At 41.6% G+C, this 144,179-nt stretch overlaps 1 protein-coding gene and 1 pseudogene across 1 annotated transcript; one reads left to right on the top strand and one right to left on the bottom strand.

Moving 5' to 3' along the window:
• The first annotated feature begins 33,962 nt into the window (after positions 1–33,962).
• Positions 33,963–87,219, top strand: MTPN (myotrophin). The gene is made up of 4 exons (XM_036246472.1): positions 33,963–34,275; positions 69,574–69,687; positions 70,551–70,634; positions 84,030–87,219. The coding sequence occupies exons 1-4, from the start codon at positions 34,204–34,206 to the stop codon at positions 84,114–84,116; spliced, it is 357 nt and encodes a 118-aa protein (XP_036102365.1). The 5' UTR covers positions 33,963–34,203; the 3' UTR covers positions 84,117–87,219.
• On the bottom strand, positions 47,160–47,722 carry LOC118620311 (annotated as a pseudogene).
• Positions 87,220–144,179: the final 56,960 nt, after the last annotated feature.

Raw genomic sequence — 144,179 nt, 5'->3', positions numbered from 1 at the left:
TCAGTGGTTGAGCGTCAACCCATGCACCCAAGAGGTCGTGGGGTGGGGGCGCATGCAGGAGGCGGCCAATCAATGTTCTCTCATCATTGTTTCTCTCTCTCTCTCTAAAATCAATAAGAAAAAAAATTTTTTTGAGAAATGCAAAAGAGGCAATCAGTCAAGGTTGCTTCTCAGAGGCCACACCCCTTTCCTATTTACATATTCATCTTATTTACATTCTGTTACCTATTCATTCTGTCTAGTGAGTGAGTACCTATTATGTACCAGGCACTGTGCCAGGCTCCTAGGAGACACTGGGAAATGAAACCGACAGAGAGCACATCCCATGGAACTTACTGTCTGGTGAAAATTCTAAACAAACAAATATAGTTCGACATTTTGCTTCTAAACCAGGACGGAAAAGAATGACAGCTTCAGAAATCCTGACTAGGAAGGGCTGAGAGGCAATGTGGATGGAATGAGACTTGCCTTCAGGCTGTATTTGCAGAGCTAGCTCTTTACTAAGGTCTATGTGCAGGGGGTGGGGAGTGCGAATGCCTTGGACCTTGCACTCCCCACCCACCCGCACCAGCCCCGCTAGGACCTAAAGGGTCTTGGCCACTGCAGGGCTGCCCCCTGCGCTGCTGCGTTTTGGGCTGCCCTCACTTGTGAACCAGGGGAAGGGTAGTCTCCACTCCTTCCCACATCCTTGTCCAGAGGCCCCAACTCTCCTTCCAAATTGGCTCCCAGGAAGGCAACTCATTTAGCTGCTAATGATGCTTTTCTGCCCTGGCTCTGACGAATGAGACCGCTTAAGCCAACTTCTTTCAACATGCTTAAGGTACTAAATTCTTCTCCTTCTACTCACACGTCCCTTGCTTATTTGCCACCCATTCTTCATTCACTGTTGGTGACAAAACTTTTTTATTTCCTTTGTGTTGAATTTTCCTGTGGAAATAATACAAATATATGAGTAGATAATACCTGCTCAGCGTTCGTTTGTTTTTTAGGTCACATTTCACACATGCTATGTCATTAAACTCTTAGGACAACACGGAGATGTAGGTAGAATTACTTCTCATATTTTGAAAATTCAAGAATTCGAATCTGAGATTAACATGTAGGAAGGGTCTTCAACTCCATATGCTCTTCCTATTACCCCAGTATCTCAGAGTTACTATAAAGATTTTCCAAACAAATTCACAAATACAAGAAGAAATGAGAACAGTAGTGTAATAGCTGACTGAGGCAGGCACTGATGTTGCCTTTATTTTTCATTTGTTAGAAGATGCACTTGGGCATCTTCTGGAGAGCAGTTGAGTCTAAATTTCGAAAAGCAACATCTCAACTACTTCATCCCTTTCAAGAGGCTATTTAGCAGTATATTTTCTTAAGCATCGGTAGGCCAGAGGATTTTATAAAAGTAATAGAATATAATTGTTGCCATATACGTCAATTCATTGCTTATTTACTGACAAAGCCTTTTTCCCCCAGTGTCAGCACTGATCTTTAATGTAGCTTTAGAAAAGAATTGTATTCTCCGCTGACTCATACATCACCGAGAAAATGACTAGCAAGGATTCAATTCTCAATTACACGCACAAAATAGTTCTACATTTTTCGCATGTATCAAGCCCATTTGGTTGAGCTTTTCTCTGACAGTGATGTATTTCACCAGGATGGGCCAAATCATTAGAAGACCTTCGAAGTTCCTCCAAGATCATATTATTAGGTTGTATTTTTCTTTTAGATCTTCAGCTTCTGCCTTCGCATCATAAAATCAATAGTGGCCCATTCTAAGGAAAGATTTTCTAAGGCAATTTTCCAAGTGAAATGAACACTTCACTATCAAGGTGGGAAACCTTCGACAAGTTGGCCGAGAGAATTCCCTTAATTCCATCAGTCAGGTTTCCTGGGGCAACCAGCCTACTGCTTTGTTTTCCTCCACCTTAGTAAATATTCTACAATATAGCAGATCGCAAGTGCCACCGTATTAAGGCCTGGGGTAGTCTGCTCAGGCTGCTGTAACACAATACCGTAGCCTGGGTGGATGAAAAAACAGATACTGGGACGTCCAAGATCAGGGGCTGGCATGTCAGGTTCCGATGAGAGTTCTCTTGACTTACAGATGGCCACCTTCTTGCTGTGTTCTCACAAGGCACGGTGTGCAAGCTCTTTGGGTCTCCTCTTATAAGGGCATCAGTTTCATCATGAGGACTCTACCCCCATGACCTCATCTGAACCTAATTACCTCCGAGAGGCCCCACCTCCAAATACCATCACCTTGAGGGTTAGGACTTCAACGTATGAATTGGGGTGGAGGGACAAAAACATTCAGTTTATAACAATGCTCTTATCATCTATGATATAATCTGTCTAAAAAGCTTTAAATTGCTGCTAATGTCACTGGCTTGTTCTAACTCTAACCATAGCTAAGTATTATTTTGCTGATCATAATGGCAACAAAAGCCAAGGTATGATTAGGGAGGCAGAGTAGACAAAATGAGTGTTATGATAATAAAAAGGTAGACACTTGTGAGTCCAGCGACTTGGGCTCTTGTACAAGCTGTGCCACTAATTCAATGATCTTAAATAGCATCATTTCCTTGGGCTGCATCTTGCTTACCAGAAAAACGAGTGAGGCAGGAGAATCTCAGAAGTCCCACCAGCTTTAATAAATCAGCAAACATTCTATGATTGTATGAATAATGTATATCCTCAGATTGTTAAGGAAGCAGACCATAAACATCTTTACCAAGATTGAATGTGGACAAAGCAGATAACTGAAATGGCATCTGTCAGCAGCTTACCTCCGTGTTTCTAAAGGGAATGAACCCTAGTGAGATCAACAAAACTCTCCCGTTTAGAACAGATGAATTATTTAACCTATAAAATATGAATTTATCATCTATAATACACATAATGCTTGTCATTTGTTGGGTGGCCACTCTGTACTGGGCACTGTGTATATGTAGCTCGTGTAATTCTTATGTAGATCTCATTGTTTCCTTCTTCTTTGTGCTCCATCGCACTAGTTTTCCGACGGTCCCTCAGATACAACAAGCTCACTGCATCTGCTGTTTCATCCAGGCATCTGGCTTCTTGTCTCATCATTCGGTCTCAGCTCAAATTCACATATCCTCGAAGAGCTTTTCCCTGGTCCCCCTGAATAAAGTAAGACCTCTGCCTTTACTCCAGTCATTTTCTATTCTGTTGCCCTACATTCTTTACATACACCACTTATCACTATGTGAAATTACTTTATGTGTATTTCCTCTCTCTGAGTTGCCCACCCTGACAACAACATGAGCTCTATGATGGCAGGTACTCAGCTTGCTCACAGCTAGTCCCCCAGCACCTAGAACAGCACCAACTTAGTTAATTTATGTTGAATGAATGAACGTTATTCCCACTTGACAAATACAGAAATTGAGGCCTAGAGAGGCCCGATGACTTTCCCAAGTCTACATACTAAACTGAAAGAGCTGATTCAAGTCCAAATTCACCTAGGCCCAACATCCTTGATCTTTTCAGAATTTCTCAAATCGATAGGTGTCTGAATGCTTCCCTCAAGAGCATTGGCTGGGTGGCTTAGTTGGTTGGAGCATTGTCCTATATACCAAAAGGTTGTGGGTTCAATTCCTGGCCAGGGCACTTACCTAGGCTGTGGGTTCCATCCCTGGTCAGAGTGCGTACATAGAGCAGCTAATGAATGTTCCTCTCTCACATCAATATTTCATTCTCTCTCTCCCCACCCCCCTTCCTCCCTCTTTCCATCCCTCCCTCCCTTTGTTCTTCTTTCTCTGAAATCAGTAGAAACATATCCTTGGGTGAGGATTCAAAAATAAAATAATTTATTTTTGAAGCGCTCTTTTCAGTTTTGAGGTTTTGTTTTTATGATTATCTAAAGTAAGAATATTCAGAATGATACTATATACCACCTTATCACTTTGTAAATAAATACTGTGCCAGTTTTAGGGCCTACACTTGCATTTGCCTAGGTTAACACTGTCTAAGCAAATACATGAACAAGGTTTTTCCCTACGTGAAGACTAAATGATATCATGAGGTCCCATAGGAAATAAGTTTTACAAGAGTTCAAATAGGAAAAACTTGTGGGAGAATGGAAGCATCACTTAGCTTATGGTGACTTACACATACCAAATCCAAATGAACCTGTATCATAGCACATAGCACTGTGACATAACACGCAGAATTGTCTGAAAATGGTCCTATGAACTCACTCTGGGTCGAAGGCCCGCTGAAACTGCAGCAGACTGAGTTCAGTGGCTATCGAGCCTCCCCTAGCAGGAAAACCTATACCCAGACCTAACTCAATGTCCCGAGGTAGCTGGACCTCCTGGACAACTCTTTCAACACGGGAATCTCAATTCAGATATCCCAAGAGTTTAAGCAGTCCATTTGTCTGTCTGCTAACATGGCCAGTTTGTTGTGTTTATACTATAAAAAGATAAAGGAGTGGAGAACAAAGACCCTTCACTCAAACAGACATCCACAAAGCTTGTTAGCTCCAACCCTTCTCCCTCCATGGACACCCACATGTCTTTCTTCTTGTTAACTCTTGCTTTGTAAGTTTCCCCCAACAAATCTCATCCCCTATTCCTTCTGGCTGCCACATTATTTTTGAGGCCTATTGCAAGACAGACAGTGATCATGAAAGGACCCATCTTGAATAACGTGGTAGCCACAGAGATTTACCCTGCACAAGTACTATGTGATTATGATGAAAGGTGATTTAGTTTTTAACACACCAACATTAAATAAACATTACAGATTTGAGTTCTGTTGCATTTATAGGTTGTATATACTTAGTTTGTGAATTTGATTTGGACTGTAGTTATATAAGAGCTTTAAACATAAAGTGTTTATATCCATTTACTTATTCATGTTTAATTAATATTTTAACAAGATAATTTAAATCAACACTTGACGTTGGAAGATATTGTTATGTTTGTAAGTTCCAGGCTCTGCTCAAGCCAAGGTCAGTAATTCCAAGACTTTGACAAACACATCTCTGTTTTCCCGTGGGAAGGACTACCTAAAGAGGGTGCACCTGGGTGAAAATAAGTGACTATTATTTAAGTAGCATTCTGAACATTTGGGTATGAGAAAACCTGAATAAGGAGGATGTTACTCACCTTCCAACATCAGAAAATGTACTTTGGGCTGACTTTTTCTCTGCAATCCTGAGTTATACTGAGTCACACATTCTCTCTCAGTTCTCCTAGAGACTGATGGGAGAACCTCCTGATACAAAACTTTTCTTAGCCCTAAACTACTTAAGCAAATTCTGAACTTCTCAAAATTACAGACGCACCTGGAGGACGGGAAGGGAACACACAAACTATGATGCTACGTCCTTACTGGAGGACTGAAAATGTCCCCTGAGTGTCCTTATGGAATCAAGCTGTCCCAAGCCCACTCTATGACACCAACATTGAGTTTACATAAGAAACGCAGAACAGTGAGTTAGATCAGACACCAGAACTGAACCAAGTATTTAAAGAGGAAAGATAAAGTCTCTGTACACACTCAGTTCCTCTCCTTCATTGGAGTCTGTCTATGAAATCTACAATCCCTGGTCCTATTTCCACCTTCTTACTGCTTTGGGGGAGCTCTTGACAAGCACGTGATCACTTGGAAATTAAGCCATACTGACTGCATCTCTAGTCGAGTTTAATTGGGTTCTTTTCTCATTTGTTTTTCCATAAACCATCTGAGCTTTTAAGTTTCCAACAAGCATAACTCATAAATCTACTTGCTATTGAGGTTCTCAATAAAATTTTAATTCTATGGTTTAATGAATTGGCTTATGGAAATATTCTGAAGATAATCAAATCTCACTATTGATCCTTGCTTGGCATGCTGTGTTCGCCCTACTTTCTACCTATATTCACTCTTCAGAGAATCAACTTAAGCCAAAGTTCCAAGTGAGAACAATATTTCTGTATTCAATCTGACTATTCTTTGTAACTTGAAACAAATGCAGTAATTGGTTTTGTATTGAAGAAGCAGCCAATTATAATTTTAATATACATTATAAAATGTATAATAAAATGTCTAATGCTATTTTAACATGCTGATTATTATTTTATTAAATTCCAAATATTATCTAGTGTGTATTAATGTTTACATGTATTTTAAATCAAGCATATGTTTTACACTCTTTTAGGGAAGGTTTATATAATTAATTTCCTGTTTTATATAGACTTAGACTAAACAAACCAGGAGGAAGTTCATAGGAACTGTTCAGACAATTGAGGTAAGCGCTGAAAAAAACAGAACTATACTTTTCAGTGCTTATTTAAAAACATTTCCCATAGGTTTTTGTGGGGAATCATTTGAAGAGCTACAGACATTTAGTTGTTATGGAAATGAAGTTTCATTACAAAAGGAGAGAGAGAAACAAGATGTTACCGAAGACATGAGATTTAAAAGAAAACTTGAATTAAATTTAAATATAATTTAATGTCACAGATGGGACTCTTAAGACTTCGGCTCAAGTTTTAGTCGTGACCGAAAATATGACGATGACATTCCAGTGACCCACTGCACTCTTCTCCCTCAGTGACCCATCACAAGGTCCCCTCCCAGCTCACACCCTGCACTGGGAGAGGCCTGCAGAAGAAGACTTTATCTTCGTACCTTCTTTAAGAGCGTGGACATGTCAAGAAACACCGAAGTGTTTCTCTGAGGATTTTATTTCTGTGAGCCCAGTGAGCTTCGTGAAACAAATTAAGATGTGACATGTTATAGTTAGGGAAGGAAGAGAGACAGAAGCTCTAGTACCAGACAGGAAAGAAAACAAAAACCCTCAGAGATGGATGTAAGTATTTCCCAGAAGGACTCTATGTGTGTGCATAAATATGCATATGTATATGAATGTATATGAATATATACACCATAATTCATTATCTATATAGAGAAACACACACACAAAGAGAGGGTGTGTGTGCTTTCTTTAGGAAGAGTCCGCTCATTTCCAGTTTAATCTTTCTGTGCATAGTTGTTTAATATATATTATATATTGTAAAGATCATAGATATACTCATCAATATTAATATCAATACACATGTGTTACAGATATGTTAATACAGATATGTTAACAGTAGCAACAGAATTTTTAAAAATACCTAGGTATGCCCTGGCCAGTTTGGCTCAGCGGAGAGAGCGGCGGCCAGCAAACCAGAGTCCCAGGTTCGGTTCCTGCTAAGAGCATGTACCTCGGTTGCAGTTTGTCCCCAGCTCTGGTTGGGGTTGTGTGGGAGGCAGCCACTTGATGTGTCCCTTTTACATCGATGTTTCTCTCTCTCTCTCTCTCTCTCTCTCTCTCTCTTTCTCTCTCTCTTTCTCTCTCTCCCCCTTATACTCTATCTGAACAAAAAGGAAAAATGTCCTCAAAGAGGATAAAAAAAAAGTTCGATCTCTACTGAGGTCCGTAACGAAGACTTAATTAAATCACATACCCTGTTCTCAGATAAAATGCTTAAAACTTGTCAAGATCCAATTTCACTTAGATTCATCTATAAATTTAGTCAGATCCAAGTAAAAAATACTGGAAAAGTTTTCAACCTTGTGAGAGTGCAATTTTTACCTTTTGTATAATTTTATTGGCCAATTCTTTCAGAACAAAATGTAATCATGATGAGTTTGTATCATTGGCTCATTTCTTACTTTTACTTGAAATATTTTTCATCATTAAGAGTTATGCCCGTGTTGGCTGAGACACACTTGCACTGTAATTTTTCAGTTACATAAAATGAACTCAAGACTTCTGTGTCCTCATCGTACTGAGCTTCTTGAATGCTGTCAGCAGAGCTTCTCTCCGTGGTTGCCTCGTGGCCACCGCGCACACCTTCCTCCCCTTCAGCATTGTCCTTTGCTGTCTTTACCCCTTTAACCTGACATCTGAGAGTTCGAGACACCGCAGAGCTTCTCTCTGTCTAAACTCTTGTCCATATAATCTCATCTGGTCCTTCTATATAATCCTAAAATTAAAAAACCAACCTTTTGCCCGGTCGGCGTGGCTCAGTGGTGGAGCATCAACCCATGTACCAAGAGGTGGCTGGTTCAATTCCCGGTCAGGGCACATGCCCAGGTTGTGGGCCCGATCCCCAGTGGGGGGCGTGCAGGAGGTGGCCAATTGATGTTCTCTTTCATCGATGTTTCTAGCTCTCTCTTCCTCTCCCTTTCTCTCTCTACAATCAGTAAAGAAAAAAAAAATTTTCTAAACCTTCCTCCCAAGCTCCTTCCACTTGCATGTCAAATTAGCATCTCAAAACTACCTTGCCCACCCTGGCTGGTTTGGCTCAGCGGTTGGAGCATTGGCCCGCAGATCAGAGAGTCCCGGGTTCGGTTCCTGCTAAGGGCACGTACTCGGTTGTAGTTTGTCCCCAGCCCCGGCTAGGGTCATGTGGGTGGCAACCACTCAATGTGTCTCTCTCACATCGATGTTTCTCTCTCCCTCTCCTCCCCCCCCCCCCCCGCTCTATCTGAAGATAAATGCAAAAATGTCCTCGGTGAGGATAAATTTTTTTTAAAAAACTACCATGCCCAAAATAGAACTCTTTATTCTCTCTGCCCCGTCTATTACTCATCTCACTCTCTTTTCAGTAAACATCACCATCAAACACTCGGTTGCTTAAGTCAAAACTGAATTATTTCAGATTCTTCCCTTTCCCTCATCCTGCCATGTCCAGTTTGTTGTCCGGTCTTTGGTTATATCCCCAAAATATCTTTGAAATGCAACCCTTTCTCTCTCTGCCACCTTCACCCTCATGCAAGCCACCATCGTCTCTAACCTGGACACTAGCAGCCTCTAACAGGCCTCCTGCTCCACGCTGGTTGAATCCCACAGTCCGCAGCCCACTCTCCATGCAGCGCGATTGTTCTGAAGGATAGATCCCATCTTGTCACTCTTCTGCTTCAAGTCCCCCAATGAATGACTTCCCTGTGAAAGTAGTATCCAATCTAAACTCACCAGGGCCAGCAAACCCCTCCCTGGGAGGACCCCTCCTCCTCCAATCTCAACTCATCCCACACTCTTCTTCCCATCACCGGTTTCCAATCCTCTGGCCCAGAGGCCTGTGCACTTGTTAATCCCTTTGACTAGGACATCCTCCTCGCCTCTCTCCACTCCCCATTCTTACACGGGAAAAAATGCTATAAAAATGTCAAAACACAAAATGAAAAAAAAAGTTTGAAACACCCAGAGGTCTCATTACCTTTATATATAAAAAGATATTTAAAAATATTTTCATACAGTAAATTTCCTTTAAAAATACAAGAATATGATCTTGCTGTGGAAGACTAGAAATCCTTTTTAAAATGTACCTCTGGTTTCTGCAGAAATCCGCAAGAAATAGGTGTGTATGTTGCGGGGGGTGGTAATGAGCTAGAATGGCTAAGACAATTTTGAGACTAGAGAAACTAAAAGAAAACAGCTTTATCAGATGTTAAAACATATTATAGAGCTACAATAGCTAAGAAAATTAAAGATAAAAATTCTTAAAAGAGACGAATATTTGCAAAGGAAATGACAGAGAGAGAGAGAGCATCTCCATGTGTGAAAAGTGTTAGTGGCTCTCATTTTGAATACCTAATGGAAAGAAAAACTGTAACATTGGTCTTGATTCCATATATCTGCATAATTGTTATGCAGCATTAAGATTATATAGACATCATTTTGTGCTGCATGAATATATTTGTGTATATCAATTAATTTATAAGTTTCATTTCACAATGATGCCTATCGCTACTTGCATTACTCCTAATAATAGGTTATGGGTTTGGAACATCATGTCGGAAATTTTGGTGTATGAGGTTTAGTTTGGAAGGCCATTGTTAGATCTATAACATATCCAATTAGTGCAAACTGAGTCCAGTTGTAGCCAGTGATTCTTCACAGAGCTTTTTACAATATTCTGCCCAATGAGGTGCCTCCCTTTCTCTGTGACCTGGTCTAGAAACAGGAGTAATTAACTGAAATATTTTCAGTACACTGTGCATGGATGGTGTGTGTAATATCCATTCTTCCAGCAGGGGGCTCACTCACCATTAGAAGCATAGACGGAGTCACAAAAAAGTATTCACTTAGTTGTTCATTCGCTCATCTACTGATTCATCAAAATATCACTGAGTTCCTACTAACTGCCAAATTCTGTTATTTTTCCAGGGATGCAGTAGGGGAGACTTTGTTCTCATGGAACTTAGAATCTATCTAATTTTTAGCTATCTCTACTAGAAATAATCATTGTTCCCTAAGTAAAAGCTGTTATTACTAGGACATTCATTTGGACAGAGGGTGGTTCTGGTTGCTGAGAAAGTAAGTCCTTGGGAAAAGACTCTGAGTACACATTAAACGTGATTTTGTTCTTGGTGCTGTGAGGGATGAATTTCCTCCTGCGAGTGGCAGACAAATTGCCCTTCCCTTCGATAGCTTCTCCTGAGAGCCAGACAATGCCGGATTCTGAGAGGAAAAAGCTTCCTAAGGCAACAATTTCAAAGTTCTAGTCTTAGACCCTATTATCCTAAGAGTGATAAAGGATTAGACATGATATTCAAGATGCAGGAACCACAAACATCATCTAGAGCAACGGTCGTCAACATTTTGTGCAAGGGCGATTTCAAGACAAATCAAGACCTTTCAGATTACATTTTTTTCCTCTTCCAGATGAAAGCGACATCATTGCATCGAATGGGAGAAAACCACTCTTACAACTTGGATTATTCACTTTAATGAACTTTTGAAATGTGAATAAGAAGATTGGTACTGTTTTATGAGCCACTAAAACATCAACATCTGGAAGATGGAGGCATAGGTAACTATGGTATCACATCCTCCCACAACCACATCAAAGTTACAACTAAATTACAGAACAACCATCATTCAAAGCCGCCTGAAATCGAGCTGAATGGAAGTCCTACAACTACGGAATTAAAGCAGCAGCCACATCGAGACTGGTAGGAGGGGCAGAAGCGAACAGGCTGGTCCCACACCCACATGTGGGGGATAAAAATCAGGAAGACACCTCGGCTGGGAAGGTCCTCCCTGAAGACTGAGGTGTCCCTGTCCCACACCCGGCCCGCGCTCAGGGTTCCAGTGCCAGGGAGAAAAGTCCCCATAACTTCTGGCTGGAAAAACCAGCGGGAACTGAGGCTCAGGGAGGCTGAGGCGGCGGGAGCCCCAGGCAGCTCCTCTTAAAGGGCCCACGCACAGACTTACTCAGACTTGCTCCCTCTAAGCTTGGAGGGGAAGCAGCTTGAGGGGTACCAGAGACACACAGGGAAGAACTGAGCTGTGTGACATTGGAGCGAGGGCTGGAGAGGGGGTTTTCTCCTGGACAAACTGCTGTCAGAGGCCTTTGTTCCTTAGGTGAGCCCTGCCCTGGGGCGGCAGACAGCTGCCATATCTGCGACTCCAGCAACCTGGCTCACACTGGTAACCCCGCCCTGGTAACTCCCTGAGGCCCCGCCCCACCCAACTTTCAGGCCCACCCAAGCTGTTGCCACTTGCTTAACCATAGGATTGGCCTGTCTTGGATCCTGCTTCAGGTTTTTCTAAATTCTTTCAAACAAGCAGCATCTGGTCTCAGCTAGCCCCATACCTATCGTTAAGTAATACACAGAAACAAACACAGGGAGGCAGCCAAAATGAGGAGAAAAGAAACAGGTCCCAAATAAAAGAACAGAACAAAACTCCAAGAAAAAAAACTAAGCAAATAGAGATAAACAACCTAACAGATGCTGAGTTCAAAACACTGCTTAAATGGAGGCTCAGTGAACTTAGTAAGAACCTCAGCAAACTTAGTAGGGGCCTCAAAAGCTTAAAAAAGGACCAGTCAGAAATGAAGAACGTACAGTCAGAAATGAAGGAGGTGCTAACTGAAATAAAGAATAATTTACACAGATTCAATAGTAGAGTAGGTAAAGCCAAGAAGCAAACCATTGGTTTGGAATATAAGGAAGCAAAAAACACCCAATCAGAACAGCAAAAAGAAAACAAAATCCCAAAAAATGAGGATAGTGTAAGGAGCCTCTGGGACAACTTCAAGCGTGCCAATATTCGCATCTTAGGGATGCCAGAGGAGAAGAGAGAGAACAAGAAATCGAAAACCTATTTGAAAAAATAATGGCAGAAAATTTCCCTAACTTGGTGAAGGAAACAGATATAAAAGTCCAAGAAGCACAGAGTCCCAAATAAGATGAACCCCAAGAGGCCCACACCGACGAGACACATCATCATCAAAATGCAAAAGGTTCAAGACAAAGAGAGAGAGAGTCTTAAAGGCAGCAAGAGAAAAGCAGTTAGTTACCTACAAGGGAGTTCCCATAAGACTGTCAGCTGGTTTCTCAAAAGAAACTTTGCAGGCCAGAAGGGAGTGGCAAGAAATATTCAGAGTGATGAAAAGCAAGAACCTACAACCAAGATTACTCTATCCTGCAAAGCTGTCATTTAGAATCGATGGCCATATAAAGAGTTTCCCAGACAAGGAAAAGTTAAAGGAGTTCATCACCACCAAACCATTATTATATGAAATGTTGAAAGGTCTTCTTGAAGAAAAAGATAAAAACTATGAACAAACAAAATGGCAATGAATACATATCGACAATGGAATCTACAAGCAAACTGAACAAGCAGAACAGAAACATTCTCATAGATACAGAGAACATTTTGTTGGTTGCCAGATGGGAGGGGGGTTGGGGAAATGGGTGGAAAAGGTGATGGGAATAAGAAGTACAAATTCATTGCTAGACTGACAGACCTCAAAGGGAAGCGGGGTTGGAGGGGGTGGGAAGAAATAAACCGAAGAACGTATATGCATAACCAATGGACACAGACAACAGTGTGGGGAAAGGCAGGAGTGGGAGGAAGGGGTCAATGGGGAAAAATGAGGAACATCTGTAATACATTCAACAATAAAGATAAGTTTAAAAAATAAAAAAATAATCAACATCTGGAGACACTCAAGAGGTAAAATATGACAGTAGTCTCTAATGTTTCTTCTTAACATTTAGGCTCCCAACAGATGAGCTTTTCTGATCTGGGGTCCAACCATCTCATTTTGCAGATGAGAGATCTAGAACCCAGTGATGAGAAAGGACTTCTCTATGTCACACAGAGAGTTCTCAGAGCATCTTTCTGGGGAATTTTTCTTAAAGACTGTGAAATCATAGAATCTTAGAGTTAAAATGAATCTCAGGCCCGGCCGCTGTGGCTCAGTGAGCATCGACCCATGCACCAAGAGGTCGCCGGTTTGATTCCCAGTCAGTACCCATGCCCAGGCTGTGGGGGCCCCATCCCCAGTGGAGGGCATGCAGGAGGCAGCCAGTCAATGTTCTTTCTCATCGATGTTTCTATCTCTCTCTCCCTCTCCCTTTCTCTCTCTCGAAAAATCAATAAAGAAAAAAAGATTTTTTTTAATGAATCTCAGAAAGTCAACCAATCCAACCTTCTACCCAGAGCAAAAGCCACTTCGATAGCACCCCTGAAACATTATCACCCAAGCAGTAACAGATCGCTGCCTGCCTTCTGCTCCTCAAAGGGCCCCACTTCATCCTGAGAATCTTCACCATATAAATGTCATACATTAGGCCCAAAGATAATTTCCCATTGTTTCTGGTTTTGTTGTCTGCATCTATATGAAGAGTTGCACTGCAATTATTGAAGAACAATGATCACAACTCCCGTTCTCTTTTCCACACTAAAAACCCCCAATTTTTTTTCAGCTGTTTTCCATATGCTGCAGCATCTTCTGACATCCTCAGATCCCATTCAGATCCTACAATGTGATGTCAAATGTGAAATTATTTCAAATGACTCTGACAGGCAGTGAGCACAGTGGGACATACAAAGATCCAAAGCAGGTTCATTTCCCAGAAAATGCATTTTACCTGCGGATGAGAAAATAAAGAGTACTCGCTCTGAGCAACAGAAAGAAAAACTGCTCTTTCAATCTCTCAAAGGCCTTTTCAGTTTAGCCAGTTCTCTAATCTAAAGAATGACTATATTTAGAAAAGAAAAATCAAGACATTTCATTCATATGATCACAATACTAATCAACCAAGAAATTCCAAGCACCATTCCTCTCACCCCAACATCCCAGGGGCTGGGCTCCAGGTGAACTGGGCCCTAGTGGATGAATGAATACCTAGAGGTCCAGGGCTCTCCTGATGATATATTACATTGTCATGAAGCACGTATCCTCCAGTATTCAGAGATATGACGATAAGGTCTCGGGATTCAAATTATAAAGCATACTAAGAAACCCACCAAGGAGCCAACAATGCAAATTGCTTCTATTAAGAAATAGTATATGGATGTAGTTATGCAAATGAATGACTAAAACATACCCATTGTTGCCCAGCGTCATCTCATGGACTGAGAGGTCCTGGTTTGATTCCTGGTCAGGGCTCATACTGGGTTTTAGGCTCCATCCCCAGTAGGGGGCGTGCAGGAGGCAGTCAATCCATGTGTCTCTCTCACATTGATGTTTCTATCTTTGTCTCTCCCTTCCTCTCTCTCTAAAAAAAAGTCAATAAAAACATATTTAAAAAAAAAAACATTGCAACAATTTCCAAGTAATTTCCAGTTCCTCAAACTAGTGTTAGCTCATTGACTATGGTAAAAACTAATCCATTTTCCTCAATTCTGCTGAAACTCATTAGGACACTTGGAGCAGCTCAGCAGTCACTCAAAACAGTCCCAGATTGAGGCCAGAAAGTCAATATAGGCAGATGCTCAGAATTTCACACTAGCCCGCAACAATTTACAGGTAGTTTCCTCTGCATTTCCAGCCAGAAACCAACCACAAGCTCACCTTATTTTCAGTGTGTCAGAGGGGCTTAGAGTGGCCATATGTACTGATACAGACAGTGGCACAACATATTTGAATTAGTGTCCTCAGAAAATGTAGAAGTCACATTACCAATACTTGTCCCCGTTTGGATGTGAGCCATGATCAATTTACTGGGATCATGTCTTAAAACATAAGCTATTAAAATATTTTACACACAGTCGACTTCCTTTCTTTGGAGGCATTTTAGCCCCCAAAATGAGACATGAAGACAATAGCTGATAATTTACCTAATGCAATTTGTTGGGTACCTTTACACAATCTATTTCATTCTGCATTCATAAAGAATCTCTTCACTTAGGTACTTTATTTGTCTGCATTCTGCAGATGAGAAAGCTGAGTTTTAAGAGAGTGAATTCACCTGTCAGGGGTCGCTTTGTTAGGAAGTGACAGATGGGATCCCAGGTGTGCTTCTCATTAAGGGAGAGAGGATCTGGACTGTGGCTTTGTATCTTCCATCTGGAAAGAGTAAAAAGTACCTGGGCTAGGAAGGACTCATTTCACTACTGGCCATTTTCTTAAACACCAAACCAAATATCTATACTCACTTTCTAAACATTTATTTTTTTAAATCCTAAAATCACCTTACATCCAATGCTGAGATCCAAATCCATTAGCTTCTCTTAATCTATTAGCTACCCACCCCATCATCCCCTTAGTTCTTCAATATGAAGGCAGCTTCATGCAATGGAAATTGTCTGGAGTTAGAAGTCAGAAAACTGGGTTCTGGTTCTAACCTCACCATCAACCATTGTGTTTCAATTGTTCCTTGGAATCTATCCTCTCAACCCTAAAATGAAAAACATCAATTGGCCGCCTCTTGCATGCCCCCCACTGGGGATCTGGCCCACAACCTGGGCATGTGCCCTGACCAGGAATCAAACCGGTGACCTCTTGGTGCATGGGTTATCAACTTCCTAGAGTTGTTACAAGTATTAAATAATAATAATATGTGTGAAAAATATTTCTCAAATTCCTAGGCAAACATTATCATTGGTAGTATGCTTTGTGTTTGTTGATCTAATTATCCACTTTATTTAGAAGATGAAATCATCTGGAATATTTTCTTATTCTCCCTTTATTGTGGCTAAATTATACAAAGTATCAACAGAGTGAAAGGATTTTCAAAAGTTAATTTTTATAGTTTGCAAAACATACAATAAAAATGCTTAAATTCTGCCCAGCCGCTGTAGCTCAGTGGTTGAGCGTTGACTCGTGCACCAAGAGGTCACCGGTTCAATTCCCGGTCAGGGCACATGGCCAGGTTGTGGGCCAAATCCCCAGTGGGGGGCATGCAGGAGGCGGCCAGTCAATGTTCTCTCTCATCGATGTTTCTATCTCTCTCTTTCTCCCTTTTCTCTCTCTCTAAAAAAAATCAATAAAGAAAAAAAATTATTTTTTAAATGCTTAAATTCTAATTTTCCTATTATTTTACTTTACTTGTTCTAACAAGTACAGAGAATAATGCATTTAGCTAAGAACGACTTTAGATTAACTTCTCTAACATAAAGCACTCAACTTTTATATGTGGAGCGAGTAATAAGCACTAAAATATCTAATTGCTTTTTCAGAAATATTTGTTTTCCATTTAGTTTTCAGAGAAATGTGGAGAACTAAATTACATTATCTTCAATGGCCTTTAGTAAAACTCTCCAGCATCAGTAATAGATTAGGAAATGAAAGCAGAATCACAGAAAAAAGGAAATTAATTTTTAAAAGCATTGGACCTTAAACTCTCATTATTTCACAAACCATAATGAAGACCGCAGAGTCTATTATTGAAGTAAGAGTATCAATCACATTTTGTAATATTTTTATACAGTTAGATGTACTCTTTATAGTAGTTTTAAATGTAGATTTTAATCCACATTTTTAATATAAAATGCATGTGTTCATTTTGATGCTAACATATCATTTAATTTCTTTCATCTCTATCTTATTATCTTCATGTCTGAAAAAAAAAGATATATTACATTTAGGAAATACTGTTTAATTTACACCTGCAGGGTCCTTCCCAGCCCCACAGTGTGATCCATGTGTTTGTGTGCCTCACACCCATTTCCTCTAATTGTATACTAGTCCTGAACTAGATTCTCAGAATTTCCTTATTTGAAGTCTGCTGTTACTTTGTGGTATGCCTCTTATTCTGGTTGTATCCCAGCTGTTTGCCATATGTATCCAGTTATCGGCAGGCCACGTAGACAGGATATCAGCAATCTTTATTCTCAGTCCGTGGGACGATGCTCAATCCACTGAGCCACGCCGGCCAGGCAATCTTGATTCTCAAATAAAAATCTGACTTTGAAAATAGTCCTTGTCCAAAAGCGGAGGTGCCCGGTGATCCTTAGAACAATCATTTGTGCCTCTGTTCATTCATGTAAGGTGATGCAGCAAAATGGTCTCTAGAACAACATTCCATTCCCAACTCTGCCACTCATCAGCTGTGTGACCTTGGGTGACTTACTTAACCTCTCTGAGCTTCCGTTTCCTCATCTGTAAAATGTGGGAGATGATTATACGTATCTCATAGAGCTGCTGCAAGAAGTAGTTAAGGTCATATGTGTGAAATACTTAAATAGTGCCTGGTGCATAGCATACATCCAATGCGTTTTCTGTTAGCATTACTATAATTTTTGTTACTATTTAGTCATTAAATATTTACTGGCCTCTGCTAGTGCTATTGCACTAGGCATTATAATACAACATTAAACAAAGCAAACCACAAACAGCGCTCATGGACAAACACAAACAAATAATCTCCTAAGTATATATAATCATAAACATGATATAAATGCATGATATAAATATCTTAGGTCTGTTTACTAGGTTTCTTGATGTCTGCAGCCCCTCAATTTTTCCCTGGTGACACGAGAGCATCTGCCCACTTACCGCAGTCAGTGAACTAGGGCTGACTTGCTTGTCTGACTCCTTTGTGCCCTATTTCCCAAAAAAGACCTGGTCCCCACTCCTCCCCAACTTATTTTTGACCAGCTCCACTCAACAGTACAATCCACGTCTCATGCTCTCACCATCACCGAGCTGCCTGTAACTCTGCCCTGACTGTTACAATCCGCAGTCCTCTTGGGCTCTGCTGCTTCGATGGCGTTGAATCTTATTCATGGCATATTATTCCAGCTTCTGCTCCCCACATTGCCCATACACTTGCCTTCTACCCCACCCACCTTAGAATACCTGCATCTGCCCTCAGATGCTGCCTTGGCTGCTTCTTGGCTATGTGAGTGTTACCAGGTTACTCAGCCTTTCTCAGCCTTTGTCATCTCATCTGTGAAAATGAGAATAAAAATATAGCATAGAGTCTGGCCAGTGTGGCTCAGTGGATTGAGCATCATCCCATGGACTGAGAGGTCCTGGTTTGATTCCCAGTCATGGCACATGCCCGGGTTATAGGCTCGATCCCCAGTGGGGGGCGTGCAGGAGGTAGTCAATCAATGTTTCTACCTCTCTCTCCCTCCCTCTTTCTCTAAAAAAGTCAATAAAAATATATATATTTAAAATACATGTATATATACCATAGAGTTGAATGGCTTGAATAAGATATAACCCCTTAAACAACTTTTAGTGTCCAACACTCAGTCAATTTCTTTACACAACAAATATTTATCCCCAGACACCAAGGAGATTTATCCAACAAGTACTCATGCCCAACCACTGAGGATACAAGGGTAAAAAAGACATAAGTTAGTTTCTTCATTTTTGAAGACTATAGTCTATCCAGAGAGGCAACTAAAAAGTCAAATAATATAAATTGTAATAAGTAGCATATAGGAAACAAAAAACCTTGCTGAGAGAAAAAAACAAGGGATGCTTACTATAGGTAGAGTGGTCAAGATAGGAGGAAAAAAAGACAGCTGGAGGAAGGAGCATGTGCAAATGTCCTGAGATAGAAAAAGTCAGCCTGTTTGAGGGCCTGAAGGACCCAGTGGCTAGAACCTGGTGAGCCAGGGGTGGAGTGGTACCAGATGAGTTTGGACAGGTGAACCTTCCTTGGCAAATGGTTTGAAATTTTCTTGTAATTTAATTTCTCTTCCCCCTACCACCACCCCTAGCTCCCAGTTTTGCTTTTTTATTTTATTTAATTTCTAAAATTGATTTTTAGAAGAAGGGAAAGGGAGAGAGAGATGGAAACATCGATGAGAGAGAACATCAATTGGCCGCCTCTTGCATGCCCCCCACTGGGGATCGGGCCCACAACCCGGGCATGTGCCCTGACCAGGAATCAAACCGGTGACCTCTTGGTGCATGGGTTGACGTTCAACCACTGAGTCACACTGGCCAGGCCTCCCAGTTTTGCTTTTTAAGTAACGGGTAGGTAGTACTACACAAAAGTCTAGTCGATCTCCATCTTAGGAATTACTCTTGTCATTACTAACCCAGTTCTTTATGAAATGAAAAGGGAGAGAAGGACAGAGTGACTTGCTTAATATTCTGTTTTTTGTCCTCCTCTTCAAATGCTGTTGTGCCTGGGGGCTCCGTCCTATCTCTGAGCTTTCCTACAATCTTCTTTAGTCCCATGACCTTCTGTAGCATTTATGTGCCGATGATTCCAGATGATATGTCCGGCTCTGACTTCACAGGGCTCCAGATGTGTATCTGAGGGCACACTTTACCGCGTTACTTCAGTGTCTGACAGGCGTCTCAAATGTACTACCACCAAAAGAGAGCCATTGCCCCCCAAACCTGTCCTTCCCTAGTCTTCCCTACCACCACCCCACCTTTTCTTCCAATCCAAACTGTAGATACAATCCCTAACTGCTCCTTTCTCACGCCCTCTCCTGTGCAATCCACCAAGTCTTGTCAGCAGTGCATCTAAAATAAACCCTGTATCAGTCTATTTCTCTATCTCAACATTCATCCTTCTCCCCAGGTCCATCTACCATCACCTGGGCTACTACAACAGTCTCCCGGTGGGTGGTCTACCTATTTCTCCCAGCAACCAGTTGTTGATTGTTACCCTCAATGATCAATTCTCCACAGGCCAACCAGAGTGATCTGTTGAGAATGTGAACATAAATCATATCATGTTACTCCCTGGATTAAAACCTCCCAAGCTTCTCACTCCACTTAGAATACAATCCAAGCCCCTGACCCTCGACCATGAGACCCTCAGCTTCCCTCTCCTCCCTCAACTACTCCTTTCCTCCTGTATCAGTAAGATCACATCACACTGTCTTCAAACACACCACAATAACAGGCATCTTGTTCCCTCTGACTCGTGCCCTGCCCCCATCTTTGCAGGTCTGGATTTTTCTTGTCCTGGTCATACCTCTCAGAGAAACCTTCACTGGCTTCTCATCTAAAGTCCCTCATTCTGCCCTGGCCGGTTTGGCTCAGCGGTTAGAGCATCGGTCTGCGGTCCAGAGAGACCGGGTTTGGTTCCCGCTAAGGGCATGTACCTCAGTTGCAGTTTGTCCCCAGCCCTGGTTGGTCGTGCGGGTGGCAGCCACTTGATGCGTCCCTGAACAAAAAATGGAAAAATGTCCTCAGGTGAGAATAAAAAAAAAAAAGTCCCTCATTCCCCTGTCACCATCTGCAACCGCACCACCCAACATAACCCCCTGAGATGGAAATGTTCTATAACCAATGCTGTTTAACACTGTAGCCACCAGCTAAGCTACGTATGGTTAACTGAGCACTTGACATTTGGCTACTGCAGCTAAAAAATGAAATTTTGCATTTTACCGAATTTCACTTTATTTTAATATGAATAGTCCCATGTGCAGGTAGGGCTACCCTGTTAAACAGAACGACCCTATAACATCACCTTATTTTATTTGCCTCAGAGCACTAGTAACTATCTGAAGTTATCATGTCCGTTTCTTTCATCAGTTTTGTGGGGGCAGAGACCTGGTTTGCCTAGAAAAAATGCTGGATACACAATAGCTATTGTGTGAGTTACCTACTGCTGCATAACAACCTATCACAAACTCAGAAGCTTAAAATAGCACGTGTCTGTGATGTCACAGTTTCTGTGAGTCAGGAACCCCAGGCATGGTTTAGCTGGGTGCTCTACTGCCATGTCTCAGACTCTCAGGTCTGCAAGCAAGGTGTTGGCCAGGGTCTCGCTCATCTGAAAGCTTGACTGGGGAAGGATCTGCTTCCAAGCTCATGTAGCTGTTGACAGATGTATGTTCCCTTAGAATGAGGGCCTCTGTTCCTACATGGCTATTGGCTGGAAGCAGCCTTCAGTTCCTGGCCACGTGAGGCTCCCCAACATGGCAGCTCATTCCATACTTGCAAACCAAGCATGCGAGCCAGGAAGGAAATAAGAGTTTGCAAGCCAGCCAGAAGTTGCAATCTTATGTAAGTTAATCATGGAAGAGAGCTCTCATCACATTAAGGGTCATTTTAGGAGTCTGACTGCCACAGGTGGTTGTTTGTTTGTTTGTTTGTTTGTTTTAATCCTCACCTGAGGATATTTTTCTATTGATTTTCAGACAGAGTAGGAGGCAGGGAGGGTGGGAAAGAGAGAGAGAGAGAGAGAAACACTGATGTGAGAGAGACACATCGATTGGTTGCTTCCCGAATGACCCCATCCAGGGCTGGGGATCAAACCACAACTGAGATATGTGCCCTTGACCGGATTCAAACCTGAGACTCTGGTTCATGAGCCGATGCTCTAACCACTGAGCAACTGGCCAGGGCCACAAGTGGTTATTGAATGTTCATTGGATGAGTGAGGGAATGAAGACTACCCTGGTTGAGTAGTAATACTGGTTATAGCACTTTTACTCCTCACTGGGGAAGGGGAAGCCTCTTGAACTAGATTATCAAGGGAAAAACAGATGCTCTTTCCCTGAAGAAATATAAAAAAAAAAATTAAAAGCAATGGAAAAGGAAGCTTCTTAGCAAGTATGGCAGGTCTTCACTTGATAACTGTTAAGAGCCCTGGGCCCGGGCATTAAATTGCTCAGATTTAAAGCCCAACTCTGCATTTTTGCCAGTCATGTACTTCTCTGTGCCTCAGTTTACCACAGGATTGTTGTCAGGCTTTCATGAGTTAATAAATGTGGCAACCTTGGAACAGTGCCGTTCAGAGAGTAGGCACTCAGGAAATGTTGATCATTGTTATTCCTACTACTTCTATGCTGACTTTTGTGTTGATAACAAACTCTCTGCTTCTATTGCTGTTAATGTGGTTTTTATAAGTTAGTGATTATATCACTGGGGATTCTCAGTTACAGGCAACAAAACCAACTCCAGCTGACTTAAGCAAAAAATGGGATTTATTTAAAAACACAGGCGTAGATCCCAGAATCCCTGGAAGAACTGGATGACTGGCATGAGGCTGTGCAGCCGATAACACCCAAAATTAGAAGGCAGAACCTGTCTGGTGAGACCCCTCCAGTCTCCTCTGTCCCCACTATTTCCACTGTCACCTCTGAACCTCTGGTGTTATAGCTTGTACCACTGACAGTCTCAGGCCCAGATGCTGCAGGTTGCCCGCTGCCCTAAGGACCTGAGTCTTCCTTCAGTGGTCACCACCACACCACAGCACTTGAGTCTCACAGCTGCCACATAACTGGCCCTGGGTTCTCAGCTGTCACCATCTGACTGATGGATTCTCAGTCTCAAACAGATGCCAGAACAACAAGGATTTGGTCTTTTCTTCTTCTATGGTTGCGAATAGGCCTGCCTCCTTCCAAGATTCATTAGAAGGGGAATTTCCAAAACATAAGATGAACATTCCAGTGCTGGACAGCCAAAGCAGTTTTTAAGGGCAAAAGTCCACTAAGGTGGTCGTTAATGATTTCTCCATGATAAGCATGTATTTTTAATTCATGCATTAAAAATTCAGTATGTTTCAGCAGGGAAGTTCTTTCAAGAATTTACATCCCTCGTTATATTTCTTCCTAGGTCAAAATGGTACTCCTGGAGCTAGAATGAAATATGGGTTAGGTACTGATGGTTTGACTGATTTATTTGCATTATTATTTTTTCGCTGATGGATTTTCCTCCACCAGAAAATCATTGATTGCATATTATATTTCTTCACCAAGTCTTGCACTCTTGCAGCCTCAGAAGCTGTGATATCACGGGCCCCTTCCCCTTTAAAAATTAAGTTGTCTGTGTTCATGACCTCCTTGGAAGAAGTTCAAGATTTTATTGTTTGTGGTATTTTTATTTCAGTTTTCTAGGAAACAGTCATGAGCGTTTCTCTCGTGAGAAGCTTTGCAGAGGACAACTCTAGGCTCGTGTGACTTGGCTCCAGTGAGCTTAGTATGAATTAGAGGCTCCTCTACATGCTGGAAAAGGAGACCTGACACCAAGGTCAAGGCCAAATGGTCCTCCAGAAAGAGTGTACCATTTTACACGCCTATATGTGATGCAAAATAAGGAGACTCGGGGAATTTCTGCTTCAGGTAATACTCTATTGCAATTCTCTCAAGAATCTGGAATTTTTCCCTAGCCTTTTATCATGAAACCACAATTTCCCCTTTTATGTTACCCCAATACTACACATCTATAGACGTTTGCTCAATAAGCATATATTTGGCAAGTTGATCACATTGCTTTAAAAATACTTTACGACAGTGTGAGAAAAAACACGTTGAGATGCAATCCCTATGCTGGTTGGTAAACTTTCAGTATACAATCTTAGTTACTTAATTCAGCTTGATTTCCCTTAAATAATGCTTCTTAATCAGGGTGACTTTGCCCCTTAGAGAAACACTTGGCAATGTCTGGAGACATTTTGATTATCCCAGTCGGGATGGGGAGGGGCAATGCTACTGATGTCTAGTGGGTAGAGGCCAGGAATGTTGCTAAACACCCTACAATGCACAAGACAACTCCCCCCAATATAGGATTATTCCACCCAAAATGTCAATAATGCCAAGGTTGAGAAACCCTGATATGAACACAATGACTTCCACTACACTTCCAATTTACCTCCCTCCCTTCATAGCTCTTTCCCTCTCTGGCCTAGAGACATCTCTTCTTATTCTCGGGTCTTTACAGAAGCAAGATTCTTTCTGAGTGACCTCCCAGATCTCCCCATCAAGCCTGAACTGTGGAAGATGAAGCCACACCCTGATCTCCCATTCTGAAAATTCTCTGAACAAATTTACCTTGGTAAGTATTCCTTGGTTTTGAGCCTTTTTAGAAACGCTTTCATTTATTTATGGATATTTGAACCTGGGACTTGAACAAACCCAACTCCAGTTCTCACCACACTGGCCCCAGTTTTTCTAAACAGTATGGACCAAAAGCCCCAATGGGCACCAAGCTTCTCTGCCTACAGTCTGTGTGGTCTTAGAAAGTCATAACCTCTTCCTGTTCCATTTCCACATCTGCAAAATGACATAATAAAACTATGCAGCACAGTTTGATCAGATAAAATAATGTAAAACCTTTTAATAATCTATAAAACAGTAGAATTCTTGTTTTTACCACTATTATCCTTTTTCTCCCCAACTCCTTCTATACCCTCCTCCCCTGTGGTTAATAGGCATAGGCCTCCCTGATCAGGATGTCACACATCGTACCAGTTAAGCATTTGCTTTTAGCAACAAACACCATATCTATAACATGCATTTATATTATACTTGCTCCTACCCATATAGACAGTGAATCAACATAGTCCCATGTTGTAAAGAGTAGAAAAAGGGGTACACTGCAATTGGACTCTCCCCAAATTTAGCAGAAAAAAAGAATTACAAATGGTTCCAGATTTTTTACTATCTGGTGTCTGAGGATAGAAAATAAAATGAATTATAAAATATCACATTTTCTCATAAGAACTGTCTTATAATTTGTGGTTGAAAAAAATATGGCATTAAATAAATAAAAAAAAGAATAAACTCCTATAATCTTTAAAATAGAAATGCACTTTAAGCCACAAAAAAATAAATATAAGTGTGTTGCACACATTGATACATGATATTTTTGTTAGTCTTAACATTTATAAGACTTTCTTATTGGTGACTTGGATAGTTTATGTTTTATGAAAACAGTTCATGAATTCTTGTCCTCTTTTTTCCCTTAGTAAATTTCCTTAAAGTTAGTAGAAATAATCAGTCTTTCTACCTACCTTACAGGACCTGGCAATGTTGAAAGTATTGTTTTTACACTGCAGGATCCAAGCATTTGAAGCTTTCCCAAAGAAATCCAGTTCCCCATCGCCTCTGTCCTGCAGCATTTGATAGGTAAGCAAACCACATAAAGCAATGAGTGGCATAAAGGACAATTACAGCCCTTTGGCTTTGAGCATTGGAGGGTGTTAATGAGTTGACTGTTGAGGACACACAGAGCTTCTTGAGGAGCAAGTCATTAAGACACATTTGACTCCCCTCCTCCTCCTACTCCCGAGTTATTACCCAGAGTCAATAGCACGCATTGAACCCTGTGAAATTAACGCAGGTCTCAGCACTGAGTTACAGGTAGCACAAGCTGATGAGTCAGTGAGCAATAGTCAAGAACCAGAGATGGGCTAGAGGGGCAGCCTGCAGGCCATTTGTGTGTGTGTGTGGGGGGGGGGTGGGGTATGGGGGAGGGGTGGCCATGAATCTGGGAAGCCACAACATTTGGGCTTGGCACAAAACTCAATAGAGTCTAGTGCTAGAGCTCCTTGGGTACTTACTTTAAAAAAAAAAAATTTCTTTTCTCTATTGATTTTAGAGAGAGGAAGGGAGAGGGAGAGAGAGAGAAAAATACTGATGAAAGACAACATTGATTGTCTGTCTCCTGCCTGCTCCACACTGGGGATCAGGCTCACAACCTGGGCATGTGCCCTGACGGGGAATTGAACTGATGACCTCGTAGTGCATGGGTCAATGCTCAACCACTGAGCCACACCAGCCGAGCTTTTTTTTTTTTTTTTTTATTGATTTTAGAGAGAGAAAGGGAGAGGGAGAGAGAGAGAGAAACATCGATGAGCGAGAACATCGATTTCCCTGGGTACTTCTGCTTCAAAGGATCTAGGTTCATTTTAGAGTGGGAGTAGACTGCGCTTAAACACCCTCCGCTGTGGAAGGTGAAGAATGTCAGGGGACAGGAAAGTATAGCTCTAATCCTTCAGAAACTTTCATCCAAGGATTGGGTCATGATGGCAGTAGTAGATTCTGGGGTTGGTTGGCTTAGCTGAGTGGAGATGAGCCATTTTAGAAAGATGATGAGTGAACGTGACCAAACAGAGATGCTTAGTTCAGTGACAGGAGGGGATCCTGACCTATTGTAGATGCTTATTTATGAGAACTTACTCTACTGAAAAGTTTGAATTTCTTCTTTGTTCTGAATTATGTGTTCCGTTTTAAATTTAATGATTAAAGATGATTTAACATTATATGCCTGATTATGGAAACACATGTATTGTTTAGACAAAATACACTGTCAACTGAAAAGTATGCTGGTTTTTTTGTTTGTTTGTGTTTTAGTAATCTGTACCTCTGTGGACTCCTGTGCCAGATACTATTACTCGCCTTGGCAGTCCTTACATTTTAGGTCACATATCTGGCTTGAAATGAAAAGGCTCTGAAGTGTTAACTTCGCAATCCTGAACCTGTGACAGAAAAGGCAAATGTCACACTGTCACGAGGGACAACAATTGCTGAAATGGACCTTAGGGAACCATACCAGGCTGGATGGATTAAGAGACTGACTTAGCTTGCAAAGTCTGCCACGTTGAATCGAGTTTGTGACACAACTCAAGACATCTTAAAGGAAGAGCCAAATCTCACCGGACTATTAAACAACAGCCTGCCTTCAAGAGCGGACATCAGGGAACTGTCAGTGCTGACGGCCGACGTTATGGAGACAGTATCAGGCCTAATCACGTGCACCAAGAATCACTTGCAAGAACATGCCTCAGGCTACAGGGAAATGGATATTTTAGAAAAAAAAAAAATTTCTTCTTTATTGATGTTTAGAGAGAGAGAGGAAGGGAGAGGGAGAGAGATAGAAACATCGATGAGAGAGACTATCAATTGGCCGCCTCCTGCATGCCCCCCACTGGGGATCAGGCCCACAACCTGGGCTTGTGCCCTGACCAGGAATCAAACCAGCATCCTCCTGGTGCATGGGTCGACACTCAACCACTGAGCCACACCAGCCAGGTGGGAAATGGATTTTAAAAAATTGATTTTTAGAGCGAGAGAGAGGGAGGAAGGGGGAGAGAGAGAGAGAAACATGGATTTGTTGTTCCACTTATCTATGCATTCATTAGTTGCTTCTTGTATGTGCCCTGACCAGGGATCAAACCTGCAACCTTGGCATATGTGGACAACGCTCTAACCAACTGAGAGAAATGGATTTTTGATTCAATATTCACATATCTAAATGTTTGAATTTATAACATTCCCAAATATAATAATTCTGAAATGTCCTCTTTCATACATATTTACTAAAGAATACAGCCCTGGCCAGTTTGGCTCAGCGGTTAGAGATTCAGCCCATGGACCAGAGAGTCCTAGGTTCAGTTCCCACGAAGGGTACATACCTTGGTTGCAGTTTGTCCCCAGCCCCGGTTGGTGTCATGTGGGTAGCAGCCACTCAATGTGTCTCTCTCATATTGATGTTTCTCTCTCTTCCTCCCTCTTTCCCTCCCGTTCTATCTGAAGATAAATGCAAAACGATCCTCGGGTGGAGATAAAAAAAATAATAATAATACATATACGCCCTGGCCGGTGTGGCTCAGTGGGTTGGAGTGTAGTCCAGTGTACCAGAGGGCCTCTGGTTTGATTCCTAGTCAGGGCAAAGGTGAGAAGCAACTGATTGATGTTTCTCTCTCTCTCTTTCTCTATTTCCCTCTCTCTAAAATAAAAAGGGGGGAGGAGAATACATATAAGAGTGAAGAAACCACCATATTTTATAAAATTGAAAGGTAGGTTACTAGGAAATATAGACAGGTAGTAGTAGTAGTGTGTGTAACTGGATAATTAACACATACAATTCACTTCGTTGTGAATAGACTCCCTCACTCCACAGTCTCTGATGTAGTATCATGATGAAGAATAGGGATCCTTGAAACCTCATCCTGAAATTGCTTAACTCTAAGGGTCTTAGCCGTTCATGTCCGTTCCTCTGTCTGAGGCACGTGACCTAAATGAGACCATGAGAGATGCAAGAGAAATGGAAAATTGAACTTCATGCTCATGGAGACTTTCTGTGCAATGTTAATGCCAGCTGAGCACTGCATTGTTCTGGCCAAATTTTTTAAGTTTTTTATGAATATTCCACAGGTCATACTTTGTTCTCTTCCCACCCCCATTCCCCAAATTCCTCCAACACATTTAGCAAGTCCACATTATTGTCAGGACTTGCTCTGACTTTCCCCTAGGTACTGCTACTAGCTGAGCCCACCTAAGTCCTGACTCTACTAAGCCTTGACCTGCCTTGACCTTTGCAACTGCTGTTCCTGCTTCTCGGAATACTCTCCCTGCAGAAGGTCAAGTGGCTCACTCCTTATTCGAGTCTCATCTCAAATATTATGCTTTCAAAGAGGCCACCTTTGACTACCCTGTCTGGCTAATGTTGCCCCTGCCAACAACATTCACGAAAATAACATCCTTCTTTAGTTTCTTCATAACACTAAATACTACCCAAATTGTCTTACTTGTTTATTACCTGTCTTCTCCACTAGAATATTTATCTCCATGAGAACAGAGGTCTTATCTTAGTGACTGCTCTCTTCTTATTTCTAAAACAGTGTCGGGCACTGAATTAGTATTTATTAAACTAATTATTTGTTGTAAATTCACAGTATGTTTTAATATCTGGTAGAGCTATGTCTACTTCATTACTCTTTCTTGTCACCTCACTTTTATAAACTTATCAAGTGACTGAAATTCCTTCAATGGAATTGGACATACATTCTGCTATACACAGATATATGTCTTAATAAAAATAATTTTACTTTTCTGATTCTTATATTAATATTTGTTAATAGAAGATTTAGAAAATATAGCATAGTATAGGGAAGAAAACAAGAAATTAACCATACCACCACAACTCAGAGATGGCATAATTAATATGTTATTCCTGCTAGTATTTTTTCCTAAATATATGGATACATACACACACACACACATACAATTAAAGGTTCTATACCCAATTCCACCATGTGTGTATTGGGGGGAGGGTTCCCCATATCAGCAAGCAGTACTCAAACACCAGCTAGATGTCCTACCATTCAACTCAATTCTGACTTGAGAACTTGTGGGATAATGAAAGAGAACTCCCTTAGAAGGTGGAAGGTGGAGCAAAGGACCACAGAATACAATGTAGTGAGGGGGGTGGGGATCTACTACAGTTCAAAATTGGGGCCTAATCAAGGAATATCCCCACCCTAGTGTAGAGACCCTTGCAATGTCTGCCAGGTAGGTTTCCAGAATTGCCACAGACTGTTGACTACTATCTGAATCTTATTCTTCTCCTTTTTGAATGATAGTGTTTGTTGTGGTTAGCTTATTCCTGTTCTACCATTATATATTAGATATAGAGGGGGTAGAGGAACACAGATTTTTTTTTTTATTTCATTCATATTCCTCTATATCAAGAGGAGATACGTCCCGACCCAACTACTATGAACTTGATACTGTGATAAGATAGAAGAACTTTTGGGTTATTTCCCCAGGAAAAAAATATGCATATATTTTGCATGTGGGAAGAAAAGTAAACCTAATACCTAATGATCAGAAGGGCTGACGGTGGTAGTTACTAGTCTTGCCTGCTCATGCTTCAACCTTTGGGGCACTTTCTAGGATCCTAGGGAGTGGTAGGGTGGTGTCATGTAATTAGTTTCAGCAAATGGGTTGTGAACATAAGAGAACATTTAAGCATGTAATTGCCATTGTACGTTCCTCCAATGCACTTTTTCCCCCCAATATATAGAGTGGCAACCTTCAGCCTGGGTTCCCAAGTCATGGTGAGAAGTAAATTCCCCTGTAACCCATAATAAACAGGTAACATCAATAAGAAATAACCCTTTTTATTTTAAGCCACTATGATTTGGGGGGTTGTATGTTATTGCAGAATATATATTGTTCAGAGTAGCCTATCCTGTCAAAATACCTATTTATTGTCTGCCTCCTGCATTAGAAAGTAGGCTTAATGAGAACCAGAATCTTGTCCATCTTGCTATAGTTTATATGCCAGATATTCATCACTACACTGGTACATAGTTGCTGCTCAATAAGTATTTCTTGAATTAGTGTAGGGGTGGATTCTCTTAGCATAAATAAGCTTTTTGTTTTAGTAACAAAAACCTTCTGACAAAAATTTCTGTATCAGTCAAGATTGGCTCAGTGTTGCTGCAGTAACAAACACCAAAATCTCAGTGGCTTGAAACAACAAATGCTTAATTATTATCTTACTACACATCCATTATGGGATGGTAGGGGAGCTCTGCTCATTCTAGGCCCTCAGAAACCCAGACTGACTCTAGCCACTGTCCTGAAAGTCACTGGTTGCTATAGCAGAGGGATTAAAGATCTCTGAAGGATCTCGCATTGACTCATATTACTTCTGCTCATCACCAAAGTGACTCATATTACTTCTGCTCATAACTAATAGGCCAGAATTAGTTACATGACATTACTCAACCACCAGGAAGCCAGGAAGAGCAATTCTCTCTTGTGCCCAGGATGGTGAACACAAGGAAACATTTCTGGAACACCATGAATACCTAAAAGAAAATCAATAAACACAAAACTAATGAAAATATGTGTGAAAAGTGAGGTGAAGGGGAAATAAAACTGGGCTATATGATAGAAGTAATTGAGGGACCTACTTAAAGTGGGTAGTTTGAGAGGTCTTTCGGAGGAAATATTTGCATTAAACCTCAAAGGTCAGGAACGAGCAAGAATTAAAAGAACATTCCAGGCATGAAACAACAAGCATTAGTGGCCCTAGGGTAGAAGGAGCTTGGTTGTTACTGAAACTGGCAGAAGATGGGATCAATGGGAATCAAAGGAACAACACAGGTGGGAGGGGTATGTTATGAGATAAGAGAGACCATCAGAGTTCGATCACAGAGGGCCCAAGAGCCATAACAGAGAACCAGGATTTTATCCTAAATGCAATAGAACTTAGGACAAGAAGTATGTATTTGTTTTACGTTTAAAAATAAAATTAACTCTGGCTACATGTGGAATTACTTGGAAAAGGGCAAGAGTGAAACTGGGAAGACCAGCTAGGAGGCTATTATAGCTGTGCAGACAGATGATAGGGCCAGGAGGGGCTGTGTGTGGGGGAGGGGGAGCCATAGTCCAAAGTGAAATGGCAAGAAGTGAACAATACAAGATATATATCTTGTATTGAGAGAGAGAGAGAGAGTAGAAAGAGAGAGAGAGAGAGAAAGAGAGAGAGAGATTTTTTTGTTAATCCTCACTCGAGGATATTTTCCCATTGATTTTTTAGAGTGGAAAGGAGAGAGAAACATTGATGTGAGAGAGATATATAGATTGGATGCCTCCTGCATCCACCTCGACCAGGATGGGAATAGAACCTGTAGCCCAGGCATGTGCCCTTGACCAGGAATGGAATTCATGACCCTTCAGTGCATGGGCCAATGCTCTAACCACTTAGCAACACTGCCCAGGGCAATTGAACTCAACTTTAATTCACATTTTAAAGGTGACTGGGTATTTTAAAGAAAAAATGAGGGAATGGGATGAGCAGGGTCTCAGTAGAGTCAGGGAAGTGAAAAATTTTTAATGGTTTGTATAAATGCAGTTAGGCCAGGGATGACTGCTAGCTGGCAGTTATCTAAGTTAGGATTCTACCCTCCTACAGAGACTGGCGGATAGAAGCACTGTCCTCAGGTGTTGGCTGAACAAAAGGTCAAAAGAAAAAAGGCAGCTTTGAGTTTTCTCAAGCAGGAGCTTTAGGGGAGTGGGCAAGGACCATCTTAGTGATGTGGTTTTGAGCTGTTGGGAACTACATTAGTGTTCGTTCAAGTCTTGTGGACCAAGGTTGAGGCCTAGTTAGGAGAAGACCCAGAGGAACCTGGCTAGAGTTTAGTCAAGGAAAGAATCTTTGTCACCATGTTTCTGGTTTTAATGAAAGGGTGATTGGCGGTGTCATTCACAAAGACAGGGACATCTAAGGGACAACTAGGTTTAGAATCTAGAGGAAACAATCCTATTTGGGATATGTTAAGTTTGAGACACTTAAATGGGTAAGAAAAGTATAAGAATGGATCACACAGAAGTCTGGGCTGGAGCTATAAATCAAGAGCAGTCAGCGTGATGTAACTCAGAGATCATGCAGGCGAGAGTGGGAGGTAGTGAAGAGAGGGAGACTCCGGATTTGCCTAACAAATTCCTCCTTGAGACTTCTTCCAGAAGCGTATCATTGTTAGGTATATGGTTATATTTCTACAGGTCACAGAGTAAATGAACAGAAGAACAATGTTGATGTTAAATGTTTGGAGAGTTTTTTTATTTCAAACCTATCTCTATTTGTTATTTCTAAATGAGAGCCCCCCAAATTATATTTATTGAACACTATTGTTATCCCCATTTTATATGCAAAACTGAACATCCTTATGAGTGTTATGAAGTCAGTCAGTTTGCCCAAGGTGACACAAAATTAGTAAGGGTTATGTCCTCTATTCAGAACTAAGCAATCTAGCCCTGGCCGGTTTGGCTCAGCGGTTGGAGCATCGGCCTGCGGACCAGAGAGTCCCAGGTTCGGTTCCTGCTAGGGGCACGTACCAAAACAAACAAACAAAAAAACACTAAGCAGTTTGCTTCTAGAATCTGTGTTCTGAACCCATATACTATATGGCAATAAGCATGGTAAAGTAGTTTGGTATATTTGTTTAGTAAATAATAGACTTTCTATATACATAAATAAAATCTTTCCAATAAGAATTTTTACTGGACCTCTCTATGTTCATGTGTGCATGTCTGGATCATTAGGGTATTAGAGACAAATTCTAGGAAGAGTAGACCAGCTTCACTAGACCAGTAACCTAAGCTTCAAACCCTTCAAAACAAATGAACACAAAAGATTAAAAATGCAATTGTACAGAACAGTTAAGTTTGTTGTGCCCGATGGGGTCAAACTGAAGTCCTAATCCTGGCGATATCTGTTGTCAGGGAGATGAGGACAAAATTTCCCCAACACACACTGGTTTTCCCTCCACAGAAATTATGCATAGTACTGATATACTAAACTCACATGGTTGTCATAAGTATTAAAGAATTCCTTGTAGCCCGACCTGTGTGGCTTAGTGGTTGAGCGTCAACCCATGCACCAATAGGTCGCTGGTTCCATTACCGGTCAGGGCACATGTCCAGATTGTGGGCCCGATCCCCAGTGAGGGGCATGCAGGACGCAGCCAATCTGTGGTCTTGCTCATTAAAGTTTCTATCTCTCTCTTCCTCTCCCTATAATATCAATAAAGAAAAAAAGTTTAATCCTCACCTGAGGACATTTTTTTGTTCAGGTAGAGTGGGAGGGAGAGAGAGGAAGAGAGAGAGAGAAACATCGGAGTGGCTGCCACCCGCACGACCGACCAGGGCCGGGGACAAACTGCAACCAAGGTACATGCCCTTAGCGGGAACCGAACAGGGTCTCTCGGGACCGCAGGCCGACGCTCTAACCGCTGAGCCAACCGGCCAGGGCAAGAAAAAAAGTTTAAAAAGAATTCCTTGATCGCAGGAATTAATGTATTTCATTTTTTGCTTTTTAAATATGTCCTAGGAGCCTGAGAGATGCTTGACATCCCACAAAAGAGAGGGGGAGAAAAAGAAAAGGAAGGAATTCAAATCAAACAGTCCTAATGGAGACTTTTAGGTAAGCGAGATGCCCTCCATGGTTTGTTGGGTTTTTTTTTTTAAGTTTATTCCATTTATGGTGTGCAGAAACGTCCTGATCCCATCTGAAATACTCTTCTCTGTCCCTTCACTCACTCTGGATCCCGGTCCTCCTGCCTCCTCCACTGGCCTCCTGAGCCTCCCTCGCCTCCCCCTCCTCCCCGTTGCCTGCCTAGCGGGCCTCGTCACTGCGCCTGCGCACACAGGTTGCGCACACAGGTTGCTCCGCCAAGGGGCCTCGGGGCGGGGTCGCAAGCACGCACAGGGTAAGAGGAAGAGGAAGTTGGGGGAGGGTCCTAGCTGGGAGTGAACCGGAAGTGTAAGCGCTCCTGCTGCTTCTCGGCCAGGCGGAACCTGCTCTGTTGGGCCCGGTGGCTGCAAAAGAACTTTCTCCCGCCCCAACGGTCGCCGCGGCCAAGCGCCTTGCCCGCCTGGCAGCCTCCCCCGCCTCCTCCTCCTTCCCCCGCGGCTCTGCGCGGCCCTGTCTCCCGCTCGCCCGGCGGTGTCCGCTCGCTCCCGCCTCTGCCCCTCGTCGTCTGCCCCGCCAGCCGGCCTGCCCCGCTGCAGCGATGTGTGACAAGGAGTTCATGTGGGCCCTGAAGAACGGAGACTTGGATGAGGTGAAGGACTATGTGGCCAAGGTAAGCGGCGACGGTGGAGGGGCGCGAGGACGAGGTGGGATGGAGAGGAGGCCGAGGAGGGCTAGGGTGGGGCGGGGGGAGAAAGACCTGCGTGGAGGTGGCAGCGGGCCGAAGGGGAGCCCGAGAGCGGCCGAGCGCCAGGAGGGTCCGGATCGCAGGCGGACCCGGGTCGGGTAACCTGTCTGCTGCAGCCGGCTTCCTGCGCTCGGACCCGGGGGGAGGGGCGGGGCGGTAGCCGCTCTTTCGGCCTCACTCGGGAGCCCCGAGCCTGTGGGTTTGGCCTGCTCCTAAGCCAGGGCTACTCAAATCTTTGTTTGAATGAAGTGGGCCCCCCACCTTGAGCCTGCCCATGACGGGGTGAAGTGACTTCAGTGGCGAGACTTCCGAAGAACTTTCTGTGTTTGAACTGTGGGCCCGTTCAAAGAATTGAACGCGTTCGGTGATCGTGAACCAGAGCACCCAAAATAGCAATGGTTAGTTAACATTGTGAAACTCGGTCTCACTTCGCCGCCGAGTCTGAACCTTGGGTGTGGCCTTTTTCCTCTCTCCCGTCCACAAGTACAGATTTGCTTCGAGGGGGAGGGATGTCAGCGAGCATCTGGGAGAGTTTAAGATAATCCGGGGAGTTTTCCGGCGAGCACGTTAACTGGAGTTACTCCGTCTTTCTCCGTGATTCCACCCGAAATGCTTGCACGTGTAAGAAGAGATGATGCAGTGTAGTAACCGTATGTTTGAGGGTAAAATCGTGATGAAGACAGCGAGTCTCAAAACTAGACTCCAAATATTAAACTGAACCCCCATTGTGGTAGATTGGTAAAATTCCAAGCCGGCCTGCCACTGGACCCTAAAATTGTACCTTCTGTGATTATGAGAGAACTCACATGTGGTTTTGGTAGGATGCTAATAAAAAAAAACAAATCTGGGACAAAAGTATAATTTTATGACATAACCGTGGAGAGTGCCTTGCTCACCAGAAAGTGAGAACCCAGTCTGGATTTTAGTCCTTCAGAGGGTCTGACCACTACTGCGGGGCTGTGTTTTTGCTTCAGAGACCTGTGTTAGGAAGCACGCAGAAACGGAGTTTCTTAAAACTTGTAGGATTGTGCAAGGCAAACTGCTAATAGTTTTTACTCTCTGTAGTATGACTACAGTTTAGCCTTTTTGCATGCAACTTATCTGCTTAGTTGTTATTTGCAGGGGATTTTTAGGACACTATTTACTTCCATCTCAGCTAGTGGCTGATTTACTGGATGTTTCAGTGTAAGACTGTAGGGGAGATTACTTGGAACACTTCCATCAAGGGTGCACTTCCCAGGGTGGGACACCGCAGTACTCTGAGAGTGAGTGGGCTTTTGTTTTTCTGTTGCTGTGGAACCTTGAAATATGAAACGTTGATAAGTACTGCGCTTACAGTTACAAAAAATAACACACTTTTTATATAGTGTCTTCCTGGCACATTATTTTGTATCTTCCTTGTGAAGTAAGCCCTTTTATTAGTCCCATTTTACAGATAAGATTACTGAGACGCAGGATCTTTAAGAAAGAAAAACTAAAGTTACAGAAATAAAAAATGATGAAGCAAGAACTAAACTGCTGACTCCAAAACTTAGACTCTAAAAGTTTAATTGTTCCATGCATTGTCTCACAATCTAAAACGTAGTTGCAAAGCATCTGATACCAAGATTTTTAGTAGGACATACCCAAGGTCCTCATCCAGGGAGATAAATTATACATAAAGAATTGTCAATCACACGAACACATTTATGGAAAAGTATGGGCCAATAACAAGGGATTAATTTGTTTTCAGTTAGTTTTTTAAATTAGGTCATTATGTCCAGTTTGATTTGGGCCTTTTCCTATTACTACTACACTGCCTGCTCTCATTAACAAAACGAGATGTGCACAAAAGAGAGGGTAGACATTCGAAGTAAAAGGAACTATTAAGAACTTTATATTCAAAAAGATTGGACTGTGATGGAATCCTATGAACAGATCATTGAGCTTTTTCCTTTCTTAGTTTTTATTAAGTAACTTGAGTCTCTTAAAATATTTTTTGCTTTGTTAATGAAAAATAACAAAAAAACGAAACAACCAGAAATAGCACTCCACATTTTACTGACTGAACTCCCTTACTGTGCCTGTTCACTCGCAAGTCCTTAGAAGTTTCTTCTGCTCAAGCAGCCATCTTCCCTGCTTATTCATTCACTCACCTTTTTCATCCACCAATTAATGAATGCTCGTTACCATTTTCTGAGTTTATGTAGTTCATTTATCTGACTGTGTGCAAAGAAAGTATATTTTTAAAAACTGGACTTGTCTAGTTTTCCTCCCAAGGGTCAGAGTCTTTAAAATACTCTCCTCTGTTCTCCTGTGAAGATCTCTCATTATTTTTTTTTCTTTATTGATTTTAGAGAGAGATAGAAACATCAATGAGAGAGAACATCGATTGGCCACCTCCTACATGCCCCTCTCTGGGGATCTGACCCATAACCTGGGCTTGTGCCCTGACTGGGAATCGAACCAGCATCCTCCTGGTGCATCCTGTTGGTGCATGGGTCAGTGCTCAACCACTGAGCCACACCAGCCGGGCAAGATCTCTCATTATTAACATAAGTGAAACATTTTAGTAGTCTTTTTTTTTTTTTAATTAATGTTTTAAAAAATCAGTAATTGTACTTTTCTACCTACTTCTGACTTCTCTACAGGTATCTGAAGTATGTACAGGCATAAGTTGTTGGTTTTGGGTGAGTTCCTGAACTCTGAAAAATGAATTCAGAATTCCCAAATCATTGAAAATTGTGTGGTTCTAAACGGGGGGAAAACAGCACATAAAGAAAAATTTATTCCGTATTATATGTTTATCTGTAATAAAACAACACCTGACATATTTTGACTTCTTGACTGACCCAAAGACCATATTTATGACTAATTTATTGGGTATCTTTCCGGTCCCAGGCACTTTGCTAGGCCTGGCATGATGGTAAAGAAGTTGGACACGATACTTGGGAAACTTAAGCATCTATATTCAGCAGATCTATGTGGAAAAGCTATCATACTTTCAAAGTAGTATGCAAGTTATAACTAACAGCTCACACAATATTGAGTTTATCCAATTGGAGAAGAAGTGAACACCAGAAAGTAAGATATTCATAAGCAGCAGTAGTAGATATTCATAGCCTTATTTTCAATCTATATGCTTCCTCTGGGTGACATTATTTTTGCCTTCATCTTCTATTTCTGCCTTTATGTTAATTTCTCCCATTGAAATTAATTCAGCCCTGACTCGTGCTGCAGAATGAATACCTCTCTTCAGATAAATTCCAAATTTAGCACCCATTTTTTTTTCAAAAATTATTTCTTTTGTCTCCATTTTGACTAATGGCACCATGACACAACCATTTGTCCAAACTAGAAATTGGAGTATTTTCCCAAATTTTTCTGAGTGTTATCAAGACTACCTTCTCAGTGTCTCTCATACCCTCCTAACTCCTCTTTTTTTTTTCTTAGAAAATTACTATTTTTTAATGTATTTATTGATTTTTTTTTTTTTTAGAGAGAGAGGGAAGTGGGGGGAGATAGAAACAGCCATGAGAAACATCCATCGGCTGCCTCCTGCACGCCCCCTACTGGGGGTCAAGCGTGCCACCGGGGCATGTGCCCTGACTGGGAATCAAACCCAGACTTCTCAGTCCATGAGATGACTTTCAGTGGACTGAGCCACACCCACTGGGTTTACTCCCCATTCTTATTGCTACTACTTTACATTAGTAGTTTCCTCTTTCCTGCCTGGACTGTATTTTCCTTGACTGTTGTTTTTCCCTCCTTGCTGTCCATTTGCACATTGTAGCTGGAAGGATCTCTCTATAATGTGAATCTGAGCATGTTATCATTCAGCCAACCTCCTTCACTACCTTAAAATACTTTTGTGACCCCACCCCCTGCCTTTTTCTTTTTTTAAATGGTCAGGTCAGCTCCTCCTTAGTTTGGCATACTAGGTTGTTCTGACATGGCCTATCCCTGCCTTTCTAAACTCGCCTCTCTACACACAGTGCTCTGCTTCAAACCCCACCATGCTGTTTCTTACTTGTATGCCTTTCCATGTGCCCTCATCCTCCTTGACCTAGTCTGCTCACCTCTATCCCTAACCCCCAACCTGGAGAGCTATTTATCGTCTTGGCTTAAATATCACCTCTTCCAGAAAAACAGTTTGACTTCTACTGGTGCCTGATTCTTTTAGTGTTTTCACTTATCAAATTACTGTGATTTTGTTTACATGTCTGTTTTTAATTAGGCTCTGAGCCTCTGGAGGGTAGATGTTATATTCTTTTTCATCTTCGTATTTCCAGTATAGTGCCAAGGAATTTTACACATTAAAAGCATATGTTCCAAGTAAGAAATGCTTTTTATTCGTAACTTAGCTACAGTTACAGCATACTTCATTAGTTATATATTGATAATTACCATTGACAGGATTGCTTATATTTTACTGCAAAGGGCTCTGCAAGTTTTCATTTTTTTTTCCCACGGCATTTCAATATAAGTAATAGTGTTCCCATTTTAAGGATGAGGAAATTGAACTTAGAGAAATTAAGTAACTTAACAAGGTCACTGAGTAAGTAGTACAGCTAGGATTTAAACCCAGAGCTATCTGAATTTACAGCCCGTATATTTTCACCATGTCTACCTGCCCTGAAATGGTTATCTGGTTTCTTAGCTCATGGTGGGTTAGAATCAGCACACCAAGAAAATTTGAAAGGGGCTTGCAAGAGGCAGGTACAACTTATCTCTGACTATGAATGAAGAGTAGAAAAATGGCTATAATTAAACTTTTTTTTTTTTTTTAATCCTCACCCGAGGATATTTTTCCAAATTTGTTCAGATAGAGTGGGAGGGGGAAAGAGAGAGAAACGTCAAGATACACCAACTGGTTGCCTCCTACATGACTCCAACCAGAGCCGGGAACAAACTGAACCACAACTGAGGTTCGTGCCCTTGACAGGAATTGAACCCAAGACTGCTTGGTCCATGGGCTGCTGCTCTAACTGCTGAGCCAAAATGGCCATGTCTGTAATTAAACATTTTAATATAACAGTTTGAAAGTAATTAGCATAGTGACAATAGCTCTGTAAACTTTAAATCTCATCAGAGAATATCTTTGCTCAAGGTGTGTCTATAAAGAGACTTTGATAGCTTATAGTTACACACAATTTTGTGTTATAATTTGTAGTTGTGATTCTATACAGTACTTAGTCAAATTGTGTCATTTTGCCTTAGGAAGAAACAAAAGTATTGAGATTCCTATTCAGAATGGTTTAAATGAAATAAATAGCACTTTTTTTCAAAAAATATGTTCTTAAAATTTTTATATATTTGAGCACTGTGATGCTATGTACAGGTATACTATCCTTCACTTGTCACATCAACCCATAGGCATAACCCCATTTTAGAGATTTTAGAGATGAAGAGACTAGACAGATTAAATAACTTGCCAGAGGTCATAAAGCTCTTGAGTAGGGAAGCAGAGATTTTTAACTCAGTCTTTCTGACTTCAAAGCTCCTTGCTATTACACTTCAAACCGTTGACCTTTATGTTTCAATAATGCTAGGAATTACTATATAATTGAGTATATATGTGTTAAAAATAATCACAGCAGGACTGCAATTCATTGAGACTACCTAGAGATGACCTTTGTGGTGGATTTTGAGAATACAGATCTCTTAGAGGTGAATGCTTGTGTTAATAAGTAGTCCCATATAATCTCCACTAGGTCTGATACATGTACTCTCTTGTTTACAACGTGCTTCTGTTTCACTTGATGTGAAATACTATACATCAGGTCTCTAACTTCCCTTTCTCTGTGGTTTCCTTTCCCTCTCCAGCCCCCATTCTAATTACATCTGCCTTTGACACTGATAGTTTTGAAAAACAACAATTGTACCCTGTGAGAAGATAGGACCTCTTGAACCCAAAAAAAGTTTCAACTCTAATCTTTAGAAATTGCAAGACTTATTGGGGTCACTTTTCACTTCCACAGTTTAAAAGGGGTCCTTATTAAATCTATCTTACAATGATTAGTTTTATACAATTTCCTTTTTTTCTTTTTGAAGTTATCAGTGTCTATATCATAAAAATTTGTCACTTTCTACAGCAGGACTGGTGACCCAGTCAGAAAGCAAATATATCAGTTTGTATAAGATACAAGCGTCTTCAATAGATGCAGAAAGGTTAAAGAAATACTTTTCTATTAGTCTTTTACTCTTTAAAAAAATAAAATAGCTCTGGCTGGTTTGGCTCAGCGGTTAGAACGTCAGCCTGCGGTTCAAACCCAGGAGAGAGACCTGGGTTCAGTTCCTGCTAAGGGCACGTACCTCGGTTGCAGTTTGTCCCCGGCCCTGATTGGGTTGTGCGGGTGGCAACCACTTGATGTGTCCCTTTCACATCGATGTTTCTCTCTCTCTCTCTCTTCTTCCCACTCTGTCTGAACAAAAAATGGAAAAATGTTCTCGGGTGAGGATAAAAAATAAATAAAATAAAGGAATATTTTTTTTATATTGGAAGGTAAATGTTCACTCAGATGTCTGTATATAGTGTTTTCCTTTGAGATTTTAACCATAATTTATCGTTAAACTAGTGCAGATAGTTAAAGATGTAATAAAGCTGATTTCAATTATAAATATATGCTTATTATTTAAAAGATAAAGCTGAATCGAATAAAGTGAAACTAGTATCCCATTACTTATTCCCCTTACCTAGGTGATAGCTTTGTTTAAACTATAAAACTTATAGATATTTTTAAGACAAAAATACTTAAAAAGGTAAAATTGGCCCATGATTCTACTAACTAGACAATTCCTAGTAACTTTATTTATTTTTTATTCCGCACCTGAGGATATTTTTCTGCTTATTATCAGATAGAGTGGGAGGAAGGGAGAAAGAGAGACACAGATAGAGCCACATCAACTGGTTGCCTCCTGCACCACCCAACCCGCGCTGGGGATGAACCAAAACCGAAGTATATGCCCTTGACTGGAATTGAACCCACGATTCATTGGTCCTCAGGCCAACGCTCTAACTGCTGAGCCAAACTGGCCAGGGCCCTAGTAACTTTAAAAGGTGACATTAAGCCCTGGCCAGTTTGGCTCAGCGGTTAGAGCATCCGCCTGCGGTCCAGAGAGACCCAGGTTCAGTTCCCGCTAGGGTGCGTACCTCGGTTGCAGTTTGTCCCCGGCCCTGGTTGGTTCTGCGGGTGGCAGCCCACTCGATGTGTCCCTTTCACGTCGATGTTTCTCTCTCTCCCTTCCACTCTATCTGAACAAAAAATGGAAAAATGTCTTTGGGTGAGGATAAAAAAAAAAAGATGACATTAATTTAATTTAGATATAGATTAGAAAATGGCAACAACTATAACTCCCTTCCCCGGTCCCTGTGAACAAAGTGAGCCATTCTTTTTTTTTTTTCAATCATCACCCGAGGACATTTTTTCTTTTTCTTTTTTGTTTTTTTTGTTCAGATAGAGTGGGAGGAAGAGGGAGAGAGAAACATCAACGTGAAAGGGACACATCGAGTGGCTGCCTCCCGCACAACTCCAACCAGGGCCGGGGACAAACTGCAACCGAGGTACGTGCCCTTAGCGGGAACCGAACCCGGGTCACTCTGGACCGCAGGCCGACGCTCTAACCACTGAGCCAAACCGGCCAGGGCACAGTGAGCCATTCTTAACAGATTCACATAATTAATTTCAGGACAAGATTGGAAATTCACTTATCTATTTCCCCATTTAAAAATAATTCTTTGCACACTTCTGCACTTTGCTTTTTAAATTCCTTAATAAGTCATCTTAGGTTGCACATTGAAATTTGTTTATCTGCCCTCTGCTTTTTAATTGTACATAGTATTCCATTTTTTGGATATACCTTAATTTATTTGACTAGTGCTCTACGATAAACATTTTGTTTACAGCTTATTTTTGTAATTAAACAGTGTTACAGTTATTACCTTTATATATATATATATATATATATATATATATTCCTTGACAATTATGAGACTATCTGTATTACCCATCTGATGAGTTTTATCAACTTAGATACACATCAGCAGTGCATGAGACTGAGCATTCCCTCAAATATCGACAGCACTGAGCATCATCACACTCTGGTTTTTGCCATTTGAATAGGTGGAAAATGATATGTTGCTTCAATTTGCATTTCTTAAATGAGGAAATTGATATCTTATTAAAGCTATGAACATTTGTATTCTTCATATTTCTTATTTATGTATTTTGTTCATTTTTCTATTAAATGGTGGGGTTTTGGGTTTTTTATTGATTTGTATTGATCCTTTACAAATTAAGGGAATTAGTTTTTTTTTTTTATCATATTTGGCATATGTTTTTCCCAGTTTGTGTCTTGACTTCATTTATTTTGTCGTTGTTGTTGTTCTACAATAGACTTTACCTTTAATGTGGTTAAATATATCACATTTTCCCCCTTTTGTGACTTGGATTTCTGTGCCCTGTTTACAGAGACCTATTTCTTCTCTATAAGATTACAGATAAATTTGGTCTTTCTTATAGAACTTAGTGAGTTTTTTTTTCATTTTGCATTTCAGGCAGTTGATACTTCTGTTAGTTATTTTGAAGTAAGGCATGAAATTGGAATATAGTTTATTTGTGTATTTTTTAACAGTTAGTTCCTGTACCATTTATTGTATAATTTCTCTTTACCTGCTATTGTGAACCGTTATCTTGATCATGAACAGAATTCTATTGTGTGTTTGGATTTCTTATTTGTTTTTATATTCATACTAAATTGTTTTAATGATTATAGCTTCATAATATGTTTTAGGACGGATTGGTGCCACTATTTCTCTTATATTCTCTCTAGAATTTTTTGCAGATAGTTCCTCAAAATTATTTTCCTTTTTTCTCTTGTTTCAGGAAAAGTGTGAAGATTGTTTGAACCTACCTTTTTAACCCATATGTCTTCATAAGCATTAAACTTTTAATTTTTTTTTTTCTGGAATGATGACATCATGTGATCTGAAGAACATAATGTGTTAGCTTTTAATTATAAAGTATCTTAGAATAGAAATATATGATGCATTATGGGAGTATTTTATATAAAAGTATTTGAAACAGTAAAATGTTCAGGTATTCAAAATGTTTAATTAAAAGTTACGGTATTGCATGCACCAAAGGCCTCCTACTAACAAGAAGTACTATTGTTGAAAGTAAATTTTTTGTAGCTATATCTTTACTGCAGTTGACCCTTGAATAATGTGCAGTTTAGGGGCACCAACCCCTATGCAGTCAAAAATTCATGTATAACTTTGATCTCCCCAATTTTTTTTAAATATGTTTTTTATTGATTTGAGAGAGATGAAGGCAGAGCGAGAGAGAGATAGAAACATCAATGTGAGAGAAACATCTATGGGCTGCCTCCTGCTTGCCCCCCACTGGGGATCGAGCCCGCAGTCCCACAATCCCACAACAAGGCCTGTGCCCAGACTCAGATTCTAACTGGCAACCTTTTTGGTGTATGGGACAATGCTCAACCAACAGAGCAACACCAACCAGAGTGATTTCCCCAACATTTAACTGCAGTTGTCTCTTGGTTTCTGCAGGGATTGGTTCCAAGATCCCCCACAGGTACCAAAATCTATGAATGCTTAATTCATTATATACAATTGTGCAAAACAGTGTATGCAGTCGGCCCTCTGCATCAGAGGATTCCTAACCTTAGATCAAAAGTAATGTTTTCAATCCACAGTTTGTTGAATCCACAGCTGTGAAATCCATGGAGATGAAATGCTGGCTATATATTTATTGGAAAAAAATTTATGTTAGAGTGAACCTGCTTAGCTCAAACCCATGTTGTTCAAGGGTCAACTGTATATAAATAGTTCTGATAAGCTTAGAAAACTTGATTTTTTTTTTTTTAACTCCACAAAACATTATAAGGGTGGAGAGGAACTGATTCCTGAAATCATGAGAGAATCAAAACAAGCAAATGAAGGGGCAAAAAATCATGTTACCGTACAGTTCCAGAGGCCTATACAATAATTAATATGTATAAATGCAGCATCAAGCTTCAAGAAAATTTATATTTGCTCTCTACTTTTCTCTCATTTAAAAAGTCAGAGACATGTGTGATATATTTTAGAAAGAGAGTCTATTTCTCTATATAAAATAATGAATGTTTTAATACCTAGGTCAAAACTCTTGGCTACCTGAAAAATTAGATATCCAAAAAAACGGGGTCGTAGATAATAAACTCGTTACCCACAGTATAGTTGAAGCCACAACACTGTTCTTTAAGATTTGAAAGTGCATTATTGGTGAAACCATAGTGTAGAGCTTAAATATATATGCTCTGGAATTAAACCCTCCAGCTCTGGCTCTCTTACTAAATGTATCACTTTGGGGTGAGTTAGTTAACCACTCAGAACTTGAGTTTCCTAGTTTGGGAAAAATGAAGGTGATAATAAACAGGGTACCATTGTTACTGATAAATAGTAACCGTGAATTTGTTTAGAAGCAGAACTGCTTAAAGATCATCTAATTCAACTTCCTTATATCGTGAAAAAGAAAAAATTAAATGTAAAAGGCTTGACCAGGATCATACTGCTAATTAGGATTAGAACTTTAATTCAGTTTTCATGAACCTGAACAGGTGCTTTTTACACTACACTACAGTATTTTCTAATGAAATACTTTATAGTAGCTATTAACCTGTATTGGAATATTCTTTTTTGCCACTCCCATGTGCTTGGTAAAATTTTGCTTATTTTTAAAGTTTTTGTTCTGCATAGCATTATATGACTGTGCAGTTAATCCCTCATTTATGCCAACATGGTGTCTAATGTACAGCTTTCTTGTTGTTTTTATGCTCTAGTGTAGAGTTTCTTAAACTTGAGAACTATGGGCCCCTAACTTAACTAGCAAGTCAGTGGACTTGAATTTGAAAAACAGTGGCTCAAAGAAACTCAAATCTGTGGAATATGTCTGGTTTAAAAAAACAAAAACACATGTATAGATGTGGATTGCTTGTTTCTATTTAGGTATGTGAATAGTGCCTTTCAGTAGTCTCAGAACTCAGAGATTCGCCTCGAAAAGTATTTCTGCAGATTTTAGTTTAAGGTACCATGTTTGTGGTGGGGTATTTGTCTTTTGGGAGGTGGGAGTTTCCCAGCATTTGAAACCCCTTCCCATGTTTGAGGAATTTTCTGTTACATAGTATGAACCTTGGTGAAAATGCAAGACCTGGCTCCTACTACAACAAAGTATGAACCTTGGTGAAAATGCAAGACCTGGCTCCTACTACAACAAAGGCCAGAAAGGGCAAATACATTGCTTTGTCCTGCCCACACTTAGGAAATGGGCCCATAACCCAAACATGGCTAATAGGGTGCTTTTATCTGGAGCTGATACAAAGACTCAAGTATGTAAAGGATGTACTGGCAGCAATAAAACATCATTTCTAAAAACAGATGTTGTGGTGTGCCCATTGTGGCATTTCTTCTGTGCCCAGGTGGTTCTTATGACAGAATTTTGTTTTATGTCTTAACTTAAACCTCCTTGGTTCCTACCCATTTACTGAGTCTGGTTCTTCAACCTTCCCAGTAATTTAGAGAACTATTTTTAACATCTGCTTAATGCATTACATTTCTGTTCATCAATATGAATTGGTTTCTGTTCTTGCATTTAAGAACCCCATATTAATTTTTACCTGCCTATCTCTCTTGTGCTCTGAGCTTTTTAAAGATAGAAAGTGTGCTCTGGCCAGTTTGGCTCAGCGGTTAGAGCGTCGGCCTGCGGTCGGGAGAGACCTGGGTTCGGTTCCCGCTAAGGGCACGTACTTCGGTTGCAGTTTGTCCCCGGCCCTGGTTGGTCATGCGGGTGGCAGCCACTCGATGTGTCCCTTCACATCAATGTTTCTCTCTCTCTCTCTCCCTTCCTCTCTCTCCCTCCCACTCTATCTGTACAAAAAAAATGGAAAAATATCCTCGGGTGAGGATAAAAAAAAAAAAAAAATTAAAGATAGAAAGTGTTTTTTATTCTCAATATTTATCCCATTGTGTCTTATCTGCCATATAGTTTAAATTTTGGTTGAATTATTTCTAGGAATTAACCTTTATTTTGTTGTTTTCAAAATTGTTTTACCATATTACCTCTTTGTAACAGATATTCTTAGTATAAATGATGTCATGTTTTCTTTTGAAAATAGCTCTAAGTTTTCAAACTCTTTATTGTTTAATACTATTTTTTTCTTTATTAATTTTAGAGAGAGAGGTAGAAACATCGATGAGAGAGAACATTGATTGGCTGCCTTCTGCACAGCCCCCATTGGGGATGTGGCCCACAACCTGGGCATGTGCCCTGATCAGAAATCAAACCGGCGACCTCTTGGTGCATGGGTCGATGCTCAACTACTGAGCCACACCAGCCAGGCAACTCTTTATTGTTTTAAACTCAATGAACTTTTTTTTTTAATCCTCACCCAAGGACATTTTTGCACCTATCTTGAGATAGAGCAGGAGGGAGAGAGAGAGAGAGAGACATCCATGTGAAAGAGACACATCGAGCAGTTGCCACCCACACGACCACAACCGGGGCCAGGGACAAACTGCAACCGAGGTACATGCCCTTAGCAGGAACCGAACCCGGGACTCTCTGGTCCGTGAGCCGACGCTCTAACTGCTGAGCCAAACCAGCCAGAGGTAAACTCAATGAACTTTATCCAACTTTTCCACACTGCTACAGCTGTTGTGGAATACAGTTTTGACAGCAGTTGTATAAATATTAACATCAGCTTCCACATGTAATTTCTCATGGCCATGATTTTAGAATTTCTGTTTCTTTCCTTTGGTTGTCAAATGATCTTTAATTGTAATATTTTTCTTTGTAGTTCTTAATTAGCTGGGTTCTTAATTTCACTATACCACTGCTGGTGTCATCTATGATGTCATGAGGGTGGCGGCCATCAACATTGCAGCCCACAGACCGGGCAGTCCTCGGGATCTCTCTAATGTTTCCAGAGAGTTCTCTAGCTAAAGATAGGTGCCGCATCTATCAGTGTTGACAGTCTCATCAAAAGTTATATTTCCGTTGTGCTTGATGTGATTTTTGTTTCATTCTGTTTCTTGGCAGTTCTTTGAGGGCTTTGATAGTCAGGGCAGAGGCAGAAGCAGTCTGGGCCTGTCTGTCCTGAATGGTCAGTTTCACTGTAATCCTGAGACCCTTCCAATTACCAGTTGCATTGGCAATGTCCTCACCAACCTTTCCTGGAGATAGACCCAGTGGGCTGATCTTAGGGGCCAGGGCAGACTGACGACGACTTTCCCACCAGTGCACCTCAGGTATACGACTTTGATCTCGAACTTCTTGGGCATAGTGGAGGTGGCTGGTATAGGATGAACCTGGATCCGGGCCTACTGAAGAAAGCTGCACCTAAGCCACCTCCAAGCCAAAAGCTGAAAGCTCATTTTAGAATTTCAGTTAATTTTTAAAACCATACAGTAAAGATAGTTTTTGTGCCTGTTCCCTTGTGAAGAATAAGAATCGTCATTGCTTTTTTTTTTTATTGTTATTAAGGAATATTAAAAACTAGACTTAATTCCACATTACTTATATAATATAAAAGTACATGTACTATAAAACCAATAAAATTGAAAACTTTCTAGTTGCAAACTAAGTCTTTAGAAAACAGCTTTATTATTTGTTCTCTTAAAAGCCTTCTACAGAACAGTAATTATATTTTCACTTTAGATTTGACTCCCAACCCTACCACTTAGCCTTGGCCAAGGTACTTCATCAAACCTCAGCTTTCTCATCTTCAAATGGGGATTGTAACAGTACCCAGTTCATATGTCTTACCTAGTTTTTAGAAGTGATAGTAGATGTAAAATTCACAAAGCAGTGCCTAACACATTCTAACTGTAAATAACTGCCATTTGTGTTGTCTTTATGCAGATACTTTCCTAAGAGATGAATAGTTGTAATAGAGACTGTGTGGCTTTGTGAGCCATGTCTGCTGTTGTGCCGAAGCAGACACAGATGATATGTAAACAAATGAGCATGTCTCTGCTCCAGTAACACTTTATGTAGAAGAACAGCCAAGAGGCTGGATTTGGCCAGTGGGTCCTTGTTTCTTCACTTGTGCATAACATTGAAGTTGCAAAATCTGGGTTGTCTAATTTCTTTTCCCCTCAAGTTCTTGAGATCAAAATAATTTAAATTGTATGAGCAAATATAAAACTTATTTTGGGAATCAGCATTTCCAAAAGTATAATTCAAAAACCTTTATGGTTGAAAGATACTGAGTTGTAAGGAAAAGCAAAGCATAGAAAACCATGTGTGAATAGGGAAGAGAAAGAGAGAGGTTGAATGAAGATCTTTAAAAGGAAAAGCTATAGAATCTCTACAGTAAATATGAACCTTAGGCAAGAGGCCTAGATTATTTTGAAGTTAGAAATTGTTCCTTGTAAACATGCAAACAGGAACTAATTTACATCCTTAAACTAAACAAGACTTCTACAAAATCTTTTCTGCTACCAGAGGTCATCCTTCAAAAATGTTTCAGAATTTTTCTTTCCCCAGCCCTAGTGTGAGTCCTGTAACCTGGCTTGACTTCCAACTTCAGAAGTGAAAGAGAAGGCAGTTAGCACAGTTTTCACTGGTTCATTCATAATTCATTCAGCAAATATCATTTGAGCACCTACAGTGCCTTCTACTGTATTCAGTAGCCATGGAAATACAATAATGAATACTTCTTCTGAGAATAAGTTTTCTTTGGTAGGTTCAGTTAAAAGGGTATGTAGAACAAACAACAAGTAAGATAGTTGTATGGGTTCTGAATAAATCATTTTCCTATTTAATGGATGGCATGAATAAAATGTAGAAGCAACCATACAACTGTGTTAAGAAAACATGCAACTATATAAAAAGAATAGACTACTTGTAAGAGCCAAGAAAAAGTCATACTTGGTTGCAATATAGAGGAGAAGCAACACCAAATCAAATTCAGATGGAAATTTCAATAGGAGAGTCAATGCCAAATCAAACATCAAATCCAAAATGAAAGATAATGGGAACTGAATGTTTTCTCATTGAGTACTCTTTGAGTCCTTACTATATGCCATATATGGTCCTACATAATAAATTAATATATGTATAGATATGCATATACTTTAATCCACAACTACTAATGTAGACTTTCTTTCCATTTTATAGTTAGGGAAATAGAAATTAAGTAACTTGCCTAAAATCCTATAGCTAGTAAGTGAAAGGACAGGATTTGATCTGACTCATTTCCAAAAAGTATTATTTTTAGTCATTTGCATTTGGAATTTTTCAGAACTACAAGTGAAATATATAGATTAAAGAAATTGAAGATTAAGTATTACAGTAGATAAAGCATTGAGATCGAACTAGCAAAAGATAAGGAAGGAGCACCCAGCTGGTGTGGCTCAGTGGTTGAGCGTCGACCCATGCACCAAGAAGTCACTGGTTCAATTCCCGGTCAGGGCACATGCCCAGGTTGTGGGCTCAATCCCCAGTGAGGGGCATGCAAGAGGCAGCCAATCCATGTTTTCTCTCATCGATTGATGTTTCTATCTCTCTCTTCCTCTCTCCCTTCCCCTCTCTCTAAAAGTCAATAAAGAAAAAAAAAGATTTAATAAAAAAGATAGGGAAGAGCATACACGTTTTTTTGTTTTGTTTTTTTTGTGGGGGTTTTTTTGAGAGAGGAATGGGGAAGGGGGGAGAGAGAGAGAGAAACATTGATCCAGCTGCCTCCCATGCACATACCAGGGGTTGAGCCTGCCATCTGGGCATGTGCCCTGACTGGGAATTGAACTGGTGACCTTTTGGTACACGAGACAACACTCAACCAACTGAGCTACACTGGCCAGGGCAAGAACATACAAGTTTGAACTAAAAAATAGAAATAGAAGTTTTCTGAACTGAGAAGATCCAAGATTGGAAATAGAGAGTTTCCACAGTTACTAATAAACACAGGTGAGGAACTAAAATGATTAACTACAAAGATTTTTTTTTTTAATCTGTAAATATTTGGGCAATATAATAATTCCAAGGAGTAAAATCGACTTACCTTTAGATTATTTGAAAACAGTGAAATAAGCAGCTCTATTAGGAATAAAAGATGTGATAAAATGTATTCAGGCTGTCATTCATGTAGGATGGCAATACAGCTATCTTAAAATACAGAGTGGGGCAAAAGTAGGTTTACATTTGTTCCTATGGAAAATAATACAATAATTAATAAATAATAATACAAGAATAAACTGTTTCACATACTCACATTTGTAAACCTACTTTTGTCCCACCCTGTATATATCACTTCCCACTCAATAGGTTGCTACAGAGATCACGTCTGAAACTTTAGGGATGAATTTTTCTTTCCCGCTCTTTCCTCTTGCCCCCCTCCTTTCCTTCCCTTTTCCCTCTCTCACTCTCTCATGGGTTTATTTACAGATACAGCCTTTAAGAATGTAAACATTTGATCAGGACATGAGATATTTCCCAGGCTACATAAGATCTTAGGAATGAATTCCAACTGTGGAGTCATGAATTTTTTTCTGGCAGATGAAGCTACTTTTTGTTCATATTATCTTTTGTCCAAATTGAAATTCTGTTACAGTGTTTTGAATGAGTTTTCTTAATTTGGGTAGTTTTTCTTTCTATAAATACATGCATTTTGTTAAAATGTTAACTTTATACCACCAGTAAAATATTATTTAAATACTTCACTATTTTCAATTAGAAAATGTCTGTGACTAATGGCTTTTAAACCTTCCAAAGAAGAAAAATAAAGTAAAACAGTTAGATAAAACTAATTTAAATCACTAAAGCAGTCATTTAAGAGAGGAAAAAAGCTTAAGTTAAAAGTTCTATGTATATGTATAGATGGGGGAATACACCATAAGATTTGGGGCCTTATCTGTCGCGACTAACACTTAAAATTTTTTTGTTGGTAAAAGGTAGATGCTAAACACTTTTTTATTGGTTAAAAATACTTATAAAGAGCCCTGGCCGATGTGACTCAGTGGTTAGTGCACCAAAGGGTTTTGGGTTTGATTCCTGGTCAAGGGCACGTACCTGGGTGGCAGGCTCTATCCCTGGCCCAGGTTGGAGAGCCCGAGGAAGGCAACTAATCCACGTGTCTCTCTCACATCGATGTTTCTTTCCCTCCCTCCCTCCACTTTCTCTAAAAATCAATGGAAAAAATCCTTGGGTGAGGATTAACCAAAACAAAAGAAAAATACTTATAAAGAATTATGCATTACTTTTGCCCTTAAAATTTTTTCTAGCTCACATTTTTTTTTATTTGATTTCTGTTAGTTCTGTGTGATACTGGTAAATAAATAAATCAAAATGAACCTATGATTTATATATGTATTTCAGAACTTTGAGTAGTCCTAGGTTAAGATAACCCCAGTAACAAAAATACATAGTTATTTGTATAACTGTGTTAGAAACACAGGACTTTGTTTTATTTTGCAGTTTTCATTCTTACTATATGTGCTTTGCTGTTCTTTACTGTGAACTTTTTTTTTTTTCCTCGAGTCATCATTATCATTCAAGTGTCTTGTCAGTGGAAAAAATTTTGTCAGCAAAAAAAAAAAAAGTGACCCTCAATTGGGAACACATCTGATGTGACTGATATGTTAGTTGTGGGTGATCGCTTTGGTCATGGTCAGCCTAGTATGGATTTTAACTAGCAATAAGAAACTGTTCTTCAGATCATATTTAAAGTGTTTTGTAACCATGCATTATCATATTTTTATTAAATAGGTACTCATATAACTGATTGTTACAGGTATTATTATTCATTACTTTGAAATAAATTCATATTTATAATAGAGTTTGATGGATTTGGTATGACAGACCTTTCATGTTAACTTTGCAGAAAACATGTAGAGTAACAGCAAGTTGATTTTATACTTCTCAAACCTTATACCTTTCTGTTGTGCCATCTGTTTTGTTTTGTTTTGCATTGTAAAGTTCCAGATAAAGTATTAAAGTGTTACCACCTTTCTTACTTTGCCCCTCAGTAGTAGTTACACATTAGAATCCATCACTGTGTTGTAATTTAGAATTCTGGTACTGTTTTACCCACTCATGTCACTAGTGCAATAATAGGAGATTCTTTTGGCAAAGCTACATCCTAAGGTAAGGACATTTACCGTGAAGGACAAGGTAGAAAGTGGGACAGAGGGAGGATCCTAGGAAAGGAGGGACCATAGCATTCATTTGATTCTCAAAAGGATCTATCATTTAAAAAATATTAAACACTGTTGCCTTAAGGAATTCTGAATTCTAAGTGGGGAAGGTAATAGATAGCTCTAACTGAATTACTGGGGACACTGAGTCAACTATATAGAATTTGTTAAATTTAAGTTTTGCTGTATTCTACTACTATCAGTTGTCCAGTATTAATTTACTTGCTGTGCTACAAAGTAGTTACACATATGCTAATTTAGTCTACTGTTCTGTTAAGTAGCTTTTGAGGACACTGGTTTCTTGTAACAGTACAGTATGTTCTTATGCCTTAGAACTTAGTTGCAGCAATGTGTACATATCTTGGAGATCAAACGAAGAGAATTGTTTCTTTTCACCTGAAGAATGGCTTTTTAAGAAAAAGTTCTCTGCAGGATTCAGATGACCATTTCATTTAAAAATGGTATAAAGAATACTATCCCATCTGAATGTTTATTATTCAAAGGAACCAATATTGTGTAAAAGAGTCCTGTGAGAAGTTCTGGATCTGGTAAATATTCCCACCAAACTACACTTTTCAGATACATACAGAAGATTTTGCCATTAAGGGCAAGAAATCTGAAACTATTAAAAATATACCTCATATTTGTAAATATGTTTTTATTCCATATTAAAACTATTTGAAGATTTTAAAAGCCGGGGGAAATCTAGTGAAAGGAAGAGTGAGACATTTAGAAAAATAGAAATACTAAGTATACTAGACCATTCTGACCTACTCTATACTTATAGGTTGTTAGAGCTACTATCACAGAGCTCCTTGAAATGATTTTTTTATGTCATCAGTGTGTACCTAACTTGTTGTCCTGTTTGCCTTAAACTTCCAGAAGCTGTACTTGCAGTGATAGTAATAGCAGCCCACCAGAAGAAAATTTACTCTCTGGACCATATAAGTGATTAGGATAATAATATAATACAGATAATGCAAACCAAAGACCTAATACTTGTTCTGTGTTATGAAATAAACATAACAATAATGATGTTCGAATGGTCACCATTTAATGTTAGGTTGTTTGCTGAGTACTTTGTCTACATTTTCTCATTTACTCGTCATAAGATTTTGATTTATAAAAAGACATCTTGAAAAATTGTTTTTGAAGATGATGTACTAACGCATGAAGAAATTCAAGTAACTTGCCTGGGGTAACCAAGCTAGTAAATGGCAGAGCCAGGATTTGTCTTTAGATTTGTTAGAGTTCAAAACAACTTACATTCCATTACATAAACATGAGTACTTTTTTTTTTAATTTTAATTTTTCATTTAGTTTACATTCAATATTATTTTAGTGTTAGGTATACGACATAGTGGGTAGGTAATCATATACTCTACAAAGTGTTCCCCCTCGTATTTGCAGTACCCACCTGGCACCATACAGAGGTACTATAATATTATTGACCCAGGAGTGGAATTGCTGGGTCATAAGGCAGTTCCATGTAAAGTACATCCCCATGACCCGTTTCCTTCCCCTTTTTCACCCCTTCTTCGAACCCCCATCCCATCTACCAACCATCAGTCTGTTTTCTGTGTCTGTGAGTTCATTTATTTTTGTTCTTTAGATTTCACATAAATGAAATCATATGGTATTTGTCTTTCTCTGACTTATTTCACTACCCTCTGGGTCCATCCATACTGTCACAGATGGAGTGATTTCATTCTTTTTATGGCCGAGTGATATTCCATTGTGTAAATGTACCACAGCTTTTTAATCCACTCGTCTATTGATGGGCACTTGGGTTGCTTCCATATCTTGGCTACTGTAAATAACACTGCTGAGAACATGGGGTGCATATATTCCTTCAAATTAGTTTATTTACTTTTACTTATTTTTTATTGTTGAAAGTATTACAGATGTCCCTTTTTTTCTTCCCCCATTAACCCCCCTCCTCACTGCCCCCACCCCCCTCCTGCCTTCCCCAAACTATTGTGTGTTCATTGGTTGTGCATATATGCATATAAGTTCTTTGGTTAGTGTTTCATATTTCTTCAGATATATACCCAGAAGTGGAATTGCTGGGTCATAAGGCAGTTCCATTTTTTTTTTATTTTTTGAGGACCTTCCATACTGTTTGCTATTGTGGCAGCACCAACTTGCATTCCCACCAACAGTACACAAAGGTCCCCTTTTCTCCACATCCTCACCAACACCTGTTTATGGATTTATTGATGATAGCCATTCAGACAGGTGTGAAGTGATATTTCATTGTGATTTTAATTTGCATTTCTGACGATTTATGACATTGAGCATCTTTTCATGTGTCTATTGGCCATCAGAATGTCCTCTTTGAAGAAGTATCCAAGTCCTCTGCCTTTTTTTTTGGATTGTTTGGATTTTTGGTGTTGAGTTGTATGAGCTTTTTATAAATTTTGGGTATTGACCCTTTATGAAATATCTTCTCACATTCAGTAGGTTGTAATTTTGTTTTATTGATGGTTGCCCTTGCTGTGCAAAAATTTTTAGTTTGATGTATTTAGTTTTTAGTTGGTTTATTTTTTCTTGTTTTCCTTGCCCGGGGAGATAATATAAGAAAAAATACAGGGTTGGGCAGAAGCAGGTTTACAGTTGTGAGTATGCAAAACATAGAGTTTATTCTTGTATTATTATTTATTAATTACTATATTACTTTCCATACAAATAAGTGTAAACCTACTTTTGCCCCACCCTGTATTGCTAAGAAATGCCAGATTTTACCACCTATGTTTTTCTTCTAGAAGTTTTATGGTTTCAAGTGTTACATTTAAGACTTTAATTCATTTTGAATTTATTCTTGTATATGTGTAAGAAGGTGTCTAGGTTCATTTTTTGTATGAATATGAGTACGTTTTCTCTTTTTAAATATGTTTTTATTGATTTTTTAGAGAGAAACATCTATTAGCTGCCTCCTGCATGCCCCCTACTGGGTATCAAGCCTGAAACCGGGCATGTGCCCTGATCGGGAATCAAACCGGGACCTCTCAGTCCATGGGATGACTCTCAATCCACTGAGCCACACCAGCCAGGCTGAACATAAGTACTTTTTAAAAGATTGAGCAGGTAGAGCCCTGGCCGGTTTGGCTCAGCAGTTGGAGCATCGTCCTGCGGACCAGAGAGTCCTGGGTTCAGTTTCCGCTAGGGGCACGTACCAAAAATAAAGATTGAGCAGGTAGAGGAGGAATGGAGTTTCAATTTTTGTCTGCATGACTTGGCACAAACCTATTGCCAGAAAGAAGCTTTTGGAACCACAGTGAGCATACTTAGTCCAGCTCATGCTGAGCCTGTTGCAGCAGTTAGTTGACTTGATGAACTTTGTCTTTTTTGTTCGCTTCTGTATTTCTACCACTTAGAATAATGTCTAGTTCGTAGTGGGAGCTCTTAAATGTTTGTTGAGTAAATGACTGGCCAAATAAATGACTAGTGAGTGAAAAATTCTTTAAAGCTGTAAGGTCTTATAAAAGATCTAGAGCTGTGTATACCAGGATAAGAGGAGTTTCCTTAGGAAGAGCTTGCAGTTGTTCTCCATCCAGAAGGCACAATCAGGATCAGATTAAGCAGTATCAATTCGAGGTGAAAGTCTTTGGCAAAATTTAGAGTCTAAATGTCAGGCAAAGAAGAAGATGGTCTAAAGTCTGAACAGAAAAAAAAAGATATTAGCAGAGACAGTCTGGGTGACCAATTCACCTCCATCTTGGCACTAGCAAATTGGTAGAAAAAGGGTCTGAATGGAGTGGGTGTAACATCATCACAGGCTTCACTCTTGTCACTCAGTACAGGGTGTTTGTGTTCTTAGATACTATTAACTACTTATGTAGTACAAATGACAAGGAGATCAAATAAAAAAGATGCCAGGTCTCTTGAAGTTAATCACATAAAAGCATGTTTCATCATTTTAAGCGTCATAATTTAACTTAAATCTTGACAAGATTTCTCTACCCTTGACACAGAATGTTGCTGATAATTTTTTCCATAATTTGTTATTCAAGAGGAAGCAATCAAATTATCACGCAATACCATCAAAGGCAGATGTTAGTTTGCCACTTTTGTGTACGATGAAAGATGAATTTCAGCAATTACTTTGGCTCCTAGACTTTGACCCAAAATATTAAGACTGGTTTTTAAAAAGAAGGTTGGAGATTTTGTTTGGGATTAGGAATTTGAGGATTTATTAGCATCAAGCAAGGAAAATGAGACTTTCTAGACAGCAAGACCTGTTCTTTATACAGTTGATCTGAATTTCTTGGCTAGAGAGAGGGAAGCTTGGAGATGTTCTGCCGTTCGTTCTGAAAGGACTGTACGTTGTTCTCCTGTTTCCATTCTAATATTCAGTTTTATGGGGATATATTTTGAACAGTGTCAGATTTGGGAATTATTCTATAGGAAATAGTAATGGAGTATAAATGGGTGTGTGTGTGCGCACACATATATTACATTATGAATATTGAGCTTTTTCCTCAAGCATTGAGAACTCTATTAAATGCACTTTTAACTGATTTTTACAAAACCACACAAAATTTAAAAACTAGATCTTTGAATTTGAATTCAGAAGTTTTAAGGTTAATTTTCTTTGGAAGCAAGTGGATTAGATGATGTTTCTTCTATGCAGATATTTTTAATGGATTTCTAAATTTGTAAAAATTGTCATTTTCAGCTAATATGAAGAGGTATCAGAATTAGTATACTTAAAATTACTTTTTTTGTTGCAAAACCTAGGCAAATTATAAATGTTTTCAAAGTTTAATGTGAAGTAAAAGAACTGGCAGACTTTGAAAAGTCGTGTAATTTCATACTAATTTAATAACTATCTCAGAAGCTCACTTGGTTTTTCAGTCTTGGCTCTATCCATAAGCAATATTCTTAACTGTATTTTCAAAATAGTCTGTAATTCTGAGTTCCTCTTTGCTCCATCAGTAATTTAGGACATTTAATATTGGCTTGGTTGTGTGTGTGTGTTGTATATTTTGTGTTTGTTTTATGTGTTATTTTTGTTGTTTATTCCTTTGGGTTTTTTGTTCTGTGTCGTGCTTGTGCTCTAAAGCTCTTGGTATTAATTTTCAGTTTTACTGCATTGTGATTAGAGAATGGGTTTCATAAGGTTTTAAACTTTGGAATGTATTGAGGTTTTCTTTGATCTATTATGCAAGTTTTGTTAATTAGTGGAAGTAGGTGTAGTTTACATAGAGTCCAAAGTCTGAGACATATAATTTAATCTCATTAATCATGCCTTGGTGATGACTATGACAATGCTGTATTTGTCAGTTGGGTTTTGTTTGTTTTTGCTGTTTTTCAGATACAGATTTATAACATACATTTTTTTAAATGTAATCTTTTTCTCATTTTTTACCTTGAATTCTACTTTGTCATATATTATTACTTTCACTAGTTTTTTAGATATATGTGCCTGATATATCAATTGGTTTTTAGGTGTTTCTCCAGATGGCATCTTCTGGTTGGATTTTTGTTGTTTTCTTGCTACTGTTAACAAAACCCAAGATTCTTTGTCTTGCAATTTGATAGTTCACATTTATTGTCATATTGATCAATTTAAATTTCCTGCTTTTATAATTTGAGTTTACTTTGTTTAAACTTATTTTCATTTCACCGTTTTGTTTTTTTTTTTTGGTTTTTTTTTTAGCTTTAGGAATTTAGTTTCTTGGCTTTTGTTCCCATTGACTTGAAAGGTATTCATCTTTAGGTCTGCTAGACCTTACATTTTGTCAGGAAAAAAAAAGTTTGAATTTAAATTTTGCTAAGTTAACAAGCAATAGCCCTTGGTGTTAGTTTTTTCAAACAAAAATAGCTGTATTGCTTTAATTGATTATAAAAGTAATACATGCTCATTTAAAAAAATATATTATTGAAATTCAGAAAGTGAGAGTTCCCTCTTAATCCCATTCTCTAAAAATGACAAGTACTAACAAATTTGTTGTATACAAATTTTTTTTTTTTTTCAAATCTTTATTGTTGGATGTAAAATGTATTACAGATGTTCCACATTTTTCCCCCATTGACCCCCTCCTCCCCACTCCCGCCCCCCTCCCACCTCCCTCCCACCTTTTCCCACACTATTGTCTGTGTCCATTGGTTATGCATTTAAGTTCTTTGGTTTATTTCTTCCCACCCCCCCAACCCCTTTCCCTTTGAGGTTTGTCAGACTAGCAATGAATTTGTGCTTCTTAATCCCTTCACCTTTTTCACCCATTCCCCCAACCCCCTTCCCAACTGGCAACCAACAAAATGTTCTCTGTATCTATGAGAATGTTTCTGTTCTTTCTGTTCATTTTGTTTGTAGATTCCATTGTTGATAGATATGTATTCATTGCCATTTTGTTTGTTCATACATTTTATCTTTTTCTTCAAAAAGACACTTCATCATTTCATATAATAACGGTTTGGTAGTGATGAACTCCTTTAACTTTTTCTTGTCTGGGAAAGTTTTTATATGTCCATCAATTCTAAATGACAGCTTTGCAGGATAGAGTAATTTTGGTTGTAGGTTCTTGCTTTTCATCACTCTGAATATTTCTTGCCACTCCCTTCTGGCCTGCAAAGTTTCTTTTGAGAAATCAGCTGACAGCCTAATGGGTACTCCCTTGTAGGTAACTAGCTGCCTTTCTCTTGCTGCTTTTAATATTCTCTCTTTGTCTTGAACCTTTTGCATTTTGATGATGATGTGTCTTGGTGTGTGCCTCTTGGGGTTCATTTTGTTTGGGACTCTCTGTGCTTCCTGGACTTGTATGTCTGTTTCCTTCACCAAGTTAGGAAAGTTTTCTGCCATTATTGTTTCAAACAGGTTTTTGATTTCTTGTTCTCTCTCTTCTCCTTTGGGCACCCCCAAGATGCGAATGTTGGCACGCTTGAAGTTGTCCCAGAGGCTCCTTACACTATCCTCATTTTTTTGGATTCTTTTTTCTTTTTGCTGTTCTGATTGGGGATTTTTTGCTTCCTTATATTCCAAATCAATGGTTTGCTCCTTGGATTTACATACTCTATTATTGAAGCTGTGTAAATTATTCTTTATTTCAGTTAATGCCTCCTTCAATTCTAACTGTGCATCCATGATTTCTAACTGGTCCTTTTTTATGCTCTTGAGGCCCTCCCTAAGTTCACTGAGGTTCTCACTAAGTTCACTGAGCATCCCTATAAGCAGTATTTTGAACTCAGCATCTGTTAGGTTGCTTATCTCCCTTTTGCTTAGTTCTTTTGGGGTTTTGTTCTGTTCTTTCATTTGGGACCTGTTTCTTTGTCTCCTCATTTTGGCTGCCTCCCTGTGTTTGTTTCAGTGTATTACTTAATGAGAGGTATGGGGCTCGCTGAGACCCGATGCTGCTTGTTTGAAAGAATTTAGGAAAAACCCGAAGCAGGATCCAAGACCGGCCAATCCTATGGTTAAGCAAGTGGCAACAGCTTGGGTGAGCTTGAAAGTTATGTGGGGCGGGGCGGGGCTACCAGTGTGAGCCAGGTTGCTGGAGTCCCAGATATGGCTTCTGTCTGCCGCCCCCGGGAAGGGCTCACCAAAGGAACAAAGGCCTCTGACAGCACGTTTGTCCCCGAGGAAGCCCCCTCTCCAGCCCTCGCTCCAGTGCCAAACAGCTCAGTTCTTCCCTGTATGTCTCTGGCGCCCCTCGAGCTGCCTCCCCTCCGAGCTTAGAGGGAGAGAGTCCGATAAGTCTGTGCGCGGGCCCTTTAAGGAGCTGCCTGGGGCTCCAGCCGCCTCAGCCTCCCTGAGCCTCAGTTCCCGCTGGTTTTTCCAGCCAGAAGTGATGGGGATTCTCTTCCTGGAACCCTGGACAGGGCACTTGGTGTAGGACGGGGACCCCTCAGTCCTCAGGAAGGACCTTCCCAGCCGCGGGAGCCTCCTGATTTTTATCCACCACGCTTGGGTGTGGGACCAGCCCGTCTCAGCCGCTGCCGCTGCGCTGCCGCCGCCCGTCCTACCAGTCTGGATGTAGCTGCTTTTTTTTTTTAATTCCGTAGTTGTACGACTTCCATTCAGCTTGATTTCAGGCGGTTTTGAATGATGGTTGTTCTGTAGTTTAGTTGTAACTTTGATGATGTGGTGGGAGGACGCGATACCGCGTTTACCTACCCGCCATCTTGACCAGAAGTCTGTATACAAATTTATTATGGTTTTTATGTCCTTACCTACTTTTTTTTAAGACTTGACTTGAACCAAGCTGACAACATGTACTGAGGAGCAAGATCTCAAATGCTCCTCCTGCTTTCTGTTTTATATAAATGTGTGATTGTATGTGCTTATTAAATTGCATATCTTCTCTTTCAGGACTTATTTTTGACGTCTTCATTTTTAAATAATATTTGCTTAGGTATAGGCTTACTTTACTTTCATCATTAATTCTTTGATGCCCAAACACCCCATTTTGTGTCCTAATTTTGACTTCATATCTTTTGCTCAACTAGAGCAATAGTTCTCAAAGTACTGTAGATCTCTGGGGGCCCCTGAGACCTTTTTAAGGGGTCAGTGAACTTCATACTGTTATATTAAAATCTACCAGTATAAGCACACGTTGAATGGATCTGTTATCCATGCATTATTTCCAGACAATTTCTATAATATATTAAGACTTTGCTTGCTCTTTTCACTGTGATGACACTTTGATGGAAGAAAAGCAACCGTGAGTAAAACTGCTGTGTGAAACAGCATGGCACCAAACTGTACGACTGCCACCCGTGGTGGACTTAACCCCCCACTCACATGCAGTTTAAAATAGGCCAGATTCAGTGCAGAATGAAACCACTGAATTTTCACTTTTATTAAATTCTGATTATGCAGTACATCCCTTTAATATTCTCCTTGAAGAAATTGCAAGTGTTCATAAAAGCACGTCTGCAGTTGGAGTTGCAACTGAACTAGCTGCTTTTTTATTTTATTTTTAATGGAACACGATTTTTATTTGAAAAAAACAACTGACGAACTATAAATTTGGTTATTCTGACTTGAACATTTGGCTGACATTTTCTTAAAAATGAATTTAGTGAGCCTGTCAGTTCGTGGAAGAAAACTGATACTTTTTATTGCCAATGGTAAAATTGGAGCTTTCAAGAGAAAATTCAAATTTTGGAACATTTATATCTGCCATTTTGAGCCTGAGAGCTTCCTAGTACTTAAAGACTGTTTGATGATATTAGGAGTAGTATCAATCAATGAATGTGATTGTTTTGATATTGTATTAAAGAAAATATTCAACATAACTCAGTAAGCCAATATTTTCTAAATGACCAATGCATAACACAACAAAATTGTGCGTGGATAAAGATTCATTCCAAGTGCAAGTAGACTGATGGGTTAATTTTTAATGAACAGAGTATGAAGTTCATTGATAGTTTCAAATTCCATGCTGCAAATAACCTTTAACTACCACCTACTGAGTTTTGGGAGTAGTGTCAAAGAAGAATATCCATAATTAACTGAAAAGGCTGCTAATAGTGTTATACTTGTTCAACTGCGTATCTGCGGGAAGCCAAATTTTCTTCCTGTTGTTTAGCCAGAATAATATATCAAAACAAATTGAATGTGGAAGTAGATGTGAGAATTCAGCCGTCTTCTATTAAAACAAACATTTTGCAACAAATGTAATATAGGACCATCCTTTCCACCTTTTCAGAGGAAAATATGGTTGTTTTTATTTTTTTAAATCTCAGTTATGTTAATGTGTAATATGTTTCTGTTATTTCTAAATGAATTAATAAATATTTAAAGTGTTTTATACTCTAATTCCTAATTTCATAACTACCCATAGATATAACTAAACACTCTTTGGGATCCTGAGACCAAAAAGTTGGAGGATTACTATACTAGCAATCTTGAGGTGCTTCTCACCGCCACCTCCCACACTGAAGGGTAGTATAGTTTCTGATTTGCTGATGCCCAGGACTGCTGTTACACATCAATATTGATTTGCTTGTTGTAGAATGCACAAGTTATCATTTATTCCCTCCAAATTGTAGATCAGAGATTCTCTACCTTCTGCCTACCTCCAACATATTTAAAGGACATCTCACACCTTCTACTGTTAGTATTGGTGTCAATAACTCCTCTCAGAGGATTATAACTGATCCTCAAACTCCAAATATTAGTTCTATAGTTAGTCATTCAGTGTTGCAGATTGGTCAAAAGTAAGAGACTAGGGTAATTAAATTTTCTTTAGCATTAATGTGTTCTTTACTTTTTTTTTTCTTTATTAATTTTATAGAGGAAAGGAGAGAGATGGAAACATCGATGAGAGAGAACATAGATTGATCGCCTCCTGCATGCCCCCCACTGGAGATCTATCTAGCCCACAACCCAGGCATGTGCCCTGACTGGGAATTGAACCAGCTACCTCTTGGTGCATGGGTCAGTGCTCAACCAGTGAGCCACACCAGCCTGGAGTGTTTTTTACTTTTTGTTTTTGCTTGCTTCATCTCTGTAAAACAAATTACAAAGCTGTATTAATGGGTGGGTGTCTACTGATTTCCATCTGTAATAAATGAGCTTTTACAATACACAGGCTCAGGTCTTTGTTGAGCTCAGAATGTTTACTTTCATAACTATTTCTCTTCCCTTTGTTCTGGTTATGTCTTATTTATAGATTTGGAGGAGGTAATGATCATCTTTTTAAAAATAATTTTTACTTTTATATCACCTCACTATTCTGGGAGGATTTCTTAAGTTTTTTGTCAGTTCTTTATTTAATTGAATTTTCTGATTTGAGTAGTGTTACCCAATTCTACTGACCAGGGTATACATTTTAATTTTGCAACTGCAGTTTTAATTTCCTTTCTATTGCTAGCTAGCTCCCTGTTCCGATCAGCCTTCATCTCAGCTTGTTCACTTTATGTGTTTGCCTGTTCTTTTAAGATAACTTTTTCATAATGCTGTAAATGCTTTCTAAATTAAGTTTCTTGAGTTTTCAGTTAAATATTTCTTTTATTTTGCTACCTGATTAGTTTTGTTTTTCATTCCCCCTCCCCCCCCATATTGTTTTTCTTGAGCATTTTAGTCTTTTTTCTGCTTATTTTCACAGCACTTGGGACAGGCATATTCGGGGACTGCTTCTCTGAGATATTTTACTTATACTGGAGGTCTGTTTCCTTTCCTTTTCCTTTGTGGACACAATTTAGATAAAGTCAGAACTTCTGTACATCTAGTATTAACATTGGGTTTTGATGCATTCCTGTTGGTTTTCGTTGTTTTTAACATCTTTATTGGATAGAGTGTATTTAATTTAAACTCACCAGAATGTGAAATAATGTTATGTCATATCTGCACTATTACATATGTAGAATATACCATATTTAGAGAAAATAAGAATAGATTCCATTGTAAAAATACAATTTTAGTATAATAAATCTCAATTTTGTGTATTTAACGACCAAAAAGCTTCATGTTGCAATGAAAGAGGATGGAGAGACCAAACAAAACTGGATAAATTAAATTATTCTAGCTAAAAGGGAAAGGTGAAGCTAGAATAGGCCTGGACATGATGACAAGTTTGGTTTGTCAGCCTGCCATCTGTATATGGCAAATAAAAGCTGTGTGCATCTATTTGTGACCTGCCTGGTTGTCTACACACACATCATGGTAAGAATGTTATTGCTTCCAAATTCTGTGTCACATGATATTATTGCATGATGTCTTTAAAAACATATAAACTTTATCCCTAGGTAAGTATTATTCCCCAAAAATTCTATAATCAGGATATTTCTATGTAGATATTATTACAAGACTGAATAGGGATACAAATTTATCAACTGTTTGAGTTATACATGACAATATGAAATCATAACTAATATTCCAAAATTTTGTTTTAAACATCTGATAGAAGTGGATGAGTCAGAAGAGGAAACAGCAAAGAAAGTAAGAAGGGAAAGTACGAAAATGTGGTGTCACTGAAGCCAAGAGAAAGGGTATTTAAAAAAGAAAGGAGTAGTCAGCTTTGTCACTAGTCACAACATGAAGGTCATTGACCTCAGCAAAAAATGGTTATGGTATGGTGTTCAGGGTAGAAGTCAGATTAGAATGGAAGGTAAGAAATTTTAGATAGCAAATACAAACAGTGCTTTTTCAGAAAATTTAGCCATGAAAAGAAAACAGTGTCCGGAGGATGTCAGGTCCGAGGAGAGGTTCTTGTGTTGCTGTTTGCCTTTTAATGGAAGAGTTGTGAATAGCATATGCTAATGAGAGTGAGCCAGTAGAACAGACAAAGTTGAAAACACGGGCAAGAAAAGAAATAAAGGAGTAAGTTTTCTAAGAAAAAGAAAGGATAATATCCAAAACATATAGGTGAGAGATTGGCTTTAGATGAAGGTGTGGTAGAGAGAAGTTTCTGAGGGAGTTTATGTCTGAAGGCAGTGTTCTGTGAAAAGAAGGATATGAAGTTAACTGCTGAGAAAGAAAGTGTAGGAGGAGATAGAGAAGTTGAAGGTTTATAAATAATAGAAGAGATTTAAATAGTCTCCATGGAATGTGGAAGAGCAAAATAAAAAGGGAAACATGGTTAGATTGTCATGCAATGCTAAGGGACCGGTTGAAATCATGTAGAAAATTTCTCTTCCCTAGCCCCAGAATCTGGGAGACAAAATTAGGATTAGGTTTTTCTTTAACTGGTAATGTTTCATGAAGTTAGAATCAAGATTATAGGTGTCTAACTTCCTCTCTGGTTACTTATGCTTAGAATATGGGTGGAGGGAAGGTAAGGAGAAAGGAACTATATAGAGCATTATCTTTCTTTCCTATTTCACCACTACCGCTGAAGTTACTATGTATCCAGACTATTGAAAACCTGCTGAAATTGTCATTCAAACTCCCTACATTGGTAAACATCATTGCTCTCAAGTTACTACTGCTATTACTAGATAACAGTGTTTGGTTGAAATGGAAGATCTCATGTATGACTTAACTTCCAAGTCTGTGGCTTGAGCAACTTCACCATTTGCTCAATCAAAAGCTTCTATTACAGAAATGTTTACTATGTGTCACAAACTATGCTAGGCACTGTAAATACAAAAGTAAATAATGGAAACATGGTACCTGACCTGTGTTCATAGAGGATATAGCTACAGGCAGTTTGAGTAGAATGTTTTGTGTTAGTACAAAGTACTTTGAATACAGAGGGTCACATTTCTCTAAGTTGAGGTGGTTAGAGATGACTTTCCAGGGGAAGTTTTATTATAGCTTGATTCTGAAGGATTAGTAGAAATTAGCTAAACAAAGGGCAGTGGGGAGGAGGAATGCTATGAGAATGGAAGTTGGAAAGGTCCTCTAGGGCTAGGTCATTCCAGATCCCCTAAGCTATGCTAAACTATGTTGATTAAACTGTATCCTCTAGGAACAATGGATAGTCAGTCCTCAAACTACTTTAAAATTTTTGTATTGGTTGATGAGAGAGAGAGAGAGAGAGACACGTGTATTTGTTGTATCACTTAGTTATGCATTTATTGGTTGCTTCTTGAATGTGCCCTGACCAGAGATCAAACTCGCAACCGTGGTATATTGGGATGACATTCTAACTAACAGATCTACCTCTCCAGGCCAAAGTACTTTTAAAAAGGCAATGATGCCAACCACATTTTGTGTTTTGGAAAGATCCCTGTAGCTGCAGAGTCAAGAATGGAGTGGGCAAAATGGGGCTGGAAGTTGGGATACCAGTTGGAAGGTTTATTTCAGACGGTTGTTTTCATCTCTGAAGTTCACCCAGCTAGTAAGGGTTCACATTGATCTTCTCTTATCCCATGAAAGTGCCTCTTCATAGACCCTCCCTCCTATTGCCCTTCCCTCCCAGGATCTGCCTTCACTATAAATTAGTTTGACTATTTTATAATTTTATGCCCATGCCACATTTTTTTGATTACTGAAATTTTTAATAGTTCTTGAAATTAGGTTGTGTTGGCCCTCCAACGTGTTTTTCCCCCCAAAGTTGTTTTGGCTATTCTAGATTGTTTTTTTTCTATGTGAGATTTAGGGTCAGTGTATTAATGTCTTAAAAAATATATATATCTCCTGGGCCTTTGACTGGTATTGCATTGAATCTGTACATCAATTTGGGGAGAATTGACATCTTTACAGTACTAAATTTTTCAACCTACGAACATGCTATGTTTCTCTGTTTAGGTCCTCTCTAATTTCTCTCAACAATGTTTAGTTTTCAGTGTACAGGTATTTCACATTAAACTGTCTTATAATTTTTAATACTATTGTAAATACTGTTTTTAGCTTGGATTTAGTTATTCATTGCTAGTATAAAATGCATTTGATTTTTGTATATTAATCTTTTGTCCTACAACATTGCTAAAGTTACTTAATAGTTCTAGTAGCTTTTTGGTAGATTCCTTTGAATTTTCTACATGGACGATCATGTCATTTGCAAAGACAATTTTACTTCTTCCCTTTCAAAATGGATGCCCCCGTTTTTAATTTTTTTCTTGCCTAATTGCACGGGCTAGAATCTTCAGTACAACATTGACTAAAGGGGTAAGAACAGATATCTCGTCTTGTTCCTGATTTTTAGATGAAAAACATTTAATCTTTCACCAGTCAAGTATGATGTTAGTTGTAAAAGTCCTTATTAGGCCAAAGAAGTTTCCTTCTTTTTCTACTTTGCTGAGTTTCTAAAAGGAATAGGTGTTAGATTCTGTCAGATGCTTTCTCATCTACTGAGATGATCATATGATGTTTGTTTATTTTTAGTTTGTTAAAATGGTGGATTATATTGACTACATTTCAAATATTTAACCAGCCTGTATTCCTAGGATAAATCTGACTTGGCCATTGTATATTATTCATATATATATATATAGTTAGATTCAGTTTACCTAAATTTTATTCAGAATTGGTGTTCTTTTCTTATAACATCTTTGTCCTGTTTTAGAATCAGCGTAGAGTAATGCATTTTAGTTCACAACAATATGGAGCAGAAGGTGCAGAGAATTCCATATACCTTTTTTTCCTAGTTCCTGAAAGTACAAAGATCATTTATTTGAGACCTTTCTCCTTTTCCAATACAGGCATTTAGTACTATAGATTTTCCCATCAGTACAGCATTTGCTAAGGCCCTGCTGAAGAGGGTCCTTTCTTTCCTGTCAGTAACTTAAAGCCTTTCCAGTGCTGTCATTTTTTGTCCGCGGGGATAAAGGAGAAAGTTTAAACACAACAGCTTCGTTTTGTATACATTTGCATGCTTGTACTAAGTAGAGAAGGAAGCTGTCGGATTTTTAAGAAAATACCTTTTTGACAAAGCTATCCTATTGATGGCACACTCAGGTATTTCTTTGCTTTATCTGAATTATCTAAGATCTGTCTTCACTTGAGAGCTTCACATTTTCACAGTTGTGAATAAAGACTAAGGTGGTATACCAAATTGCTTTTATTATTTAAATTTGTTTCTAAAGTAGATTACCTTCAATCATATCTTTGTTTACATTTCATCTGTTATGCAGAAATCTGCCTTCACCCAAGTTTGGATAGTCTTTTAAAACCAGTATAAATCAGCATCAGGGATCCACAGAAATCAGTTAATCTTTTACGTTTTACCCTGTGTAAGGCACTGTGTTGTATAGTTTGCATAATTATCGCCTTTAATGATACACACTAAAACCCTATGAGATATAAGTATTTTCATTCCTATTTTTACAGATAAGGAAACTAAGATTCAGCAAATAGTCTGAATAGTCTTGGTCCCACACTAAGTCTCCAGTGATCTTAAGCATGTCATACACCTTCCTTCCCTGTCCATATAAAGTATATTTGAAAGAACAGCTCATCATGGCTATAGAGTGATAGAGCTCTGGATATCTCAGTTTGGGATATGGCTTGATGAGTTGGCCAAACCAAGCTAGGTAGATAATACAGTAGTTAAGAAAAATTCTTTCAGACATTTTTCTATTCTGTAAAGAGGCAAATACTGAATTGGAGGCCATGTGGTAGTTTTTGGCTTTAGACTTCTACTCTGTTACTAACTAAGCCACATTAAAATGGTATTTAACCTCTTTCAGCTTTAGACTTTTTTCATATGTTAAATGGAGATTTTCTCCTTTTACAATTATTTAAAGATTAGAGAGAATGCATGTAGCCCAAACCTGCAGTAGCTGGTCAGCAAATAAATTATATTTATTATTGTTAGAATCTGTTAGTCCTCAGTGAATGAAAACTATTTTTTGAGACCTTAAGTTTATTTTCTGATACCACCTACCCCCTGTCCATCACCAAGATTGTCATGTTCTTCTGAAAAGCATTTGTGTAGCAAAGCCCTGGCTGGTGTGGTTCAGTGGTTAGAGTGTTGGCCCACACACCAAAGGGTCACGGGTTTGCATCCTTGGCCCAGGTCGGGGTGCATGCAAGAGGCAACCAACTGATGTGTCTCTCTAAAAATAACTGGAAAAATATCCTCGGGTGAGGGTTAACAACAACAACAAAAAAGTATTTATGTAGCACTGAGTCCTTTTCCTTCATAGAATTTATATTGTGAAATGTGTTCAAATGTGATTATACTAGATGGTAAGCTCCATGCAATCAGAAGCCCTGTCTGATTTTGCTCATCATTGTCCCCTGTGTACAGTGCCTACCTACCATACAATAGGACTCTAGTAAATGTTGAATGAGATGAATTCTTAATAGCCGATAATGCTGTGTGAGTCTATCAAAGTAGTGATGCTTTCTTTGAAGAATTAAAATACATGTCATGTGATCTGTGTAAAAGTCAGTATTTGAGCTCATCAGTCTCATATGACCCACCTTTTGACATTATGCTGATTGAACTTCTTAGAAATAGAGCACAGTAATATATTTCATTACATTTAGCATTATTACTTATTGTTTCCAGCTTGACTAATCATGGTTTCAATTACAGTCATACTTTGTGCTAATTATGAAGAATTTCATTTCAGGCTTTTGATTACTTCACTTTGCAAGAAATGCAATAATTTCATGAAACTCTTAGAGCTTTAAGAAAATAAAAATATGAAGTACCTTTTCTCCTTCAATCTACCATCCACATAAATATTGTTTTCATTTGGCTTCTTTTAATAAGGGAGAAGATGTCAATCGGACACTAGAAGGTGGAAGGAAACCTCTTCATTATGCGGCAGATTGTGGGCAGCTTGAAATCCTGGAATTTCTGCTGCTGAAAGGAGCAGATATTAATGTATGTAAAGAACATTGTCATTCTAGAAAAAAATTTTCTGTTGTATGCTTTGGGTAATTGTTTAATAGATACGTAAAATAGTTATTGTGAAAACCTCATTTTAAGCAATACAGTCTGAAATTATACCAGATTTTCTGTAATTTAGAAACATGTAGTTGGTAAGTTAAAGAATAAGCAGAACAAACTGACTTTCAAGCTGAGGGTCAGGATATTTTCCTTGTCTGTTGCTTTTCAAGTTCTAAGGAAACTGGAGAGTTAGCACTGCCTGTAGGTAGGAGATGCTGTCACCCAGTGGATCGTAGGACCCTGCAGTCATCTGATAATCTAAGATGCATTTGCCGACAGAGAAAAGTGGTCAGACAGGAGAAGTCATCTCCTGACTTTTGGCTTTGTGGCTTCTGCATTTCAGAGTTTTAGAAAATTGTTTTAAGTAACCATGACAGCAAGTGAGATGAACTTTTCACATTTCAGGGGACACCAAGTCATTTGATCCAGCTGTGGCAGTCTTACCTTTTCATTAGCTGTGTTATTCCTTTCAGGGACCTCACTGACATCTCTATACTAGTGGGGAGGAGAGGCTCCCCACTACTCACACAGTAAGTGGCAGAGCCGAGATCTGAGCTGCAGTCCAAGCCCTGCTCCCTCTACTTCACTGCTGACTCCCAAGGAGAAACCTTGCTTGTGGCCAGGGCCCCTAGAGGGCAGTTCTCCAGAGGCTAGACTTGTAGCTGTGAAGTGATTTTATATAGAAAGGCAAATAGGTAAACATTGACTTTAAAAATATTCACAAGTGTTCCGTAATCAGATCTAGAAAGAAGAAATGAAAAATGGATAAGATGGTTTATCTGTTTATTATTTCACAGGCTCCAGATAAACATCATATTACCCCCCTTCTGTCTGCTGTCTATGAAGGTCACGTTTCCTGTGTGAAATTGCTTCTGTCGAAGGTGAGGTCAATTGTTAATTTTTACTGCGTTTTCCTTTACTATGTGACTGTTTTAGCTAAGTATTTGGTTAATTTATTTAAATTTTGTTTGGCCTCAGGGACAAAACTACAAACTGTTACCAGTTGGTGATGGGTAAGGAGCTTGGGCTAGACTATAAAACAACACAGTCTCCTTCATCAAGAGTAGTTTGCTGTGAGTGGTCCCGGCTGGGTAGCTCACTTAGACCATCATCCTAATACACAAGGTTGCAGATTCGATCCTCTGGTCAGGGCACATACAAGAATTAATCAATGAATGCATAAATAAATGGAACAACAAATCAGTGTTTCTCTGTCTCTAAAAATAAATTTAAAAAGAATAGTTTGGCCCTGGCCGGTTTGGCTCAGCAGTTAGAGCATCGGTCTGCGGTCCTGAGAGACCCGGGTTCGGTTCCCGCTAAGGGCGCGTACCTAGGTTGCAGTTTGACCCCAGCCCTGGTCGGTTGTGCGGGTGGCAGCCACTCGATGTGTCCCTTTCACATCGATGTTTCTCTCTCTCTCTCTGTTCCTCTCTCTCCCTCCCACTCTACCTGAACAAAAAATAAATAAATAAATAAAATAAAATAAAAAGAATAGTTTGGTGTGAAAAAATTAGCTGAAAGAAGCATTGTACTTAATGATATAGAAAATGTTGTGGACTAGTAACAGTTTGATTTGAAATTTGTAAACTTTTTTTTTTTCTGTAGTACGTACAGAGACGACTGTTAGAGGTAGTTTGCTTTAAGTAAGGGTTCTCCAAGTCATCTAGTTTCTGAGATCATGGTAAATCTGGAGTTTTCCAGTGTTTTGTCTTTGCTATTATAAACTCTTAGACGGAGTTCAGAATCCAGCCTCAGTAATTAACTCACCAGTTGCAACCATTTAGCTGTACGAGACAGGACCTGCAAATATTGGGAGACAAGAAACCTTAATGAAATAAGGCGTCGGCCCGCGGACCAGAGTCCCAGGTTTAGTTACCGCTAGGGGCACATACCTTGGTTGCAGTGTGTCCCCAGCTCCAGTTGAGGTCGTGTGGGTGGCAGCCACTTGATGTGTCTCTCTCACATTGATGTTTCTACCTCTCCTGCTCTGTCTAAAGATAAATGCAAAAATGTTCTTGGGTAAGGATAAAAAAAAATAAAATAAAATGACACCAGCATTAATCCCAAGCTTACCTACCATTTTATGGCCATACTCTGAAAAGTGTTATTTATAACATTTCTTTTGGTACTTTAAAATAAAGCCCTGCTAAAAGAAGCAAGAAAGAACTAGAAATTAAATGAGTAAATGTGTAAGAAGCATTTTGCCACCAACCCTGGTACATAAGTACTTGAGAAATTATAAATTTTAGTTATAATAATTTATAACTAAGACTGAAGAGAATTTTACGCTTCATCAAATCAGCTTCAGTAAGATTTAGAGAAAATTGGGAAAGAAGGTAGCACATTTGTCTCATAATACTTTGTTGAGAACTTTTTGAAGATACTGGTCTGAAAGCAGTTAATTCAGGTCCTCTAGAAGTCGGGGTTAAACACAGTTACTGGATTTCTTTAAATATGTGGTGGTTGTTTTGCTGTATATCAACAGTAATTTTTAGATACAACACACCATACTAAGTTCTCCAAAAGCCAAACTAAATGGAAATACTATTTTTTGCCACTCTAGTACAGAAGCTGTGGTAGGATATGCTCACAGAGATTTCCAGTATCTGTTTCTCTTTACTGTCTATTCCTTCCCCCACACTCATGAAAAGATTAAAAAGTACCTTTATAAATTACTAGCTAGATAATTTCATCCCTGAGGGATTATTTTTGCTTACCATATTAAAAACTGGTTGTTGCAGGCTACAAATAGATTTCATTTCATGAAAGATTTATGTAATTCCCATATTTTATTAGTTTGGACTCTTGGTATTGTGGGTTACTAACCCCAGCTCAGATAGGCTTAAAGAGATCTTGTTGATGCTCATAACTCTACAGTTGAGGCACAGCCTGACCCTGGGCTTAAAGCCACAGGACCAGGATCTGATTTCTTTTTGCCTGTCAGCTCTCTTCCTCAGCGAGAACTTAATTCCTCTGGCCTCAACCTATCTGCTAAGTGTATAGTAAAACAGTTAACAATACTGTGTTGGATATTTGAAACTTGCTAAGAGGGTAAATGTCAAAAGTTCCCATCACAAAATAAATAAATTGTAATGATGAGAGGTGATGAATGTTAACTAATTATTTCAAATATGTATAAATACCAAACCATTATGGTGTGCACCTTAAACTAGTAGTGTTACATGTCAGCTGTCTCAATGAAAAACAAAAGAAATTACTCCCCCCCCCCCCCCCCAAATGACCTTTTTTACCTCGCCAAGGGTGTTCTTCTCTGAAAATAAGAACCATGGGATCCTTTTTAGCTTAGGTCCTTGGGCTCTGGCATTTCCTAAAGGAGATGCCCCATGAACGTGCTCTTTTAGGCCATATCTCAAACTATGGATCCAAACTGTATTTCTTTCCGATATGCTTCTCTTTCCTGTAGGACAGACAAAATAAGACAATTATTCATATGCTAGAGAGGATCTGAACCATTCATTATTCTTTATCCCTTATTCCCAAAATACACTTCAGGTCATTGAGACAATTCCATTGTTAAAGGACAGTCTGCTGGCTTAATTTGCATGTACATTAGGCCCTAGAGTGTTATCCCAGAAAGGTCTCTATAAATATTTACTCTGTTGCTAAAGTACTGGTTTTAAGTTGAGGTGTCTAACTTTTAATTAACTTATAGTTTCTTTTACTCTAGTGTCTGTAATATTGTTCTTTGGTTTTAACCATATAGAGCTGATTTTTGTTTTTAGATGATATTTTTTAACTTTTATGAAAACAATCTAATAAAATTTAGTTCTTTTTCAAAATTACTTTCATTTTATTGTTGCATAGGCTTCTTTAATGAATACCGTATAGTTTTGTTAGTCATTTTTTTTTAGAAATTGATTGTGTTCTTTTAAAAATCTATAGTTGCTGCCCTGGCTGGTTTGGCTCAGCGGTTAGAGCGTCAGCCTGTGGTCCAGAGAGACCCGGGTTATGTTCCCACTAAGGGCGCAACCCTCGGTTGCAGTTTGTCCCCGGCCCTGGTTGGTCTTGCGGTGGCAGCCACTCGATGTGTCCCTTTCACGTCGATGTTTCTCTCTCTCTCTCTCCCTCCCATTCTATCTGAACAAAAAATGGGAAAATGTCCTCAGGTGAGGATTAAAAAAAAACTATAGTTGCTAAAATGAGACTGTTCCAGTGCCTTTTTTTTACATTAAAATTAATGTTTGTATTATGAAATCTGGTTATACTCTTTTTATCAAAAGTAGAATCCTTATGGATTATTATAAATTCATTTTTAAAGTATTTAGAAGTTTACCAGATCCATTGATGTTTTTAGTATAATACCCAGCTGGTATGTCATTAGCATAGGAAAAAAGCCAAAACAATAAAAAGAAATTTAAGAACTCAGTATGATCACAACTAATGGGAGTGGGGGGTGGCAGATCACAACAGAAATAAGATTGATAGAATATTTGAAATTAAACTATAATACTTATTGGACTATTCTTTTAAATTTAATGCAATAGAATATGAATTTTGTGATGTAAGAAGGAATTTAAAACATTTAATTCTTGATTATCCATATAGCAAAAGAAGAAACTAACATCTGTGAGAAATCTAATATATATTAAGCACTGTATATATACTCTCCTTTAATTTTTATCAACCCAAATACATAGATATGTTCATCTCCATTTTATGGATAAGGAAATCATTTTTCTCAGGGAGCTTAACTACCTGACGTCAATCAGAATACAATGAAATCAAGATTATGGCTCAAGAGTCCATGATCTTTCTACTTTTTGTCCTTCAGAATTACTGTCAGAAACAGTTATTAGAAATTGAACATGTCTGTTTCTGTATGTAAAAGCTATTAGGGCTGATTTTTAATTGGCAAGCTAGTAATGTAGAAAACAACACATGTGGGACTTGCACTTCAGGACTGAGGTCTGAGCACAAGCCAGTGTATCTTTTTTCCCCATCACAGAAAAGATGTTTTTAAAATGAATGCATCAATACTTGGTTTGGACCATAAGAAGGAATCACTATTTATTAGACAAGAAATTACAATGAATCCTTGAGACACAGAAAACAGACAGGATAGAATTGAAGAAAGCACTTCCTAACATGAGCAAGAGAGTATTTGTTGCAAAAGGTAGAAGCTGATCCACGGCTGCTCCAAGCCCAGAAGTGGTCAGTGCCCTTGAGTAACAGGTGAAGAGCTGGATGCGCTTCTGGAGGAAACAAATTAAACCCAAAGAGAAAGACTAAGATGCAAGAAGGATCATAAGCAAGAACTTTATATGTGAATAAATTTAAACAAATATTAAAGTACAAAACACTAAAGTTTTTTTAATAAGCTACAACTACAGAATTGTTAAATAATAATGTATAAGATGGAAGCAGGATAATCAAAGCTCCTGGTACTTTCACCAAATCCAGAGTGCATGAAAACCATTAGTAGAGGTAGTGGAAAGAGAAAAGGGAAAGGAGACCAGTGAAAATACAGGCTTGAGAAGCATCCTGGGAAATTGAGCGGTAGCAGAGGAGTAAGCAGCCCAAGTGAGAGTATGAAACAGGCATCCATGGTAGAGAAGTGACAACTGAACAGCATAGCAGTTAGCATAAATGCCAAGCAGCCTGACTTTATCACAGCAAAAACAAGAGTGCAAGCACATACCATTTTGAATTGTCATCATCTCAGTTCATAAAGTTCCTTTTTTTTGTCCTAAAAAAGCTTAACTGGGAAGTCTTGGAAATAAAATTTTGGTGGTATAAAATATTCTATAGTTCAAAGGTTGCAGACTTTTTCTTAAAGGGTCGGACATAATCTTGTGGCCATATATGGTTGCTGTCATAATTTTGCCACTGTAGCTCTAACGCCAATATTACCCAGCAAGGCTATCTGTCATTTAGAATCAGTGGTGAGTTAAAGAATTTCCCAGACAAGAAAAGGCTAAAGAAATTAATCACCACTAAACTAGTATTATAAGAAATGCTAAAGGAACTTATCTATATAGAAGAGAAAAAAAATTCTTACTGACAAAGGCAAATTACTTAGTAGAAAGCAGTGGCTCAACCAACTAAGTACAAAGGTTAAAAGGCAAAAGTGAGAAAATCATGTAATTACAACAAAATTTAAGGGATACACCACAAACACAAAAGATGTAAAAAAAAAAAAAAAAAGAAAGAAAGAAAATATAAATATGGAGGGGCTAATTGAAAATGGTGGTGATTTTAGAATGCATTTGAACTTTAGCAACCATGAAGTTAAAATAGACTACTCTAAATACAGCTTCATAAGTATGAATCACATGGTAACCACAAACCAAAAACCTGTGAGAGATTTGCAAGAAATAAAGAGAAAGGAATCCAAACAACACTAGAAAGTCATCAACATACAAGAAAATAAGGAACAGAGAACTACAAAAACTATCAGAAAACAATTAAATGGCAATAAACTACATACTTATCAATAATTATTTTTACTGGAAATGGACCAAATCTCCAATCAAAAGACAGAGTAGTTGAATGGATTTAAAAAACAAAAAAAGTACATGAGCTACCTACAAGAGACCCACTTAAGATTGAAAGTAAAGGGATACATCAGGATATTTTATCAAATGGAAATGAAAAAATAGCTGGGGTAGTAATACTTACATCAGACAAAATAGACTTTTAAAACAAAGGCTGTAACGAGACAAAGGCATTTTGTAATGGTAAAGGAATCAATCTAACAAGAGGATCAACTCTCACAAACATTGCACACCCAGTGTAGAAGTACCTAAATATATAAAGCTAATATTGAAAGACATAAGGAGAAATTTATGTATTACAGTAATAGTAGGGGACTTGACCACTCCATTGACATCAGTGGATAGATCATCCAGACAGAAAATCAACAAGGAAAACAGTGGCCTTAATGACACAGTAGATAGAGCAACTTAATTGATATTTTTAGGACATTTCACCTAAAAGCCTCAGACTATCCATCTTTTCAAGTGCACATGGAACATTTTCCAGGATAAACCACGTTAGGCCACAAAACAAGTGTCAGTTAAGAAGATTGGAATCTTCTTCGATAACAATGTTATAAAACTAGAAATCAATTACAAGAAGAAAACTGAAAAACACACAATGACATGAAGGCTAAATAACATGCTACTAAACAGTAAATGAGTTAACAATGAGATCAAGAAAGAACTCAAAAGACGTTGAGAAAAATTAAAATGAAATACAGTGACCCAAAATCTATGGGACACAACGAAAGCAGTTCTAAAAGGGAAATTTAGCAATGTAGGCCTACCTCAAAAAACAAAAACCTCAAATAGACAATTTTACCTAACACCTAAAAGAACTAGAAAATAGAAGAACAAACAACACCCAAAGTGAGTAAAAGAAATGAAATAAGAGAGACCAGAACAGAAACAAAATAGAGCCCCCCTCACAAAATAGAAAAGATCAATGAAACTATGAGCTGGTTCTCTGAAAATATAAACGTAATTGGTAAACCTTTAGCCAGACTCATCAAGAAACAATAGAATGCCCAAATAAAATCAGAAATGAAAGAGAAGTGATAGCCAACACTGATATACAAAGGATTATAAGGAAATACTATGAATAATTATATGCCTACATATTAGAAAACCTGAAAGTAATTGAGAAATTCCCAGAAACATATAATCTTCCAGGGCTAAATCAGGAAGAGACATTCTGAACAGACCAGTAACTGCTCATGAAATTTAGTCAGTTATCAAAAAACTCCCAACAAAGGTGCTAGATCAGATGGCTTCACAGGTAAATTTTACCCAACATTCAAAGAATGAACACCTATCCTGCTCAAACTATTCTAAAAAAATTGAAGAGGGAAGACTCTGAAAGACTTACCCTGCCTGATAACCAAAACCAGACAAAGACATTACAAAAAAAAAGAAAATTATAGGCCATTATCCCTGACGAACATATATGCAAAAATCCTCAGCAAAATATTAGCAAGCTGAATTTAGCCATATATTAAGAAGATTTTACATCATGATCAAGTGGGGTTTATTCCCAGAATGTAGGGTTGATTCATTATCCACTAAAGCTATTAACATGATACATCATATAAACAGATGAAGGATAAAAATCATATGGTCATATAAATAGATGCAGAAAAAGCATTAGACAACATCCAGCATCTATTAATGAAATGGTCAGCAGAGTGGGGACAGAAGGAACATAACCTCAACATAATGAAGACCATATATGACAAACTTAGTTAACATACTCAATGACAAAACATGAAAGCGTTTTCCTTAAGATCAGGAACAAGTTAGGGGTGTTCATTTTCACCACTACCATTCAACTTGGTATTGGAGCTCCTAGCCACAGTAAACAGACAAGAAAAAGAAAAGGCATTCAAATTGGGAAGGAAGAAGTAAAACTGGCATTCTTTTCAGATTGCATGATACTCTATATAGAGAACCCTAAAGAATCCACACACACAAAAACCATTATAATGAATTCAGTTAAGTAGCAGAATACAAAATTAATATACAGAAATTGGTTGCATTTTCATACACCAGTTACAAATTATCAGAAAGAGAAACCAATAAAACAATCCTATTTAAATTGCATCAAAGAATAAAATACCTAGGAGTAAATTTTACGAAGGAGTTGAAAGACACGTAGTCAGAAAACTAAAAGACAGTAAAGAAAGTAATTGAAGGGGATACAGATAAAAGGAAGGATGGACTGTGCTCTGCAATAGGAATTATTAATATTGTTAAAATGTCCATACTACCCAAAGCAATATACAGATTCAGTGCAATCCCCATCAAAACACCTATGACATTTTCCAAATAACTAAAATAATCCTAAAATGTATATGGAACCACAAAAGACTTTGAATAGCCAAAGCAATCGAGAAAGAACAAAGTTGAAGGTTTCACACTACCTGATAGCAAACCATACAACAAGTCTATAGTAATTAAAACGGCATGATACTGGCATAGAAATACAGACACATAGATCAATGGAATAGAATAGACAACCCATGCCTCAGTGGTCAATTGATGTATGACAAAGGAGACAAGGATATAGAATGGGGTGAAGTCATTCTCTTCAATAAATGTTGGAAAAATTGGACAGACACAAAAATATGAAACTGGATTGTTTTCTTACCACACACAAAAATAAACTCAAAGTGAATTAAAGACTTAAGTGCAAGACTCAAGACCATAAAACTCCTAGAACAAAACATAGGCAGTAAATGCTTTTGACATTGCTCTTACTGATAATGTGTTGGGTATGTGCCTGCTTTGGCAAGGGAAGCAAAAGAAGAAAAATAAATGGGACTACGTCAAACTAAAAAAGCTTTTGCACAACAAGGAAACTATCAACCATCCAGTTCTATGAAAAATTAAAAGACAACCTATTGAATGGGACAAAATATTATTCACCAATGATAACATTCAGTGAAGGGGTTAATATCCAAAATATAATTCATACAACTTAACACTAAAAAAGAAAAAATCTGACTCAAAAATGGGCAGAGGACCTGAATAGACATTTCTCCAGAGGAACTACAGATGGCCAGTAGTCAAATGAAAGATGCAGGGAAATGCAAATTAAAATCACAATGAGATATCACCTCGTACCAGTCAGAATGGCTATTGTCATACAGATGTTGAAGAGCATATGGAGAAAGGGGGACCCTTGAGCACTGTTGGTGGGAATGCAGATTGCTGCAGCCACTATGGAGAACAATATGGAAGTTCCTCAGGAAACTAAAATGGAACTGCCTTATTACCCAAGGATTCCACTTCTGGATATATATTTGAAGAAACCTAAAACACTAATTTTAAGGGATATATGCACCCCTATGTTTGTTGCATCATTATGTACTATAGCTATATATGGAAGCAACCCAAGTGCCTGACAATAAACAAGTGGATAAAAAAGTGGTGGTACGCATATACAAAGGGAAATTACTTGGCCATAAGAATGAATGAAATTTTACCTTTTGCAGAGCATGCAGGGTATTATGCTTAGTGAAATAAGTCAGACAAAGACAAATACCATATTATTTCACTTATGTGGAATCTAAAAAACAAAATAAAATAAACAAATCAGAAATAGATACAGAAACAAACTGATGGTTGCCAGAGTGGAGGGGGTCAGGGGGCTGGGTGAAGGTGAAGGGATCAAGAAGTACAAATTGGCGGTTGCAGAATAGTAACGGGGATATCAAGTACAGCATAGGGAATATAATCCATAATATTGTAATAATAGTCGGGTGCTAGGTGGGTACTTGAAATATCAGGGGGAATTGCTATGATTTTCCACTATGCTGTACACCTGAAACTAATATAATATTGGCTGTCAACTATAATTGAAAAATGAAATTAAATAATTTGAAAAGATATATGCACTCCTGTGTTTGTTACACCATTATTTACGATAGCCAAGTAATGGAAGCAACTTTGAATGTTCGTCAATAGGTGAATAGATACAGAAGTGGTACATATATACAATGGAACATTATTTGGCCATAAAAATGAATTAAATCTTGCCATTTGCCTCAACATGGATGGACCTAGTAATATGTTAATTGAAATAAGTCAGAGAAAGCAAACACTATATGATTTCACTTATATAAGGAATCTTTAAAAAATGTTCTAACAAGAAACAAGCCCATAGATAGAATAAATTGATGGTTGCTGGAGTTGGGTAGGGAAATGTCAATTACAGCTTAGGAAATACAGTCAGTAACATTGTAACAGTTATGTATGGTGTCAGATGGGTACTAGACTTATTGGGGTCATCAATATGTAAGTTATATACATGTCTAATCACTGTGGTGTACACCTGAAACTAGTCTCTTCAATAAATGCTGCTGGGCTCTGGCTGCTTTGGCTCAGCAGTTAGAGTGTCATCCCATGGACCAAATAGTCACGGGTTTGATTCTCCATCAAGGGCACATACCTCAGTTGCAGGTTTCGGCCCCAGTCGGGGTCATGTGGGAATGTCTCACGTTGATGTTTCTTTGTTTTTTTTTCTTTCCCTCCTTCCCTCTCTCCCTCCCTCCCTCCCACTTTTTCTAAAAAAAAATCAATGGAAAAATATCCTTGGGTGAGGATTAAAAAATAAATAAATACTCTTGGGAAAACTGGACAGTTAACATGCAAAAGAACGAGACTGGACCACTCTTGTACACCATACACAAAATCAACTCAAAATGTATGAAAGTCTTGCCCTGGCCGGTTTGGTTCAGTGGTTAGAGCATCGGCCTGCGGTCCTGAGAGACCCGGGTTCGGTTCCCGCTAAGGGTGCGTACCTCGGCTGCAGTTTGTCCCCGGCCCTGGTCAGTTGTGCGGGTGGCAGCCACTCGATGTGTTCCTTTCACATCGATATTTCTCTCTCTCTCTCTGTTCCTCTCTCTCCCTCCCACTCTACCTGAACAAAAAATGGAAAAATGTCCTCCAGTGAGGATAAAAAAAAAAAAAATGTATGAAAGTCTTGAACCTAAGAACTAAAACCATAAAAGTCCTAGAGTAAAAATAGGCTATGAGCTTCTTGACATTGATCAAGAGCCATGGCAATAACCAGTAGAACTAATAGCAAATGATTTAAAATGATTTCCTCAAGGAAAGTGTGAAGCCAGGTATATTTAAGTTTTCCAATAACTGCATCAAATACCAAAAAATTATTTTTATTTAACATTCTTATCCATATTGACAAAACTGGTTCATCTTTAGAAGAACTAGTTTGACTTTGTTAAATTTATTTCTAAATATTTTACTTTTTTGATGCTATTAAAAATAGAATTCTTAGTTTCATTTTTGAAATTTGTACGTTAAACCTTTTATCACTGTGAAGTATGTTCCTCTTTGTCCATAGTAATATTCCTTTGTTCAAAAGTTTGTTTTGTCTGGCTTATAGTTACTCTAATTCTTTTAGGATTATTGATTTTTAAAATATGTAAATTACATATTTAGAACAAAAGAGTAGAAACACGTGTTAACAGTTGTATCTGACTTACTGAATTATGAGGTTCATGTTTTTCTATGTATTCTGAGTTCTATGATGCGTTTGTATTATAATTAGAAAAAAAGATGATTTATATAAATTTTTAAAAATATTTTGTAATCTAGATTTAGGGGGTTGTAGATAGCAGAAATTGATTCTAACAAGTAGAAGAATGTAGCAGATGCAGGACCATAGAACAACCGGAAAGCCGGAGGGAGCATCAGGCTCAGAAGATGCCAGAGGTGTGGCAGCTGGAGGACTCCAGATAGCAAAACCTTCTCGGCGGTCTCCGCCGGGTGATGCCACGGAGATGCATAAATGAGCTCCAACTCCTTGTTCTCCCCTTTGATCTCTCCGGTCAGTATTCAGAATCCAGAAGTGAGCATCCTGCTTGAGTCAAATGAATGTTTGACACTTGGCAAGGAAAGTACGTAGCACCTTGAGTTATAGTCCCAGGAGTCCACACGATGGGGACAAATGATTCCCCAAAATGAAGTTAGAATGCACTTATCAAAAGAAGGGAAATGAACTCTGGGAGCTACAAAAGCAACAGGTTCACTATAATATTTAACTTTGTGTTAATGCAGAATTATAGTTTACAATGCTAGTCATAAACGCTATTAAAATGAATACTTTGTTCTGAGTACAGTGATCCCAATTATTGTCACTTAACCTATGTTGGAGGATTTACCACATTGAAGTTCTTACAGATTTCCCTCCCACTTAACTGAGTTCCATGTGTTCCATAAAGCAGTTAAATTAGAAAATGAGGAAATAGAGCCTTATATTCATATTGAAGAGGACTTTGTAATTATTTCACACTTCCTAGAATCTGTCATCTTCTTCCTGGTTTATCCGTTCATCTTGTACAGTCAGCAAGACTCAGCTCAGGCATTACCTCATCCAGAAAGACTCTTACACATCCCATCCTGCATTACAAGTCACCCATCACGGTGCATGACACCATTATTGTTCTCATCCCACTGGTTCATACTGGTTGATTTGTCTTTCACACCAGCCAGGCTGGCAGACTGTCTTGATTTTCTTTGAGTCTCCAGCCCCTTACAGTGTCCACACATCAGACATTCCGTCAGTAGTTGTTGAGTGAGTGAATGGATTTGCCAGAGAAAGGGGTTAAGGCATTGCATTTGGAACCCGGTATATATAAAGGCATGGCACATGGTATGTTCAGGAATGGTGAGAAGGATCAGAGCATAGAAAGATTAATGGAAGAAGAGACTGGTGATTTTGACTACAGTTGGTCTTTGAAGGACCACCTGTGCCAAGTTTAGACAGCTCTGTAGCCTTGGGAACAAATAATGAGATCTGGCAAGGGGAAGACAGGACTTTAGAGATGATTTGGTGCCTAATTCCTGCTTGGGTGGAGCTGGCAGAGCGCCCTCAGGTGGGGGGATAGTGCTGTCTCTGGGACTTACAGGTTCGTGGAGCAAATTCTCTACCACACACTAGGCACTTTTCTAGGTGCTGGGGACACGGTGGTGAATAATATGGACAAGGTTCCTACTCCCATGGAACTTTTATTCTAGTAAAGGAAGACAGGTTAAAACAGTGGATGGACGCAAAGGTATATGTCCGCATTCTCAAACCTAAAACACCGTATTGCAAGTAAATGTTCCAGAACAGCAGCCTCCAAGAAGCATCGAGACAGGCTGGAGAGGATCTTGTCCCCCGAGTGTGACACGGAGCCTCCTCTCCAGCTACATCCCAGCCACTCACCACTACGTGTTTATAAGTATAATGATCAGTATCCCATGTGTTCTTTAGGGCTTCTGTCGAAAATAAACATTTTGTAAGCTCTAGGTTTTAGAAATAATGTATGCAGTAACATTTAGGCACTCCAAAAAATGTTGCAGAGAGGAAAAAAATAATTTTGTCATCCTGATACTTTCTTCTTTAGCAAAAGTGATTTTCCTCTCATTTTATACTGCATCTAGGGATAGTAATTTTTTTAAAGCTTAATTGGGTAAATATATGTTAGTATAAATAAAAGATAGTCATTGGCGATGTGATTGGCAAGCTGTGTGTGTAGTTTACAATTTCTAGTGCCTGAAAAGTAACCTGACATTTTTATAACTTAATCTATAACCTTGCCAAGTGTTTAGGGTTTGGTTTTGTTTTTTTCCCTCAATAGAAGGAACTTCATTTGGGTAAAAGACATTTTAATTCTAGGTGTAAACACGAGCATATGTCAGGTAATCTAGTCTTTCATTCTCTTCTCAGTTGTGGGCTCTTTAATGACAAAGGTGCTTTCCGCTCTTTTCCAGGGTGCTGATAAGACTGTGAAAGGTCCAGATGGACTAACTGCCTTCGAAGCCACTGACAACCAAGCAATCAAAGCCCTGCTTCAGTGATGGCGGGAGGCTGACAGCTCTGGAAGAAGTCTCTCCTGTGGCCTCACACTGCTGCCTGTCTGTCTGTCACTCTCTATCTGCCAGCTTCTTCAGCTAAATACTTTCAGAGGGGTGAGGGGAGAGAGAAATTCATAACAAACCTGACTACCAGAAAAAACCATGTTTTGGAGGAGAGGCAAAAACCACGATCAGGCTTTTACTAGGACTCCTGATCCCGTCGGCCTCTTTTCCATTCCAAAAATACACAGCTTATACCCAAGGGAGAGCAAAGACAAAGTATACCGTAACATTTGACCTTCTCAGCTCCCCAGCTAAGTCATTAATTGGATTGTGTCGAGGGTCTGATTCTACCCAGGCCAACTCTACATATTTGTAGCCCGAGCTGTGTGAGCAGCGGTGGCTGCTGTGGTGTAAACTTAGGGTGCTGAGATAGCAATTAGCTCTAGCCTTCTGCCTTAAGGTGCACTCTTTGGGGACTCTCCTGGTGTAGTCATGAGCGCTGCCTGTGGTTGGTGACCAAATTGTCCCTCAGTGACTTTCAGCTTGACGTGAAAGCTCGGATAAGTTGAGGAGGGGCACACTCCTAAATTGCTAGATGACTGAACATTGGATTTCCTCTCCCCTTTCACGTGGATTTATTTCATGTATCTTTAGGTAAAACTGACTAGTTTTATTTATAAAATCTTAAATTTTGGAAGTCTATAGGAGAAACCATTCCAGTATGCATAATTTTTTCTCCTGTAGATTCACACATTTATATAATGTTGAAACACTTTTAAACTCCTGCTGGTAGTAAAAGGGGATGTAAAACTAGAAACATAGCCATAAGCCTGTTAGTGTCATACAAAGAGAACAGTTGTCTTCGTACCTATGGCTTTTCTTCATTTGCTGTTTGACGGGATTGGCCTTGGTTATGTGTGGGGAACAAGGAACACTGTTGGAATGCCTCTCAGACCCATCTTGGATACTGATTACTTACTGCACCAAAGCTATCACTGGGGTGAGATTTACTGTTTGGACAAATTTAACCCCATCTCTTAAAAAATATGCTTATTACCAGGTTTCCCAAGTTGTTGATGAACTTCTGCTGAACATACGCCAGCCCACCTGCATAGTATATTTTTGATTCTTTTCTAAATCATGAATTGCTCAGAGTGTGACACATTCAAAATATATTCTGTGTCCTTAAGCATGTGCCCTAAAATGGTTCTCATGACCTGCAGAAAATTTTTAGACACATTTTCAAATGTTTATTTCATGAGCAGTACAACTAATTAAAACACATACCCTTAAATTTTGCCATTATGCATTTAAAATAGCAAGATTCCATTGACCTGCCACCCATATAAGCTTACTAAAAAATATTACAATTTTTTTCTTATTCATGCCATGCAATAACTGAATGTACCTCAAATTTTTAAAAGGGGGTGGGTGGGTTAGGGACTTGTATTCAGATTGTGGATAATAAAGAATAGTGGATGATTTTTTTAAGTCAATGTAGCATTCAACAGCAGAGTTAAAACGATCAAGAACAGTCAGCCTGGCTAATAACAAGTCTTACTATTGTTGCTGATTGGTTGGTTGTTGTGTGGGTTTGTGTGTGTGTGTTTGTACTTTTCCCCATGAACCCTTTTTTTTATCCTGTGGCTTTTTTCACTTACAGCTAGCCTAACCCTGTATTTTTTCTGCATCCAAGAAAACAATCACAAAATGGTTTAAATACTTTGATACATTTGGCTAATTCTGCTATCTTAATGCAGCCTATTAGAGTCGGATTAAGTCAGTAATCAGTACTTGATTACATCACTGAACTGAAACCTGGAGCTATCCTCATTGAAGGTGGAGGGCACTCTATCAGTCTTCAGCTGTCAACAAGGTGTTTTGATATCTTTGTTTTCACCTTTGGCATCATGTGATCTGAAAGGCTTGGATTTTACCCTCTACACAGTTCTTACCTTTCCACCCTCAGTGTTTTGTTCGAGTTGGCTGTTGCAGAGAGTGCACTGTCCTATCATTCCTGAACCTGGTCTGCTTTCCAGTCACCTGGTGGAGAAGCCATGTGACTCTTGTACAGTTTGCCCTGATGTTCCCCGTGATGCAGTAGAGGCTGCTTCGCCGCCTTCTTTCCCAGCCATTTTGTAAGCCCCATAATTATGAAGAGGTTGCTTGAGAAAATAACATATACACATAGAATAGACTGACCAAGATGGTTTACAATTTTTTTTTTTAACTAGGTTATTTATAATGTATTTCTGAACCACTTGGCAGAAAAATTCACAACACTTACTGTTCATATTTTGAGTAAAGGAAGTTAAAACCATGTCTGCTTTTTTGGTACTACATGCATTAGTGAAAGGTTAAGTTTTATTTTGTTTTTTTTCCCACTGAAGTAATATTTAACATCTCAGCAAAAAACTTGCATGTTCTATAGTTTTGTATGAAGTCAGTCATTTCGTATGCACTATAGCAATTAAAAACAGGTGTGTACAGACACCTGCGTGTTTACTATACTATTGGTATACTAACAGATTCCCCCGTGCAGCTTCAGACTGGTATCTGTAGACTTCCGGTTTAAATAGAGTATACCCGAGTAGTTCTATGCATAGCTCACCCTCTAAACCCCGTGGGGCATGAGGGTCAGTGTGTGGAAGCTGCAAGTAGCCCCTTTATTCATTGATTCTTTCTCCCAGATAATGGAGTTCAAATGTCTATTTACCTATTTGATTTATTTTCCCCTAAAACTTCAACTAAGCTGCTGTTTTCTTCCATGCAATATTGTATACTCGAGTGTGTGTAGAAGCTGGTGAGAGCGCCCTCCTACATAAGCAGTTGCAGTGTTTTGCATGCAAAATTTAAAAATTTTAAATGGTCCTGATTCTATTTTGTAAATGGAGAAACAATCATAGCTTTCTAAGCAGTAACGGAGGAAGACTAGTGCTTTGTGCATTTTGATATATTTGAGTTCATTTTTTCCACAATGTAATACTTTTGACACAATTGGGTTTCTCATATTATCCTAGTTCATGTAAATCAGAATGCTAAATAATACTGTGTTTAAGTTTGTGTTGCAAGAACAAATGGAATAAACTTGAATTGTGCTACAGCTAACATGTCAGTGTTTTTCTCCTTCGGTTACTATCGCCTTCGTTTTCCAGTCTTCTCCGCAACTGGATCAGTGCTTGGATCGACTCGATTCATGTACATTTCTCCCAGAATCCCACTTCTAGGGGAAAATAGTGGAAAGTAAAATAAGACATGGGAACAACTTAAGTGAAATAAACTATACTATATCACACACAAACAGAACCTGACGAAGTGCCCCGCCCAGGCCGCCGAAGCAAACGGGCTGGGCCCGGCAAGCTGGCAACAAGCCTGCAGGTGGTTCTGATGTGCGCCCAAGTTGGAGGACCTTGTACAGACCACAGAGGGAGAAAGAAACAGTCAGAAAGCCTGCAAATAGGATGTCATCAAGGCTGGCTTCCACAAGAAAAATAAGTGCAAGCCTTTGGCACGGGAGACAGCAAACTCTGGCCACCCAAGAAAATCTTACGATCTTCAGAGTTATGTCCAGGACCAAAGAAATCAGGGTAAGGTGGAACTGTGGCCCCAAAGATGGAACACTGGTGAGAATGACCCCTCAGTATTTTAGGGTTTCCCCTGTGGGATACCCTCACGGTTGCTGTGGACAGTATTTCCACAGTCCACAGCAGCCCAGGGTTACACGTCCCCACGGCTGAATTCCTGAGACCTAGGCCTCGCCTAACACTCCTTGAATTCCAAACGGGGGGCTGGTGAGGGAAACACCGAGGAACTTGGGGAGAAGCCTCGTTGCCGCTGCGGGTGAAGCCCTCACGCTGGGGGTGCAGTGTGGCTCCAGCAGCGCAGGCATCGGGGGTGTTGAACTTGTGACTGTTAGTCTGTAGCCTCACGCTTGGCTGACTACCCCGAAAACCAGAATGCTGCCCCCAACCGAACGCCATGCTCCCCGGAAGGAGATTAATGAACGTAGACAGTGTAATAACTGCATGATGTTATCTTCTAACTTAGTGATCCATTGTTCTCTTGAGAGGTCTATTATCTGCCTATTACTATTAATCCCTACTCAGCCCTCTCTAAGAAGGGTCCCTGCTGGAGGGGTGCGGATCCTTCCTGGCCCACTGTCACTAACAGCAGCTGCTTGTCCTGTGTGCGTAAGTTCTCCCATTAATGCTCATGAATTTGATAAGTCTGCCTGTCAGTTCTTCAGAATTGATCCTGACCTCAGACTTCTGGGGGTTGCCCCAACAGCAGGTCACCGTGGGGTTGCAGTCACTGCACGGTGTCCCTGCTGGCTTCTGCCTGCCAGTCCCATGCAAGAGAGAGCCCTTTTGGGAGGCCGGAGCCTTCCCCCCACCCCACTGCCCTGGGCCGGCATCCGTGCCGCGAACATGGAGGCTGCACGGTGGGCTCACCTCGTGCCAAGTATACTGTGTTCCAGGTCAAGTCTGTCCCACCTGCCAAGCCAGGTCATTCCACATCAGGATATTCTTCCACAGCTCGCTCTTCATTGAAATATAATTCCTACTTGAGAAAAGTTATCAGCAGCTTTAATAGTTCCTGACACATGACAAACATTCACTGTCTCGTGAGCTACTAATGTCAAACCATTCTACAGTCAGATGCGAGACAAGCTTCGTGAATCAGCCCTCCTGGCTCAGGGATTACTAGCCACGAGGACTGTGGGCCTACGTGTCATTGTGCACAAGTGGCCTCCTAAATACTAGTGATACTGCACACCAAAATCAGTGAAGTAAAGACAAAGATCACAGTGTCACAATGATTCACAGAGGAAATGCTGGCCATGGAGTCAAAGGCAGGTCGCTGGGCCATGGTGGCGTATCTAGAAACACAACTGTAAACAGAGGAGCAGAACAAAGGATTGCCTGCCCCCCCCTTCCCCCCTTCCCCCCCAGCAACTTGTACACGTTCCCCAGCTTCGGCAGCAAGGAGAGGCTCATTTACAGAGTCTGGATAGATGCCGGCTCACATGTCAGGCGACACACAGCCCAGCTTCTCATCACAAAGGGAAGTAACGCATAGACAGCTCCTGGCCCTGGATGCCCGTTCTGAGGATACCGCCATATCACGAAACCCCTTTTTAAAGAAGCTATCTTTTTCTAAGCTTTTACTGACGAGTCTGAAAATGCATTATGTATCCATATGTCCTTCCTGACATCTAATCACGTTCTGTGCTTCTGCACATCCCCAGGGAGAGTCACCCAGTCCAGCTCCAGCGCCACTGCGCGCGGTTTGCTAGTCCAATGTCAGTCGACTTGAGAGTACTCAGATCTAAGCTAATTTATGTAGTTTTACAACTGGTTTCTAAATGAACATGTCCTGTGTGACAGGAGCTAGGCATTGTGCTGAGAACTTTTTTACCTTATTCACTTTTCACAAGAATGAGATGTTAAAAAGAGACAGACCAAGAGAGGTTAAATAACTTGCGCACAGCCAGTAAATAGCACATGAACAGTGCAATTAACTGTGTCTCATTTTAGAGTGGATGTTCCTACAAATTAAGTGCCAAATCAAAACTGGTCTCACCCAGATATTCAAAACCAATGCTCAGACCTACTCCCTGCCCCCTTGCTTCAGTCTGTGGGGGGGCTCTGGGACTCGGCGCTTTTTCCCCCTAACATTTGATCTCCAGAATTTATTTACTAAAACTCTGTCCACTTTAACCAACACCTCCCCATTTCCCTCTCCCCTAGCCCTTGGCAACCACCATGTAACTCTGCTATGAATTTGACTACAATAGTCCCCCTTTACCCCTGGAGTACATTCCAAGATGCCCAGTGCATGCCTGAACCCGTAGATAGTACTGAATCCTATATATGCTATTTTTCTCCCTATATAGACACACCTCTAATGAAGTTTATAAATTGGGCAAAGAATAATAAAATAGAACAATTATAACAGTAACTAATAATAGAACAATTATAACAATATGCTTATTAAAAGTTATGTGAATGGCACTGGGGCCGTTACTAAGTAAAATGAGGGTGATTTGAACACAAGCACTGTGATACCGTGACTGTTGATTTGATAACTGGGATTACTCCAAAGTGACTCACCGGCAAGGGAGCAAGTACGGTGGGGAGATGACTTATATCCCCAAGCAGGACAGTGTCAGGTTTCATCAGAACAGCACACAATGGGTTTATTTCTGGAATTTTCCATTGAATATTTTTAGAGCACAGTTGACTGCATGTTACTGAAATCTCTGAAAGCAAAACCATGGATAAGTGGGGGACTACTGTCATTCAGATTTTGCATATAAGTGAGATCATGCATTATTTTTGTGTGTGTCTGGCTCATTTCACTTAGCAAAATGCCCTCAAGGTCTATCTATGTTGTTGCAAATGGCAGGATTTTTTTTTTTTTTTTTTTAAGGCTGAATAATGTTACATTGTATATATAGCAGGTGGGGCAAAAGTAGGTCTACAGTTGTTTTAAAAATATAGTAATTAATAATAATACAAGAATAAACTGTGTTTAGTGTACTCACAACTGTAAACTTATTTTTGCCCCACCCTGTTGCCCACATTTTCTTTATCTGTTTGTATATTGATGTACATTTAAGTTGTTTCCGTGTCATGGTTATTGTGAATAATGCTACAATAAATATGGGAATGTAGATAAGATCTCTTCGAGATTTAGAATTCAAGTTCTTTGGATGTATACCCAGAAATGGAATTGTTGGGATACTACATATAGAGAACCCTAAAGAATCCACCAAAGAAAACTCTTAGAACTAAATAAATAAATTCGGTAAAGCAAGATATAAAATTAATATTCACAAATCAGTTGCATTTTTATAGACCAATAGACAACTATAAAAAAGAGAAATTAGGAAAATAATCCCATTTACAATTGCATCAAAAAATAAATAAATTTAACAAAGGAAGTGAAAGACCTGTACTCGGGAAACTGTAAGACATTGAAGAAAGAAACTAAGATACAAATAAATGGAAGCATATACTGTATTCATAGATAGGAAGAAGTAACATCGTTAAAGTGTCCATACTACCCAAAGGTTGAGCGCAATGCCTATCAAAATACCAATGGTATTTTTCACAGAACTAGAACAAATAACTCTAAAATTTATATGGAACCACAGAAGACCCCCAAATATCACAAGCAATCTTGAGAACAAAGTTAGAGGTATCACACCACTTGATATCAAAGCATACTACAAGGCTATAGTAATCAAAACAGCATGGTAGTGGCATAAAAACTGACATATGTCTATATAACAGAATAGAGAATGCAAAAAACCCCACACCTATATGGTCAGTTAGTCTAAACAAAGGAGGCAAGAACATGCAATGGGATAAAGACAGTCTATTAAATAAATGGTGTTGGGAAAACTGGACAGACATGTACAAATACATAAAACTGGATCATTTTCTTATACCTTATATGAGAATAAACAAGTAGATTAAAGACTGAAATGTAAGACCTGAAACCATAGGCAGCAAACTCTTTGATGTCACTTATTTATTTATTTTTTTATCCTCACCTGAGGACATTTTTGCATTTATCTTCAGATAGAGTGGGAGAGGGAGAGAGAGAGACACATCGAGTGGCTGCCACCCACACGACCCCAACTGGGGCCAGGGACAAACTGCAACCAAGGTAGGTGCTCTTATCGGGAACCGAACCCGGAACTCTCTGGTCCGCAGGCCGACGCTCTAACCACTGAGCCAAACCAGCCAGGGCTGGCGTCACTTTTTAGTAATATATTTTTGGATATGTCTCCTTGGGCAAGGGAAACACAAGAAAAAATAAACAAATGGGACTATGTCAAATTAAAAAGTGTTTGCACAGTGAAGGAAACCATAAAAAGAAAAACAAACCCTGGCCAGTTTGGTTTAGCAGTTTGAGCATTGACCCGTGGACCAGAGTTGTGGATTTGATTCCGGTCAAGGGCATGTACCTCAGCTATGGTTTACTTCCTGGTCAGGGTCGTGCAGGAGGCAACCAATCGATGTGTCTCTCTCACGTTGATGTTTCTTTCCCTTCTATCTCCCTGCCCTCCCCCCACACACACACACACTCCATCTGAAGATAAATGGAAAAATATCCTCAGGTGAGGATGAAAAAAACAACCTACTGAATGGGAGAAATTCACCAATGATACAGCTGATAAGGAGTTACTATCCAAAATATATAAGAAACTCATACAACTTAACACCAAAAAAAAAAAAAAACCAAACAATTCAATTAAAAAGTAGACAGAGGACCTAAATAGACATTTCTCAAAAGAGGACATATAGATGGCAATAGACATATGAAAAGATGTTTAACATCACTAATCATCGGGGAAATGTAAATCAAAACCACAATGAGGTATCACCTCACATCTGTCAGAATGGCTATCAATAAATCAACAAGTGTTGGTGAGAATATGAAGCAAAGGGAACTCACACGCACTGTCGGTGGGAATGCAGATTGGGGCAGCCACTGTGGGAGGCAGTCCAGAGGTTCTTCCAAAAGTTAAAAATAGAACTACCATATGACCCAGCAATTCCACTTCCAAAAGGTATTTATCCAAAAGACATACACACCTCTATGTTCATTGCTGCATTATTTACAATAGACAAGATATGGGAGCAACTTAAGTGTCCATTGATAGATGAATAAAGATGTGTGTATGGGTGTGTGTGTGTGTGTGTGTGTTATGGTATATATGGATATGATATATATGGATATATATATATAATGGAATACTGCTTGGCCATAAAAAAGAATGGAATATGACCATTTGTGGCCACATGGATGCACCTAGAGGGTATTATTCCAAGTGAGATGAGTCAGACAGAGAAAGACAAATACCATATGATTTCACTTACATGTGGAATGTAACACTAAAACAAAATAAACTCATTGATACGGAAAACAAATTGATGGTTGTCACACAGGGGTGTGGGGGGGATGGGGGAAAAAGAAGTACAAATTGCCAGTTCTAAGACCAGCCATGGGAAAGTAAACTACAGCATAGAGAATATAGTCCATACTGTTGTAATAACTATGTATGGTGTCAGTGATTACTTTGTAAGTTATATAAATGTTTAATCACCATGTTGTACACCTGTAGGTAATATAATATTGTATGTCAACTGTAGTAGAAAAATTGAATTAAAAAATAAAAAGGAATTGCTGGATCAAGTGTTAACTTTTTAAAAAAATATTTGGAGGGATCTCTATACACGGTGAGGCAAAAGTAGGTTTACACTTGTTTGTATGGAAAATACAATAATTACTAATACAAGAATAAACTGTTGTATGTACTCACAGCTGTAACCCTATCCTTGCCCCACCTTGTATTGTTTTCATAGTGGCTGTACCAATTTGCCTTCCGACCGACAGGGCACAAGGGCTCCCTTTCCTCCACACATCCTTGCCAACACTTGTCCTTTGTTTTTTTGAGACTAGCCAACCTTACAGGTGTGAGATGATATCTCACTGAGGTTTTGATTTTCATGTCCCTGATGGTTACTGACATGAAATTCTTTTTTATATACCTGTTGGCGATTTGTATGTCTTCTTTGGAAAAATGGTCTGTTCAGGTCCTTTGCACATTTTTCAATCTAATTATTGGGGGTTTTTTTGCTATTGAGTTATAGGAGTTCCCTGTATATTTTCGATATTAAACCCTTATTAGATATATGGTCTGCAAATATTTTCTTTCATCTATGGGCTGCCTTTGTTTTGTTGGTGGCTGCCTTTGCTGTGCAGAAGCTTTTCAGTTTGATGTTGTCCCATGTGTCTATTATTGTGTTTGTAGCCTGTGCCTTTGGTGTCATAGCAAAGAAATCATTGTCCGGTCCAATGCCAATAGCTTTTCCTCTGTTTCTAAGAGTGTTGTTGTTTTTTTTTTCTTCCAGGATTTAAATTTACCTCTTTTGTCCATTTTGACTTGATTTTTGTGTATGTTGTGACATACAAGTCCAATTTTATTCTTTTATATGTGGATGTCTCGTTTTCCCAACACCACTTATCAAAGAGATTCTTTTCCCCATTGAGGACTCTTGGCTTCACTGTCAAGTATTAGTTGAGCATATATGTGAGGGTTTATTTCTGCCTCTCTGGTCTGCTACATTGGTCCATGGGTCTGTTTTCCTGATGGTACCAATCTGTTTGGATTACTGTAGCTTTATAACACATTTTGAAATCAGAAATTGTGCTGCCTCCACCTCTGTCCTTCTTGCTCAGACTTGCTTTGGCTCTATGAAGTCTTGTGGTTCCAAATGAATTTTAGCATTGTTTTTCTATGCCTTTAAAAAATGTTATTGGGATTTTGTTAGGGATTGCATTGAATCTATAGATCACTTTGGGAAGTATGGACATTTTAACAATATTAATCCTTCCAACTCGTGAACACGAATTGCCTTCCACTTATTTGTGCCTTATTTAAAAATTTCTTTTGTTAACGTTTTGTAGTTTTGATTGTATAAGTATTTCACCTTCATGCGTCTGTTTATTTCTAAGTGTTGTATTCCTTTTGATGCTATTGAAAATGGAATTGTTTTCTCAATTGTATTTTGAATAGTTGTTAGTGTATAGAAACGCAATAGATTTTTGTATCCTGTGACTTTAGTAAATTTATTTGTTAGTTCTAACAGTTTAAAGTTAAAATTAGAGGTTCTTAAAACTATACCACAGCCCTGGCCGGTTTGGCTCAGCGGTTAGAGCGTCGACCTACGGTCCTGAGAGACCCAGGTCCGGTTCCCGCTAAGGGCATGTACCTCGGTTGCAGTTTGTCCCCGGCCCTGGTCGGTCGTGCGGGTGGCAGCCACTCAATGTGTTCCTTTCACATCGATGTTTCTCTCTCTCTCTCTGTTCCTCTCTCTCCCTCCCACTCTACCTGAACAAAAAAATGGGAAAATGTCCTCGGGTGAGGATAAAAAAAAAACAACTATACCACAACACTATGAACCTGGAAACGATCCCATGCCTCTACTTACCAACATTTACTATTTAAGGGAGTTAGGGTTTTATGATATTTTGATATTTGTTTTACCACTTTAACTGAGCATTTACTATGATCTGAGCATGCTTCTAAGTTTTTTGTTTTATGGAAACTAATTTACTTTACATAAACTAGTTTAATTTGTATAATGACCCTAGGAGGTAGCACTATCGTCATCCTTATTACCAGATGAGAAAACTAAAGCTCAGAGAAGTTGCCTGTGGTCACTCAGCCAGTTAGTGGTGGCGCTGGGCAGCCGGCCGCCTCTCAAGTTTGTGCGTTCCGCACCTGTTGCATTGCCCTTTCCACTTTCACTGGACCAACTCATGGCCTTTTATTTTCTGAACACAGCTTTTCCCAAGTTATTAAAAAGATACTTAGAAAAAGATTTATGGATTTGTTTATGATGTTAAATAACTGGGTGAAAAGGATTATGTAATATGCATCTATCAATCACTTCTCATGATGAAATCAAATTCCACAAAATGTTTAATTTTTAAGTTTGAAGTAGCAATACTTGAGTGTAATGTACATGATTTTTTAAATTAATTTATTTTTGTTTCTTTTTCCCCCCAGACACCCTCCTCCCCATCCCACTCTAATGTACATGTTAGCGGTCTAAAAAATCATGATATATATCAAGAATCAACCCTGGCTAGTTTGGCTCAGCAGTTAGAGCGTCAGCCCGTGGACCAGAGAGTCCTGGGTTTGATTCCCACTAAGGGCATGTACCTTGGTTGTGGTTTGTCCCCCGCCCTGGTTGAGGTTGTGTGGGTGGCAATCACTTAATGTGTCTCTCTCACATGGATGTTTCTTCTACTCCCCCTGTCCCTCCCGCTCTATCTGAAGATAAATGCAAAAATGTCCTCGGGTGAGAATTAAAAAAAAAAAAGTAAACCATGGCTCACAGGCCAAACCTGGCCCACCACCTATTTTTGTCAATAAAGTTTTATTGGAACACAGCCATGCCCCATTCATCCACATATTCTCTATGGCTGCCTCCCCTCAACAGCAGACTCAAGTGGTCACAACAGACTGTATGGCTTACAAAGCCTAAAATATTTACTCTCTGGCCCTTCACAGAAAAATGTGGCCAACACCCGATCCCGATATTTAGGTGGGATCAATTGAGAAAAGCTCTCCAGGACTGGCCAGGACCCAGTTGTAAAGCGATCAGCAAAATCAGAAGCGAATGTCATGTGTTAGCTGAAGCAAATGAAAAACCACACTCGTAATGAACCCCCCTCTCTTCTAGCTGTGCTAGATTGTCAGGTAATGACCTCAGTGAATCAAGCCTCAGTATCCACGCCTGTGTGTAACCACATCCCACACGGATCCCTAGTTGGCCACATGGCTTACTGGAGCCTAAAGCAACATAAAACCCTGCCCTGGCCAGTGTGGTTCAATGGTCAGAACACCAGCCCTCATGGGTCACAGGTTCGCTTCTCTGTCAAGGACACGTTCCTGGGGTTGCAGGTTCAATCCCGGGCCCCAATCAGGCATGTGCAGGAGGCAACCAATCGATGCTTCTCTCTCAAAATAAAAGAAAAAGAAAAATCAATGGGAAAAATATCCTTGGGTGAGAATTAACAACAAAAAACATAAACCCAGCAACAAGAGCTTCCTCCTTGGGGCATGCCTCCTTGGATCTCAGCATGGAAGCAGTCTGGAGTTACGCTTCAGGCCGCACGTAGAACTGACGCACCCCAGCCACCAGCCCCGCTACCTGCCAGACGCAGGAGCGAGGCCGTCTGGGGCCACCCAGCCCCAGCGGAGCCCCCAGGTGACTGCAGCTGCGTGAGTGACCCCAGGTGAGACCAGCAGAAGAACCCACCAGCTAAACCCAGTCCAAATCACAGAATCGTGAACAAACTAATTGTTTTAAGTCACTAGATTTGGGGATGGTTTTTATGCAGCAATAGATACCTGATACCACACCCTAGCATAAGGATGTCTATTATGAGGAATCAGTAGCATCTCCTAGGGACCAGAAAAATGTCTGAATAGCAAAAGGAAAATGATGTTATACACGCACACACACCTGTGAGATAGCAATCAAATGCCTTTAAAAGCCCAGGATTTCCTTTCCTTCCAAACTCTTGAAGGGAAAGAAAAATAGATTAAAAACCAAAAACCTATGCTTTCCTTCTGGGCAAGTTTAGGGGCCATAAATAAGTAACCCCTGTGTTTCATTAGCTTCCTTTTTATCCCTTTCTATCTGCCCAGGCAGAAGAAGGAGTCTCTCACACCCTTGAAGGTGTTTCTCTTTGCCTCCTGCAGGAGTCAAGGCTGGTGGGGGTTTGCTGATAGGTGCCAGGCACCTATGCCACTCGGTGGTTGGAAGGCACAGTATGATAATAATGACAAAAGGCTGCCCAGCCAGCGAGGCTCAGTGGATTGAGCGTCGCCCCATGGACTGAGAGGTCCCAGTCTCCATTCCCTGTCAGGGCACATGCCCGGATTGCAGGCTCGATCCCCGGTAGGGGGTGTGCAGGAGGCAGCTGATCGATGTTTCTCTCTCTCCCTTCTTCTCAAAAAAAAAAAAAAAAAAATTTCAATAAAAACACTTAAAAAATAATCATAATGAGAAACGTCGTGGCTTAAACAGTACTGGAAGGGGCAGAGGTTGGCTAGAGGGGGCAGCAGCAGGTGGAACCAAGGGGAGTCACAGGGCTAACACTTGCCAGGAGTCCATGCTAACCACGGGGCCAGCCAGTGTTGGCCTTCCTAGCAGGAATGAAGGCAACTCTCTCTCGACCAGGACTGTGAACTCATTTCAAGGCAGCCTGCTTGAGACCCCACCAGCCACAGTGGCTCCGGAAGCTAAAAGATGCCTCCGGGTACAGGAGCAAGAAGGGAGGAGAAAGGTAAAGGTCAGGGGAAGGAGCGACATGATAATGTGGAACATGACTGAGAAAGGAGCCAGGACATCTACTAAATGCCCAGAGAATCCAACTGCAACAGAAACTGGGGCCATGTCAGCTCATCGTGACTTAATGAAGGGAGGTGGTAAGCACAGTCAGCTCTCTGAATGGTGAGCTCATTCATTCATTCAACAAATATTTATTGTCTAAATACTATCAGGCACTGTGGACACGAGAGTAAATACTGACAGGACTCCAGCCCAATGGGGCTTCTGTGCTGGGAGGAGAGAACAAAGACAACACAAAGTCTGCTCCTAACTAAAGTCATTACAGGTCCTGATCTGTGCTGGAAGGAAATGAGCGAACTGAGCTAGAAAACACACAGGGGTTGTGGAGGGGACCCCCTTGCTCGTGGAAGGCAAGCACCCATGTCTCGCTCAGACTGGTGCTTGTGCATTTGCAGGAAATGTTACGGCCTCAGGTATGCAGAGCTCCACCCGGTTAGACGTGTTCCATTCTGCAGCCTATGGTATCGTGTAACCCTGATGCAGGCTAAGACACGGCAGGGAGGTAGCAGAGAGCAACAGCTTGGAGACCAGAGGAGATGCTCAGCAGGGCGCTGGCAGCCTGCTGATGACACGCCCCAGGGCCATCTCTCTGCACTGTGTCACTCACTCATCAAGGGCTGGCAGCAGGGCCCCACCCTGATGGGTTCTGCTCCAGAGCTGTCTAACCTGATCGTCCTAACAGGACCACGCAGGAGGTGGAAGCCCAGCTCTCCCTGCAGGGCGTGTCCACGTCCAGGAAGAGGATGGCCAGCATTTCAAGTGTGGTACAAAACAGGTGGTCCCTAGGCTTAACCTCCCAGGGAAGATGTGTTTCCTAACATCTACTCCTGGCACTAAGCACAGCAGCACTTTTTTCTCCTCACCTGAAGACACCTTTGCATTTCTCTTCAGATAGAGCGGGAGGGAGAGAGAGAGAACCATCGACGGGAGAGAGACACATCGACTAGTTGCCACCTGCATGGCCCCAACTGGGGCTGGGGACGAACCACAACCCAGGTACGTGCCCCTAGCGGGAACCGAACCCGGGACTCTCTGGTCCGCAGGCAGATGCTCTAACCACTGAGCAAAAACCGGCCAGGGCTAGAAGCACTTTTTCTTACTGTTTGTTTTTTACTATCCCAGTATATAAATCTGGTAATTCATCTAACGACATTAACTATGAGTTTAAATCTGGTTTTATGCCATTATTACCAATTCTCTTCATAATGATAATAATCAATAAAAACCCCAATTAAAACTTGGATGTCTGCCACCCAGTTGACACAGGCAACTGAACCGCTCACTCAGGAGGTATTACTGTGGTTTGATGGTGGGAAGGGAAAAAAAGTAATTCTTCTGAGGAAAACCAAACCTGGCTGTGTGACACACCTTAGTTACCTTTTAAAAGTTTAAACTCCCTCATGTCAGAAGATTAAAAGGGCATGACTTTAAAAGGAGGCCTTACTGATGAAATATTTGGGAGTTTAAAAAACATCCAGTACTTCTGACCCAGAATGTTTTCATTTGATTAAATTTATTTTTGTTTTCATGAGATAGTCACTATTTTATTATGAGTCAAATATATGACTTAACACACCTGCTAAATTACAGAGTGTTGAACAGAGAGAAAATCTCATTATTTTTTTCTTGCCACAGTCATTTATGTTAGAGATTACCTAGTATTTCCATATTTTAGGAATTGTTTATTTTTCTAATTTATTGATCTTAGAGAGAGAAGAGGGAGAGAGAGATAGAAACATAAATGAGAGAGAACATCAATTGGCCGCCTCCTGCATGCCCCCACTGGGGATCTGGCCCACAGCCTGGGCATGTGCCCTGACCGGGAATCGAACTGGTGACCTCTTGGTGCACGGGTTGACGCTCAACCACTGAGTCACACCAGCCTGGTGAAAGAATTATGTTTCGAGTTTTGCATGTCAACTTGACAATCTTTTTTTTGCCAAAAATGACATCTATAGTTTCGGCCCTATTCTTCCCCTTTGAATGTTGTCATCTTCTTGAGAAGAAACAAATGTGTGGTTTCCTAAGGCTCTGGGTTAACGATGTCGAAGGGCGGGCGTGCAAGCCGACCAAGCACAGGAGGACGGGCCGCCTGGGGCTGACCACCACGGAGCAGCAGCACTTCCTTTCCCTACACTGTGTTCTCTGCACGCACTGAACGTGCATCCTGGATGAACTTGTCCAGGTTTCCTGCCCTCACACTGGGCTGAGCTGAAATGTGTCTACCAGGGACCAAGAGACACTTCTGACACTACTGACCAAGTCCTTGTATCCATAAGCAAAGCCACCCAACGCGAACGGAAAGTCTTCATTGCTCAATCCTGCTTTCTCCCCTGATGATGCTAATGGGCCTAAAAAAGGTTCAATCAAGACCACAGACTGGCAGAAATAGCTGATGAGGAGCACAGGGGAGCCAGATTTAAACCAGACTGACGAAAGGAGTCGGAAGCACTTGTGAATAATCAGGCACGGAGCAGGCACTGGGAGCCCTCATCTAACACCGATCTGCAGCACAGAGGATGTGAAATGGTCCCAAATGTTTCAAGACAGACACAGTGCCTTAAGAAAGCAGTTGTGCTAGGTTTTAGGGACTCTGAAGACATCCTCTTCTCAACAAGGGGGGGTTCCGGGAGTTTGGAGGCATAAACAAGGATGCTCCGGAAACAAGAAAGTTAGGATGCAGAAGGACTACATCAATTGGCCTAAGTTCTAAGGCACTTGCACCTCATCTTCAAGGAAACGACCCGCACAGTAAGCCTGTTCGCGCCATCAACACAGTGTACTTGGCGTTCGTGTGTTCTGACAGGAGTCTCGACTCCACAGGAGAGAGAAGTGGTGTACAGCTGGAGCACGCTTAAAACCAAACAAGAGCCCGGCCGGTGTGGCTCAGTCGTTGAGCGTCAACCCATGCACCAAGAGGTCGCTGGTTCGATTCCCGGTGAGGGCACATGCCCAGGTTGTGGGCAAATCCCCAGTGGGGGGCATGCAGGAGGTGGCCAATCCATGTTCTGTCATCAATGTTTCTATCTCTCTCTAATATCAAGGAAGGAAGGAAGGAAGGAAGGAAGGAAGGAAGGAAGGAAGGAAGGAAGGAAGGAAGGACCCAAAGCCAGGTGCAGGATACGGGCAATAACTCAAGGGCTCCAGGACTCCCCCCAGCCCACGGGAATGACTCCCAGGTCTACATCTTAATTGAAATCTCACCCAAGCTCTGGGCCCTGCCCTCCAACTACCTTCTACATCCAAAACTAAATTCACAATCTTCACTGCCCACCCGAAGAAAACATTTCTTTCGCTCCAAATATAATGCTTATTAAAATCAACTAATTGAAATGTGTGTCAAAACATCATTCTTTCCATCATGTGGATTTAAAACCTCACCAAGCTTGCTTGATGTCACACTTAGTTTATCTTCTGCTGTCATTTCTTCCCTAAAATCTCTCCGTGGCCAAGCGAACTCCCCATACTACTGCCTGCCCTTGCAGGCCGAGACGGTCACAGCCACCAACCCACTGACATGCTCCACTCACACAGACCTTTTCAGTGTCCCACTTCCACCAATTCACCCATGTTACAGGTTGAATTGTGTGTCCCCCCCAAAAAAAAACATGTTCAAGTCCTAACCCCCAATACCTCAGAATGTGGCTTTCTTTGAAAATAGGGTCGCAGATGTAATTCCTTAAGATGAGGTCATACTGGAGTAGGATGGGCCCTTAACCCAACACACCTGGTGTCCTCACAAGGCTAGGAGGGGTAATGCCATGTGACGGTGGAGGCGGAGCTTGGACAGACGCAACTGTAAGCCAAGGAAAGCCAAGGATGGATGGCCATCACCTGAAGCTAGGAAGAGGCAAGGAAGGCTTCCCCCTTGAGTCCCAGAGAAAAAAACCGCCCTGCCGACACCTTGATCTCTGACTTCTAGCCTCCAGTACATTTCTGCTGTGTTAAGTGACCCAGTTAGTGGTTTTGGCTATGGCAGCCCTAGGACACAAGTACAGTCCCCTTCCTTCCTAAGACCGTCAGCGGCTTCCTGGTCCCTCATCATGCCAAGTTCAATATTTGGCCTTGGCCCTGAGCCCTGCACTTTTCCATCTCATCCTCCCTTTAGAGATGAGTCTTCCACTGTTTCTTCGTCACCTTCTCTAAGTTCCAACCTACGTTGACCTCTCCCTTTTTCGAAGTCCTGCTGCCCATGTTTCTGCAGAAATATTCTTTCACTATACCAAAGATGTTTATTTTTGCCTTCCCTATCAGTCCATGAGCCCCTTGAGATAAGCTATGAGTTTTTTTAATCTCCCTGGAGGACACCAATACTGCAAAAGTATTTATAGATTAATTGATCTAGCAACCTTTGCACTGCTTTGCCTTTGACCTAGAATACCCAGGTAGGCTGTGAGCTACCTGCCAGGGACCACTCTTTTCATTTTAGTGTCCCCAGTGCCTAGAACAGTACCTGGCATTTCATAGACTTGCAATAAATCTTAATTTGCTTTCAAAATCCAGCCTCCAGGTAGATCTGTTCTATGTCCATCCAGGTAGAGCAGTGGCTGCCTTCTTATAAAGAACTTGCTAAGGAGCTACCTTAAGTTCTTTAGACATAGGTGGATGAAGAGGAAAAACTCCATTCTCTCTCTCAGTAGCCTCACTAGGAAGTCATTCAAGTGCCCCAGGCTGGGGTCGAGGGGGCCTATGAGTCCTCCGTGACCCATCCCAGGGATCAGGCTGTCTGTTTATTAGCATATGACAGGGCTTGTTCTTCCGTCCCATCCTTACCTGTTTCCAGAGCCCCCTGGAAGCAGAAACAAATGGTAACTAGCTCTGCTCCTTCCTCTGAGATTTTCTCAATGCTGAGACTCCGACAGCTTCCCCAGTGCCAAGTGGGGAGCTCCTGCCCTCCACTGTCACAGAGATGCAGTGTCAGCCCCTCCCAACAGAGGCAGAGGGACTCAGGAGCTGGCGCAGGTCTCGGTGCCAGAGCTGGGCAGTGGGCGTGCAAAGAGCCGGAGCCTTCTTCCCAGGGTGGAAGCTGACGCTCTGCAGGCAAGTCCTGCATCACTGCACCATGCCAGGCCCAAGAGCCTGCAGGGGCCACCTGTGACTCCGGGGTCAGAGCCAGGGAAGGTGGTGGTTCGCACCCCACCTGCCATCGCTCCTCCCCCACCTCCCCTCTGCTACCCACATTCTCCAAAGCATGTCCATCAGCCCCTCTGGGAAACAGACTGCTACTTCCTTGGCCTTAATTTTGACCCTCCAACTACAAACGCACTGGCTGTTTGGAGGGATAGGATGGGGGCGGAGAGGCGCAGCGCGGGGAGCCCAAACTCAGAACGTAGTTAGAAGCTAAAGAGAGACCCCCAGCTTCCAGCTCCACACTAAGGAGCTTAGACGTCACCGCTCCACCCTAACGAGTGAAAGCCGAACAGATTGAAAATTCAGCAGCTCTGCCAGGATCTGTAAGGGAGGGGAGGACACGGGCAAACTGCTGCCCCAGCGTCGGAGAGACACACGGGAACACGGGAGGCAGGACTTACCGAGCGGAGGGTTCGACCACGGCTGGTGGCCCAGCGCTCCAGGGGCACCCCTTCCTGAGCACCCCCGAGATGCAGGCACGCCTTGTGCTGCCCTTCACAGATGCGGCGGTTCCGACAGGTCGAAGGCAAGCCCCTCCGCCCCCGGAGAGATTACAGCTCTCTTTAAAGCTACACCAGCTCGCCCCGGGTCTGGCTCAGCGGTTAGGGCGGCAGCCCGTGGACCGGAGAGTCCTGGGTTCGGTCCCGCTGGGGGCATGGACCTCGGTTGCAGTTTGTCCCCGGCCCGGTGGGGGGCAACCACTCGATGTGTCTCTCTCACGTCGATGTTTCTCTCTCTCTCCCTCCCGCTCAATGCAAAGGTGTCCTCAGATGAGGATTAAAAAAGAGCCACACTCAGTTCACTGATGGTCTGGAACCTCGCCTATCTCCAGGTGCTGCATCGTGCGATTGCCCTCCAGGAGCCCTGCCAGGTTCCCACAGTAAACACCTGAGAAGAGTTCCCGGGAGCTCCCAGGAGGGAGAAGGGGAAGCAACCATTCTAAATGCTCCGGAGCAGGCTGTTCTGGACTGGCCTGCCCTCCGGTGAGACTGGTTAGCAGAGGCCAACCCGCTCGGGTACAACCGGAGCCTAATCGAGCTGGAGGAAGGGAAACACCCAACGCCTGCTGGCCCTAGGCCTCCTGCCTCACTTTAGGGAAGAGAAAAAACATGAGAAACACTTGTGAAACTCACACTCCAGAGGCACAAATTCACTGAAAGGCGAGACCCAGTCATAGGGCTATCACGGCCTTTCCCTGCCCCCCTCCTCACGCCACGTCACTAAAGGCCTATTTACAGCTGTTCCTTTTACCTGCTGCCTCAGGTCAAGCCATCAAGCAAAAATTATCAGGCATACCAAAAGGCAAAAAACACAATTTGAATACACAGAACAAACATCAGAGGCAGAGATGTTGGAATTATGAGACGGGGGATTTAAAACATCTATGATTAATATGCTAAGAGCCCTAATCAGTAAAGAAGGCAGCATGAAAAACAATGTAAGCAGAGAGATGGAAATCCTAAGAAACAACCCCCCCAAAAAAATTTAGAGATTAAAAAACACTATAGCAGGAGTGAAGAATGTCTTTAATGAGCTCATTAGCAGATTGGACATGGCTGAGGAAGAGTCTGTGAGCCGGAGGACAGATCAATAGAATCTGCAAAAACTAAGAAGCAGAGAACAAACACACACACACACACAAAATAATATCCAAGGACTATTAAACAGCTACAAAAGGTGTAATATACACATAATAGAAATAGCAGAAAGAGAAGAAACAGAAGAAATATTTGCAATCATAGTGACTGAAAATTTCCCCAAATTAACATCAGACACCAAACCACAGATCTAGGAAGCACAAAGAACATCAAGCAGGATAAATTCCCCCTCCCCCAATATATACCTAAGCATATCATTTTCAAATTATAGTAAATCAAAGATAAAGAAACATTCTGAAAGAAGCCTGAGGGGGGATTTTACCTATAAAGGAACGACCTTTATAAAGGAACATCTGACCTCTCAAACCATGCAAGCTTAAAGAGAGTAAAGTGAAACATTTAATAGAAAACAATCTATTGATAGAAAACAATCATCAACCTAGACTTCTGTACCCTGAAAAATTACCTTTCAAAAGTGAAGGAGAGATTAAAACTTTCTCAGATAAACAAAAATTGAGAGAATTTGTTGCCAGCAAACCTGCCTTGCAAGAAATGTTAAAAGAAGTTCTTTAGAGAGAAGGAAAATAATATAAGTCAGAAACTCAGATCAAGAGAGAGAAAGAGAGAAAGAGAGAGAGAGAGAGAGAGGAAGGAAGGAAGGAAGGAAGGAAGGAAGGAAGGAAGGAAGGAAGGAAGGAAGGAAGAAGGAATACATGAAGGTAAATAAAAGCTTTTCTTTTTCTTATTCTTAATTGATCCAACAGATAACAGTTTGTTCAAAAGCATAATAGCAACAGTGTATTTGACTATGTATACTTACATATATATCTTATGTATAACTATATATTTGATTAAATTAATAACAGCAGTAATGCAAGGGAGAGGAGGCAGGAATTGGGGTTTTTATAAGGTACTCACACTACCAGTGAAGTGTTATAGTATACATTGAAAGTGGACCTGGATTTGTTAGAAATGTATATTGTGAACACACATGAGTCTATTCTGATATTTTAAAATAATTGAACAAATAAGTAACTTGGCAAGAAGATATAGCTCTTCCTTACAAAAGGATTTCAATTAATAAATGTAAAAGGAAAGAAGGAAATGCAAAGTCACCAATAGGATTTCACAATAATGACTGCTGTGGGCAAAAACCCACCAATGGATGCTAGAATTCATGGGCAAACGTTTGAAAAAAACCCATAATACTTGAATAATCTAAAAGTATCTCCCTCCAAATATTTTCTAATTATAAAAGAAAACATACAGTAACTTCACAGTGGGGGGAAAAAAAACCCACCTTCAGACATACCTAAAGCCAACTATCAAGGAAAAAGCACCAGGAATAAGACCTGTTGACATCAGGTACCCACTGCTATCAGGTTAGGGTCCTGCCCTTCTGACCTCATTGAACTTTATTACCTTCTAAAAGTTCTATGTCCCAATAGTCACAATGGGGTTTAGGGCTTCAACATATAAATTGGAGGGTGGGGCACACAATTTAGTCCATAGCACTTGCCAAAAATACATAACCACAGTCCAATCATGAAAACAACGTTAAACCATCCCAAACTGTCCATAAAACTGACCACTATTCTTCAAAAGTGGGAAGATGGTGAAAGACCGAGGAGCTGTCATGGATTCAAGGATACTAGGAGACAAGACAATTACATGCAATTTGGAATCTGGAATTGACTCTGTAACAGAGAAAGGACATTAATGGGCAAGTGGGTTAAATCTGAATAAAGTCTACAGTTTAGTTATCAGTATTGTTATCAGTGTCGATTGCTTGGTTTTGATCATCATACTCTATTTTATATAAGATGTTGACATGAGGGCACCCAGGCGAAGGCTATTCTGAAATGCTCTGTGCTTGCTATTTTTATAGCTTTTCTCTAAGTCTAAATTATTTCAAAATAAAATACTTCTTTAAAAATGCTCCTGCAGCCTAGCCAGTGTGGCTCAGTGGTTGAGCATCGACCCATGCACCAAGAGGTTGCTGGTTTGATTTCCGCTCAGGACACATGCCCAGGTTGTGGCACCAATCCCCAGCAGGGACGTGTGTGTGTGTGCGCGCGCGTGCAGTAGGCAGCCAATCGATGTTCTCTCTCATTGATGTTTCTATCTCTCTCTCCCTCTCTCTCTTCCTCTCTCTCTAAAATCAATAAAGAGAAAAATTTTAAAAATAAAAATGTCCCTGTATGTCACATTCCTTGCAATGGTGGTGGAGAAATATATTATCAACCATGTTTTCTTTGGGTGTTGGGGAAGGTGATGCAGAAAGCAGTAACTGCAGAATTTCTCTACCTGGCAGGAGGAAAGAGGGGGCCAGGAGTTGGGGCGTTTCCAAGTGGAAGACAGATCTGGACAGCTGGTCGCACGGAGCCAGATGTGGAACACAGAGTCCGCATAAGGGAGACGGGCGTTGACCTATTTCCAGGCATCCAGCTCAGAGGCAGGTCAGGCACCTGTATTTTCAAGACCGCCAGCTGTTTGTGTCCACAGAAGAGAAAGAGCTGCTTTCATGCGAACACCCCACTAGATGATTCTGAGGCTCTGAGAGCTTCGAGGCTGGGATTAGCACCTGACAGCCTGAGCAGCCCAGAGAATTCCTCCTAGCTAGACGGTCCATCACAGAGGGGATCGTCAACCCCCTCCCAGCCATCTGTCAACCTTGTGGTTCTGAGCAGGTTTATTGCTGTTTATTTTATAAGTGGTTTTTCCTTTTTTCAGTATTCACCTTGTTTAAGGCATAAATGAGCTTCAGAAGATAGAAAATAACTCCTGGGTAGGAAGGTGCACTGACACATAATAGATGCTCAATAAAGAGCTTGCTGAGCTGACTTGCATGCCCTCTGTGGATTACACCCAGAATGCTTTTCTGCACTTAGATCGTGGTATTTCTGATTATCCCTCATTTCTCTCATGCACAGTGGCCAGAATATAATACAAATTGTTGGGCTGAGGAGTAGCTGCAAACGTATCTAAAGACACACACACTCTTTAATAGAATGACTCCTCTATGCAATATGTACCACAAACCTTGGATTAAAAGTAAGAATAAAAATAATAATAGTTAGCTTTTACTGAGTGCTCACTATGTGCCATATTTGTAAACTTCCAGGCAATCCTATGAAGGAAGAACTATTAAAATTCCCAGTGGCCAGATGGTTACAAAATGATAGAGCCTCAATGCAACCCCGGTGACCACGTGGAGTCCCTGCTGCCCACTATTATGCTCCGCTTCCGTCCACATCCCTCAGTCTGGTCCTGCTTTTCTATGGGACTTTGGGCAAGTCCTTAAAATCCTCTGGGCTCCTGATTAGCTGCCTACAATATGGGGATAACAATGCCATTTTGCATACTTCAAAGGGTCCATTAATTGCACAAGAGAACGTTTATGAACATTGAACATAGAGTAGATCACAAAAGAAAAAGTTCCCTAAAATTTCATGGACTCTGTAGAGAGATCACCCCTTTAGTCTTAATGCGATCAAATCAGAAATCAACTTTAAAAAAAAAGAGATAGTTGAAACTTGTTTTAAACTAATATACTCATCAATAAGTTATGGGATACCAACAGTAACCCATTAAAAGAGCAAACTGATTAAAAAAAAAAAAAAAGATGTAAAGCCACAAAATTAAATCCTAAGCTGTAGTTGGGAAAACTGAGAACGAATCTGTTTTTTTAATTCAGGGCTCCTTGTTTTTATTTTTTAATCCTTACCCGAGGATATATTTTCCCCCCATTTATCTTCATACAGTGTGGGAAGGAGGAAGAGAGAGAGAGAAACATCAATGTGAGAGAGACACATTGCCTCCCACATGACCCCAACCAGGGCTGGGGACAAACTACAACCGAGGTCCGTACCCTTAGCAGGAACCGAACCCGGGACCCTCCGGTCCATGGGCCGATGCTCTAACCACTGAGCAAACCGGTCAGGGCTGCTTCAGGACTCTCAAAGGAGCCAGGAGGCTCTGGGAGCCGGGCAGTCCGGTTTGTATGTTTCAGGCAGGACCATGAAGGAGGCTTCACTGGGGAATCTGAAACCCAGGGTTCCCCGGAACTCCTTGCAGTGACCCTCAGTGGGCTCAGGGCTTCCAATTGCCTTCCCCCCCCATTGTGGTAAAATAGGTGCTACATAAATATGCCATTTTAACCATTTTTAGGTTTACAGTTCAGTGGCATTAAGTACATTCCTAATGTTGTACAATCACCACCATTATTTCCACTTTTCACCCCAAACAGCAACTCTGCGCTCATTTAGCAACGACTCACACTCCTGCCTCGCCCCCCGGTTCCTGGTGACCCCTGTTCTACTTTCTGCCTCTATGAATTTGCCTGTTCTAAATATTGTCATAGAAGTAGAATCATGCCGTATTTGTCCTTTTGTGTCTGGCTTGTTCCACTTCACAGAAGATTTTAAAGATTCATCCAAGTTGTAGCGTGTATCAGAATTTCATTCCTTTAATGACTAAGTAATATGCCATTGTCTGTATAGACCACATTGTGTTTATTCACTCACCGTTGACAGACACTTAGGTCATTCCCACCGTTTGGCTGTTGTGAATATGCTGCTGCGACCACTGTCCTCCAGTATCTGAGTCCTTTCAATTTGGGGTATTCTGATCACTTTTTAGTTCCTCTTAATCGAGGGTCACCAGACACTTACCAAGGAAGACAGAACACAAACAGAAAGAAACATCAACTTGGAGGAAACAAAGACTATTCATAGAGGATGAAACGAAGCAACCCAAAAAATAATGAACGTCCTAAGAAAGATAAAAAGAAGATACTGCATCTATAAAATTAAAAAAAAAAAATAGCATGCTCTAAAAATGAAACTTTCAGAGAAGAAAAAAGCAGTTCCTAGAAAATAAATGCATGAGAGAAGAAATAAAAAGTTCAGTAAGTAGCCCTGGCTGGTTTGGCTCAGTGGTTAGAGCGTTGGCCCGTGGCCAGAGAGTCCTGGGTTCGGTTCCTGCTAAGGGCACGGACCTCAGTTGCAGTTTGTCCCCGGCCCCAGTTGGGGTCGTGTAGGTGTCAATCAGTCGATGTGTCTCTCTCTCCCTCCCTCTCTCCTTTCCACTCTATCTGAAGATAAATGTAAAAATGTCCTCGGTGAGGATTAAAAAAAAAAGTTTGATAAATAAACATGTTGAAAGTTGAGGAAATCAACCCAGAAAATAGGAAGACAGATGAAAAATAGGAGGGAAAATAAGAAAAACAGAAAACCTGAAGAGGTTTAACCTTTGCACAAATAGAAGCTCAACAGAAAATAATAAAATAACAAAATAATGATAAAATAATAAAACATAACAGAAAATAAATGATTAGTTGTATACTCAAGGAAATTTCCCAGACCCCTGCACACTGTTGGTGAGATTATAAACTGGTTCAGCCACCATGGAGAACAGTATAGTTTCCTCAAAAAAATACCATACAATGCAGCAACCCTGGGTATATGTCCAAAGGAAATGAAAACCGGTTACTGAGATATATAAATAGGACTCCCATGTTCATTGAAGCATTATTCACAATAGCTAAGATATGGAGACAACCTAAATGTCCATCAACAGATAAATGGATAAAGATGTAATATTTATATATGTGTGTATATATACATTTTATAACCATATTTTATAAATATGTATATAAAAGCAGAGAGTCAAGTAGTGGTTACTGGGGCCGAGGGATGGAGGGATGGGAGAGATGATGTTTATGGATACCTATTTTCAATTAGTAGATAAATAAGTCCTGGGGATCTAACACACAGTGGGTGACTGTAGACAACCGAACTATATTATGATCACTAAACTTGCTAAGAGACCAGCTCTGAATTGTTCTCAACACTAGAAGAACATAATTATGTGACACCATAGAGGCACTAGCTAACAATACAATGGCAATCATATTGCAATATAAATGTATCAAATCAATGCATTGTACACCTTAAACTTATGCAATGTTGAATGTCACCTATATCTCAATTAAAAAAAAAAAAAAGAAAAAGTAAAGAACATTTCCCAGAGCTGACAGGTGAGGAAGGGCCCACCACGTGTCCAGCACAAAGGAGAAACCTTGACCCACACCAGGCACATCGTCATGGACAGAAAACCGAGGACTACCAGGAGGTCCTACGAGCTTCCAGAGCAGCGGTTCTCAACCTGTGGGTCACGACCCCTTTGGGGGTCGAATGACCCTTTCACAGGGGTCGCCTAAGACCATTGGAAAACACATATTTCCAATGGTCTTAGGAACCGAGACACCGCGCCTCTGTGTCTCCAGGCGAGTCCGCCCACGTGCAGATGCGCCCACACACAACATGAGGAGCTGCATTAAAGGGTCGCAGCTTTAAGAAGGTTGAGAACCACTGTTCCAGAGATAAGAAATCAAAATTACTTTAAAAGGATATGGATTGGGATGACATCTGACTTAATATCTTCAAAATTCTTGGAGACAGTGATCTCTAACCTAGATCTCCACCATTGCTAGGCATGTGTACCCCTTGTACCGAGATGTGAGATTTCGCTGTGGCGGCATTTTTTGCAAAAATTCAGTCATTCACGTACTACTGTTATGATTTTTCCCATGACCACAAACGGCTTGCACTATTTTTTTTATTAATGTCTTTCTTAAATGGAGTCACTTTTTAAACTTAAATTATTGCCCTGGCCGGCTTGGTTCAGCAGTTAGAGTGTTGGCCTGCAGTCGAGAGAGACCCGGGTTCGGTTCCCACTAAGGGCACGTATCTCGGTTGCAGTTTGTCCCCGGCCCTGGTTGGTCGTGAGGGTGGCAGCCACTCGATGTGTCCCTTTCACATCAATGTCTCTCTCTCTCTCTCTCTCTCTCTCTCTCTCTCTCTCTTCCTCTCTCTTCCTTCCACTCTATCTGAACAAAAATGAAAAAATGTCCTTGGGTGAGGATAAAAAATAATAATGATAAAGTATTTGGGGAATTCATTATGAGAAACCAGCTATTATGTGGGATACATAAAAAGTAAATATGAAAATATAATCAATATAATAAAAGCAACGATTTCAAGTTCTGACTGGCTCCTGCTGGCTTCCAAAGACTCTGAGCCTGGAGTTTTTCCTGCGTGAGAAAAGAAGATCAGCAAGACTAAGAGAGGTGTTAAGGCCAGCACCTGACGTGTCTTTTAACGTAATCAGGAAGATTGAAACAGATTTGAAAGAACTAATTGTCTCTCTGATTCAACATTATATAGTGTGGCCTCAATGCACCAACTACACCCCGTGCCCCTGACCATTCCACCAGCTCCTCTTGGAAATTCTACGCAGAAATGGCAACAGAGGTCACCTCCGGCTCACCACAAGTCTCAGGAACGACAAGGTGGCCTGTGCCTGTGTACAGAAGAGCACTAAGGGTCTTCAGACACCACCAGACTCAACAGCTAATATCAGACAAAAACATGAAACCTTGTCCTAATTTTCAAAACCTGCCTGAAGCCAAAAGGGCAGGTTTCCATTGTGGGCCAACACCAGGGCTTGCTTCAACCAACCCTCCACTTGCATCTCCAAGCTTATTTCAATCATGTCAATTTGGCGCTTCAAAGTGGCTTCTACAGCCTCTCACCCTGCGGGGTTGGGCTACCAGGAAGTGGTAGCTCCGTGGTCCTCTCCAGGTCTCAAGCAGCACTTGTAATTGTCCTCTTTGTTAACACAACCACTGAGGCTGGTCTCCAGAGACATAAAAACTTGCTGGTCCCTGACTCAGGTGGGCAGCGCCATACCCACGTGTGTTCAGCGCGCTCTGGCAAGGCTAAGCCAGGTCTCAGGCTCTGTGGGGCCTGCACCAGACAGGTGCCCGCAAGGTCTGGTAGCCAGAGACTAAGGGAAGCTTGTGGGAGCTATTCCATTGTCAACAAGAAACCAGAGAAACTATTACCAATAACGCCTCAGATAAGATTATAATCTTATATCTGGATTTTTTTTCTATAAATGTTGGATAAGCTGGACTTTGTCCTTAGATAATCTCTCCTTTTGTATTTACCCTCTCCCCCTTGTTGTATCATCCATTCTCATGGTTCAAATAAAATATGTATACTGATCGCTCCCAAACATATTTTCCTACCAGAACCTCTTACCTAGCAGCCAGACTTGTATATCACATCTTCACTCAATATCTCCATTTGGAATTTTTATAGGCATCGCAAAACACACATATCCCAAACTGGGCTCCTCATCTTCCCCCAGAGAACTCTCCTCCAGTCTTCCCACCTCGACAAACCGCCCCGCCTCAGTCTCATTGTTCACGCCCTGAACCTTGCCATTAGCTTGGGCTTATCTTTTTCTCTCACTTTGCCTCCCGCATCTGACCCAACAGGAAAATCCTGACAGTTCTTCCTCTCCAAAACCTATCCAGAGTCTGGTCACTCCTGACCACCCACTCTGCTACCACCCTGGTCCTCACGGTTACTGCAGTAGCCTCTGGCTCTGCCTCAGCCCCATTCCATTCATTCAATGCCGCAGAGTGGTCCTGTAAGTTAGACCACATGGCTCCTCTGGCGTCCACCTCCCTCGGAGAAGACAACGTCCTCCTCAGGACCTGCAAGCCCCATACAGCCGCCTGACACCTCTGACTTCTCTTCCTAACCCTCCTTTCCGTTCACTTGTCTCCAGCCACACTAGCTTCCTTACTGCTCATAAAATAAGCCAGGCATGTTCTCACCTCAGGGCCTTTGCACCTGCTCTTCCCTCTGTCGGAAAGAGTATTCTCACAGACAGCCACAGGCTGGCTTCCTCACCTCCTTCTAGCCTTTATTCAAAAGTGACATGTTAATAAGACTTCACCTTGCCACATGTTAGAGGTTGAATTGTGTCCCCTCCCAAAATTCCTATGTTGAAGTCATAACCCCTAGTAGCTCAGCGTGTGGCTGTATTTAAAGAGGTCATTGGGTTAATGAGGTCATTCGTGTAGGCCCTAACCCAATAGGACAAGTGTCCTTACAAGAAGAGGAGACTAGGACATAGACACACACAAAGGGAAGACGACGTGAAGACACAGGGAGGAGGTACCCATCTCCAAGCAAGGAGAGAGGACTCAGAAGAAACCACCCTGCCAACACCTTGATTGCAGACTTCCAGCCTCCAGAATGGTGAAAAATGAATTTCCACGGTTTAAGCCACCCAGCCTGTGGTGCTTAGTTACGGCAGCCCTAGCAACCTACTACATCACTCCCCCTACAATGCCAAATGCCCCCCAGGACACTTTCTCATTCCCTGCTTTATTTTTTCTCCCTAGCATTTGTTCCCATTAAACTACTATAGATGTTTTTTACTTCATTTGTTTGTCATCTGTTGTTGCATTAGAATGTGGTCATTCCAGCCCTGGCCAGTTTGGCTCAGCGGTTAGAGCGTCAGCCTGCAGTCCGGAGAGACCCGGGTTCAGTTCCCACTAAGGGCACGTACTTCGGTTACAGTTTGTCCCCGGCCCTGGTTGGTCGTGCAGGTGGCAGCCACTCGATGTGTCCCTTCACGTCGATGTTTCTCTCTCTCTCTCCCTTCCTCTCTCTCCCTCCCACTCTATCTGTACAAAAAATGGAAAAATATCCTCGGGTGAGGATAAAAAAAAAAAGAATGTGGTCATTCCAGGAAGATGGGGGTTTTTGTCTGTTTTCTTCATCACTGTATCCCTAGAACTAGAACACAGACTAGAATACAGCAGGCACTCAGTACTTGTTTGTTGAATGAAGGCGTTTTCATGCTGCCTACCCCTGCAAGTGTGACCTTGTGTTTGCTATGCAGACATGTGTGTGTTCAAGACGCGCCGGGCTGCCCTGGGGGTGGAGGGGAGGACTCCTTGGCTATGCATTTTGCAAGGTTTGCTGAGCATCCACTTTCTAGAAGATGAGCGTTTTAAATTAAAGTAGAAAGTGAGAAGAATGAGTCAGTATATCAAGCAAACAATTATTGACATAGAAATAAAGAGCTTGGTCTCTGGTTCTGATGGGAACAGATAATATTGATCAAGAACTTGCTACAGTGTGCTGTACACCAGACTGCATTCTTGATATTATCTCACCTAATTCCCTCAATCACTTGGTCAAGTTGTTGTTGTTGTTATTATCATTATTCCCTTTTACAGAGGCGGCGCCAGGTTTAGGGAGGAAGGCTAAGCAGCTTGGCCAAGCTCACATGTCTAGGAATTGGCCAAGTCAAGTACTAATGGACGCCATCTGGTGTCAAAGCCTGTGCTCTTAACCACTGTTCCAGAAAGATGTAACTGACTATTTGGGGTCTCACATTAATCTGGGATAGTCAACCCCTTGGGCCGTCCTTGGGCATTCTGCTCTAATGGTCTCTCTTCCTTCCCAACCCAACAAGGAGAAGATCCAGCTGAGCTTCATCCTTCCTCATCCCGGGAACAGACTCTCATCCTTCCTCAGTGGGGTAAGTACCATTGCTGCCTCATCCACCGGCAGGCAAGGGTGGTGAGCTCTGGCCCCAGAGCCTAGAAGAGTCATCTCATCCAAAGTGTGTGCCAAGCAGTGAGAGCTGATACCCAGCCCCGACGGAGACTGGGGGCCAGGATCACATGCATTCACAGGATTTCACAGTGGCTGTGGGGGAGGAGGCCCCCACGGTTATTTTGAAACAATCTTTGCTAATATCTGTGGCTAAACCCACGTGTCATGGCCAGAGGTGCCAGTCACCAAAGGAAGCAAGCCTTCCAGAGCCAGCGAGGTCTGTTGTTTGACACCGTCTGTGTGTTGGTCAACAGTGAGAATGAGTCATGGCTGGGTGACAGGAAGCAGTGCAGGGGCACCAGATGTGTGCTTGTTCCCTGTTGACTCTTACCATTTTAAAGGGAACTAGTGTGTTATGAGGGCCTGTGATATGCCAGGCACTTGGTTGGTACCCTCTAGGACCTTGTGAGGTGACAGCCTCACTTGGCAAAGGAGAAAACCGAGGCTCCTTGAACTTGCAACTGAGGCCCAGGTTCAAATGAAGCCTGCTTGTAGCCTAAGCTCAGTGAACTTCCTGCTACACAAATGTGTCTTATGGAAGAGAAGAACACTTTACCTCCAGGAGAACTTTCTATCTCGGGCAAGTTAACATCTTTAAACTAAATATGGCCACAGTACCAGCCAAGTTACCAAAATAACTTTCCTGTCTGGAAAATCAGGAGTTTACAGTGGAGAACATTGAACTTGGAGCAGAAGAATGGCCCAAGTGGGGTGTGAAGAGGTTGCCCCCCCCCCCATGGTGGCAAGAAAACTCCTTCCCTCACTAGAAAGCTGCTCCTAATGTCTTTCTCTGCACTTTAGAGGTGTTGCTTTGGGTTATGTAAGAGGTTTATGACTGCAACCGTCTCTGCAAAGTTCTCATGATAGGCTGAACCTGGGGCAAGATTAATTAGCCTGGTTTCTAACCGCTGTGGCTGCTGGTAGGACCTAGATCAGTTACAGGAATGGGGACAAGCATCTTGAGGTCTGACGCAATCATCTGAAGTTGGTCTTTCCCTATTTATAAACTCGCCTGTCCTCAGTCCTGCCATCAGTTCACCAAGTCACATCTGCCTCTCAGTCAGCGCTGTGTACCAGGACCGCTGTGCCCGGCCGGACGGGAGAGCTCTGAGCAGCAGGCTGGTTAATTATCCCCTCGCTGCAGAAGCCGACGCTCTCCAGGTGGTGAAGGGGGTCCCACTCTCCGAGGAGGTTTCTAAGCTCTTCCCAGGGTCTCATCATCCCACAAAGAAATTCTTCCTTCTGTCTGATTTCAGTTTCTCCAGGGAAACTCCAGGGCATTTTGTTCTCTGTGAAGATTGAAAATATTTCTCACAAAAGATCTGAATATATTCAAACAACATTACAAAACCAGGAAAGTTTGTAAATTTTCGCATGTAATCCTACCAGCATACCTTAAATTTCCTTTCTCTGTATCCATTTCCAAATGTTATACATTGGTATGAATTATTTGCAATAACCATAATTCTTTTTTTTTTTTTTAATCCTCACCCGAGGACATTTTTTTTTTTTTTTGCATTCATCTTTAGATAGAGTGGGAGGGAGAGAGGAAGGAAGAGAGAGAGAGAAACATTGATGTGACAGAGCCACATCGAGTGGTTGCCACCCACACAACCCCAACTGGGGCTGGGGACAAACTGCAACTGAGGTACGTGCCCTTAGCAGGGACTGAACCCGGGTCTCTCTGGTCCGTGGGCCGACGCTCTAACCGCTGAGCCAGACTGGCCAGGGCACAATAACTATGATTCTAACATAGGCACCATTGTGCAGACTCCCCTTCTCATTAGAACACTTCTTCACACACGAGCTAATTTTCATCCCTGCCTTTCAGGCACATCCTCATTAATGTGCGATCCTTCCTGCACAGATTAGTCCTGGAGTCGTCAGCCATACTCTAGAAAAGATAAGATGAGTGCTTTTGTGTGAGGGGAGTTTGCGTCTGTCCGTGAAGAAGATGAGGCTCATTAAGCCAGCTGACCTAGTCTTGCCAAATCTTCCTTGAGCCCAACAACATTCATATAGAAAATGGATGATTGAGGTTATGTCCAAGTTTTCTTACCTTTGGGTAAGGGTCCCTGTCCCTTACCTCCTAATCAACCTACAAACAGACACATCGTTTACCTGCCTAGTTTCCGGTGATGGCAAAGCTGAATGGCTGCTTCCTGCTGTCCTGGAAAGGTAGCGGAGAGCTGCAGGGCGATGCGTTAGGCCAGACTCCCTGCCCAGGCTTCACTAAAACATTCAGCGCTTGGCATCTGCAGGCCGCGCTCTATCTTGGCAGTGCGGGTCCGCTAAGCTCTGGGTCTATTGATATTTCAACTTCACTGAGGATGGGCCCCGCCTGACACCGGTGTCCCCCTTACGAGACAGAATATGTACAGAACACCATTTCTATCTCCAGTTCTTACAGTTAGCACAGGCCATAGCCGGGGGATAAGATTGTTCCCATTATTGCTCGCTGGCTGCTGCAAAATTGAACTTATGACCTTCCCTTATGCTTTTGATTACGATTAAAGAAAAGTGAAATATGAGTCCCTCTCTCAGCATACCCTGGGAATTTTTTAACAGAGGCAGAAAATATTAGAGTACTAGCCCTCAGAAACAGCAACAAGAGATCAATACATATCTATAGGAGAAGGGATGCCAGCCAAGAATAAAAAGTTGATTTTAGTGAATGAGCATAAAACTAGAGAGACTCCACTGAACATAATCTTGAGCCCCACCCCACTCCCAAACTGTCTTCCATCCGGTACATGGGAAAAGACTCTCTCTCTACGTGGAACACTTCTTACTGGCAATGTAATTTCTGAGTGTCACTGGGTGCCCTTCTGCTAGCATAACGGAATGACACCTTTCTGGCAGAAGGCCTCGAGAGAGGTGTCAGACATCCTGATAAATAGGAATCATCTCTATTCTCAGTGTCTGACCACACATTTCAATGCCAGTCTTCTGTAATTTTCTGATGTCCACACTGACCTTTCCCAACAGCCAGGCACAGAGCCAAGATGACGAGTGAGCATCTTGCCCCGGACCACATAAGTTCTGCTTCTCTCAGAACGGACAAGGAGGCTTGTTCACAGTGGTGTAATGAAGTCGACTCACCGCGGCTCGCTAGGCTGATTGTTAAATTGTCAGCAATGTAAAGGGCAGTTTGATATGACCTTGATAGCAGTCTGCAACCTGGGAGTGAGTTCTTACCACTACTTGATCATGCTGTTATCTTGATTGTGAATTTCCAACCTCCAACAACAATCAGCCATGGTGAGATTATTTACACCACAACAATCGGCAAATACTAAAATTCAGAGCCAGTTGTGAAACATGTACCAGCGCGCCACGGCTTGTCATTAAATCCCTGGGATTTTGTAGACATTCAGAAAGGGTCCGAGCTTGAGCACTTTGTTTTTGAATCCTCCCCGGAAAAGATCAGGAATGATAGAGAGAGTCCTAAAATGTTGGGGTTAAAAGGGATGCTACAGGGCACCTAGTAAGAATACAGTGGCCCCGAGAAGTGAGAAGGATGTCACACTGCCGGTTCTGGACAAGGAGGGCAAGACTCCGGTCCTTCATCTCCAGGTCACTGCTCTTTGCAACATCCCACACAGACTCAACAAAACAGTATCAGCCAAAGACAGGAATTGTTCTAGGAGTGAATTTGTCCATCTTAAAAATGAAACACAATTTCATTTTCATGAAACACGTTTCACCATAACGTTCCTCAACCCGAGAAGCAAGTGGGTCAAGAATTTCCCAAGGTTTTTATGGGAAAGAGCTACTTGCTGTTGCATTGGAGGTTTCTAGGTGCACGTGAATGCTGTTCTGAGCAGGCGCAGCACCCCCTTCAGGCAATGACCTCTCTTACTGATATGGCTACTATGACAAAGTACCACAGGTTGGGTGGTTTATAAACAACGGACATTTATTTTCTACAGTTCTGGAGGTTGGAAATTCACAATCAAGGTAACAGCATGATCAAGCAGTGGTGAGAACTCACTCCCAGGTTGCAGACTGCTAACTGCTCATATGTCCTCACATGGCAGAAAGGGGACGAGAGTGTTCTCTGGGGTCCTTTTTATAAGGGCACTAATCCCATTCACGAGGGCTCCACCCTCATGCCCTAATTACCTTCCAAAGGTCCCACCTCCTAATACCATCACATTGGGGATTAAGATCGCACGTATGGATTTTGGAGGACAACACTTTCAGTCCATTGCAGGGCTAGTTAAGGTTGCTGGAGTCGTAAGAGTGAATATCAAAGAAACTCCTCTGAGTTCAGGCAGCACTGGATTCTCCACGGAGATAAGGTCCCCACCCCTTCTTCTTCTGCAAGGTGACCTGGCAGCTATCCTCAGCCTCTGGTGTTGGCCACGCATGTCTGAGGGACCCTGAGTGATCGGAGTGTGGGGGCCTGGGAAGGAAATCAAAGTCACTGTGGGTAAGACCCTGAATCTTCATCACCCTGAAGGCCCAGGGAGCTGGGTAAGGAATAGATTGCTAGTCCCATTTTGTGGTTGGTGACAGAGAAGGTATAGCAACTTATCTAAGCTTATAAGAAAGACAAGGCAGAACTGGGAACTTTTGACTTCATGGACTTATTTAGGCTGCAAAATAATTGAGAGCATTTCAAAGAATAACAGTGAAGTGTTAATGAGCTAATTAGCACTGTTCATTGTTTGCTAATGGTTCAAACAAAAGAGTACCTGCTTTTGGTACTTAGAAGTTTGTTCTCAACAGCTAATTAGAGTATTGACTATTCAAAGGAAGAAGTTGGGTGCTAGATTATAGGGCAATGTAACAAAAAATTGCAGTGTTCTATCAGAAAAGCACATTTGAGTCAATCCAGTCTGAAACGGCTGACACTCTAGGTTTTATGCTTAAAGAAAATGTAACCATTGGTCCTATGTTACTTTTATGTCTTCAGTTATGTGGTGACAGATACTTTCAGTGCATCCACAGTATCTCATGGGGTTTAATCCACCTCAAAGAAGCTAATTTCATGACTTGGATCTATTTCAGCAAAAGGAAATCATTGTTGTGCTCTGAAGGAGTCTAGATTGGATTGCTGGTTCTATTCAGTTCAACATTCGGCGAGTGCCAACTGCATCCAGAAAACGAGCCAGCTTCTCGAACTGTAAGGTGAATTCCCTGGAGACATCATGGCTAAAATCCAGATTCAAACAAGCTCCCAGGTGATGCCTATGCTGCTGGTCCAAGGACCACGCTTCAAGTAACGAGGAGCTAGACAATGGAAATAAAATGATCAGCAAGACAATGTCTTTGCACCTGAAGAGTTTATAGACACTTACAAAGAATGTCAACACAATGTTAGTGCCCTGACAGAGACACCAAATGCCCAAAGAAGAAACAAGGATCAGCAAGGGAGAGAGGGGTGCCAGGAAGTCTTCTGGAGAGAAGAGCAGGAACAAACCAGGGTGGCCTTGTATCTCTGGCTACAGTGTTGAGAATTTGTTTGCTAAGCAGTGCGGTACCGCCAAGGGTTACTGTTGAGTCATGGAAGCATATGGCTTGCGCTGTTTAGAAAATCACTCTGGAGCCCGTGATGGAGGCTAGAGGAGACATTGTTGATTCTTTCCTTTCCAGATCCTATTGATTCTTCAGCCAATTATATTACAATTCCATCCACTCTTTTCCATCTCCACTGCTAACCCCTTAGGCCAGCCATCATCATTTCCTACCTGGAATCATTCATTCGCCTCCTAACCGCTTCCAACTGTGCTCCTACAACCTGTTTTCCATGCAGCAACTAGAGTTATCTGCTTGGAAGATAAATCATATCATGTCACTCTCCAGATGAAAGTCATCCAATGGCTCCTCGTTACATTCTAAATTCTCAGTCCCGTTCCATGGCCTATAAGGTCCAACACAACCCGGCCCCGCCCCATTCTTCCCGTCACCTGATGTTTCAGCCACGCCAACATGGACCTGCCCCAGTGCCCTTCTGCGTGCTGCTCACCCTGCCCAGAATGCTCTTCCTTGTGATCTGCCAGAGACTGGCTCTTTTCACCATTCAGGCCTCAGCTCGGATGTCACCTGCTCGGTCGGGCAGGCCCCCTCCGAATATCCAATTTAATCCACCCCATCGGTCAGCTTCAATCCTATTATTTTGTCTTTGGAGCACTTACTGATATCTGAAATTATCTCATTTAGTGTAGGTTTAATTACTTAGTTACTTACACATCACATACTTGCTCATCACCACAGTGTAAGTTCAGTGACAGCAGAGGCCATGTCTCCTGTTCACCAGTATATCCCCAACCTCTAAAACAGTGCATATGGAAGGGGTCCTAGAAATGTGTTGAATGGATGGGTTTGTTGGAGGTAAAATGGGTGCCAAGGAGACCTATTAGGAAACTTTTGACGTTATCCAGGCAAGAATAGAGGCAGCCTAAATTAGGTATTGGTAACAGAGAAGGAGAGATAATAGGTTGACAAATACTTGGGAATAGAATTGACAGGGCTTGGTGATTGAAAAGAGATAGAACATGTGAATGAAGGAAAAAAAAATGACTTGATGACTCTATCTTGCTCATCTAGTGAGGGGCAGTGCCCTTAAATGAGACAAGGAATCCCAGAAGTAGGAAAATGATGAATTCGGTTATAAATACAATGAATTTGAGGGTCTCTGGGAACATCCGGATGGACATAAATACCTGGGTATGGAGCTCGGGAGATATAAGTTGAGCTGAAGATATAAATGGGGGAGTTATCAGTATCTGGGTAGTGGTTAGAGTGCTCAGGAGACATACATATACCTAATAAGATGGATGCACAACAGACAAAACTTCGGGGTACACCAACAATTAGAAGGTGGGTGATGTTCTTCTATGTGTCTTGGAAGCCAAGGGAACATAAAAGTTTCCAGGAAGCAGGAGTGATCAATGGCATTAGATTTAGCAGAGAGGTCGAGGAAGATAATGAATAGAAAGTGCCCATTTGGCAATTACATGCTCACAGGCTCCTAAGAGTCAATAAAACTCTGTAGGTGAAGGTCAAATTGCAATGTAATGAAGACTGAATTGGAGGTGAGGAGATGATTGAAAAATAAGCCTTTCAAGAAGTTTGAATGAGAATAGGAGGAAGAATAGCAGTTACAGAGGGCACAGGTAGGTTTGGTTTGAGCATGTTTTTAATGATGGGAAAGACCTAAATACATTATGCTCGTGTACTCGGGGTTAAAAGCCAGAAGGCAGGAGGAGGCGGAATACAGGAGAGGAGAGATAAGTGAGGGAGCACGATCCTCAAGCTGGGGGGGTGGAGGGGGGCTAGAGGATGAGGTCAAGAACACAGGCGCTGGCCTTGGCCATCAGCAGAAAGAGGGATTCTTGATTCTGAGTCAAGAGAGAAGGAAAGTGGATCAAGATAAGTAAATAAGGATAAGAAAATGTGATAACCTTGACTTTCTCAATAAAACAGGCTGTAGACAGGCATTTTAGATTTTTTTAAAACACAAACAGCAATATAAAAATAGGAGCTGAGAAGTCACATCCCGAAAGCCTGTGCAAATGTACTGTGGTGAGTGGGCTGCAGGCAGGGGGACTCGAGAGCTATTTCAAACCAGCATGAACAGCAGTAAATAAGAACCAAGAAGACTCAGTGTTCTGTGGGAGGCAGAGTGCGGTACATCACATCATCCCACTGGTGCGTGTGCACGTGATGTCATGAAGACACAATACACACGTCACAAAATGACCCCGGCCTTTGTATCCCATCCTGCCATTCTTCTTCCCTGCTGTATTCAGATGTCGCAGAGTAGGGGTATGTGTATGGAAGACTTCACATGTCAGGCCCGAGACTGCTACCTTTAGAAAGGTCAGCTTGCAAAGTTGGCATCCCAGAACTAGCCACTCTATTTATGCAAATAGTGTGGTTTATGCTAAACACCTGCTTTCCTTCTGGGAGCCTGGAATGTGGGCACATGCTGTGCACTGGGTGCCCACGTGACCAGCCCTCACTAATATCCTGGAGCACTGAGACTCTAATGGGATTCCCTGGGCAGAAATATCACGCACACGTCACTGCATTTCACTGACGGGAAAAGAGTAAGCGTTTTGTGACCCCTCGCCGGAGGAAGAAAGCATGAGGAAGCTTGCACATGGATTCCTCCAACTCCACCTAAATCGTTCCTTATGATTAGATGTGCACCCTCATTACATTACTTTAATAAATCTTAGCAATGAGTATAATTACAGGCTGGGTCCCATGAGTGTTTCTAACATATCTCTAAACACAGGGACCTTGGGGACCACTGAGACATGGTCTATACCCACCTCTCACTTTGGCGTCACCCCCCATTTGCCCCCAGTGCAATCTGGCTTCACTCGTACCTCTCCACTGAAACGTGCTCACCGTGCACATATCTATCAGGCAACACTCACGAGCGTTAAGAGCCAGGGTAGCTCAGCCCTGGCCGGTTTGGCTCAGCGGTTGGAGCGTCGGCCTGCGGTACAGAGACCCGGGTTCGGTTCCCGCTAAGGGCACGTACCTCGGTTGCAGTTTGTCCCCGGCCCTGGTTGATTGTGCGGGTGGCAACCACTCGATGTGTCCCTTCACATCGATGTTTCTCTCTCTCTCTCTTCCTCTCTCTCCCTCCCGCTCTATCTGAACAAAAAAATGTCCTCGGGTGAAAAAAAATGTCCTCGGGTGAGGATTAAAAAAAAAAAGAGCCAGGGTAGCTCAGATACGTCCTGAGTGAGGTCGGTCGCAGCATGGCCTTCCACCTTCTGGGTCGTGTACTTCTGGGTGTGATTTTACACGTCTCAAGAAGTTCCTCAGAAAACCGGATGGCCTCCGGCGCGTATCAGTCCCATTACTGGACACTGAGGTGTAGCTTCCATGACCTCAGTGACTGCTGGCTAATGGATTCCAACCCCAGAGCAGGAGTCAGCAAGCCACGGCTCACCGGCCACATGCAGCCCTGTGCCGGGTCCTACAAATACAGTTTAATCGGGAAGCAGCCATGTCCATTTATATACACAGTGCCAGTGGCTGCTTCAGCACAACGGCAGGCTTGAGAAGTTCCAAAAGTGACCCAATTGCCCAGAAAGTCTAATATTTATTCTCTGGCTTTTCACACACACACACACACACACACACACACACAGCACTTGCTGATTCTTGCCTTAGAGGAATAGATTCGAGTTCTGCAGACCAGGACAGAGAAAAGGAGGATGGGAGTTAGAGACCAACTTTTCCCATTCTCGTGTTGGCTTCAGCCTGGGTTTTGAGCCTTCTTCCCAATCTTTCTGCATTACGAGCCTCACAAAATGTAACCTTGAACGAGAGGGGAAGTCACAAGAGATTGGTCTTGCTCAAACAGTATGAACTGCCACATTTTAGACTTATGCACTCAATAAATGTCTACAGAGCAGCAGCTCTGTGTGAGGTACTGCTTGGAGGCTCCATCAAAGCACAGAGATGAACTGGACACATCTCCTGCCCTTGAGGGACTCCCTGACCGGTACAGAAACTCTTTAAGCCGTGGACTAGTCCCCTAGTTGAATACCAAGTGCTGTGGACTGAATGTCTGTGTCTCTCCAAAATTCATACGTTGAAGCACTAATCCCAAGGTGACGGTATTTGACGATGGGGCCTTTGGGAAGTAATTAGGGTTGGATGGGGCCATCAGGGCAGGGCCCTGGTCTGATGAGATTAGTGCCCTTATGAGAAGAGACTAGAGAGCAATCGCTCCCTCCCCGCCCCCTCTCTATGCATGTAGTCATATGAACACACAATGAGAAGGCAGCCATCTGCTACCAAAAGAGGAAAGTCCTCACCAAACGCAACTATGCTGACACCGTGATCTCGGAATAAGAATGGTGAGAGCAGACATCCTCGCCTGGTTTCCTGTCTCAGGGAGAAAGCGTTCAGTCTTTCACCGTTAAGTATGATGTTACCTCCAAGTTTTTTGTGGGTGCGTAGGTTTCTCTTAAGTTAAAGAAGTTCTTTAGTCTTCCTAGATTGCTCAGAGTTTTTATTACAATGAATATTAGTTTCACGCATCTATTACTTTATCCTTTTCCATAGTTATTTGTTGAATTCTCAATTTCCATCAGTAAATCACCATAAAAACTTTTACTGGGAGCCCTGGCCAGTTTGGCTCAGTAGTTAGAGCATCAGCCCACGGACTGGAAAGTCCCGGGTTCAGTTCCCGCTAAGGGCATGTACCTGGGTTGCAGTTTGTCCCCGGCCCCAGTTGGGGTTGTGTGGGTGGCAACCACTCAGTGTGTCTCTCTCACATCCATGTTTCTCTCTCTCTCTCCTTCCCTCTCTCCCTCCAGCTCTATCTGAAGATACATGCCAAAATGTCCTCAGGTGAGGATAAAAAAAAAAAAAAAAACATAAAAAATAAATAAAAGTTTTACTGGGAAAGATTTTTGTTATTCATAAAAGATCCTTCATTTTAATTTTCAGTATTGTCAGTATTTTTTACAGAACTTAGGGATTGCAGAAAAGTCAAGTGGGAATTTTAAATTGTAATTTAACAGTCATATATTTGATTTTATATGATTGACTGCCATATTGTTTGGTTCATTTGAGTCATAAGCACTTTAGAAAGCTTTGTATAGCATTCTGGTAAATAATGGTTTATTAAATACCAATCTAGATCCTTGAAAGGAGAAATTCTGTGAAGAGAAATGAGAAAAGAACATAACACTGTACTAGCCTTTAAGTATCTGCACTGGAAAAGACTCCCAAGTGTATATCAAGTACTGCTTTCTCTCATTTCTTGCTAGTGCATAGAAAATTTAATTTTTAAACTCTATTATACTAAAAATGGAGTCAAGCTTGCATAAGATCCAAAGAACCTGACTACCTTACCTGAATCTTTTGGACTAGTTTTCTTTGGGAGAGAAAGATTGTCTGGGGTCAAAGTAAAAATAATTTGATTTTCGAAGGATTTAAATTTATTCCGTCAGCTAAATGGCCTATCTAGATTTGGTGACATGCCTCCTTATTGTTCGGAGGACCCAGTCCACAGAGATAACGTACAAGTGAGTCATATTCATCAGCATTCAGGAGACTGCAGAGAGCTGCCACCACAGCAAATCAATGACACGTCCACTTCCCATAGCAGGCTACCCATCCACAGGCTGACCTCTGGGATTTCACTCAGGGAAAGCTTTGATGATTTGAGCCGGAGGAGGCAGGAGAGGGATGGGTCAGATCAGCCAACCGGATGGGAATTCCCTTGACAGTTGCCCTTCTCACCACCTTTTGTATCGTTGGGCAGTTCCGATTCAAAGAACAGCTGTCTCCACCCGGGGCAAAAGCAAAACAAAACCATCTCCCTGTACACTGTGCCCAGTGAAACATACCTGTTGGCCACATTATATTGAATGGGTCTGTCCTTTCCTAAAAGACACTTCTCAAGAGAAGCAAGGCAGTTCTCCAGGCCTACTGGAGCCACTCTTAACATCTCACTGATCCAAATGGCTCCCTTGATGTCCCCTAAAGCAAGGAGTCCAAGACTACAGGTAGAAAGTCCAAAGGAAGTTTGATTCCCATGCAGTCAGACTGGGTCGTATCCTATCCGTGCTGCCGTGGTGGCCATGTTCATGCAGCTTTCCTCAGGCCATCAGTCGAACCACTCATTCTTCTCACAATCAGTGTGAAGCGGCCCAATTAAATAGATCACTTCACGAAGAAGCAATTCTTTTAATACTTTCTTTTCCCCTTTATTGATTTTAGAGAGAAGAGGAAGGGAGAGAGAGAGAGAGAGAAACATCAATGAGAGAGAACATTGATAGGCTGCCTCCTGCATGTCCCCACTGGGGATCTGGCCCACAGCCTGGGTATGTGTCCTGACTGGGAATCAAACCGGAGACCTCTTGGTGCGAGGGTGGATGCTCAACCACTGAGCCACACTGGCCAGAGCCAGACAAAGAAGCAATTCTTTTAAAATGCAAATGACTTGTCGATTCCTGGGAATTGCCATTTGACCCAGTGATCCCACTTCTAGGAATATACCCTAAGAAGCCTGAAACACCAACCAGAAAGAATATATGTACCCCCATGTTCATAACAGCACTATTTACAATAGCTAAGATCTGGAAACAGCCCAAGTGTCCATCAGTAGATGAGTGGATAAAAAAGCTGTGGTACGTATACACAATGGAGTACTATGCAGCGGTAAGAAAGAAAGATCTCTTATCCTTTGAGATGACATGGAAGGACCTAGAAAGTATTATCCTAAGTGAAACAAGCTAAGCAGAGAAAGACAAATATCACATGATCTCATTTATTTGTGGAATATAATAAACATAACAGTCTGAGGAATAGGGTAGACCCAGAGACGTGGAAGTAGGGTACAGACTGACAACCCTCAGAAGAGGGGGTGGGGGGGAGGGAAGAGATAAACCACAGAACTTACATGCATGTACACATAACCAATGAACATGGACAACAAAGCCGGGGACAGGGTGGGAGGGATGGAGAGGAGGGTGTCAATGGGAAAAAAAAGGAGAAACATCTGTAACAAAAATAAATTAATAATAAAATAAATAAATAAATAGAAATAAAATGCAAATGACTTTGGAAGAATTTACAAATAACACTACAAAGAGAAACCTTGTTATGAATTGAGTTCTCAGATCGAGTTCCTCAGTGGGAAGTCTGACACTGAACACCTTAAGAACACTCGATCTGAGGGAAGACGAGGTAAGTTCTGTGAGAACCGAGGAAGTCAGGCCTATTGGGGGAAGGGGAGGACACAAAAAGAGGAGGCGGCTTTGTGTCGAGGACGGAGTCTAACCTCTGTAGATTTTTGCAGAGCTTAGAATTGACCCTCACAGCCCGCTCTCGCCCCTTTCCTTCCGGTGAATTCTCTGAGAACAGAAATTCAGTTACTCAGTTGACCATCTCACATGGGGAAGGGACTGTCCCCGTGGCTGTGTTCTCCCAGCGGGTTCTAGTCCACCCCATGTCCCCTGTATGCCTGATAAAAAACGCTCCCCCCTTTTCTCCTAACCAGTGGAGCCATAAGCAAGTGCCTGCCCCTGAGCCAAGGAATTAGTCACAGCACAGGGAGGGGTGGGGGACAAGCCAGCAAGCCGCCCAGGAAGCCAAAATAACAGCTGTCGTATCACAGTCACAACATTACAGAAATCGAAGGCTCTCGGGGGAGTCGAACCGCTGGAGAACTGCCTAGAAGACGAGGTGCTGTGGCGGGGGGGTGACTGGGAAGATCTGGCAGCCACTACTGAAGGATCGGGGAGGGGGGAGTAACATACTCTGAGCACCTCCAGGTAAGGCTGGGCGCTGCCTGCTCGTGCAGCGCTCACACCGACTTTGGGAGGCCGCTGTAGAATGCCTGTGTGACAGGTGAGCCCAGATGCTGAGCGTACCAAGGCCGCCCAGCTCATGAATGGATGAGCACGATTTGAGCAACGTGAACGTCCACCCTGTTTCCACCTGGCTGGACCTCAAGGGAACTGCATCTGCACACTTCCTGTCCCTGGATCCTGGGTGGTCAGACGTCAATGCCATGTGCTGAAAACCACAGGTACAACGATATAATCCCGTAACGCTGGGAAAAAGAGGTTCGTGCTAAGAAAAGGCCCCAGTTCTGCTTTAAGGCTCTCTAGCGAGCCCGCAAGTAGCAGCCTGTGAGCTAAGAAGCCGTCCACGGCTGAGCAGAGGGAGGGACCAGCAGGTACACACCATGTGCAGGTGTGTCTTCCTTACGTGGGCAGCATGATTCACTTCAGCCCCAGTTCAAAAGCAGCGATGTTCCGTCAACACACGCACACACAGACATTCCCAAACAATGTATCACTAGTACAGTTTCCCAACTTGCATCTCATGTAGGTACATAAAAAAAAAGAGGCACTTGGCCGTTTGTGCCTGGGAGAGGGGAGCTTGGAGTTGGTGGTAATGTGGGAAGAGAACCACCGAGAGCTGAGGCTGGGGAGATGCCCTGGTGAGTCGACTTGGGGGGGAGTGGAAAGGGGAAGGGGTGGTTCACTGTCCTCCCCGAAGACGATCTGGAAAATAGTGGTTCATGGTAAACCTCGGAATAATTCGTAACTATGGAGTAGAAACCAGTTGATTCCAAACACAGTGCCCACAGGGGGAAAAAAAGAAAACAATTTAGTAAGGACAGAAATAAATGGCACATCTGTCTCCTGTGACTCTTTCTTCCTAGTACTCGAAGTACTTATTCCCTAGGTCACTTCACAGTAGATAAAATACGTAAAAAAGGACGCACTAAAAGTCCTAGCCGGACAGAGCGTAGACAAGCATCTCTGTGCGGCGACTGCAAAGCGAAGTCAACAGGACTGAAGAGAGAGGACACAGACCACTGAGCCCCAAAGCTGGCCGGGGCCGCGGAGGCCTTGGTCGCTCGGAAGGAAGGTGTCAGTCTGCTCGGGCTGCCAAGATGTTTCTGGTGAGGGCTCTCTTCTCACTGTGTCCTCACGCGGCCTCACCTCTAGGCACGAAAAGAGAGACAGTCAGAGACAAAGACAAATGAGCGAGAGATCGAGTGTCTTTCTTATAGGGGCTCCACCCTCACGACCTCATTAACCACCTTCCTTAGCGGCCCATCCCCCACACAGCCGTGCTGGGGGTGAAGCTTCAACATATGAACGCGGAAGGGGCACCTGGAGCCTTCGACTGAGCCTTTCTCTGCTACCGATTCATGGAAGATGCTTTGGGGTTGCTGTTTCCTCTCTCTTGCTTTCTTTATACATACACATTGCTAGAGGAAAAAAAAGAAAATTGCGGTTATTCTTCTTAAATCTTTTAAGCATCTCTTGTGTGCCCTGCTCTGCCTGTTCTGGGTATTTTCTCCTGCGCCCCATGAATGAAAATGCGTTTGACAGGCACTGACCGACATCTCCGAAAGACCAAACAGCTCCGGCTTGGGCCTCGGAATGCCCTGGGTTTGAATCTTGGCTCTGCTTTTACTATTTGCATGTCTGAAAGAAACCGAATGACTGTTCCAGGCATTGTTCCTAACCCAGAATGGGGTTATTGTGAGGACAAACTCAGGAGGCAGATGGGGGTGATAGCTTTGAACTCATATACATATAAAGTGGGTTAACATGTCTCTCTCTCCCCCTAGTTTATTAGCAAGTTAACGGACTTGCATCCCCAAGGCCTGGCGCAGTGCATGGTGGTGAGGGCAAGGGGAAGGGGGAAGGAGAAGGAGGGAGAGGGAGGAAGAGGAAGACAGGAATGAGGACGGCCCTTTGCTGAGCTGCACTGTACCTCAAACCCTTTTACTTGTCTGTGTCCCCAACTGTACCCTAACCATGTTTAAGCAATCCGATACCTTCTGCCCCCAGAACGGTATCAGGTACATAGTGGGACTCCATGTAGACTTAATACATATAACCAGCCCAGCCATACACCCTTATATTTAATCAACATCTCTTCTCACATCAAAGGAACTCTTCCCAACAGACAAAAGATGGTGGGAGGTCAGATGTTATTGTTGAGCTATTGGAGAAACTGAGGCACAGAGTTATGAAGTGGTTCATCCGCCCTCAAGTCAATGATCAAATTCCGTTCTCTGCTCCCATACCCATTCCCCACCCAGTTTCCAACCAAGTGAGAAGAGAAGAGAAAGTTCCTGGGTGGGAGGTGAGGAGGAAGCAGGCAACGCCTATGTCCTAGGAGGAGCATAAGAACAAAGGTGGCCATTCACCAACCTTCACGGAGCACAGAGCTCCATCGTGAGGATGAGACCTTCCACAGTGGGGATGGAAATTTTAACCTGGGAATCCCATATTGAACCTAAAAAGCCAAGGAGTGAGTTGCCCTTCGGGGGTGCGATCCCAAGAAGTGAATGGTGAGCACCTGCCTGAGGGCGTCCCAGATGTGTCACCCTTCGAAGGCACCTGTCTCTCCCAGAAGGTGCTTGGTGAGCACCGCAGGCATCGGTGAGTGCTTTCACTTTCCTCCCAAGAACAACGAAGAGAGAAGAACTGTTTTGTTTCTCAGATGAGCTTGTTTCTGTAATTCCAGAATGTGCTCCGGCTGTCCAAGGGTGTTGTGTCAGAACACAGGTCATGGTTTATTCCAGGGCTGGGGCTGCTCTTCTTTCTCCCAACAATAAAAACAAAATGGAAAAGAAATACTGGACAATGTGATCAAAATCTTACTGCTTTTATGGAAGACAGTCTCACTTGAAAAAAATAAGAAGACCAAGGGGACCGTGTAGAATGAAGAGCTGCTGATGAAATGGAGGCTCAAGAGAGCCAGCAGGTGCAGTTCCTGCTCAGAACAATTTGCATCCCATCCATCAGAACAGCATGTCTTTGTCACCGACCACACCCTAACCCTGGCGACTCCTCCACAGATCCGTGCCAGCGTCACAAGGTAGTAGGTTGGTGTTACTTGGTCTCACACTAGAAAAACAACCCAAAGCATCATATTCCCAAATAAGGACAAAACTGTAAATAACAGGCCAGCCAAGGAGTCTTTTTGTGCTTCTGGAAACGAGCTGTGTGGCTCCATACGGTGCAGCGCCAAGGATGAACCCCTGGGCATCATGAACTCTGTTCCAGGGCTGGGACTAGGTTGAAGGAAATCCTGAAAATTTTAGTAACTAATATAAGTAATATTCGAATGCAGTATTTTAAAAATCAAAATTAATGCAAAAGCTGGTTCCTCAAACAATTAAACATAGAATTACCATATAATCTAGCAATTCCACTTCGGGGTATACCCCAAACGAATTGAAACAAACTTGAACAGCTATTTGTATCCACATATTCATCACAGCATAATTCACAATGGCCAAGAACAACCCATAGGTCCCTGGATGAATGAATGGATGAGCAAAATGTGGTGCGTACATTAAATGGAATGTCATTCTGGAAAGAAGTTCTGACACATGCTGCAGTGTGGATGAACCTGGAGGATACTGTGCTAAGTGAGATAAGCCCATCACAAAGACAAGGACTGTGCGGTTCTACTGAGATGAGGGACTTAGAGTCGTCAAAAGACACAAAGCAAGGGACCTGGAGAGTATTATGCTAAGTGAAACAAGCCAATCAGAGAAAGACAACTACCACATGATCTCACTTATTTGGGGAATACAATGAACAAAATAAGCTGATGAACAAAATAGACCCAGACATAGAAAGGAGTATGGTTCAGACCAACAAATCTCAGAGGAGGGGGGGTGGGGGAGGGATGAAATAAACCAAAGAACATATATGCACGTTATGTGTAACCACACAGACAACAATGCTGGGGGGGGGGGGAGATAGAGAGGAGGGTGTCTGGGGGGGGGAGGAAAAACATCGGTAACAAAAATAAATGAATAAAAATTGCAAAAAAAAAAGGCAGAAAGCAGAACGGTGGTGGCCAGAGGTTGGAGAAAGGGGAGGAAATGGGAGTTAGTATGTGTTTAATGAATTTAGAATTTTAGTTTGGGAAAATGAAAAGGATTCTACAGATGAATGGTGATGATGGTTATAAATAATTGTGTAAATGTTCTTTTTTTCCCAATCTTTATTGTTGAAAGTATTATAGATATTTTCTCTTTTTCCCCCATTGACCCCCCTCTTTCCCACCCTCACCCCCTCCTGCCTTCCTCAATAGTGTGAATGTTCTTAATGCCACTGACCTATGCACTTGAAAATGATTAAAATGGTAACTTTTGTGTTCTATATGCTTAACCACAAAATACTTGGAGAAACTGCAACAACAACAACAAAAAATCATGTTGAGCAAAATGCCAAAATTTAAATAAAAACAGGATCAATATTATTGATTTTTCCCTTTGCCTAAGGCTCCGATGTGGCTCCATCCAGCACGGCTACTAATCCAGTCTTCTTTTAAAATGTCGTTTTGTGCATCACAGATAATTTTTGCATTAACGTTAATCTTTGCAAATCTTGCCTTGAAATGTTATTGATCCTGATTTCTCAGACTTGGGGCTCCGCATGACATTTTCTGACCAAGAAGACTGCCTCCCTCTCGTCACTGGCTGCTGCCTAGTCCTCTTTATCCGTCCATCTTCCCTTTGACAGTCCTGCCTGTTCTCCGTTTCCGGTTGGACAAGAATCTCCCCCTTGTTGTGTCTGGAGAGGAAGAAGACCCAGGAGCTGGAGCGGCTGCATCACCAAAGTCACGCTCTGGGCTGCCACCGGGCCTGACATCGCTGCGTTCATCACTGACTATATTTTGGGCTCATTTCACATGCCAGTCGCGCGCGCCCTAATCTCGTCGTCACCTGGAGCCTTTCAGCCTGTGACCCCAGGTTACCTTGAGCAGAAGGCCCTGCCCGGCTCCTGTGCCAGCTGTTTTTTTCCTCTTCTGGAGGAATTGATTCCTCGTGATGCTCTGAGCTGTAATCCCATCGGGCTGGAATAACCTGACACTCCCATTTGTCTGAAACAGAAGTCGTTTGTCTTCCAAGCCGCAGGGCTGGGGCTGTGGCGAATTCCACCCATCGGCCCCCTCTTAGGGGACTGTGACCACTTCACCAGCTGTGTTTGCCTTGCCCCTGAGACTCCATGACTAGCAGGGAAGGAGAGTGAGTGGCAGCTGCAGGCCAAGAGCGGGTCTGGAAATCAATCCCCAGCTCTGGTCTAGCTGAGAACTCCTGGCCACCTTCAGGGGGAGCCAGGCTCACATGACCTGGCCCCAGAGCTGGGACCGAGCTCAGGCCGGGGTCTGCACACACCCCAGGAGAAGTGACTGTCCATAAGGAACGGATCTTGGGCGACTGACTTCTTCATAGCTGCACACGTCATTGTCATTAGAAGCCTGACAACACAGAGGCGGTCCATGGAGCGCCACGAGAGAATCGGGGCCAAGTCTAGCCCTTAGCAGCTGTGTGACCTTGGGCGCTTTGGGCCTCGGCGTCTTGACTCCATGATGGAGAGCATAATGGCTATTTCGGAGGGTGACTAAAACACTGAAATCCATTCATCGTTATGGAAATGTTTGAAAACACGACAGCACCAAACAAATGGAACGTGTTATTTTCATAGCTATCTACCCAAAAGTAAGAACGAGGTACTTTTCAAAACGAAACACCAAGACAGAGGATTGCCCCCCTGTGACATGCAAGGCAGTGTGGGCCATAGTTTTGAGGAGACTACAGTGGAGACCCTCCCCCAGGAAGCATGAGGGTATGAGGACAAGGCTTGGTTTCTTACACTCTTTTGCTTTATGGCACGACGTACCCACTGTGGACTGCACAGGGGGATCTGAGTGATGGGGCAGGAGAAGCATCATGACCCAGATCACCCTGGAGGAGCCCGGTGCTGTCCTGAGGTTGGACAGGAAAGAATGCAACAGGAACGAGACTGAACCAGCATCTCTTCCAGACTCGTCCCTGAGCCTACAGAGGAGGAGAAGGGGGCAGAGAGTGTCCTGCTTAGAGGAGAGGAGACACAGTGAGTAGCGGTCCCCTGGAGCCACGGGTGACCAGAAAGTTCCCATGTACCTGGGCACATCCCAGCTGACGTGTGAGATGATATAAACCTGCAGAGCGTGTGGCCGAGTGGCATGGACGTTTGATTTTTCTTCCTTGGCCACCCATCCCCGAGTCCCCTCCATCTGTGTGCAGCACACGCCACATTCTTTTCTGTGGAAAGCAGAGCCTCCTTCTCAACAGAAATCCTGAAAAATCCAAATAGTCTTTTTCCCAGGCTGCCTCACAGCTCAGCAAAGGCTAGTGGCCCCGGCTCCCATGTGCCAGACTTTTGAGTCAGGTCTTAGCACAACACACCAGAAAGAGGCAGAGCTGCCTGGGGTTCATGATGAAAAGGCAGTGGCAAGGCGTCACCAGGCTGTTGTTTGGCACGTGACTGGGTTGTGGTCCCAACTGAGGCTTAGTGTCTTTCCAAACCTGGGTCTCCAGCCTTCCTAAGGGTTCCTTGACCTACCTCATCTCCAGTCAGTAAATCTCTTCATTATTGACAGAAGCAGAGGTAGGATGTCTCATCTGCCTTGATGAATTCTGGATGACTCATCAAGTAAAAGGAATATCATACTCCCTAATCTGTGATACCGGCTCAGGAACACCCCCAGCATCAGCCTGTTCGCCCCGGCCCTCGGGGGTTCACCCTGGTTTCTCAGAGGCCCTGGAGCATTGGTTTGGGCCTCGCACTGATGCCAGCAATGTGTCCCCCAGATGAGGGACAAAAATAACAAACATGCCATTCAGGTCAAAGTTTAAAGAAACTGCATATTTGGGGTTTTCTGTTTCAGTGTCTCTGTCCTCATAAAATAATTCTTCTATACTGTGACTCCGGCCAGAAGCTGGATCAACAGAGAGAACGTTGAAAAGTTATTACGTATTCCTGGCAGGCACCCTCTCAGCGTGAATAAATGAGGACTTGGCTTGCTAATTCAGAAGGGCTGCCAAGCCCTGAGTTAGGAAAATGCCAAAAACTTCTGTCTGGCCTTTGAACAGAAAAAAGGTTTAGCAAAAAGTGCGTGGTTTGAAAGGGCCGGTCCCCAGCACTCAGCCTGATCCCTGTCTCGGGCCTTAGTGACACACGGAGCTCGCAGTAGACCCGCTCCAGTCCCCAGCTTTACTCCCCAAGCAAGGAGGCAGAGTGTCTCCACCATCCCCTACCTCCACTGCACAGAATGTGCACTGAGGAAAATGGCATTGTTTCTTTTGAGATAACAGCATAAAATCAATGTAGAGTCACAGAATTCTGGAGCTGGAGATGGTGGTATGCAGGTAAATACTTCACCAGATCTCCAAAAAAAACACAAAGGTAAATGCATGTATATGCATACATAAGGTTATTGTAAATTTTACTGATATAAAGAATATATATTTACAATATGCAATTTATAGATAGTAATGAAATACAGTCTTTATTGTGGATCCCATATAATTGACTTTTATCCCAGGATGATTTTGTAGATTATTTTTTTAATGGGGGAGGAGAATTTTGTTTTAATTACAGTTTACATTTAATACTATTCTGGACTAGTTTCAGATGTACAGCATAGTGGTTAGACAATCATGTACTATACAGAGTGGTTCCCTCAACATTTCAGTACCCAATATTATCGCAATATTATTGACTATATTCCCTAGGCTGTAATTTACATCTTGGTGACTGTTCTGTAACTCCCAATTTGTACTTCTCAATCCCTTCACCTTTTTCACCCAGTCCCCCAACACCCCTCCATCAACCGTCAGCCTGTTCTCTGTACCTACGTGTCTATTTCTATTTTGTCTGCTCGTTTATTTTGTTCTTGAAATTCCACATATAAGTGAAATCATATGGTATTTGTCGTTCTGTCTGACTTGTTTTACTTAGCATAATACCCTCTAGATCACAAAAAGTAAGCTTTCATTCTTTTTTATGACCGAGTGGTAGCCCATTGTGTAAGTGTACCACAGCTTTTTAATCCACTCGTCTATCAATGGGTGCTTGGGCTACTTCCATATCTTGGCTACTGTAAATAATGCTGCAGTGAACATGGGGTGCATATATTCTTTCAAATTAGTGTTTTGGATTTCTTCAGATGTATTTCCAAATGTGGAATTGCTGGGTCATAAGTCAATTCCGTTTTTAATTTTAATTTTTATTTATTTATTTTTTCATCTATCCTCAGAGCAGGAGGGAGAAAGGGAGTAAGAGAGAGAAACATCAATGTAAGAGAGACACATCGACTGGTTGTCACCCACACGACCCCAACCGGGACATGGGACTAACCGCAACCGAGGTATGTGCCCTTATCGGGAACCGAACCCTGGACTCTGTGGTCCACAGATCAACATTCTAACCACTGAGCCAAACTGGCCGGGGCCCATTTTTAATTTTTAAAGCTTGGTATCTGTAAGCAAACTATGATTGTGATTCAACCATGATTTGACATATGGAGTTGCATGTCACTCTGCTTACTCTTTTCCCAGTAAATATATTGTCGTGAAATATGACAAGAGCTGACAAACTCTTGTATAAACAGTATTCTTGAACTAAGTCCTCTTTCGTCTTCTGCTCTGGTCATGACAGACCTTTAAGTTTAATCTGCATTAATATTTTTCCTTCACTTTCTTAAGTCTAGACAACCAAACAATAAACCAATCACTGATTTATAGCATTTGCCAATTTCCTTGGTGTAAATACTCCCATCCTGGCCAATTTTAAGCTACCAAAGAAGTGGCACCAACCACTGAGTTGCGAGTAGACACACAGTAGCACACCATTACATAGTGCTTCTATCATATAGAGGCAATGGAGGTAAAACCTCACATGCATAAATAAAATGTATAATAATTAGACAGGGGATGTGTTTTGAGTATTTATAACCTTTGTTTTGAATAAATACACTTATTTGTAAACTTATATAATTTTTAATAATGGCTATATTTAACAACCAGCTCACAACATTTCTAAAAACTTAGCAATCAGCTCTCAAATGATACAAGCCAACTCCAGCACGCTACTGGCTGGAGAAAATATGGAGGGGTCAAGTCTACTTCTCCACGTATATAAAATGTTTGGAGACGGGAGGTCGTGATGGTGGATATTTGGGTCCGGACACTGAGCTGCCTACAAACTGCATTCGTATGTAATTCTGGGTATTAGCAGGGTGAGGTCTGGACTCTGGTATGAAGGTCCTGGCATGAAGCTCTCCAGCTCCTCGCTGACTTTGTGGATTTGGCCTATTTTCATACCAAAAAGAAGCTGATTAATTCTCCAGTTGCCAACTTTGGCTACTGGTTGTACAGACCTCTCTCTACACAGACCTCCCTCCAGACACACCCTTGGCTTTGACAGCATTTCCCGTAACTCTGCTGGGCCAGAAAGAATGACACAGCTGGGGATCACTTTGAAGACAATTAAAGCTAATGAGCTGACTCAGCAAAAGTAGCTAAAAGGCAGGAAATGGCTCTGGCTAGAGAATAGTTTTGCCTCTGTAACTGGGGAGAGGCCAGTTAGGAAGCAAAATGGGAGAGGATCTGATTTCTTAGCAAAAATTAGAACTTGCTTAACCAACCCTTGACCGGAGCTGAAGTAAAGGGTACTCCTGCAGGGCTGCAGGGAACCAACCACTTTTCTATACTGTCGGGAGGAGAGCCCCTTGGTACACCTCTACAAAGCCAGTCTGACATTGACGTTCACGGTTATATTTTATTTCAAAATATTTTTATTGATTTTTAGAAAGAGAGGAAGAGAGAGGGAAACAGAGAGAAACATTGATATGAGAGTGAAACAGCAATTGGCTGCCTCCTGTATGCCACCTATCAGGGATCAAGCCCACAACCCAGGCCCGTGCTCTGACTGGGAATTGAACTGACAACCTTTAGGTGCATGGGTCCACAGCCAGCCAACTGAGCCACTGGCCAGGGCAACTTTCATGGTTTTAAATGGACATCCTCTTTGACCTAAATGTTCAAAGATTTTCATTGCAGCATTGTTTATATTAATGACACTGAGGCCCGGCCGGTGTGGCTCAGTGGTTGAGTGTTGACCCATGTACCAAGAGGTCTCCAGTTTGATTCCTAGTCAGGGCAGATGCCCAGGTTGTGGGCCCAATCCCCAGTGGGGGGCATGCAGGAGGGAGCCAATTGATATTCTCTCTCATCAATGTTTCTATCTCTCTTTCCCTCTCCCTTCCTCTCTCTCTAAAATCAATAAAGAAAAAATATTTTAAAATAATCATAATGACTGAATTAGAAGCTAACTCAAAATCTATTAATAAGTGGCTTACTAAATTTATAAATGACAATAAATCCAGACAAAGGAATACTATATAACCATGAAAAAGAATATAGCAGTTCTTTATTACCTGTTAAGTAAAAAGAAAAAATGTGAAAAACACTGTGCATAGTATGTTACCATTTGGATAGTTTAAATAATACATGATACACCTAAATGTACATAAAATATCTTTCAAAGGATACACAGAAACCTTTCGAAGGATACAGAAACTGATCATAGGTTGCCTTTGAAGAAAATAGCTGGTTGAGGCCAAGAGTGGACTCAAGAGGCCAAGAGAGAAAGACTCACTTATCACTCTGGCCCGTTTGGCTCAGTGGTTAGAGCATCGGCCTGCGGTCCAGAGAGACCAGGGTTCGATTCCTGCTAAGGGCATGTACTTCAGTTGCAGTTTGTCCCTGGCACTGGTTGGTCGTGTGGGTGGCAGCTACTCGATGTGTCCCTTTCACATCAATGTTTCTCTCTCTCTCTCTCTCTCTCTCTCTCTCTCTCTTCCTCTCTCTCCCTCCCACTCTATCTGAACAAAAAATGGAAAAAAATGTCCTCGAGTGAGGATAAAAAAAAAAGAAAAGACTTACTTATCAACGTACCCCTTTAAAATGTTTTAATTTTGTATTACGTATTATCTCTTTTTTGAATAAATTAAATAATAAAATGTGTGGCTTTTTTTAAAGAGCAACAGCAACTACACCTCTGTGGTTACTAAGCATGGTCCTAAGTCTCTCAAGTTTTTCTCTAGTCAAATTTTAAAGGAGCACCTGAAACTGCCTGGGTTTCAGCACTGAAAGTCCGGTGTCCTGGGAAATCCTTCGGTCCTGGCAAACTAGGGTTTTCCACTCTCTGAACCAATATGGTGTCCTCGGGTGAGCTCACCCATGTCCAGCCCAGTGGGCTCCTCCTCCCCTTCCCCTGCTGGTACTTCCTGCTGGTCAAGCCCAGCCAGAAGCCAGAGGGCAGGATGCTGGTGGCTGCAGCCCAGGCAGGTCAGCCTCCTGGGCAGGAAGAAAGGATAGAGAGGGGTCCTGGAGGGAGCTGGCCTCTTAAAGAGTCCTCACTTGGGTGACATGGGAAGAAGAGTAATGAGTAGAAATTACGAAGCCTGGGTTCTGGCCTCAACTCAGCATTACGTGACCTTCAGTCCATCTTTTCCGTTTCTGGGCCTCCATTTTTTCATTTGTGAAATGAATGGGGGCAAGTGGGTGCCTATGCAGTCTTAGGGATACATGTCACTCACCTCTCAGACTGTGCACAGGGGGCCACTCACACAGATTTCACAGATATGAGCCAGAAGTTTCTGCCCAGAAAGCTACCCATTCTATTCCAAGATCCAACTGAAACTGGCCTTCTCTCTTTTCTTTTTAAATATTTTTTATTGGTTTTTAGAGAGAGAGGGAGAGAGAAGAAAAAAAGAGAGAGAAACATATATATGAGAGCGAAACATCAATTGGCCGCCTCCTGCACACCCCCTACCAGGATCAAGCCACAACCCGGGCAGGTGCCCTGACCCAGAATAGAACAGGCAACCTTTTGGTGCACAGGACGATGCCTGACCAACCGAGCCACACCGGCCAGTGCAAAGTGGCCTTCTCTCAAAGTAGCACTTTTCAGCTCTCTGGGAACTAGTTCGAGATGTCAGTCCATGGACCCCATGGCCAGAGATGCTGATCCGTAGGTCCAGGGTAGGAACTCAATGTAGGGTTTCCTTATAGTGCACTTTACAGCCTGTCTTAAAGACAAATGCTGCACCCTGGCCACTTTGGCTCAGCGGTTGAGCATCGGCCTACGGACCACAGAGTCCCGGATTTGGTTTCCACTAGGGGCACAAACCACCAAAAAAATAAAAAATAAAAAGTTCAAAGACCAATGCTGCATCATAGTGTCAGAGTTTTCAAGTTTATTTTCTCTGTAATAAAAACAAGCCATTGTAATGATTATTTGTCTTAAACAAGAGTTTTGAGGCATTCAATCCCCTTAATACATTGTTAAATAGTAAAACTGCATTTCAAAACCTGGGCAAACATCAACCCAATCAGCCAGGTGCTAGACTCACTCACAGGCCTCAGGACACATAATCAGGTATCAGTAGGCAGGTGTTTTAAGTGACGACTGAGAGAAACAGTTGCCTTTGTGGTTATTCCGGAGGCTTTGCAACATTCAAATGGAATACCTCACACTCAAGCCAGCCGACTTCAGACGCCTCTCAGCTGGATAAATCCAGGCAATAATTAGCACTGGAGATTTTAACTGGATTGCAATCAAAAAGCTTGGAGCCTAATTGAGGAAATCTGTGTCCTTCCCTTATTTCCACTGCCTGTGAGGTGCTGCCCTCATGGGTTGCGACACTTTAAATAATCACTAGAACACATTTCATTTTGTTCAGCCTGTCTTGTGTGGCTCCGTGGCTGAGCGTCGACCCACGCACCAAGAGGTCACTGGTTCGATTCCCGGTCAGGACACATGCTCAAGTTGTGGGCCCATCCCCAGTGAGGGGCGTGCAGGAGGCGGCCAATCGATGTTCTCCCTCATCGATGTTTCTATCTCTCTCTCTCACTTCTTCTCTCTCTAAAAAATCAATAAAGGAAAAAAGATAAAATGCCCATCCTCAGGAGAAGCGTCGTGTAAGGCCCAGTATTAATAAGCCGGGCCTGTCCCTTAGGCTCCACAGCGTGGCCCATGTGATTTCCTTTAGCCGATGCCAGAAGGGCCCCTGCCTAAAACTGTGGCTCATTCATTTCCATTCACGCCCCCCCGTTGTGAGTAGCCATTTAGCTTTGGGGAAATTTCTTATGCCTCACTTTTTATTTCTCTTCCCTCATCCCCTGGCCGTGGGTTACTACCCACATGTTCGTTTCAGTTCTCATCATCTTCTCTGCAGCTAAAGGAGCTGCTACGGCACTTGGTTATCCATGATGCCAACTTAATGAGAATGTCCCAGTCACCTTTGTCATTCAGGAGAGAGAGTGGTGTTGGAGACATCTAAACATTTTATGATCAAACGGTGCCGTGGGTGCCTCTGGAACGAAACTGAGAGTGTTTCTGCGGGTCTGGACGAATCCCAGGTTCTGAGGCTGTGGGTCCTGAGGTCACATAGGCTCAGAGGACTTCATCCGTCCCTCCCACCAGTTCCCGAAACCTGCCAGTAATTGCAGACCATTAGGACTTGTCTCTCACATCTTCTTTTGAGCCGTCGGATTCGGCAGGGTGCTGGGTAGTGCACAGTGGTGGTTTTGGTGACTCAGGACATTCGAACCTGAACTCTGTCTATTTACAACGATAAAATGTCTTCTCTCTCAACCAAGGAGTTTGGCTGTCTCAGGCTCTCCTGTGTCATGCACGCACCCTTCTTTCTTTGGTAGATGCACTCGCTCCCCTGCGCTCTCCTGACATCGATGGGAGGTGTTAACTGGGGGGAGTGTTAGCCTACACCTCCCCACGCGCAGGAGGGCCGCGTGGGCCCCTCAGCAGCCCACGCCACTGGGGAGGGTGTAGGCTGAAGCTGGGCTGGGGATTCGCTCAGAATCCCATCATACAAACGAGGCAGACCAACCCATCAGGACGTGGCCTCTCCCCTGTGCTTCAGCCCACCTCTGACTGCCTGTTTCCCGCAGACGGTAGAAAGCATCGGACGGGAGGGAGCTCGGGCATCTCTTTGTGCGCCTCCTCCAGTCTCTTCCCTCTTGTCACAATGGGGGATAGGCCTCCTTCACTCCCCCAATTCCCATCGAGGCTCTGGACCCAGCCCCACTGGCCTCCCTCCTGTAGCTTCACCTTCTCCCTTTGTATTAGTTCTCGCTCGTCACCATTTGCATATAACAAAATGTGACACTAGAAGCTGGGACAAAGCACCAAGACATCATGAAGTCTACATTCCACAGGGTGTGCTAGATTGCATGTGCAATTCCAAAGTAGAGGAACCAAGAACCACTATTATGGCTTTGAAATTTCCTCCCTCCCCTGGAGGATGAAAAGGGTCAGAGGAGCGAGGGTTCTGAGGATTTTTGAGTAGAACCATTAGAAGGCTGTGGGTCTCATCCCCTGAGGACGGAAGGATGACAGGATGTCTGCCTTATCCTCAAGCCCAGTGAGGGCTCTTTTTAAAAAAAATATATATGTTTTTACTGATTTTTTTTTTTGAGAGAGAGGAAGGGAGAAACATGGATGTGAGAGAGAAACATTGACCAGCTGCCTCCCACACACCTTCTACTGGGGATCGAACCTGCAGCCCAGGCATGTGCCCTGACCCAGAATTAAACCACGAACTGGGACTTCTCAGTCCATGGGACAGTACTCAATCCCCTGAGCCACAGCTTCTGGGCATGAGGACACTTTAATGGGACCGCTGGAGAGATCAGTGTATTCCCTGCAATTGGAGGTTGAAGGGATGGGACCAGGTTCATGCCCGAGAAAGTCAGACCAGCCTGTGGCAGCAGGGTAGAGGGCTGGGCCTGCGAGGTAACTTCACTCCTGGGGACCGATGTAAGACTCCTGCTCAGGGAGAGACTACCCCGAAAAGAAGACCCCAGAAGTAACAGCACTGAGCAGTGCTGGGGTGGGTTTGAAGGCAGAACTGAGGGTGTCTCAGAGCAACAAGCCAGCTAAAGAGTTGCAACTGGAAGGGCCCAACAAGTGAACCTTCAAGGAACTCATGGGAATGCCCCGAGGACAAAGCCACCTTAGAACCGAGCCCCCCTCACCTCTCATCCGTCCTCCTGTCTCTGACCCTGGGGACGAATGAACAGTGACAAGTAGGGAGCAAGGAGGAAGTTGGGGGTGACGAGAAGAAGGACCGTGCCAGCCCCACCATCACAGCAAGGGGCAGCTGGGGACGGGGGAGAAGATTGAACATTAAACCAGGTTCCGAGTGTTGATTATTATCCTGGAGCAGAACTTCTAGATTCACTGAGACTGACAGGAGGGGATTCAGAACGTCCTTCTCCATAGGAGGCACCAGAGAAATGACCAGTTCCTAGAGCAGATTTCAAGGGACAATGGAGGATGAGAGAAAGACCGCTCTGAGGAAAACTCGTCACGAGTGCCCATGTTCCACAGATGGACAGATGGACGTGCTCAGAGAGGAAGCATAAACCCCCCAGTGACACTACACCAGCTTCTAGTTTCATCTCATCTGTTTCCTCACCCTCACTCGAGAGTATTAACGGAAGTGTCCCTGCCTCTACTCCATCAGCTCCCAGCCTTCCAGTTCTGCTCCTGTTATGACTGC

This window comes from Molossus molossus, unplaced genomic scaffold, assembly GCF_014108415.1.
Source record: "Molossus molossus isolate mMolMol1 unplaced genomic scaffold, mMolMol1.p scaffold_m16_p_7, whole genome shotgun sequence".
Classification (NCBI taxonomy): domain Eukaryota; kingdom Metazoa; phylum Chordata; class Mammalia; order Chiroptera; family Molossidae; genus Molossus; species Molossus molossus.
Note: the sequence above shows the minus strand (reverse complement) of the source record. Positions and strands in the feature narration are given on the sequence as shown.

What these genes read in the sequence shown, in the direction of transcription:
- MTPN (XM_036246472.1), top strand. Translation starts at nt 34,204, where the DNA reads ATGTGTGACAAGGAGTTCATGTGGGCCCTGAAGAACGGAGACTTGGAT. An exon ending in TGAAAGGAGCAGATATTAAT is followed by an intron (nt 69,688 to 70,550) that starts GTATGTAAAGAA and finishes ATTATTTCACAG; the next exon opens with GCTCCAGATAAACATCATAT. An exon ending in TGAAATTGCTTCTGTCGAAG is followed by an intron (nt 70,635 to 84,029) that starts GTGAGGTCAATT and finishes GCTCTTTTCCAG; the next exon opens with GGTGCTGATAAGACTGTGAA.